The 131163-nt window shown below is 40.8% G+C and overlaps 2 protein-coding genes and 1 long non-coding RNA gene across 3 annotated transcripts; 2 read left to right on the top strand and 1 right to left on the bottom strand.

Annotated features, from left to right (window-relative positions):
* Positions 1–73481: 73481 nt before the first annotated feature.
* KLHL31 (kelch like family member 31) lies at positions 73482–91576 on the bottom strand. Its single transcript, XM_037055002.1, has 3 exons — positions 91388–91576; positions 76558–77759; positions 73482–74631 (listed from the first exon to the last, which is right to left on the bottom strand). Exons 2-3 carry the CDS (start codon positions 77727–77729, stop codon positions 73899–73901), a joined length of 1905 nt encoding a protein of 634 aa, XP_036910897.1. The 5' UTR covers positions 77730–77759; positions 91388–91576; the 3' UTR covers positions 73482–73898.
* Positions 73906–118563, top strand: LOC118992954 (uncharacterized). Its single transcript, XR_005067746.1, has 3 exons — positions 73906–74099; positions 116472–116606; positions 118418–118563. It is a non-coding gene; the product is annotated as an uncharacterized LOC118992954 (long non-coding RNA).
* LOC118992951 (putative deoxyribonuclease TATDN1) lies at positions 113580–114728 on the top strand. Its single transcript, XM_037055014.1, has 2 exons — positions 113580–113626; positions 113796–114728. Exon 2 carries the CDS (start codon positions 114206–114208, stop codon positions 114578–114580), a length of 375 nt encoding a protein of 124 aa, XP_036910909.1. The 5' UTR covers positions 113580–113626; positions 113796–114205; the 3' UTR covers positions 114581–114728.
* Positions 118564–131163: the final 12600 nt, after the last annotated feature.

Here is a 131163-nt window from a genome sequence, read left to right on the forward strand (position 1 = left end):
GTTATTAACAATATCATCTATACTTTCAACCTTCCTACCCTTTTCTCCTTTGCTCTGCCTGAACTTGGTTTGTTTCTCAAGACAGTGCTTCCCTGCAGCCGTTTCAAATGCAGGCCAGATTTCCCCCCCATTTCCTGGTTGTTGCAATCTGGAGCCAGTTTGCAATCCTCTTTCCATCTCCCTGAAGCTTCCAGGCATTCACTCTTATGTAAAGTTCCTGTGTCTTTGAGGTTATGCTATCTGGCTATGTGTGTATGCTACCTTCTTCCATGTATATTATAGTTGTCCACCAACCTTCTCGTCTCTATTCACTGAAGTTTTTAAATTTTTGTAATTTATTGATTTTAGAGAAAGAAAGGAAGAGAGAGAGAGAAAAACATTGATTTGTTGTTTTACTTATTTATGCATTTATTGGTTGCTTCTTGTATGCGCCCTGACTGGGGATTGAACCCACATGCTTGGTGTACCAGGATGATGCTTTAACCAACTGAGCTGCCTGGCCAGGGCCTTCGCTAAAGTTTTGAGCCCAGAAAGGTAGGTAAGAAGTTTAGAAAAAAGGTTAATCGGGTAACAGTGGCAGTCTGGCAGAGATTTTCCTGGTATTTCTTCATCTGCTGAGTAACAAGTCTTTATCTGCATCACAGAATTTTCCCCTCTGAAACACAATGGCTCAGATACCATCTCCACAAATGGCTAGCAGACTCGATGGGGCACAAAGGTTGAATTGCTTGTTGACCTCCTGGAGTCACGTAGGTCACGTATTCCAATTCTTGAAATAAGTTTTCCACATGCACTAATCACTTAAGCCTATCAACTATAACTACAGTTAAAATCTTTAACTTTTGAGTACCCCTATCAGTTTGAATACCTGGCTCCTAGATTTTCATGTTTTATTGTGAGCAAGTTTCAGATGCCTTATGCCTTACTCGAGAAATCAGCTTTCTATCAAAGCATGATTGACAACGTGATTCTGAAACATGTATCAAGAATCTTAACACTATTTATATGCTTTGACATGTTGACATGCAGAAGGAACACAGGGTGGGAAGGCAGGGACCCATGACAATCCCTTCCACCTTCTCACTCCTTCATTAAGTGATGTGTGGAAAGGAAAATGTCTTCCCATGTTTTCATTAGGCACAGAGCAATGGGTAGTGATCCTGAAATGTAATGCTCCCCAGAGTGTAGTTCCCACTGGGAGAAGGTCTAGGGATGTTGGGAGAAGAGAGGAAGGACATATTTATCTGGGAACACATTTTAGATGAAATTTTTTTAGTGTCTCTATGTCACTGGCTCATAGTATTCAGCTTTTATACTTTTTATGCATGCATAAGGTTTCAGAACAGTTTGGCTGGCACTCATTGGAAATGAAAGTAGCATGAAGAATACGTTTAACCACAACTAATATTTTTTTTTATTTAAAATTATGTTTATTGATATTAGAGAGAGAGGAAGGGATAAACAGAGAAACATTGATGTGAGAGAGAAACATCAATTACCTTCTATATACACCCTAACTGGGGATTGAACCACAACCCAGGTATTTGCCCTGACTGGGAATCAAACCCCCAACCTTTCAGGATAGGGGACAGTGCTCCAACCAACTGAGCCACACTGGCCAGGGCTAATTATTTTTTGACCGAGACAGTCACGATCTGGCCCACTGTACAGAAACTGGATGCACAGAAAGATAGGAGATATAGTGGGATTGTGGAAAGCGCAAAAGACCAGAACTCAGAGTGAGAATTTTTTGACATACTAGCCTCATGATTTGGGGTAATTTACTTGGGTTGTGTGAGAGTCAGTTTTCTTACCTGCAGAATGGGGATCAGAGTGTCTATTTTACTTTCCTCACAGGGCCATTGTGAGGTTGAAATCATTTTATGTGTGTGGAAGTGCTTCAATATTAGTAGGTGTTAAGGTGCTCTTACAGAATGGAGCACGGTGCTCCTCAGAGCTGCAAGAGGAACAGTAAGCTAAACTGACTTAATAAAGCTATAAGATGGACGTGTTGGTAATGACACACTGTAAATTTAAAAATGATTGGGATAAGTCGTAGTTTTTGGAATTATAAAATGATTAAGTGAAAACGAATAAAAATATCAGAAATTTGTTGACTTAAGAAGTATTTCAGGCTTTAAAATATGCTACATAAACAGAAGCAAATATTTTACTATCCAAATAAAAACACGTAGTCCTTGCATAAGCCCTTTTCTTTTATGATAATGATTCCTTGCTTTTTAAAATATTAAAAAGTTAGATGTAGGAATGGTTTAGGTATTCTACCCTACTATCAAGAATAATTTATTATATTTTACATTAAAAAAAAAGAAAGACCAGCGAGTTTTAACATAGTGTATATGACAGCGTCAATTGTTTGGAGCATCTCAATTTCTGGACTCTCACTGGTCACGTGGGCCTCACACTCTATCACGTGTATGATCCCTTTAGCCCTTCACACCAAAAATTCTCCTACATAATCCCCTTGTTAGACAAAGAATATGAATGTTCTTCCTAATAAACATATCTCCTAAGGAACTCCAGAAACAATTGCTAAATAAAGAAGTAAAGAAGTAAAGAATAGATGGTCAGTGTGTCAAACATGGCAGGAAGCTTGGAAAAGCTCAGGGCTAAAGGAAGTCACACAAATGTAATGGCAAATGCTAAAATATTGGTGACAGAGAAAGTAGAAACAGCAACCTATCTGCTGCAAAGTGTATTTGTTCCTCCCAGCAAGATATCCTTGTTGGCTCCCCATCTCCCAAATTTCCATCAAAAGGATTAAATAAACGTGAATAGGGGAAGCCAGCATTGTTCACATGTGAGAAATAATCAAGGAAATTCAGCAGAAGCTCCCAGAGAGAGAAAGGCAATGGGGTAAGCAGTGGGGCCATCGGTGGCATAGTATTGGGCCTCTCTCCTCTTCTTCAGGCCTTCTGTAAGCCTAAAGTCATCAACATTCAGGTTCCATCCAGAGACCCTGTTCTCACTGCCTTCTGCATCCCGCCTTGTCCTATTGGAAGGCTGTAATTGCTGTTTCTTTGGTTTTCTTCACTGCAGTCTGCAGTGAGAGGAAGGGAGAGGCTCAGATGACAGTTAACTCCAGTCTAAGAGTTGTGGGTATGAGCTGGGAGGCTGTGCCTGGGGTTTGAATGCTAGCCTGTGCTTCTCGGGAGAACTGCTAAGGGATGCCCTCTCGGCGAGTTGGGAAGAACTGAACAACGTTAGAGAAAAAGAACTGATGGGGGGGGGGGCGGACCTGGGAAGGAGGTTAAGGAAGAGAGAAGGTTAAGGATGGCACCCACTTCTTGTTAGCATCGAAGGAAAAGTCTGGTGATACAGGAACCTGGAAGGGAGTGGGATGTAAAAAGGATGGAGGGACAGTCTGAACCCAGGGAAACAAATTGCCACTGTGGTCTGAATCAACTCTTTTATATGTTTACTGAGAATTCTCTCTCTTCCCTCTCAAGTTTTCATCTAAATTATTGAGAAGCAACACCACAGAACAGGGGGAAGAGTCAGGTCAGAGTTCATCTCTATAAGCCACCATCTATGGGCTTTGTTTCTTTGGTCCACTGATTTCTACTAAGGCTCATGGTAATTTTGACCAGAGGAGGTGATTTTACGGCTCATTGCTGAGTACCTGAACATACTTCCTTTTACACCATTTTGGGGAGTACATGTTTTCTTTTTCTTTGAAGGGAGTCCATTCTTAATGTTTTTTTCTTAGGAGCTGTTCCTTGTGATAAAACCCAATAGCCAAAGATCACCAGCAACAAATCAATATTTCAACAGAGTTAGATTTATTTTATTCTCTCCCTTGTCTCCTCCTTCCTGGGTGATTGCGCTAAACCAACTGATACCAAAGTTGCATATGTGATGAATAAGGATCACTTTCAAGCCTTCTGTTATTTCATAGCCCGCAGATGATACAAAGGAAGAAATGCCATTGTGAAAGAAGGTCCTGACCAGGGCCAAAATGGGAAGAACACTGCATGGAGTGCATTCCGTAAAGGGTGGTTTCTGCCTTCCCCAAGTCCATTTCCTTTCACTCTTTCAGGGGAGCACTGGTGAGTATTAGCATCTAATGAATGTGCCTTGCCAGTCATATCTCTCTGATATGTAGAACCTTGAAATAAAATGCACCATTGTTTCTTCAGTTCTTTTTTCTATTATATTTATAAACAACATAGAAGTGCAATATCTAGAAACCAATAAAATAAAACTGAAACGTATACCTCAGTGTATTATTATATATTCTAGTTTTATGTAATTCTCTCTTCTTTATTGTCAGAATGTCATGAAATTAAAGATCTATGAGAATCAGCAGCCCTTATTGTGTTTTTTCCTTGTTGTTTTGACTTTAGTAGATTTAGGCAACAAACCATTCATTCATTCAAATAAAATTAGCACGCTGTTGCAGATACAGACAAAAAGCAGACATGGATCCAACCCATAAGGAATTTCAAGCCCACAGAATACCCTATTTTGGACTTTAGTACCACCTCTAAAAAAAGAAGCACAATACTTCTGTTCTGAATACATGGTATATGCGTGACTCACTATATTTATGATTCTTTTAAACTTAATTTAAGAGGAAGTTCCTTGAGTGAATATTTTATAGATTGAGCAAAAGATAGTTTTGATGGATGCAAAAATAGACCCAAATTATTTTATCCTTGCATGAAATGTAAATTTATGGTTTTTCCAGCAAGAAGTAAATTCTGTTTCACAAATTGGTAAATTTGGACTTCGCCAACAGGACATTGACAGATGTACTACAAGTAGAGACTTGAAAGGTACTTTGTCATTAGTGCTTGCTGTCCTGCTGTATTTGGAACCCAGAGACAACCATGGATGACTTTCAGTTCTCTTGCTTGTTGAAGGGAGACAAATGGTCATGGTCATGTCCATGTCACTCCAGCTAACATATGCTAACCACCAGTCATAAGACTGAGGCAGTCTTGGACCCCACAACCTCAGCTGAGCTGCAGTCTGTCTGTAGGTGTAGCAGAACAGACCCAAGTGCTTGCCAACCCACAGAAGTGTGGAAAATAATAAATGTTTGTTGGTTTAAGTCATGATATTTTGGGGTGTTGTTATGCAGTAAAAACTAACTGATACAGTTAGTTTTAATCTCTTAAAATTTATTAAAATGTAATTTAACCTGATGCAACTACAGGATTAGGATGGGTTTAGAAAGTAAAAATAAAGTCTTCTAATGTAACATTTTCTAAGACTACCTGTCAAATCTATTGAAAATTTTTTAAGATTTTATTTATTTATCTTTAGAGGGGAAGGGAAGGAGAGAAGGAGAGAAGAATCAATGTATGGTTGCCTCTTGTGAGTCCCCTGCTGGGAACTGGCCGGCAACCTAGCTATATGCCCTGACTGGGAATCGAATCGTGATCGTGTGGTTCACAGGCCCGCGCTCAATCCACTGAGCTACACCAGCCAGGGCAAAATTTTTACCTTAGGAATTAAGTAATTGGCAGAGATCTTTAAAAAAACACTTAATTAAGGTATTATCAACATATTAAAAAGTTGTAGATATATTTTTATTTCTAGCACATTTATTTCAATAAAAATATTACTATTAACAATAACATATTTGTTATTTCTAGATATTTTTATTATTTATTATTTCTAAGGTCTAAAATTAAAATGGGTTGGGGTAATATTTTGAGTTAGTAGATGAATACAAGAATAGCTTTTACTTTACCTATGCCTAATATATTATGACTTAGTGTTTGCTTAACGAGTGATTAATATTTATTGCCTTTCAAGTCAATATGTTTTCAACATAAAAATTAACATGGTGAGTTATCTGCACCAACCACCTGTCACTCAGCTACTCATTCCCTCTGTGCAATGGCTCCAAGGGATAAATTCTAGGAAGGGATAGTTACCGTGCTCGGCTGGAAGCCCCGGGGATGCAGCAGTTGTCTGTGCTATCTTCCTCGCCTGCTGTTCTTCATCCAGTTTTAATTGGGTTCCTGCTCTACCACGCCAATAAAATGCTTCTCATCAAGGTCACAAAGAACTCTATTGCTAAATCCAATGGACGCGTTTCAATTTCTATTTTAACCTCTGAACAGCATATGACACTGCTAGCCAATCCCTAATCCTTCCTGCAATTTCTGATACTCCACTATCTTCTGGTTTTCTTCTTCCTTCTCTGAACACTCTGCAGTCTCCTTTGAGGGCTCTTTTTTCTTTTTTGGATCCCCTCATTCTTTAAGTATTGGTATTCCTTCAGGGATGCTGTAGGTCACCTTCTGTTCTTATTCTACACTCTCCTCCTGGGCAATCTCATCCCTTACATAGATTTCTATCTTCTATGTATTAATCTCTTCCAGATTAATGTCTGTGGTCGAAATCCTTATCCTGAGCATCAAAAATCAAGCCATCTACCAAGCAGCTTCCCTCTGATGTCTCCCAAGCACATCATTCTCAACGTGTTCAAAACTGAAGACTGAGTACAAATTGGTAGTTATAGAATTTCTCAGGGGATTACATTACAGCACAGGGGATATTGCCAATAACACTGCTAACCGTGTGTGTCCAGCACATCCTTGACTTATTCTCTATCACAGCCCTCGATTAATTAACCAGTCTTGTCAATAGTTCTAAAGTGCATCCAGTTCTCCTTGGCTTTCTCTCTCTCCAGTTCAGGGAAGGCTGGCTCCCAAATCACATGTGACTTTAAACCAGCCAGGGTCCTGACTCTTGAAACTACAGGCCAAACTCTTGACTCCATTGTTATTTTCATTTTGCCAAATATTACCTGCCAGGAAGTTGTAAAGAAAATACCCTGGATGACTTTTTTTAAACATATTTTATTGATTATGCCATTACAGTTGTCCCATTCCCCCCTCCACTCCCCTCCACCCTGCACACCCCTCCCCCCAAATCCCCCACTTTTGTTCATGTCCATGTGTCACAAGTTCTTTAGATTCTGTATTTCCCATAGTACTCCTGCCCTGCCCCTCTCTATTTTCTACCTACTGTCTATGCTACTTATTCTCTGTACCTTCTCCCCACTTCTCCTCCCACTCCCGTTGCTAACCCTCCATGTGATCTCCATTTCTATGTTTCCGCTCCCAATCTAGCTGTTCTCTTGGTTTGCTTTTTTTTTAGGTGTGGTTGTTAGTAACTGTGAGTTTGCTGTCCTTTCACTGTTCCTATTTTTTATCTTCTTTTTCTTAGATAAGTTTCTTTAACATTTCATAAAACAAGGGCTTAGTGATGATGAACTCCTTGAATTTGACCTTATCTGAGAAGCACTTTATCTGCCCTTCCATTCTAAATGAAAGTTTTGCTGGGTAGAGCAGTCTTGGATGTAGGTCTTTGGATTTCATGACTTGTAATACTTCTTTCCAGCCCCTTCTTGCCTGTAAGGTCTCTTTTGAGAAATCAGCTGACAATCTGATGGGCTTAATCTTGAAAGGGCCAGAGACGTGGAACTGTGAGTGGGTGCATGTGAACCTCTTTTATGTTAGAATGTTATCCAGCTGCATTCATAGTCATTTTTATAGCTTAGTCATTTCTCCATTTATTTTTGAGAGCTCTGTATCTACTTTACGTAAATAGCCCTGTAAATAGCACAAATTGCTTTTTCTTTCAGTAATTTTAGCTTTGAATTGTCTATGTTGAAACTCAAATGTTTGTTTTCTAATTTCTTACATATTCTTGAAAGATACTTTTCCAGAATGTTGAAAAAATTTTTTAAAGATTTTATTTATTTGTCTTTAGAGGGGAAGGGAAGGAGAGAAGGAGAGAAGGATCAATGTATGGTTGCCTCTCGTGAGTCCCCTGCTAGGAACTGGCCTGCAACCCCGGCATGTGCCCTGACTGGGAATCGAACGGCGATCGTGTGATTTGAAGGCCCGTGCTCAATCCACTGAGCTACACCAGCCAGGGCCAGAATGTTGAAATTTTTTATCCTCACATTTTTTACCCTATACTGTCTAGTGTACACAGCAAAATTAGAACTCTGTATAATAACAGATCACGTTTTCAACTATAGGATGACTCCCCATTGCTCACAGTTTATTTTTTACTCTGAAAGGTGCTTATTTATACTATTTCCTTTCTTTTTGTTCCAAAAGATAATTAAAATCAAGAGGACCACTTAAAAAATCTCCATGTGTAGATATCACTAATACTTTGGGACTGAGAAAAAAAGATGGGTTATGAGAATATCTTTGCCAAAGATTCTTCTTCTTTCCCTGTGTTTTAAAGCACTTATTAGGCACTATGTGGCAGTCAATAGGCCTATAGAAGATGGTGGTACCCTTTGTGAGCTGTATGAGAGATAGAATCAAGGTGTATAGACTACATGGGTGTGTTTGTATACGGGACACCTCGTGTGGCCCGTCTGGCATCAGCAACCAGATGCGAAGGTGTAATCTAAGAATGCCTTATCTCAGTTGTACTGTGTGTTTCTTGCTGCCTGTTTCTTCTCTGTTCTTGCAGGGTATGAGGTCTTCAGGAACTCAGAGACATTGTGACAGATACATAAATTAGAAGTGAAAGAGTATAATACTCCAAGGGGCAATCTTTAACCAATGAGGGGTGAGAGCCAGGCATATTGTGAATGAATATACTTTAATTACTTGATCTCTCTAAGCCTCAGTCCCCTGCTCTGTAAAGCTTAGAGAAAAAATGTCTACATAATAATAAATACTGTCCAGCATAGTGAGGGTTAAATGAGGTAAAGTATGCCGAGGTCTACAAATAGTAGATGCTCAATGAATGTTAACTTTCCTCTCTGCTCTCACATTTATAAAATTGCAATAATAAATGTTATTATTTGGTTAGTGTTTTTACTCTTAGATTTCAAAAGTAATTTAAAGAAAATAATCTTTTAAACTTAAAACTCTTGGAAAACTGGAATTACTAACGATAACCAATAACTGTAGCCCAATGATATTGTTGAAAGAGATTCCTTTGTGTAATCAGAAAAACCTAGATTCTAGTTCTGGTCCCAGTGATTGCCATCTGTATCACATTGGACAATCTGTGGAGACTTACACAACATTGGATGAGGATATAGTCTTGTTTTAACTCCCAAGCAACTGTTGACTGGAGAGGGGATGCGAGATGGGGAGAAGAGTGTTTAACAGTAACACAGTCAACAAGAAATTTATTTCCAGCTTTCACTCCAAGTAGGAAGTGATTCTTCACAACTAAAACAGGGTTAAAACCACACACACACTTAGTTACAGCAGGCAGAATGACCATCTGCAGAAAGGACATGGTGACTTCAGATTCCTCAGATGCAGCGACAGAGCTTAGCAACTCACTGCCAGAATTTTGCTGCGAACAATGGACAAAGCCTTTCATGGAGATCAGCTGATAAAAGCTCAGTCTTAACAGAATTTCTGTAAAACATCTAAGAAGCAATGCCAATTGCCTGAAGTTACTCCTAGGGTTGCCAAAGCAAGAACCAGATATCTACTTGACTGAATGGCATAAGCGTATTGTAAGTCACACAGAGAACCCAGTCTGAACTCTCGTCCCTTTACTCCACTAAGAATTTTAGAGAAGAGGCGCCAGAGATGATGTCAAACATGCTCTATGTTCTTTAGAATTTGTTGCATATATGGGTGTAAAGTGAACTGTATATAAGGCTCATTATAAGGTATTATTTTGGTCATTCTAGCCAATTGTTTAATTGCTTTAAAATCCTTAATTAACTATTTTAGAGGGTTTTTTTGTCTTTTTATTGTGGTAAGAACATGTAACATTAAATGTCCCATCTTAATCATTTTAAAGTGTGCAGTTCAGTAGTGTTAAATTTATTCATGTCATTGTGCAACAAATCTTGAGAACTTTTTCATTCTGCAACACTGAAATTCTATACCCAAGAAACACGAACTCTCCCTCTGTCCTAGCCCTCAGCAAGCACTTGTCAACTTTCTGTTCCTATGATTTGACTACTTTAGGTGTTTCATATGAGTGAAACCCTACAGTAGTTGTTCTCTTGTGACGGGTTTATTTTGCTCAGCATAATGTCCTCAAATTTCATCCATATCATAGCATGTGTCATGATTTCATTTTTTTAAAGCTGCATAATGTTTTATTGTATGTATATACCACATTTTCTTTACCCATTCATCTCTTTATGTACATTTGGGTTGCTTTCCACCTCTTGGCTATTGTGAATAATACTGCCATGAACACTGGTGCCCAGATACCTGTTTAAAATCCTGCTTTGAATTCTTTTGGGTATATAGGCAGAAGTGGAATTGCTGAATAACATGGTAGTTCTATTTTTAATTTTTGAGAAATCTCCATTCTGTTTTCCATAGTGGTTGTACCAGTTCACATTCATACCAATAGTGCACAAGGGTTCTGATTTCTCTGCATCCTTGTCAACACTTTTTACTTTCTGCTTCTTTAACAGTGGCCATCCTTGCAGTTTTGACTTGTGTTTGTCTAATGATTACTGATGTTGAGCATCTTTCATACGCCTGTTGGTCATTTCTGTGTTTTGGGAAGACAATACTTTATTCAAGATTTTCCCCTACTTTTAACATCAGTTACTTTGTTTTTTTGTTGCTCAGTTGTAGAAGTTCCTTATATTTTCTGGATATCAAATTTTATGTCAGACACAGGATTTGCAAATATTTTCTCCCATTCTGTAAATTGCCTTTTTATTGTTAGTTGTTTTCTTTGATGCACAGAAGTTTTTAAGCTTGCTTTTGTTGCCTGTGTTTTTGGCATCATATCCAAGTAATTATCACCAAATTCAATGTCTTGAGGCTTCTGTCCTACATTTCCTATTTCCTCCCTCCCTCCCTCCCTCCCTTTCTTGCTTTCCTTCCTTCCTTCCTTCCTTCTTCCCTTCCTTCCTTTTCTTTTATATGTAGGCAGCCAAAGAAAGGCAAAGGAAATGATGCATCGCCTTCTCCCCTGAAAAGGGGAGGCATGCCAGTCCCCTGTATTTGCTTTTCAGAGTTTTATAGGTCTTACAGGTCTTACATTTATGTCTCTGATTAGGTTTTTTTTTTGCATTTGGTGTAAGGCAAATGTTCAATTTTATTCTCTTGCATGTGGATATCCAGTTTTTCCAACATCATGTATTGAAGGCTCTACCCTCTCCCCATGTGCAGTTGTGTTGAAAATTATCTGGCCGCATACGCAAGGGTTACTTCTGGGCTTTCTGTTGCATTTTGTTGGTCTGTATGTCCTCCTTTCTGCCAGTGCTGCCCCATCATCTTGATCACCGTGGATTTTTAGTGTGGTTTGCTATCGGGAAACGGGAAGCCTCCAGCTTCGTTCTTTTACAAGATCATTTTGGGCTATTCAGAGTCCTCTAAGATGCTATATAAATTTTAAATGGTTCATTCTTTTCCTGCAAAATAATGATTGGGATTTTGATAGCCATTGCACTGACACTGTAGATCGCTTTAGGTAGTATGCACACTTTAATAACATTGTCTTTCAATCCATGGGCAAGGGATATCTTTCCACTTTTTTTTATCTTCTTTGATTTTTTCCAAGCAATATCATAGCTTTCAGTGTACAAATCTGTTACCACCTTGGTTAAGTTTATTCCTAACTATTTTATCCTTTTTGATGTTATAGTAAATGGCATTATTTTTTAAAATTTCCATTTCAGATTGGTCATTGCTAGTATATAGAAATGCAATTGACCTTTATGTGTTGATTTTTTTACACTGCAACTTTACTAAAATCTTTTATTAGTTGTAACAATTGTGTGTGTGTGTGTGTGTGCGTGTAGTTTGTAGGGTTTTCCGTGTATAAGATCATATCATCTGCAAAAGGAATCATTTTACTTCTTCTTTTTCAATTTGGGTGCCTTTTGTTTTTTTTATGTTTGTTTTAGACTTTTGAACAATAGAATTAAGATTCTAGCCTGACCTGCAACACCTGGTGAGGACAAACCAGAGCCTCTGTGGCCCCACATGGCATCTTTGTTTAAAGAGAGAAGTGAGACACTTCCTCCTCATAGGTACAGCTGTGCCGGGTGCATGATGTGTGGAGCAGAGCACAGGATGAACTTCTGTTCCTCTAATCCCCCTGACTGAACGTTCTTAGATAATGGACACTTGTGTATCACTTCACATCCTTTTGGCCTGCTCTCTAATTGCTCCAGTGACCAGTTCTGTGCAGGCATCAATGAGTTTCATGCGGGTGCCACTGAAATAGTGTCTCATCTACCACCTCAGGCCTCTCAACTCCTGTTTGGGGTCCTTTGTGATTCCCTCATGACAAGGCCCATAGAACCCTTCTTGGAACTCACACATGTGCAAGATTGGAGTGTGGAGCTTAGGTGGGGCAGGGCGTGTGGCAGGGGTTAGGACAGAGGAGTCAATAATGTTCCACGGGGCAACTTGATCAATGGGGAAAGGAATCTGTGGATAAATGCTCTATCCACTCTGCAAACTTCCAGGGAAGGTTCTGAGACACGGTTCACAAGAATTGTCATTGGGTTCTCCAGGAAAGAGCAACTGACTGTCTGAAGCACTGCTTTGGGGAACCCAAATGTACTTGTACACCTGTATACAGCAGTCCTGATGGCAAACCCTGATCCCATCCTGCTTCACTTTCCCTTAAAAAGACTCATTGTCTTTGATGTTTACATGCAACATAACCACTTTGCATTTTTTTTTGTTTTTTTTTGCTTTTTTAAATATATTTTATTGATCATACCACTACAGTTGTCCCATTCCTCCCCTTCACTCCCCTCCACCCTGCACACCCCTCCCCCACCATTCCCCCCCTTTTGTTCATGTCCATGTGTCACAAGTACTTTAGATTCTATATTTCCCATAGTATTCCTGTCCTCCCTGTCTATTTTCTACCTACCATCTATGCTACTTATTCTCTGTACCTTCTCCCTCCTTCTCCTCCTCCCACTCCCCTGTTGCTAACCCTCCATGTGATCTCCATTTCTATGGTCCACTCCTGATCTAGCTGTCCTCTTGGTTTGCTTTTGTTTTAGGTGTGGTTGTTAATAACTGTGTTTGCTCTCCTTACACTGTTCATATTTTTTATCTTCTTTTTCTTAGATAAGTCCATTTAACATTTCATATAATAAGGGCTTGGTGATGATGAACTCCTTGAACTTGACCTTATCTGAGAAGCACTTTATCTGCCCTTCCATTCTAAATGAAAACTTTGCTGGATAGAACAATCTTGGCTGTAGGTCTTTGGATTTCATGACTTGGAATACTTCTTTCCAGGCCCTTCTTGCCTGTAAGGTCTCTTTTGAGAAATCTGCTGACAGTCTGATGGGAACTCCTTTGTAGGTGACTGTCCCCTTATCTCTTGCTGCTTCTAGGATTCTCTCCTTCATTTTAATCTTGGCTAATGTAATGATGATGTGCCTTGGTGTGTTCCTTCTTGGGTCCAACTTCTTTGGGATTCTCTGAGCTTCCTGGATTTCCTGGAATTCTATTTCCTTTGCCAGATTGGGGAAGTTCTCCTTTATTATTTGTTCAAATAAGTTTTCCACTCGTGGCTGTTCCTCTTCCCCTTCTGGTACTCCTATAATTCGGATATTGGAATGTTTAAAGATGTCCTGGAGGTTCCTAAGCCTCTCCTCAATTTTTTGAATTCTTGTTTTTTCCTTCTTTTCTGTTTGGTTATTTCTTTCTTCCTTCTGGTCCACTCCCTTGATTTGAGTCCCAGTTTCCTTTCCATCACTATTGGTTTCCTATGCATTTCCCTTCATTTCAATCAGTTTAGCCTCCATATGTTTCTCTAATTTGTGACTAAAATCAACCAATTTTGTGAGCATCCTGATCACCAGTGTTTTGAACTGAGCATCTGAAAGGTTGGCTATGTCTTGTTCACTTAGAATTATGGGCTCTGGGGCTTTGAGCTGTTCTTGAGTGATAATATTTGGTCTGTTCGTACCTGTTCTGTATGAGGGGCAGCAGCTTAAGTGTTCACCAGGGCGGGGCAACCCAGTTGCTGGGTTGTGATGCTATATGTGGGGGCAGGGTAAGAGAGGCGAAAAATAAAAGGCGCTTTGCTCTGCTCAGCTCTCTCTCAGATTTCAGTCCCCTCTGCGGCTTCCCACAAGCAAATTGGGCCCCTCTGGTGCTGGTTCCCGGGTGTGTGGGCCCGTGTACTCTTCAGGACCCTGTGGGTCTCTCCAACGAACTCTGTATGAGCCTGGGAGCCTCTCTCAGCCCCTCGACCCCGAGAAAATCTTTCCAGTTAGTGCTTTCGGGCTCTAATTCCTGTTGCTGGGGCCCTTGCCTGAGTGGTCTGTCTCACTGTTCGCTCCTTTGCTTGGTTTATCTGTGCGTGAATGTGTGACTGCAGTCAGCTAACCACCCTGAACCCTCACTGGGTCCATCTGTTGCCACCCCAGGCCTGGGATCCACCAACTACCTCTGCCTCTGCTCCTGGGTCGGTGGGACCAAAGGATCTTTACAGCCGGACCCCACTTGGCCGATGACTCCGCCCCTCTTACCGGTCTGGCTGAATGGTTCATTGTTGTCAGACTTCCGTACAGTTCAATTTTCACTGTTATGTCTGCGTTTGTATTACAAAAACTTTGCTGTCTTTAAATTTAGTTGTGGGAGGGGGCACAGTGTTTCCACCTATGCCTCCATCTTGACCAGAAGTCCCTTTCGGCCTTCCCTCCGCACTAAGTGTTATATGCGCCACCTATAAAGCTGCTAGGGAAGGGCTGCGCTGCTGGGAGCCTGTGCAGCGAGACAGTGCATTTATTTTTTTAACTTAAAATTTTTTTAAAACTACATTTGACATTCAGTGTTATGTTATTATACTTTCAAGTGTACAGCATAGTGGTTACACATTGCCGTCACTTAGAAACAATGTCACATTTCTGAGTTTTACTGTCCTCTTTGTAAAATGGAAGCAAGACTACTTTTAAGTGTATTTAAAGTGTAAGCCATTAAATACATTTAAATCATTAACTATATATTTTTATTTCTGTTTTCAAACCTCACATTCATTGCCTTATGAATGAAAATCTGCTTTCAGAAAACAAAATATGTACACAGATCTCCAGACTCATGATTACAGGTGAGGAGTGTTGTTGACTGACCTGCTGATTCTACAGAGAGCGTTTTCCAAGTTTATCTTTTAATCTTCATTTAGGTAGAGGGATTCATAAACTCAGTCTGCCTGACCTGGGCTCCACCACAGCCCCACCTCCTTCGGAGCTAATGCTAACTCTGACGCCTCTGTCGGTGTGATTTGCCCTCCTACCAACGTCCCATTTTAAGTACCACTCATCATAAAGGAATCTTTAAACATTTTTAGGACCAGATAGTGCCAATCACGTGAGGGCAGCTTCCATCCGCTCACCGCTCAAAACTCCACCCGCACTGGAATCTCTTCTCCATCACTGCTTCTATAGGGACTACTCCGAGATCTCAAAAAGGATCTGTAATTAGTTGATTGTTATATTAAACTTTTATCTTCTTTTTGTTATTGAAAACAGCCATTCACAGGGGAGAGGACACACTGAATAAGATTTCTTTTCTCTATGCATTATAATATAATTAGATTATGGTCACTCATCAAAATACATTTGCTTTTGATGTGGCCTCCTACCGACGTCCCATGTTAAGCACCGCTCTTTAAGTTAAGTATTGTCACAACTGGAGTCAAGCTAGTATCAGAGAACACGGTGTTCATCTGCTTTTCATAATATGAGATTATCACATCACTGACTTCAGGGTCACATTTTCGGTACAGTGCTATGAAGACTGGGTGGTTAAGGACCTCGGTCTACGCCCATTTCTGCCACTGGCTGCATAATCTGGATAGTCACTTAATTTCTCTTGGCTTCAACTTCCACTTTTATAAAATGTGGTGCACCCACCTTCTCTAAAATTCTGTGATTATCTCCTCTCTGCATTGGGGTCAACTGAGCAAACATGGGGTCAAGGTCATCAATATCAGTGGGTCCTCCTTTCTTATTTTCTCAGTTGTTATTTTCATTTTTTTAAAGGAGTCATACTGGTGCTTTGCTCTGGATCTTATAGGATGTATTATCCTGGAGTGGCAAAGCCTTCTTTATTGTCAAGGCACTGTACACATGCCATGTGTCTTTCCATGTATATTTCTACTCATGGAATACTATTCAACACAGTCTTCCAGCCCTGTGCAAATGTTCCAATTTTCTATTCAGCATTGGAGCAGTGAGAATAGGGACAATTTTGATTTAGTGACCTCCCTTCTCTTGTCCACTATGCTGTCAAAGAATACATTTCTTTGGGAGTAGCTGGTGAGGACAAAGCAGGAGGGGCTTTGCTGAACGAGGGGCTGTCAGGGGCAGCACCTCACTTCACCCAGGTGAGACACCCAGGTCAAGGGTTTATATCTTGTCTATTAATCACAGGAATAGCCTATAGAAGGGAGATGCTTGGCTTGAAGACAAGAATTAACAAGTCAATTTGAAGTGATAAATGAAGTCATGTGGCTAAAAGAGAAGTTTCTGTCTATTCCTTTTTTATTTTTAAATCTAATTATACACGATTAGACTAGATGGTGAAGAAACCCTGAATTACAGTAAGGAAAAGCATCTTCATAGATGAAATGGTGTAAATGTTACAGAACAGACCAGGGAGGAGGGTGAACAATATACTATTACTGAATGGACCCACCCTTGTGCTCTGGTGGGTTGCCCACCCCATACTAGCTTCGCCTTGCCCACCACCAGGGAAAGATGTCTCTCAATGCCAGAAACTGGTGAAAAGGAAAGAAATTATTTACTTAAAGAGTTATACAAACTTAAGAGTGATGACTTAATTTCTTCATTGAGATCCCAAATTCCTGTAGGATATACACAAATGCACAGTCCTTCCTCCCCCCCTGCCCAGTCTGGGGTACCGTATCTCAGAAAAAAAAAAATTGAAGTCCGTGGTTCTTCTCTGACCGAGCTGTGTTGTCCCAAAAAGACTCTACATGGCTGCTATGCTTGGGTATATATCCTAGCCTCAATCTTCCTCTGCCGCACCATTTCTGACTCCTCCCCAAATTGGCCACAGCTGCCAGCGTTCCGTATTATTCCAGCTTTTCTGGGCTGCCATAGTAAGTCCAAGCAAGTGTGGCCCTGTGGTGTGGAGCTAATGCTCTCCAAGCTCTTACGCAGGCTCTGTAACCAGGGGGAGTTTCCTCCCTGTTTCATCACAGGTTGCAATCACTCCCATCCCCCTGACTCAAAGCATGGCCACAGCAGTTTAACATATCTATGAAATCAGTTAAAGGTTATAGATATGTCAAATGACTGTTCTAGAGGTTATCTGCAAAACTGCTGCTATTCAAAACATTTCTCAATGGCCCTGCTCCTTGTGTTCCATCCCCCAGCTCAGACTTGTGGGGGTGAGGACATCCTATATGTATATTTTTTCTAATATTTCCTGGACACCCTGAGTTCTGGACCCCATTACAAATCCCTTTTTGGCCCCGCCCGCACCCCCTTGGCTGCACCCTGTTACATAAAGACTTTAAGTAACTGTATCTAACATCTCTTTTTTCTTTTTTGCTAATTGGGTAAATTCTCTGTCCTTTTACTTTATGATTGCAGACATCTTCCATCCATATACTTTAATTTTGTCCTTTTGGGGAAAATTTCATGGCTGCTGTACTCTTCTATAGTTATAGGGAAAGGTCAACATTATGCATTTTTTTCCTTTTCAATCTATTGCTACTAGAAAATAACTTAAAGCTAATAGCACTATTTTCCTGTGCTAAATAATTTATTTTTACAACTGGAAAAAATGATCTGAAAACTGCAGATTTCAGAGTATCTAGTTTTTATTTTATTGCTGCCTCCTCGTGTCAGATTGTGCAAGGTGCAGTGTTTCTGCTAACAGTCCCTAAATTTAAATTTCAAGGAACTGGAGGCAGGCCATGTTTAGAGAAGGTGATGTGTTGTGCTCATCAATCAAACTTGCATGGCTAAGTTGTTTTTTCCCCTTAATTTCTGTGACTCAAAGAAGGTATAGATTAGCACATTAATTTGGATGGTTTTCTCAAAATTTCAGTTATTTTACATTTTATCTCAATTCAGAACTTATGTTATTGCACCAGTATATTTTGATTTTAAATAACTTGATTTTAAATTAACATCAGAATTTAAATAACTAAGTACCCTTTGGATGTCAAATGAGTTTTCACAGTAAGTGCCCATGGGCACAGTGATAAATTACTGTCAGGAAGAAATTACTGAATTTGTGGAGTTTGTGTAAATTATGTAAGAGGAACAACAGAAGGAGTTGAGACTAGAGATGAAAGTGCTAAGGATGAATTTTTAAGTGTGCTTTGGGCCATTTTAAGTGTGGAACAGACTATTCAGAGGCTTGTTTAAGATTTAAAAGTTAATAAATTTTATAGTTACAAATTAAAAATCATAGTTTTTCCTTAAGCTTTAAAATTCAGCTTATAAATTTTATTTTATTTATAAACTAAGCAAAGTTCTACAATCACTTGCTTATCTTTGACAAATATTTGGTATCAGTCATGGATCTATTAATTAAATCCAAAAACATTTTCAAACATTTCACACTGCACTTTTTAATTTAATATATATATTTTAGTTCTTTAAGAAATGGTTGCCCTGGCTGGTGTAGCTCAGTGAATTGAGCGTGGGCCTGCGAAACACATGATTGCGGTCTTCGATTCCCAGTCAGGGCACATGCCTGGGTTGCAGGCCAGTTCCCAGCAGGGGACTCACGAGAAGCAACCATACATTGATCCTTCTCTCCTTCTCTCCTTCTTTTCCCCTTTAAAGATAAATAAATAAAATATTTTTTTAAAAAAGAAATGGTTTGATACATAAACCTTCACAAGTGCTTAAATAATTTTTATAAGTCCAACACATTAAACTTATAAAGGTAACACACTTAAAATCCTCTTTAAAGTTTCAGGGCTATTTCCCAAATTTGAAAGATTTTAACCAAAAACAACAAGTCTGCATTGAGTACTCAATTACACACTGCAATTCTAATTAGGAGGTTGAGACTCTGATAGACTTAATTCTCCTAAATATTCTCAATACAGAAAACACTAAATTTGTGCACACACTCTAGTCTCAATAGAGCAACATATGGCTTTGATTATCACAGACATTTTTGTCTTGAACTCGGAGTCATCCTGGAGTCTAAAGGTGCTTGTCTACGTGGAAGCAATTTCATCGCCCACACAGTGTGGGGGCTGCTGGCTCAGTTTGCCTAAGGCTGCGTAATGACTGGACACCTCAGCCAGGAGGCTGACTGTATTCTGTTTGGGGACTTTGATGGAACACACTCAATCTGATTCCTGCAACTTTGTCACTGACTCTCTCATTTCCAGAACCAGGTGGTCACTTGGCCTCTAAACTTCTCATTCTCTCCTCAGGGAAATCTACTACCCTTCTCTCCGAGACTCTTAAAACTGTTAATAATCATCTTTTACATGCAACTCTGCAGTGCTTTTCATTTTATGAAACCTCAAAGAGCTATTGTGCATATTAAAATTATATCAAATTGAATATTGGAAATCTCATGGCTTTGCAGACTAGTTGGTCACAACTTCCAAAGTCACATGCCTGACAAGTCCGACAGGGATTCTTGCCTTATGCTGTACTAGGTGATTGGCAAGAACCCAGTAATCACAGGTACAGCAATTCTATGATTCTCACAGCAACATTATTTGTTTGTTGGAACTGGACATCCACAGATGCCTCATTTTACCTATGTAACAGGTGTTTTTCAAGAAATCTGGCCATTCGGTTATGAGCCATCTTAGTTTATAGCCCTGGGGTGTTGTGTTCAATGATGTTCTTCCTCCCGTCTTCCCTCCACAACCTGCCTCTCCTTTTCTACACAATACACATAAGCATGATTCTGGAAATAAAAATGTAAGCAACATGGACACAAATGAAGATTAAATCCAGAGAAGCACACTAATAACATTTTAAAATTTTGAAAAATCGAGCTGTAACTTTCATGTAGTAAAATGCACAAATTTTTTTTAAAGATTTTATTTATTTATCTTTAGAGAGGAAGGGAAGGAGAGAAGGAGAAAAATACCAATGTATGGTTGCCTCTCATGGGAGGCAACCCCTTGCTGGGAACTGGCCTGCAACCCAGGCATGTGCCCTGACTGGGAATCAAACCGTAATCGTGTGGTTTGCAGGCCCGTGCTCGATCCACTGGGCTACACCAGCCAGGGCTAAAATGCACAAATCTTAAATATAAGCTCAATGAATTACCAATAACTTATGAATTTTCATAAAAGCTAGAAAACTTATTCAGGGATAATGGAAATTTTACTAATGAGTACAATATCCCAAATAAAATAGTGGACTTTGGCATGAAATTCAATTTGAGGGTCATTACGGAGATATCTCTGAGTCACTGGTTTAGAGCCAAATCAATAAACTATGGCCTGTGTGGGGGACAGAACTATTTCTGTGTGACCCAAGGAGCTAAGAATAGTTTTTATATTTTTAAAGGATTTAATACAAAATATAAGAAGTAAAACGAAGAGAAGAAGAAGGAAGAGAAACTATATGTGGATTGTAAAGTTTAAAATATTTACTATCTGGCCCATTATGGAAAAAGTTTGTTTGCTGACTGTGGAGCCGGAGGAAGGAAAGTTAGCTAGAAGCCAAGGATAATCGCTCCTATTCTTTGCTCTCTAGCCTAGTCAGCCAGATATGTCAACAGGTTCTCTGACTGGCATTAACACGTTACTCAATCAAAAAAGGGTTTAAATTTTTACTAGCTTATGTCAGCCCCACCTTGTGAAATTCCGTGCAAGGAAGAGTGTGCTGAAACAACCACCAGAGCCACCATCTGTACCGTCAGAGGCTGTGACCTCAATCTTGATATGAATTCAATTTTTCAGAAGGATAGGAACAGTGAGGGCTATGTTTAACTCTTGTCACAGCCACCTGTGTGTTCTAACAACTCTGCCACAGATGTTGTCATTATCTCCTGGCTTGAAGATCTCCCGAGACCTTTGTAGCCGATGAGGGGAGGGGAGAAGGGAGGGAGTGGATGTGTGGGGCTGTGATTCAGCAATTTCCAACCATATGCTCTACCCCTCCTTTTCTCTCCAAATAATCCACATGCCTTTTCCTCAAGTTTATCCAAGTTCAGAGCACACATTATCAGTCAATATTCTACTTCCTAGAGGGGAATTTATGCTCAGATCAGGCCAGTCAGGCCAGTATTTGGTCCAATAACTGGTAACTGGTAAGAGGCAGCTAAGGGGTTTCCTGCTGTTAGAATTGTCACTGTGGCTTGGGTTGTTCTGTGTTGTTGGACCAACTGTGGTAATGGCATAGAGAGGGGGCCAGAAACAACTAGGAGAGAGCTTGAACCTTGATAAAAGATGTGGCTCTCCCCCTGACCGGTGTGGCTCAGTCTGTTGGGCATCACGCCGTGAAGCAAAAGGCCGCTGGTTCCACTCTTGGTCAGGGCATGCGTCTCTGTTGCTGGTCCAGTCCCCAGTGAGGGAGTGATCAATGTTTCTCTCTCACATTGATATTTTTCTCCCTCTCTTTTTCCCTCCTTTCCCTTTTCTCTAAAAATAAATAAAATCTTTTAAAAAAATGGGTGGATCTTAGGGGAAAGTTTGTCTTGGAGAAAGGAAGCTAGAGTGCAAGCCAGGAAGTTTGTGCAAAAGCCAAATTACACAAAGATATCCCCAGAAGGGAAAGACTGACATTTGTTGGGCGCAAGCCTCAGGATAGGGTCGGGAAGAGGAACTATAGACCCTCCCCATTTGCAAGGTCTCTAATAATCTTGACTCAGCTGTTGGGACTGAGCTTGTCAGTTAGAGGCTGAATGGCAATGGCTGAGTGTGGTTGGGTTGGTGAGGCCCAGGATTCACAGGACGAAGTTACTATTGATATTATTACTAAGAAAAATATGTAATGACTTGCCATTTTACTGAGCAGGTGCTGTGTGACAGACACCTTATAAACAACATCCCTACTCCTTACAGAGCAGACAACTGTAGGTCAATGAAGTGAAGTGATTGCCTTGGGCTGGTAAGTAGCAGGATGGGGCTTTGCATCAGATTCCTCTGAGTCCAAGGTATAAGAACCTCTTAATGTTATACCCAGTGTTCTTTTTATGACGCACATTTAACAAATGCTGTAACCAAAAAAAAAATGTTACTCATCACACATCCCAGAGTGTAGATACCCACCTTTGCATAGATTTGGGTCTACTGAGGGACTTTGGATACAAAATACATGTGACCTCATAACCTTCTGAAACTTTAGTGTAAAACACCTATTTAGCCAATTTTAGCTGAGGATCTTTTTGTGTGTGTGTTAGGTACTGTGCTACCTGCTGTGAGTATGACAGCGAATGAAATATGCACAGTTAGAGCTCTCATTGGGCTTCTAATAGAATGTTAGACATTAAACAAGTAAGTTAGATAATAGGTATATAATTATAACTTGTACAAATGTCTATTGAGGAAAGGTCTGAGGTGATAGAATAATAGAGGGTTTACTTTAGGTAATCAGAGAAGGCTTCCTAGAGGAGGTGACATTTAGGTTAAGGCCTGTAGAATAAGCTGGAATCAGCTAGAAAGATGACACTCACTTGGGCTGACTTTGCCTCTGAAGGACATTTGACAATGCCCAGAGAGGTTGTGGTTGTCACAACTGGGTGAGAGTAGGGTTAGGTGGGCTAGTACTAAATGGCAGCCCAAAAATGGGAAACGAAAGCAGCAGGGCCAGAGGCTAGTAGGCGAGGTGGGACCAAGAAGGACCTTAGCCATGCAGTGAGGGCCTCAGAGTCCTGTCCTGATAAGGATTTAGATTTTATTGAAAATCCTTAGTGAGTTTGCTCATTCATCCATTTCAAAAGATGTGATATCATTGAGCTCCCATTTTCCATAGGTGCTAACTCCAGGTAAGGGGGACGTCTTAGGTGAAACATTGCAACAATACTTCCTTGCCTGGTTTTACGATGTGTAGTGGAGAAGCAGCTAATACAGTTTTAAGCCTAAATTAACCAGGTCAAACTGTCTACTGGCTTTCTTGCCTTTTGACTAGACTTTTCTGTCAAATGTTGCACTTGCCACTTTGGTTCACCTGTGCCCACAAGTTTCTTGCTGGTCTATGTACCCTATGGGCAGAGTCAGACTGAGTCATTTTAAATGGTTTGATATGACGCTGATTTCCAGAATAATGCAGCGTTGTGGAAATACATTACCTTTTCCCAGATTAAGTAGGAGCAACAAGGTAAAAAAGAGAAATCTTTCCACAGTTGTTACTGAGCAAGCTCCTAAATGTAATTTTTCTTTACTATACAGCAGACTTCTGTTTAATGGAATAGTTTCTTAACTGTGTTGGTGTTGTCGCGATTCAGAGCCAAGGGGAAAATCCTAATTGCTTTGTGGAGGGGATTAAAGAAAATAAAATACGAAGAACAAAAAATACCTGCCTTTACTCTCCCAGGGGTACATTTATACACTAGCCAAGAAATAATCTGATTGAAATAAATACGTGAATCTAAAAGCTCTGTGGGTAACTAGATGAGACAAAGCGAGATTGCTGTGAGAGCGTCGGCGTTCGCTCTCACTTGCGCACGGACCTGGGAGACGAGCCAGTGATCCCCGGCCCGGCTGCCTCTTCCTGGCACTTTCCCTGACTAATCTTCCCTTACTCTGCTGGAACTCCTTGTATCCAGGGACTGCTTCTTTCTTTTTTCTTTTCCAATAACTTGAAGCTCTTTTTCCTGGCCCTTGGTAAGCACCCAATGTGTTGGGATAGAGGTTTGCTGAATGGATGGGGGGGCTGAATATTAATTGTTGAACTGTTCTATCCTGAATGCTTTTATTTGAGCTGAAGGATGGAGTCTCTTGTTAGCTGAGCAACCTGTCCATCTTTTAACCAGTGCACACAGTTCTGCCAAAGACTTTTTGGTGTCCTGTGGAGTTCTCTTAGCCTCTGTTTCTCTCCACATTGGATTATTATCTCAAAGACTGAAAGCACAACAATATGGATGGATTTTGAGGGCATTATGCTAAATGAAATAAGTTGGACAAAGACAAATATCATACAATCTCACTTGTATGTGGAATCTAAAGGGGAATAAATAAGGTCACGGACACAGAGCACAGGCTGGTGGATGCCAGAGTTGGGGGTGGGGGCCAAAATGGGTAAAGGGGTCAAAATGTACATATTTCTGATTATAAAATAAATGAGCTGTGGGTGTTACATACAGCATGGTGACTGTAGTTCACAGGACTGTATTTCTATTTAAAAGTTGCTGAGAGAGTAGATTTTAAAAGTTCTCATCACAAAACAATTTTTGTAACTACATGTGGTGATGGATGTTAACTAGAATTGTGATGATCCTTTTGCCATATATACAAATATCGAATCACTGCTGTACACCCGATGCTAATATAATGTTGTATGTCAATTGTACCTCAATGAAAAAAAGTGTGAAAAAGGTAGTGGGTGATAAAAAGAAAACTAAAAGTGGGTGTTATTGAAGAATTTTCTTTATTGTGTATTTTCTATGTTGTTTACATACTTAATTGCTTATGATTTTAGGTTTTAATTTTTAGTTCTCAGCGTACATACTAGAATTACTTAAATGCTTTGGTAAATATTTTTATTATTATTATGAGTGATTTCATTCTAGAGTGAGATTCTGTTCCTCTCCAGCCAGCAGCTCTGTCCCCTTCCTGACATTTGACACGCAAGCAGCTTTCCATCCTCTTATCTCATTCAGATCTTACTTTTGAAGATCTTTTAAGATCTTTTTAAGATCTTACTTTGATTCTTGGAACTGCAGCACATGTGTTCAGACACTGTACGTGTATCTAAGTAAACATAATGTTGGCAAGCAAGGGCAGTGTCCAGACCTAGTGGGGACTACCTAGCAGGTCCTACCTTCTCTTTGACAAATACGACCAAGAGCAAAATACGCCCCATGGTGCGTACCGTGTCCATAAAGAAAAAGGAGGCAGTCTAGTCATTAAACAAACTGTCACCATCTGCTTCGCCAGGCAAACAAGAGCACTTGTGCTTGAAAGTGAACTGTGGAGAAAATGCCTGCTTTCACAAGGCGCAGGGGTCTGGTTGATAGACCAAATGGGAGGGGGCGAGAGGGAAAGGCTGGGGCTGGGAGAGTGGGGGCCATGTAAGAGGTGGAGCATATGAAATAGGGAAAATGAAGTCTCTTCCTTCTCTTCGGAAGCCCGGGGATTTAGGTTATGGTGAATGTGTGGAATGGCATATTGATTGTTCCTTTTGGGGCTGACATGAATGTTGGCATTCATTCATTCATTCATTCTTCATCAAATGTTCATTGAGCACTGACTACTGGCCAGGTACAGCTCTAAGTGCTTGGGATACATCAGTGAAAAAAACAAAAACAAAAACAAAAAACAAAGAGGCTTGCCCTTGTGGATTTTTACCAAGAAGAGACACATAATGCACACAGGAAATGGGTAATTCTATAGAAAGGAGAAGGTGGTATGTGAGAGGGAAAATACAAAAATATAGAACAGGGGACCAAGAGTGTGAGGCTAGGTGCGTGGTCAGGACATGAGAAAGCCTGGATAGGGTAGCCAGGGTAGTCAGACCTCCCTGAGAAGGAAGCATTTGAGCAAGGGCTTGAGGGAAGGAAGTGATTTAGCCAAGTGACTAAGTGGGGGAAGAGCATTCCAGGCAAAGCAAATAGCCAGTGGAAACACTTGGGCAGGGAGCATGGCTAGAGAGGTCAAGGGGCAGCCAGCAGGTCAGGATGGTGGAGGTGGAGTGAGACAGGGGAGCTGCAGGAAGGAAGGCAAATCTAAGAGTTGAACAGAGCTCCACCTACTCCTTCTTTGTTCTCTGGTCTATGCCCATCCCACCCCCAACTTCTGAAACCCTTCTACATTTCCTCTAGAATATACAACCCATTGTTACAAAACATACTTCCAATACCAGATTCATGTTTTTGCCTTCTTGTTCTAATGTGGACTGTAGCTGTAACTTTAAGAGGGGTTTCTTCCACCTGGGAATGGCTCGGTTATTCTCATGGGCAAATAATTTTCCATCCTTTTAAGCTCAACTGATACAATGGCTTGCTGTCATTCATTTCTTTGTAAGTGGTATTTGGGAACAGAATCCAAGCTCAGGTTCTTGCTGTGGCAGTTAACTGTGACTTCAGCAAGACATTTGATGACTTGTATCCTCAGTTTCATTCCTTGAAAAATGGGGATAATAAAACCTGACTTTTGGGTTTGTAGTGAAGGTAAGACATGGTAACATCTCTGAAAGTTAGGTTACTTTCATAACTTTCTTGCTATGCTGGTGGCTCAGCGGTCAGTGGCCCACTATGACGTCTCCTGACACTCCCATCTACATGCTCAAGCCTGCTCACTATGAATGCCCGAGATTCTCTACCTGAGAGCTTTGTTTTGGTCTTGGGACATGCTCAGTCAGGAGCATGTAGGACCAGCCAGAGTGCCAGAGAGTTAATGCCCCCAGGAAGAACCCTGAGCCAATGGTGGACAGAGGTTGGTGAATAAACACTCCAGCTTCCTAGCACCTGGCTGGGCTCTGAGCTACGCTCTGTTCTGTCTCCCAGGATTCTCCAGAACGACTGTGCTCCAATTGCCCACTGTGACAGTTGACTTGATAATACCCTTTATTAGCTTCCTCCCTTTTCCTATTCTCTTTCCTTACTCCTTTGCTGAAGCTTCCGAGATTACCTCCAATAAAAGTGGCATAACTGGAAACTGGTCTCAGCCTGTCTAGATTCAAAGTCTGTACTTTGAATCTAGATATAACCCTACAGGGCTTATATGCAGCAGGCACAGTTTCCTACTTGTTCGGTACATATAACCCTTGCCTCCTCAGGTGGACTGAAACCTCCTCAGCGTCCAGCACAGTGTGAACACGGCAGCCTTTGCTTACGTCTGGGAATTCCAATGTTCTTAGTTTCTGGTAGCATGTACTACTGTTGTCAGACTCTCCCAGAGCAGGGGGAAAGGAAGAGGGCCCAACATGGGTTTGCAACGAATTTGCAATACTTCCGCGAATAAAATGTTATTTTCCACAAAGGTTTCTGATGAGGACAATTGTACTTATCTTCCAAAAATACATTTTCTTTGTTCTGTTTTTTAGGCACACGTGTTTCTTTTCTCATGACTTTTAAGTTATTTGTAAATAGGCATTCAAGGAAACACATGTCACATATTCTTGGACAGCATTTAAAAACCCCACTTTGCAAGTATGTGTAATGTGTATTTCCCAGTGTGCAGACACTGTTGGTTGACCAAGCCAATTGCTAGCTACACCTCCTAGAGTCCACTTGTTCTGGACAGTAGGGGTGGCCACATGGCTTACTTTATAGGCAGAATTCTTCTAGATGAAGCTGGCGAAATAGCTTTGACTTTTCTAGGTAAAAAGGGACAGATTTTGTTGTCGGGGGCCCTTTACCTTCCCCTTCCTGTCCTAGCATAGGTGATGTTGCTTCAGCACATCTGTAAGATGCAGTGTCTCTGCCACCTGCAGCTTCGGGAACTGCCTACTACCCTCAGCCAATGCAGAGATTTCTTTAGACACCATTGCATCCCTGCTGGTGCCCGTGCATGCCTTAGAGTCCATGTAAAGAATGTGACTGATTTGAACTCTAGAGATGAGGAAATTGCTGAAGGTTGTTTTTTTTTTTGGATGGGCTTTTATACAATTTTCCCACAAGAAGCATAGATTTTATTTATCATTTTTAGACAGTTTTTAGCCATTAAAGTAACACATGCTCATAAAAAATTCGAACTATCCTAAAGTTGTTAAGTGAAAGTCTCCTCTTTTCCTGCTAATGGAAACATAGTTAAGATTTCATGTGCATTCCTCTAAAACCTTTTAGTTGCATGTACAGACGTATGTCTATTTACCCAAGCATGACCATACCACATGATATTCTGCAACTTGCTTTTTAGACATATTTTTTAAACACAGGTACATGTACCATACTTTCAATTGGCACGTGGTATAAAACACTACAGGGAGGACTTTCAGTCAAGGTGGAGGCATAGGGAGACATGCTTCACCTCCTGTGCAATCATAGAAAGGATTACAACCAGATCTCAAAACTAATAATACCCAGAACCATCAGAAAACATGAGCTGTACGGAGGCCTGACAACCAAGGATTTAAAGAAGACACATTTATCCAGCTGGGTAGGAGGGGCAGAGTCAGAGAGATGGGGTGGAGAGGCCGTGTGGCTTGGAAAGACAGCAGGGGTAGAATGGTCGGGAGGGATACCTTGGGAGCAAGTGATCCCAACCCTGGGTCAGGCTGCACAGCCCTGGGTTCCAGCACTGGGAAGATAGATCCCCATTATCTGTGGCTACAAAAACTAGTGGGAGGTTGGGGTAGTGGAAGAAACTGCTGGATTTTCACTGCCTAAATGCCCAGCATGGTCTTAGAATGTTTGCAAACCCACCCACTCCAGGATTCACTATGGGGGCAGCAGCTGGAAGGGCACCAGTTGCACATGGAAAAAAGGCAAAGGGACTGGAATTGGGACAAACACCGGACAATCCACCAGAAGCCACGTGGCAACATTGTCTCCTCTTGGAGTCTTCCCCATACAACCACAAAGCGGTGAAGTGGTTGCCTCATCCTAGCAACTACCTAAGGCTCTGCCCCACACAATTTACAGGTGCCTTTTCTACATACAACATGCTCCTAAGACAGGTAGTAAAAGCAGTTCTACCTAATACATAGGAACAAATACAGGAAGGCTGCTAAATTGAGGAGACAAAGAAAAATGGCCCAAATGAGAGAACAAAACCCCAGGAAAAGAACTAAGTATAATGGTGGTAGCCAGCCTATCAGATGCAGATTTCAAAATACTGGTTATCAGGATGCTTGGAGAACTCCTTGTATGGCAAAAGAATAAAGAAAGAAATGAAGGTCACACTAAGTGAAATAGAGAATAACCCACAGGAAACCAACAAAGAAGGGAAGGAATCCAGGATTCAAACCAATGATTTGGAACATAAAGAAGAGATAAACCATCAACCGGAACAAAAAGAAGAAATAAAAAATTTTAAAAATGAGGATAGGCTGAGGAACTTCTGGGATATCTCCAAATGTGTCAATGTCTGAATCATAGGGATGGAAGAAAGAAAAGAAGAAGAGCAAGAAATTGAAAACTTATTTGAAAAAATTATGAAAGAAAATTTCCCTAATTTGGTGAAGGAAATAGACATACAAGTCCAGGAAGCACAGAGAGTCCCAAACAAGTTGGACCCAATGAAGACCACACCAACACATATTATAATTAAAATGCCAAAGGCTAAAGATAAAGAGAGAATCTTAAATGCAGCAAGAGCAAAGCAGTTAGCTACCAGTAGGGGAATTCCCATAAGATTATTAGCAGATTTCTCAAAAGAAATTTTGTAGTCAAGAAGAGGCTAGCAAGAAGTATTCAAAGGGATGAAAAGCAAGGACCTATAATCTAGATTACTCTATCCAGCAAAGCTGTCATTTAGAATGGAAGGGCAAATAAAGTGCTTCCCAGGGAAGGTAAAACTAAAGGAGTTCACCACTACTAAGCCATTTATTACAGGAAATGTTAAAAAGACTTATTTAAGAAAAAGAGAAGGATTAAAATCAGAGCATTAAAAAGGCAACAAATTCACTACTGGCAACAACTGAATTTAAAAAAATACTAAGCAAACAACCAGAATGGGAACAGAATCATAGATATCAGAGATCATTTGGAGGGTTACCAGCTAGGAAGGGGTGGGAGGAAAATCAGAAAATGATTCAGAGATTAAAAAACATAATTAGTAGAAACAAAATAGACATGGGGAAGTTAAGAATAGAATAGGAAATAGAGAAGCTGAAGGACTGACTTGCATGACCCATGGACATGAACTAAGGTAGGGAGAGGAATACTGGAGGGAAGAAGGGTACCAGGTGGAGGGGAGCAAAGGGGGAAAAATTGGGACAACTGTAATAACATAACCAATAAAATATACTTCAAAAAATAAACACTATATGGATAAACCATAATCATTTGCATTAGAGAAATGCAAATTGAAAGTGCAATGTGATACCACTATAGACCTATTAGAACAACTCAGTTAACTTCATAACAACCTGACGATATCAAGTGCTGACAAGGATTCAGAGCACTTGGAACTTCCTACTTTGTGGGTGGGAATTCAAACTGTTATAGCCAGTTTGGAAAAACAGTTGACAGTCTCTTATAAAGTTAAATGCATACTCTATGTACAATAAGGAAATTCTATCCCTAGATATTTCCTCAAGTGAAACGAAAATGTACATTCTCACAAAAATTTCTATTTGAATGTACGTAGTGGCTGTGTTCATAATTGTCCAAGACTGGAACTGCACAAAATTTACCTTCAGCTGGAGAAATCAACTGCGAGATACTCACCTTAGGCACAGAATTTAGGAGAACGGAACACTCAGTAAGCAGGATACATAATATTAATGCACTATTTAAAAAATTAAAATCAATGCAAAAATCTATGATGAACAAAACATAAAAATTTAAAACAGACGCTGACCCTGTGCTGACATGACCCTGAGAGGCATGCAAGTTGCGAGTGCAGGTGCAAGGAAGTAAAACGGTGTCTCACTTGCATTTTTTCCTGACAGTCGTGACAGTGTGCCTTCCTGATGGAAGTCGACAAATTCTTTCCATAGAATGTAGTCCACAGTACTGTAGAGTGAAAGGGGAACTTTTACTCCAAATACATGTTTGTGTGGTTTTAGAAATATTAAGATGACTTAGGTAAGGTGTACACATTTTATATATTAACATATCTTACTTTTCAGAAATGAAACAATCAAAATCAGACATTTTATAAAAATATTTTTTAACAAGGAGGATAACAAACTTGTCAGGAAACTTCTACCCTTTATTTACTTAAAATATTGGTAAGTAGTTCACTGTTTTTGCATATCTTTATGTAAGAAATAGATTTCACTGCTTTTTCTTTCACCAATTTGTCTGGAAACCCGGTGTGCCACTTTATGCTGTTTGTAATGATTGATATGAATTATAGTTTTAATAAATTAAATACATTTAAATTGTGGTAAAATACATATAATATAAATTTATCATCATAAACATGTTTAAGTGTACAGTTCATTAGCTTTATGTGTACAAATATTATGAAGAATATTCATATTGTTGTGCAGACAATCTCGGAATGTTGGATCTTGCAAACTAAAACTCTCTGACCACTGAGCACTAACTGTCCGTGTCCCCTTCCCCCAGCCCCTGGCAATCACTTTTCTCCCCGTTTGTCCCACAGATTCGGCTACTTGAGATACCACATGTAAGAGGGATCTTATGGGGTGGCTTATTTCACTTAGCATAATGTCCTCAAAGTTTATCCATATTGTAACATGTGTTTTCATTTTCTTTTCTAAGGCTGAATTATACATATTATATAATACCTATTGTACTACTTTTGTTTATCCATTCATCCACGGATGGACACTTTGGCTGTTTCCATCTTTTAGCTTTTGTGAATAATGATGCTATGCCTATGCTTGTACAAATATCTCTTTCAGACCCTGCTTTCAATTCTTTGGGGTGTACGAGCTCTTTCCACAAAGTAACCAGCCATGTAATATGAAAAATAGAGACATTTATTGAAGAAGATACAAGATACAAGAAGCACTGTACATAGGACAATGATGCCTCAGTCCCCTTCAAAGTAGGCACCTTGGGATCTCACACGGTTCTCCTAATCTCCATCAGCTGCCCCAACGTATTTTCCTGAAACTCACTGATAGTCTGAAATCTCTTCCTTTCAAAGGCGATTTTAGTTTTGGGAAAATCTAGAAGTCAGATGGCGCCAAATCTGGGATATGGGAGGGCTGAGTAGCCAAAAAACTCTACACAAGACGTGATGCATGAGCGGGCCATGTTGTTGTGAAGAGGTTGCCAATCACTAGTTACCCATAGCTGTGGCCTTCTGAATAGTTTTACTGGAGGAATGTCCAAGCTTAATGCAAAATTGGTGCAGATTTGTTGCTCTACTCACTCAGTCATTTTGAATGCCATGGCCACAGTACACATGCTCACTCAATGGCATCTACTGCCCCCACTGACTAGCACGTGAAGTCATCATTGTTCATGCATGTACATTCCAGTCCACTCTCCTTGGCTGCCAGGTTATATCAATGAATGTGCAAACCATTCTCTTATGTTAACAATGGCTGAACGTTTTCTGGACAAATCTTGTATACCCAGAAGTGGAATTGCTGAATCATTTTGTAATTTTATATTTTATTTTTTTAGGAACTACCATACTGCTTTCTACAGCAGCTGCACCATTTTACCAACAGTACATCTATTTGATTATTAAATATTATGATTTATGTGAATTAAGCTAATTCATATAAATTAATTCTAATTTACTATATGTTATATCTATTAGAATTAAACCTTGTATTAAAAATGAGTATACTGTAAATCTCTGCTAAAAATTAAGTTTCAGAAATATAGCATCTAGAAACCAAGTAATACAATGTTTGGAAAAAGAAGAAAGAATGCATGCAGAAATGGGTCAAAATTTTATGGGGCAGTTACAAAGTTTGCTAGAAAACACAGTATTTCAACCATTGAAAATAATTGGGTCTCCAGGAGTGACATTATTTAAATAGAATAATCATTAAATTAAGAATCAACTAAAAATTGTTTTTAGGATTGTGAAGAAAAAAGAAAAAAATGTTAGATGTTTTAGAAACTAACTAGTAAACAGAAGTATGAGTGAAAAAATTAAGAAAATGCCATTTGTAATACATTTTGATAATGCTCCATTATGGCCACCAATTTCCAGTAAAAGAAAATTGATTTTGGTAGAACATAGACCAGATTCAGGATAAGGATAAGACACAGATTATAGAGAATTATTTTACATAATGGCAGAAGATTTCAAAATAATTTTCATTTGTTTATTTATGTTCTAAAGGCAAGTAGGTTCACTGTGACTGGCTCATTTATTCTTAAGATGTTTTGTCTAAATTTTGTGTTCCATGCATACTTCTTAGCAGTAATACAACAAAATTAGATATTTTCAACTCAGAAAGTTTTGAAGATTGGAAGAATTTTAACTTTTTGGCTATAAAAAATTCATGTTTCATGATGATGCTTTTCTAAAAATATTTCAAACTGATTAATAGATGATGCTTTGCAGAAGAAAATAAAATTAGAGAAAAAATAGGGAAATATTTGCAAGTGCTTTTAGATATTATGTTCTGGTGAAAAAATATTTTATTTCTTAAAGAATGACAAGGAACTTGTCAGAAGTTCAGTAAATCAGAAGTTCAGATGCTGAAATGTGTCTAAACTTAGTTTATTTTAACTTATAGGTCATTAATGTCAATAGAGCTAACCATGCAGCTAATCACAGAAAAGCACCCATGATTTATCTAACAAAATTCAAAACAGATTAGTAATACTATTGGGAAAACATAGTAAAACTGAAATGTTATTGAGAATAAAAGAAGCAAAATACCATATTTTGATTTTACACCAGATGTAGTTCATTGTGGACAAGTGTGTCAGATTACTTATTAGGTGTGCTCACATTAAAAATAATTTCATAACAAGAACCATATGATTTCAGTCACGTGTGTCTATAAAACAGCAAGCCACAAATGAACAAACAATCTCACAGACGCAGACAACAGTGTGGTGCTTACCAAAGGGGAAAGGGGTAGGGGACAGACAAAGAGGTTGAAGAAAGTCAAGTGTGCAGTAACAGAAGGAAAGTAGACTTTGGGTGGTGAGTACGCATACAATACACAGGTGGTGCATAACTGAATTGTACACCTGAAACTTATATCATGTTATTAACCAATGTTATCCCCCCAAAATTAATTTAAAAATAATGTCACCAGTAAAATAACATTATGTTGATTTTATTGAAATAAAAAACTTGATGTAGTCTAGCTCAAGCGAGTCAAATTCATTTTCACCAAGGGCCACATCAGCCTCATGGTTGCCTTCAAGGAGATTGCCGCTGCCGCTGGGTAGAAATAAGGTGCCGGGCTGGATAAAACAAGGCGGAGGGCTGGATTTTGCCTGTGGGCCTTGTGTTTGCCATTTGTGAAATTATTAATCAATTGAAAAAATGATATTAACATAAAAATGCTCATGGCTGGGAATATGATAACGGAACAAACATGGCTGGTGTACACAAGACTGTATAAGCCATTATTTCCTCCCCAAATTGACTATGCCAAATTTCTGCAGTGCTCAGCTCTTAACCTTAATTTACTATGCAAAACCACTGCCTCTGTGAATTGCAATATGAATGGTTTTTAGTATTGTACATAGTATATATGCTTTTTGTGTGAGTTCAGTGAACAAATGGAACATTATTATGAGTGTTCAGAATGGGTCCCAAGATCAACTGCAGTCAAGGCGCTTCTTCAGCTCTGTTAAGAAATGTAAATTCATACAAAAAGATTCTATAGACAAGGGCACTGGTTTAAACCTAGTATAATATTCTTTGTAGAAATTGTTCACTCTGAATTCCTTTTCGTCCTTGATTTTTGTTTTCTCCACTTTACTCTACTTTTTTATCGCCTATTAGCCAGCTAAGGTCTTATTTGTTTACAGGATCTAAGTGTTCCTTGCAAGTGACCTGAAATGTTAACTTGGTCCTCTGGAATTGCCTAACTCTACTGAGGCTGAGAGTTCAAGAGCCTCTTAGAACACATATTTTCTCAAGGTTGGACTTAATTAGCTTTTAGTTAAATCTTGGCATAGGGACAACCATATTCTGGGTGCAGGTCAGAGCAAAGGCTTCTAATCTTTGGAGGTTTTTGTCCACATCTCAATTATGTTTTTCATTATCGTCTTGGCAAGCCAGCTGGATTTCTAAATCACATGGAGCTCTCCTTAGACTTTGTATATTTCAAGAGGTGTTTTCCTCCTAAGTGACTAACGATGGGTTTACTCTGTTTTCATAGTCCATTTCACAGATAGATTATGTGCACCCTTTTATAGAGGATTACGATCACTCGGGGTTGGAAGAGGCTTTAGGACTTTGCTATTCAAACGGTGGCTCATCAATCAGCATCTGTGTCACTTGGGAGTCTGGGAATGCAGCGGCTTGGGCCCCGCTCCAGGCCCACTGAATCGGAATGTGCGTTTTAACATCTCCTGTGGCCGGGTTTGTGTGTACGTTAAAATGAAAGGAGCCCAATCCCGTCCTGCTGCTCGGCTCTGCTGTGGCAGCCCAACAAAGAGCTTAATTAAGTTGGGCTAACTTGTTGTCTTTTGTACCTTACAGCACTATTTGTATAATACTTGTATAATACAATGCTTGTACATAGAATGCAGCTATTGAGCAAGGTAATATATTGAATATCTTGGCTATCATTCATCATGTAGATAATGTGTTTTGGCAGAAGTTTGATAAGCATGAAAAGTATTCCGAGGGGGCTATTAGGTATCGTCTGTATTCCGATGCTGAGAAATATGTGTTTAAATATTTTCAGGTAAAGGATCATATCTCAGAGTATCAAACAGTGGCCAAGAATTCTTGTGTAATTGTTGTACCCTTACCCTTGTGACATCCTATGGTGATATGGGGTAGGGGACGAACATTAATATTAAGTCATACTGGTCAATGATAGTTCTGGGACTCATTAACATTCAAATGTGTACCATGTTCAAAATTTAGAAATAATTCTTGATGCCTTTTTTTCTGACTGACTGATTGACATAAATGGCTTAAATTACTCATACTTAGGTGACATATTCATCTGACCTTATTCCAGGATTTTACAATTTCAGATTTTTTTTTCAGAATATACTTTTAATTTCTGCCTTCTTAATTTAAAGTTATTGTGTGAATACCCTTCCCCTTCTGTCAAATGGTGACTTACGTTGAGGCCGTCTGTGCCAGTGAGGTTCCTCCTGTTCAAACCACTGGACCTAGAGGTCATAGGAACTCAGAACTCCTACATCTGAAAGAGACTATTTATTACATGATATTCCAAGAAGGGCCTGGGGCAGCACCCCTCAATAACACACTAATATTTTGGAAACATATAAAATAAACATTCAAGCCCTAGATGGTGTAGCTCAGTGGGTTGAGTGTGGGCCTGAGAACCACACGATCGTGGTTCGATTCCCAGTCAGGGCACATGCCTGGGTTGCAGGCCAGTTCCCAGCAGGGGACTCACGAGAGGCAACCATACATTGATATTTCTCTCCTTCTCTCCTTCCTTTTCCCTCTAAGGATAAATAAATAAAATCTTTTAATAAATAAATAAAATAAAATAAACATTCACTCTAAATTATACAAAGCCTTTAAATTTCCTCTTTCTAGTCAGATCAAGTTTTGCCTCCATTACATATTTTTTTGCCTTGGTCACAAAATTTCTTCTATTTTAAAAGTTTTTGTTTGTCATGTGTTCACATTTTGCAGTTGTGGCTAAAAACAGTAAAGCTGTTAATAAAAGCAAAATTAATAGAACATTTTGGAAAGCTTTAGTTCATCTTTTTCCTGCAAATAGGGAGGAGGACTTAGCAAAAACTAATGTGAATAGGTGTTTATTCAAATAAACTATAGTCATTCTCCATATAGTTTAGTTCATAACTTTCTCAACATTTAATAATAAGCATAGCCATAATATATGAGGTTGGGCCTAACCCTGTATCTGCTGATGCCAATTCTCATCACCTCTTTCTCAAGGAGCCTAAGTTGATCCAATGTGCCAAACTAAACACAGTTGCTTCACCACACTGTCAAGTAGCTAGAGGGACCAGTAGTGTCCCATGAGGTGTAAGGCTTTCTGTGAAAGCCTTTGTTTTCCTGTTGCCCATTCAGCCATTTCCCACCTCCTTGTTCCTGACTCTCTGCCTGGAATACAAATGTAATAACTGGAGGTGCAGCAACTATTCTGCAACAAAGTGTGAAGACAGAAGTCTCTTCCCGGGATGGTGGAAGTAGAAAATAGAAAAAGCCTGTTGAGCCTCCTTAGCAGTCTTGGACTGCCTGGAATTCCTGTTGCACAGGGCAAGCTTATGACTTAGCCTACTGTTTTCAAGTTTCTGTGATTTATGGAGCATTCATTCCTGAATGCTACACTCTGACACACTACCTTTTTTCTTTCATTTATTCTTATATGCAGTAAATTGGCTCTACCCACATGCGCTCTCAGGCATGATAATTACAGCTCAGTACTGTGTCCATGCCCCTAACTACTTACCTCACCAATTAGAAACACCTTTAATTTGTGTTAGTTCTCAAGGTTACCTTTCATCTATGAAGAAGAATTACTACACAGTGCTTCCTCTCTCATCTTTTGTGCCACTCTGATCTTAAACACGTGTTTACTCAGGCAAAATGATACCCCTTTTCTTCTAATATAAATCACTATTAAACAAATAACTAGAAATTCAGGCAAAGGTCTAGAATTATTTTAAAGGTTTTTTTCTAAATAACTTTTGAAATTTAACTGTCAAATCCATACTTGTTTTCTTCATTTTTCTATACTTTTTTCATTTTTAAAAAATTTTTATTGATTATGCCATTACAGTTGTCCCATTTCCCCCCTTCATTCCCTTCCACCCTGCACACCCCCTCCCCCTATTCCCCCACTTTAGTTTATGTCCATGTGTCACAAGTTCTTTAGATTCTATATTTCCCATACTATTCTTGCCCTCCCCCCTGTCTATTTTCTACCTACTGTCTATGCTACTTATTCTCTGTACCTTCTCCCCCCTTCTTGTCCTCCCACTCCCCTGTTGCTAACCCTCCATGTGATCTCCATTTCTGTGGTTCCACTCCTGTTCTAGCTGTCCTCTTGGTTTGCTTTTGTTTTAGGTGTGGTTGTTAATAACTGTGAGTTTGCTGTCCTTTCACTGTTCATATTTTTTATTGTTTTTTATTAGATAAGTCCCTTTAACATTTCATATAGTAAGGGCTTGGTGATGATGAACTCCTTGAATTTGACTTTTTTTTCCTGTTGTAAAAAGGAACTTTTTAAGTCCCCTACTGGGGACCTGGCCTGCAACCCAGGCACGTGACCTGACTGGAAATGGAACCAATGACCCCTTGGTTCACAGGCAACGCTCAACCCACTGGGCTACACCAGCCAGAGCTAAAAGTATTAAATTTAAAAAATTAAGTGAGATTAGAAGTCGGTGTCTTACAGATTCACATTATATAAATGTCAAGAACAGACTACATAAACGGTGGTGCTAGAGATCGCAGTAGCATGACCTCTATGGGGAGGCACTGACTAGGAGGGGCAAGCAGCAGCCATGTTGGAGGAGAAGAGCCAGAGCGTCCTCTGCCTCGAACTGATTAGATGGTGGTGATATGCGTATGAACAAATTCAGTGGCCCCACGTTTAACATCTGTGTACTTCACGGTATGTGTATCATACCTCAGTACATTTTTTAAAGTATATAACTTAAATAATGGGAAAGGAAACTGACCTTAGTAGTTCTCCCTCATCCACTGGGATATGAGCTCCAAAACCCCCAGTGAATGCTTGAAACTGCTGGTGTACGAAACCCTGGCTAACTGCTTTTCCCTATACACACATACATACCTACGTCAAAAATAATATAAATGGAGCCACTTTAAAACAGAGTCAGACCTGCCATTCCCGAGGAACTGCCTGCATGTTTTACTCCTCGAACGTGTGGGATGTGAACAGGGCAAATGAACTTTGGTCTGGGCCTAGAGCAGAACTGCGCCTCAAACAACCGTTTGTTATGACTAGGACTGGAAATTAAAGACATTCCTCAGAATTAGCATCACTGTGTTCACTTATCTGCACCCAGAGACGTTCCTCTCTTTTCTTTGTGTAATTACTCCCCTTCTTTTTCTCATAAACACCCCCTGCCTTCACCTCCTAATCAGAACACTATTTGGATTTATGAACAAATCAGTGCTTTCCTAATAGCTATTCTTTTGGATCTCAGATAAACACTTGCCTCTCCCTCTGGCCTTTTATTTTTACGTTAACACCTATGATGAAGTTTAATTTATAAATTACGCACATAAGAGTTAACAATAACTAATAATAAGACAGAACAATGACAACACTAGGCTGTGATAAAAATTATGTGAGTGGCTTTGGGGCCATGATTACATAAAATAAAAGCCACTCGAACACAAGCGGTACCTTGGCCTTCAGGACAGGCGGCTAAACAGCGTGCACACCCTGGGCAAGGGGATTCTTCAGAGTCAGGGCTGGAAGGAGCAGGGTGCTGAAGAACAGGTGAGATTTCATCACGCTATTCACAACAAGATTTAAAAGCAATTTGAAACTCGTGAATTGTTTCTGTCTGGAATTTTCCATTTAATATTTTCAGAGTACAGTGGGACACTGGAACTGAAACTGAGGAAAATGAGACCATGGGTAAGGGGGGACTACTGTGTACTACCAAATTGTGCTATTCTATGAACTCCTCGTAGTTTTAAAGTTTTAGCTATTTCCATTTATTTGCTCTTGTTTTTTAAAAAGAGTTTTCATGTGAGAATGTGTTTATATACATAGGAATGTCGATGCACAGGGAAGTTGTGGCCAATCTCTAGTGTTTTTTCTTATTTCTTATTTTAAAAATAACTCTTTATTGACCTATGTGGGAGAGGGAGAAATTTTTCTCTATCCTTCTAAGTTCTTTCAGGTGGTCTAATAATTAAATCCACATGAGGTAGATTTGCAAGACAAAGTAACCAAATTTAATTACGTACATAGATATGGAAACCCCTCATACCCTAGAGAGTCAGAAACCCCACACATGAGAAGTTCAAGGACAGAAAATTAAAATGAAATATATTTGGCATTCTGAGCTAAGGATGGGGCAAGGCTCCCAGGGACTTCAGAGGGAAAAAGGACCTCACAGGAAGAGCAGACAGTAATTAGTAGTTTCATCTACCACACAGCTAGGTCATAAATGTTATCTCTGACAATCTCAATATGGGCAAGGACCCTAATTTAAATTCTTTTAGGTAATTGGGTTTGAAGGGAGTGACGTCGTTCTCTTGAGCTCAAGGGATCTTGGTTGCCTTTAGCTCAAACATAATGTGCGTACCACAGAAGCATGTGTTGTGAATGTCCCTGCCTCACTTAGTGTCCAGTTACCCTTCTATTTTTCTACAATCATGCTGTGCGTGTGTGTGGGTGTACCTAGACTCATGACTAAGTTCATACTAGGTGTGATTAGGGCAAGTCACATGCTTTTCAGAATTTGATATTGGACTTTGTTTGCATATCAGCTTTGAGTACTGTACAATAGTCAGCAAGAGTTTAAATGTGAGAGTGTGAGCCAGTGAAAAGTTCCTCCTGAAAGGGAGCTTTGCTCTTTACCAGAACACTGCCTGCTTCTGCCACGTAACTTCTCTATTTGCTTTTGGTGCAACAAATATGTTTTCCTGCACTGAGTACGTTTTCCTGGCAACAGCAGTGAGTCGTGACAAGGTGACATGTTTGCAGCAATGTCTGAGTCGTAATTGGCATAATACCAGGTACCGATGATCAAACAGTCTGATGTGCTGAGTCACTGTGATTCAGTGAGATTCTCCAGTGACAAAAGCATGCCAGAGTTTACCTTTCACTGCCTTGCTTTTGCTGAAATAACCCTGCAGACACTGGTGAATGATCACCAGTGAATGATCACCTTTCATTCACTAAAGCTCACATTTCCCTCTTACATAATAAAACAGCAAAGCACACAGCAGAACTGCCATGTCACTGGGCAAACTGAATCTCCCTGCTGCCTTGGAGATGTCCCTGGGAACCGTGGGCAGAGGTGTTGTGCTGGAGTCAGAATTGATGCCCAGGCATCAGGACAGTGAGATTTAGATTAATGGGGCGGGGGGAGGGGGAATCTGTGTATGTGTAGGGGTGTGTGTCTGTGTTTCTTCACTTCACTTCCCTGCTGGTTAAGAAAATTACTCAAGGTTGAACACAGTAAAGGGTTTCAAGTTGCCTTCGAGGGAAAATGACAAATAAATAATCTTTAGAAGCCAGAAAACCTTTGGGAAAACCAGTGAGAGAGCTCTAACTTAGGTGAGGAGAAGGTTCTCTTGGTAATAATAGCAAAGTCCACCCAGCAAGACTGTTACTTGTGCTAGAGGTGGTGGTGACAAAGGACATGGAAGGATCGATTGGGACTGTGCTAGTGAGGGTGGAGGAGTTGCAGTCACCTTGTAGTGGGACAGTGCTGAGAATGCCAACGGGCATTGTGAGTGAGTGATCCAGGGTCCTCTCAGGAGAGAAGGGCTGGAAGGCTGGAAGCTCCTGGGAGTTTCCCGAGCGGAATCTCAGGCCTCAGCAAAACAAATTTTCATTCCCTTACATTTATTACCCTCTCACTGGTAGCTGTTTTTGCAGCGGACTGTAGTTATCTGCCTGTTCCACAGAATTGGAAGCGCCTTGACAGAAGGGGCCACAATGAATGAACCTCTGTTTCCCTCGTATTTACTAAATGTTTTGGTTGAATTAGTGAATAAGTCCACCTCCCCTCTACTTTTTATCAGAACTCTGAGATGGGATGAAAACAATCAGTGTCTCTACCAGTGTTTCATCCTCTCCGGAGCACAGACGCACTCCCTCGCACAGAGTGGGCCACGGTCACTGTTAGTTCTCAGTTTGTTCTGAATCTTCATATGTATAGATTTAACACTGGTGCTTTAAATCTGATCACATTCCCCTGGTTCCTTCTTTTAATTTTAAACATATACAGTGTGGTTTTTGCACAACAGTTGGAAGCTTTATTTCTACAATCCCTTCTTTTTTTCTGCACAAATGTTCACGCTTCTCACACTTCCTGTTTCTTCTGAACAGTCTCTCAGGGACTGAAGCTGGGACGAGTCCTTGGGAGCTGACTGTGTATTTAGAGCTCTGGTTAGACAGGATCTCAGACAGGGACTACATAGCCAGTTGGCAGTGCTCCCTCTTTACTTAAAAAATATCCCTCTGTTGACCTCACTTCAGTGTCCAGCTGCCATTTCATTTTCCACAACTCTCTGTAACACTAGGTAGGGAGTGAGGACTTCCTCAGGTCCACCCTCATTTTCTCCCCACCCTCTTTCCCCTTAACTTTGCCGCTTCTTGTCTGTAGTTTTACCATGTACCTGAACAAGTGGCTTCTTAACCCTTGGTACTTTCCTCCTGGCCCTAATCCAGCGGGCTATTTGCATACCCTTCTCTTAGTCTTACTTAGGTAGTTTAACATTGTTTAAACAAAACAAAACAAAACAAAACAAAACCCTTACTCAAACCAAAGATTTCTGTGTTTGGCAGTGATGGACTCTTCTTCCTGACATCTGAGACCCTGAACTCATCTGCCTGTTTGACCCATCTGATGAATGGGTTAATGCTGACTTTTCATCGTCACACTTGCTGTTAACATCCTCCAGCTTTTGAGGCGAGCCCAGGACCCTCATGTACCTGCAGATCCACAACACCCTTTCCCGATCCTCTCCCAACTCTGCATTTTTATCGCCCTCAGGATCCTCTTAACCTCCCAGAGCCCCTTGATTTTCTAAGCCCATTTAAAAGTTTACATCTTCAAGGAAAAACTTCTTAAACTTCCCTGCTCCAGTAAGTTTCTTAGGGCTGTGTGAACAGAATGTTCCTTGTATCATACTAATTTATCAACACACGTACACATCTTTGTAAACATTCTCAAGCTTTTCTTTTTCTTTTCATGAATGTATATTGCTCCCTCAAACTCTTTCTTCTATTTGTTTTTTTTTTCTTCCAGAATGCATGACATGGTCTTCCTTACACAGAGGACTCTATAATATTTCCTCCTTCCAGCTGAGCAAATATTCAACTTACTGCATATGACTCTGAGACAACTTGTCCAGTCACTGCCATTTCCGGCGCTCAGGGAGCTCACTTGTTTCTGTGGCTAACTTGTTGTTGCTCTGGTTTTTTCCCACCTGGTTCCTATGCAGAGGGTGGGGCTTACACAGGAGAGCAGGGTTCTTATGCATTTTGTTACCTATATCACATGCCAACCTATCGTAGAGGCCAAGTCCACACCAGGCTGAATGCTTGTGAAAGAGGTGACCAGGTGGGGAGAGATGGAACCCACAGACACCTCTCATGCCGGATTGCTGGGCCTGAGGTTCAGATTTTGCCGTATTCTAGCTGCATGACTTTGGCCAATTTACTTAGTTTCTCTGTTCCTCAGTTTCAGTTTCCTCTGTAACATGGCAGTGATGATCATTGTATTGATCTCCTAGCATTGTTCTGAGGATTAAAGTACGTAACACGGTAAGCAGTGTGTAAGTACTAGCTACCTCAGCCAAACTATTTTCACATTTCCCCTAAATCTTTGTATGCACATGTGGATGTGTATGCACAGGCACATGTTAGGTTTCCCACCCCTGGGCAATAGATTCTAGAAGGTTAGAATATCACATTGCAAGTTTTAAACCTGTGAAGGCAGAGCCAACTCCAGAAGGGGCTGTGACTGCGCGGTGGCAGGGGGCGGGGGCGTGCGGAGAGGCGGGGGCAGAGACGACGACATGAGTCATTCTGTGCAGCTTCTCTGCCCTCTTCAAAATCGCTCAGGTCAGGACTGGGGAGCCACTTCGGAGCAGAGAAGACTGAAGGCAAACGACAACTACGTGCGATTCGTGGTCCTGGGATGGTCTCTGCATTGCCGTAAAAGACATTAGAAAAACTGGAGGAATGGAAATATAGCCTGAACCATCATGACTATTATTTTAATGTCAGATTCCTCATTGCGATGACTGTAGTGTGATTGTGTAAGAGAATGTTCTAATTCTTGTAATATGTATGTATAAATGCGTGTACCCATGGAGAAAGAAGAGAGAGATGAAGAAAGATTGGAAAAGCAAATGCGAGAAAATGTTTATATTTGATAAATTTGCGTTACCCAGGTTTCATCTATTTTTTTTTACTTTCTTATATTTTGGTAACTTTTCTATAAATTTAAAATTATTTCAAAATGAAAAGTGAAAAAATAGTCCTGTGATTTGTAGACTCCGTTTTCCAATTTGAAATATAAAGGAATTTTAATTTATGGTTTCTAAGAATAATGACAGAATTTGTTGAGCTGCAAGTTGGAAAATGTTATCTGAAGAATATTTTAAAATGTTTTTAATATACAAATATCCTAAAGATGACAAGTTAAGGACATTAGTGAACATACTTCTTTGGAAAAGAATAAAAATATATGAGAAGAAATAAAATTTAATAAACTACATTTGTCGGTTAGTAGAAGAGTTGAATTTTCATCCATCCATTTTAAAGTCAGTGGTATATTGATCACCTGTATTGTCCAAAGAACTCAGTTCCCTCAATAACTAGGTTTCCTCCCAATTTTGGGGCAAATATTAGAGTAATGGAATTGAGTTATTGTTGAAATTTCCAATTCCTCTGAAGTTCATAATGTAAAATTGTAAATGTTCTTAAAAACATGTACACCCTTAAAACAAAAATACCCAAAAGTTAAAGGACAAAGTCATGTATCTTCTTTAATTCTGAAATATTCACATTCATGGAATAAAAATCTATAAGTAAATTTTATCACCTGCAATATATAGTTTTTTTGTGCCATATTCAGTTATTAAGTTCTCTTTAAGATTTTCTAATGCAAAGTTAATTTAAAATTATATTATTAATAGCAGGAGTGTTCAAAACACAAGTTGGCAAACTTTTCTAATTTTATACATCCATGATCTCATCCAGACACTGAAAAGTGATGAATCAGCACAACTGTGACACTGGAAATGAAGCCCGAGCAGCAGCCAGATTCTGAGAGGAAATATCATTACGTGAAAATCTTACGGAGCTGGACTGAGAAGCCCTGTCAGGGGCTGTGAAAGCTTTACACCGACACAGAAAATACGAGTGGAGGCTGAGGGAGGTGTCTGCCTACTGGGTTCAGCAACTCAAGACCAGAGTCAGCCAGAAGACAGGACAGCTGTTGTGCTGTGAAAGGGAAAAGTAAAGGGGGAAACAATACAACCCAAAAGGAAAAAGGGGAAAGAAAGATGCCAGTGGATATAATATTAGTGTCATTCAAAGCAAAATTTATTTGTCAGAAAAACCAAGATCATTTTATATTGATAATAGATGTACTCTACAATGAAGATGTGAAATTCGTGAGTCTTTATGGTAATACTGACTTACATAAGGAAAATAGTTTATGAAAAATCAAGGAGAAATGGACAGAAATAGAACTGTCATAAAGGACACTAACGTATCTTTCTCAAGATTTGGTGGACACTGGAAGATAAAATGAGGTTGAATCAGCAGGCAGATACTAAACTGGAAACTTGGAAGCAGAGACTAGACCCTCCTCGTGTGTCCAGGGGCCACCTGCAGCAGCTGGTCATACACTGGGACACGAAGGGAGTTTTACTATAAAATCAAAATGAGAAAATGTAGAAGTCACATTGATATGAGCACACCTAGCATATACTAAGAAAAGTTTAACCAAACGAAAGTCTTCAATCTATGAATTATCTAACAATTTCCAAAATAAGGTCTTAGAATATTCATGTTTTGGAAACTTCAAACCCCATCTGTGAGTTACAGGAAGGTATTCACTGCAGCTCCGGTTTCTAAGGAGATGCCGGGAGTGACCCTGCAGGGCCCTTTGACACCCGTCAGTGGGCAGTTCTGCAGCTGTAACTGAGGAACGTCCGTCTCTGCGTCCTTATCTCTGCATACTATGCAGGATGCATTGTTGCCTGAAAAAAACTAGAAAGAGGAAAATACATAATGAGCTATCGTTTATTCAGAAAAGGTGGCAGAGACATGAATATATAAAATCACAACAACGAAAGAAAAGCATTATCTTAAAAATTGAAAACATAAAAATTGTTATATTGGGCAGATGGTTGGAGGAAACATGGTTGAAAGCTACACCTTCAAAGCTATACCTTGGTTTGCTTACTGGACTTTAGAACTATGTAAAGATTTTACATAATTATAAAAACAAATTAAACTTAAAAAAATCTTGCCCTGGCTTGTGTAGCTCAGTGGATTGAGCGCGGGCCTGCGAACCAGAGGGTCTCCGTTCGATTCCCAGTCAGGGCACATGCCTGGGTTGCAGGCCAGTTCTCAGCAAGGGATGCACGAGAGGCAACCATACATTGATACTTCTCTCCCTCTCTCCTTCCCTTCCCCTCTAAAGATAAATAAATACAATCTTTTAAAAAAATCCCCCAAACAGAAAGCAAAACCAAAATTACTATATTGAATTAGCAGCTTAAGTCCACAGAGAAGAATTTTTCAACTGACTCAGAAAAACAGTTGTTTAATGTATAAACCTAGTGGTATATAACCTAAGAAGAAAATGGATTGGAAATACACTTTAAGCCCCTTCCAATCACCATGCCGTTTGTAATAACCACAGTGATGTTTGTTGTTCTGAAACTATGGTGCATAATGTAGGATATGGCAAATAAATAATTATGGTTACATTATTAAGAATCAGGGTGTTAATATGTGGGGGGAAAGACATAAAATCAAAGAAGTGCAAACCCTATAGTCCTAAAATTTGGATGGGAGAACATCAGTAATAACTTAGAATGTATTTCTCTTAAAAAACAAGAAAAGTGTTTCCTAGCTCTGCCTACCAGCAAGGCCTAGAAACAGTGACCACCCTGGTAGCCACGAGCTTCCGTAGCACCCAGACCGTGATCTCTAATGCTACTTCCTTCTAAAAGGAACCCAGATTCCTGAAGACACAGCTAAATTCAAGACTGGGACAGGAAAAATGCAAGAAGGTCCTGAAACATATTGTTATATAATAAAGCCAGAACTTTCCAATGACCATCAGAGTAATGAAAAAAAGGACTCAGAAGCCGGTTTGAATGGCCAAAAATGGAGAAATTGGGGCAGATATGCTTCAATATGAGTTCATAGGAAATAAAGAACTCATGGTCAACTATGAGAGAATTAGTAAATGTGAGGACAGGATCAAGCATTCATCCTAGTTGAGGAAGCAAAGTTCCTCTGTCGTAGAAGTTTTCCTGCGAAAACAGGAATACAGAATGAGAATCAGAGCACTTGGACACTAACGACACAGTGCACTTTGGCTAAATTCCTAACACCACACAGAGAGACAGCTGGGCATTACACATCTGCTAATGAAAAGTCCTGTCACTGTCGTCAGTGATGTCTTCTTGCTAAAATAGCCACTGTTAAGTGATCAAGTCTTGAACAAAGTATTCATTAAAGAGCAAGAACATGGGAAATGCAGGGGACCGCAATATATTAAAAGGCACTATGTGGAAGCAGTCGGCAAATCCAGAATGTTGGACATTCTACAGGACAAAGTGACCCAGTTTCTTCACCATGTAAAAGGCAAAGAGGGGAGAGAGCGTACGTAGCAGATGCCCTACTCTTGTCTTTTGTGCCTTTGCTAGGTATCACCTGACTTCTGGCTGTTAGCAGCTGCATCTCTGTGCCAAGGGGCTTTTCTTTCCTGAATCGTGAAAGGCTGCTGGGCTTGCTTTGGAAGATTAGAGGGACAGAAGTCCCAGGCAATTAATGCTGCAGAAGGAGACTTTAACCCATGGCTAAATGAAGTGGATGAATAAATACCCAGCTTCTTCAGCTCTCAGGGGGTTAATTCTCAGAGGTTTGTGTGTGTGTGTGTTAAACTTCAGTTATCTGCTAGTAAATAGTTTAATAGTTTAATATGCATTATGTGTAACATACATTTTAGCCAAAACATTGGAATATGGTGGATATTTTGATGATTCAGTGGTACAGAATATGAGACAGAATACTTACAAGGAAGACTGACAAAATCTAAGATCGTGAGTGCTAAATCCACCTAAGAGTTATGTATTTCTAAAATTTGCGAGGTGACTGCTTTTGTTGGGACCAACCACAGAGCTGATAGCTTTATTTGGGGAAAATCTTTTAAATGCAAAAATATTTTATTAAGTGGAGGGTTATGATATGTGGGGAGTCTTAGAAGCCCACAAAGGAACACTTGCAAGCAATATTTCATCATAAAAAATACGGAAATTTTCCATCTTTAAAAATGTAGATGTATCTCTAGATAGTTCCTAAAAAACGTTCTATCACTACCTGGGATTCACAGTACTGGGGAGACCTGCTTTTAGCAGGATGGTTTAAAGGTATTTTAGTCCTTCTTTTCAGGTAGACAAAGAGTAATTTTACTTTACAATAAGATTTGATTTTCATTCTAAAAAGATTCATTAGAAAATTCTGAGATGTACATTGGAGTACTGTCGGAATGTCCTTCAAATGGGCAAAGTCTGAACTGGAAAGAGTAAAAGGTTAAACATTTTATATTTATAAAAAGTGAAACTATTTTTCCCCCATCTAGTTAAAAAGTTGGTACCAACGTCACTGCATAGCTTCATATAGAACACGATTAATTTTTTGTTAGATTCTATTTCATGTACTTATCTTTGTTTTCCACTTTTTTTTCACTGAAGTGTAACTTGCATTTTCAAGCCGTATTTTATAAAACTTTCTAAGTGGTCTTTTATTCTTTATGGAACATGGTGTGGGAGTCACAAATTCACGTGGTAAATTTATAAGTGACAACACACCAGAGACTGACACAACGATGCGCGTGGACTGCTGTCCTCATGTGAAAAATCGCAGACTCTATTTTCTAAAGCATTGGTTGCAGAGAATGAAATTCCCAGCCACATCATCAACTAAATTTACTCAGATTCACTCTCTGGATTTAGCTGTTTGGCCTGTGTGGTTAAAGCTTACTAGGTTTATAATGTCTTGGAATTAAAAGTTATTGAGTGAACAAAATTAATTTCAACAAATGATGGATTTAAAGTTTATACCAACAAAGAGTCAAACAGATTTATCATAAACTCTAAAAAAAGTAATTTAATTTCCCTAACATGTTAAAAGATATTGTAGTCCACCCAAATAAATCCAAATTGGCTAAGTATTTAATAACAAAAAGGATTTTAAACTGCCTTTCAACTCAGTATATTAAAAATCAGCTAAGACAGTAGTTAATTCTAACTTCAGAAATTGTAATTCCTATTAACTCACACATCCTTCTTTCACATACAATTTTATCTGCAGAATTTCCATTTTGATCTTGATGCCCAGTTTTGCTGAGTTCTACTGCTTACCTTCTTTCAGCCTCTCTGCTGAATGGCTTCCTGAACCTTTTCTGAGGGTCCGAGTCCACAGTAGGTGTATGAAAGTCCATTCTGCCAAATGCAGTGGGATGGGAGGGCACAGAAGACCCCTCTTCACAAAAGTCCTCTCTCTTCTGCTACTTCTCGTTGCCTTGTAAACTTGTCCTTAACTTCCACACCCTTTTGCACCTACTTACAGTAACTATAAGGAGACAAGTACTTGTTGATTTGGGGAGGGGGTGGGAGGAGGCAAAGATCCTCATAGTGTATCTTGTAGACAGAGTCTTCTGTGCCCTGTCCCCAGCCTGGAACTTGGCATTTGTTGTCTCATTGTATCTTGTCAGCAATCCTAGTAGGGAAGAAATACTTATTTATTTTATACATTAGGAAACTGAGACCGCAATAAGGCACTGAGCTACCTGGCTGTGTGTGTCAGCCTGTCTAACCCAAAACCTTTTGTCTGCACCACCCACAGTTAGCACTGCAGAGAACAGAGCCTTCAGGAAACCGGCCACCGACACCCTAGCACGGTGCTTTGGCTGGGCCTGAGGCACCAGGCACACAAAGTGTTTATGGGCTCCTGGTGGTGACGGTCAAGGAAGTACCACAATAAAAGGGGCATGGGGCACAGACTTCACCATTCCCCCTTACGGCCAGACCACGTTGGAGCTTGTTTATCATAGAAATCAGAGTGCCCCCCACCCCCCCTCAGGTCATCGGAGCAACCGTGTTTTTGCTGAAAAGCCCAGGAAGTGTTACTCTCCCGGAGCAGTCTTTTTCTAAATCCAGGGTCTCTCTTTTGTGTGCTTTGTCGGGTGCAGCTTTCATGTCTGAGAATGTATTTGCCGTAATTCTTTGTGCTTGGTTTTATTTTTCCTCTCATTATTTAATGTCTCCTTTTCCTTTGCTCTATCCAAAGACACCAATCAGAGGAGACAACCAAAATACCCACTCTGATCCAGAGTTAGAATGTTCAGATATGGGTAGACGGCTCTGTTCGGTAGTAGAGCGTAACATCCAATTATAATAAAATGAGGCAGCTTTTCAATGATTCCTGACACCAGGGTCACCTCTCTCTCTCTCTCCCTCCTGCTGCCCACAAGGTGCTGTGCTCTGATGGTCAGAGGAGAGAAGACAGGAGATGAGCTTGCCAAAGCTTTTTACCGGTCTCCACGAACACTTTTTTTCTGAGTGCCAATTCAGCATGGTCTAGACAAGGAACAAGTATATGCAAAGTTTGAAACTAGCTCTAGTAAAAGGGGATTTACTTCAAGGATATGAGTAGACATCCTGGAATATTTTTGAAGAACGTATGTCTGGACCTCCTGGGAACTCTCCCTCTCCCATCGTCTCCCAGCTGGAGGCTGCCACTGCTCTCCGCTGTTGCTTGGGATGGCTGCAGTCAGGCTCATCCAGTGACCACCGGGCTGTAAGAGCTACACCACTGCTCAAGTTTATTTTTAAAATGGGGTTCCTTTTAGCCAAGGTTCTGCAAGTTGTTTCAAGGGAAGCTATAAAATGCTTGCAATAAAAGTCATGTTATTTCCCATTCATTAAAAAAAGAAGAAAGCATCTGTGTTTTATAATGTTTTTCATGTAAGTGCAGGAGTGAAGGCAGTCATATCAGGACTTGATAAGTAGCTAATGGTAGGGTGCAGGAATTCCAGAGGCTGGGAGTCATTGTTGGGAGTGGTCGGAATATTCACTCCTTCCCTCGGCATGTGGCTTTGAGCCAACATACCTCATCATTTGTTCCCCTCTCTGTTCTGCCCCCCTTTTAACACCGTCTCGGTTTTAACCAGGGGAATGTGCTGTGTAAGGTATTTCCGTTTGCCCTTTTGATATCCAGATACCTCCTTCTGAGACCCACGGCGACTTGTAAGGGCTGGGTGTGCCGTTCTAGTTCTTATCAAGTCCGCTCTTGGTCCTGTACTAAGTATGTGATCAGAGGTCAGAACATCCGGCTGAGAGGATAAGATGATGAGTCAGAAACAGCTATACAAAGGGCATTCCGTGAATCCAAACAGATCTAGAATGAGAAACCAAGATTAAGGAAATGGAAGACAAATTTGTTTTCATTAAAAGAAATATGAACATAAAGAGAGTATTGAAGGGGATAGATGGGTGATAGGAAGAACTTGCGGGGATCTGGGTTCTATAATGAATGGCAGGTTGGTCACTTCTGTTGCAAAGACTACAGCCCTGCTGTACTGTCCATACTACTGTTGACTTACCAAGGATGGGGCTTGGTGAGCCAGACATACTTCCTGAGGGCCTGGTCAGGGGTCGGGGGGCGCTGGGAGTACTAGGATGGTGAATGCTTTGGTCATATTAGATAAAGGACGTTCTGGGACACAGAGATACAGAAGCAATTTTCTCCTTTACTAGGAAAGGATGATGCAATAGATGACAATGATCATTTGGGTGAATCCCTCCATGTAGGCTCGGAGGGAGTTTGTGCCATCTGGCAGGTGGGTGAAAGGTTTTCTTAGTCCTAAGTGTCTTTCCAGGGCCCTGCATCCAGGCAGGAGGGGGCCCAACCTCCCCAGTCCACTTGCGAATGCCCTCAGGGAATGAGGTAAGGGAGAGGAAGATACCTCTTGGGATCCACCCTGAAGGACTCCCCAAAGCCCCTTTGGGGTCTCAACTGTTTGGTCTAACCCTGTGAAGTACAGTGTGCTTTTAATGTAATATTAGTGGATTAGTGAATTGATCGATAAGCATTAAGGATTTAAACATGAAAAATATGTAATCATAACTCTTAAGGAGTTCATAGTTTACTGGGGAATATGGATAAGTATTTATGACATTGTGTGATAAGGTGAATAATACAGCAAATGCAGATGTAAGGAATCACCTGGGCTCTGTGTTATATAATATGTCTCTGGGTGCCCTTCACCTATAGGCCACTGTGGGCTCAACTCCAGTTATTCTAAATGAGACCTGAGTCCAAGGATCACAGATTACCTCCTATCTGGAGCCATGCCCCCTGTCTTAAATTTCCCAGTGGCCACCAAGTTTGGTCCCCGTAGGCCCGTTCATTATTATGCGTTCCACATTGCTCCTTCTGGAGCAGACACCTGGCAAGTGGTGTCAGGAACAGTACAGCATGTGTTGTTCCAAGTGATCTTTGCAACAGGACTGTCCCCAGTCTGGCTATTGTTGGGGAAACTGGCATCCTTGCTTCCTGATTTGTAGCTCACTCCCTGCAGCCCTGTCACTCAGGGCCAGTTGGCTGAAGAGGTCAAAGGGAAAGATACCAGGAAAGGAGAGACCTGAAGCTCAAGAAATCAGCAGTAAACAGTCAACCCATCATAACCATGGATAATTCAGCAGCATATGAAAATATATGATCCTTTCTATGAGTAACTACAGGTATACCAGATAAATATGCTGTCTCTCATTGTTAGCAGTTCTTTCTGTGCTAGTATATGGGAAAATGATTTCTCCTTGCATGCAAAATCATAAACGACATACTGTTAAGAAGATGAAAAAAATTCTTGTGTTTTTTACAGAAGTATTTTTGTCTAATACTTAGACAAAGCTTGTGAAGTTTCCAAGATCACTTACCTATTGGCCAAACTGAGTTCCCGTGGCTTAAAAAGAAAATAAGAAAAGTAAATGTCCTGCCTTCTCATTCTACTCAAAGGTGCATTTCTCAAGCCTTTCTTCTTCACCTGAAAGCAGGACTTGAGAAATAGTCAAAAGAGATACTAGACAAGATTGGAGTTTGACCAACCTCAGGACAAAACCTGTTTTTAGAAATAGAAAGAGATGCTTGCTTCCAGAAGCTCTCTGAACACCATAGAACACTGAAGAAACTATAATAACTTGATAAAATAATAGCTAACATATACCAGGTGCTTATTATAGTCAGTACACTTCTAAGTGGTTGTTTATTTTGCTAATTTATTTATTTTCTTAGGACATAAAGGATTAGCAGACCTTTCAGTTTCTCTTATGTTCTAAGATGAAGCTGTCATGGAAAGACAGATTCAGTGAAAAGGGCACAGCCAACATATTGCGTAGAAGTCCCTGTGGCTTAATGGCGGATACTGGACATTGTGCCCTTAAGGGAAAAGTGATGAGGTCAGAACAGACTGGGACCAGTCAGGTCTGGTATTTTTGACACAGAGCCTGGATTATTCACAGATGATCTGATTGAGGGGATCCAGGCAGACAGTTCACCCGAGGCATTCATCCATAGGGACTGGTCAGAAAGGCTGTTTGAGTTGAGAACGGGGGTGTACGAGGCCAAAGCAAGAGGCATGGAAATGGGGTGCAGAAGGGCCTCAGCCCCTGGGACAAAGTGTCATGTGCTTTTTATAGAGCACTGGTGTTTGGGGTCCTCTGGGAGGACTCTATGAAGAGGTCTCCAGCAGTTATTTGGGTATCTTCTCCCATGGTTTGGTGACTCAGGCAAAGAAGGCGACAAAGTATAAGAATGACAATGGCAGTCATGTCAGACTTCGGGATTTTGTCTCCTGCTTTAAGCCTCAGGATATACTAGACTGTGATTCAGTCTTTGCTGTCAGTTCTGGAATTCTGATTCTTCATAGTACTATTTGACATCTTTATTCTCATGACCACTGGGGGTTTTCAGTTGTTTAAACTCCACCTGGTGTGTACCAATACGAACCAGGACAATGCCCAGCTTTCGCCCCTGAGCTCATAGGCTTGTTGAAGAAATGGCAGCATCAAGAGAGTCACTGCAAGTTGATACTTAGAATTCACATGTAGGTGTTTGATGTCTCAGGTGTTCTTTCACTCCTAACTCCCGAAATTGAAATACAGAGTCATCGAACTTTATCTGTTAAGAGCCAGATGGTAAATATTTAACGCTTTGTGGCCATTGTAGTGGGGCACAATGACAGACAGTGAGACAAATAAGTGTGGTTATGTTCCAGTAAAACTTTATCCCCAAATCAAGCAGCAATCAGATTTGGCATGTGGGCCATGGATGCTAACCCATGACAAAACTAAGTGAACAGACCAATAAATATAAGTTGCACAGTTTCCACGAGCGATTTTTTACTTTTAATGGTCTTTTCTTAAAGAACAGGGGAAAGGAAGGGCCGTTTTGCCTGCATGGAAATATAAATATTGTCACTCCCTTCTGTCTTATGTTTGTAACTTTGGAAGCTGATGGCCGGAAAGCTACTATCTGCCTGCTTTTAAGACACAGAGCGGATGGAATGTGTTGTTCCAGGTTTTCTTTAAAGAGAGGGACCCCATTTGCTATTTTTCCCTTCCTTCCGCTGAAGTTCTTTGTGCATAGGTGGCCTCTGGGTGAGAGTTGAGCAACTTCTCTCAGATGGCCTGTATTCTTCCTTTTCTCACTGGCAACAATGACCAACATTGTAGTTTTATTTCTTCAAGGTGACCTGTCTACATAAAGAATTAATAGGTATGAAGACAAAGCAAATACCCTTTCTTTTACAGTCTTGAAAAACACCAAAACAGAACTTGAGTGAAAAACTACTTAAAGAATCAAGTCCAAAGGTTAAACCTGGTTGCCCTCCTTTTCTAAAGAATGAAGATATTCAGACCAAAGGGCAGATTTTGATTAATTCTAAATTCTTTTCAGCAATTAGCCAGTCTACTATCTGTTATTGGTTGAATTGTGACCTCCCAAAAGACATGTTGAAACCCTAACTCTTGGCACCTGTGAATGTCACCTTATTTGGAAACAGGATCTTGGCGCACGTGGCCAGGTAGATGGAGGTCCTTAGGCTAAGTCCTAATTCAATTTGGACAGAGTCACCCACAGAGGAGAAGGTGCTGTGAAAACAGAGGTACTCAGGGAGACAAGAGCAGAGCCTGGAGGGGTGTAGTATGGGCCAAGAAACGTCAAGGGTGGCTGGTAATGTCCAGAAGCCAGGAGACCAGCATGGAACAGACTGGCTTTGGACTTCTACACTGCAGAAATATGAAAGAATGAATTTCTATTGTTTTAAGCCACTCAACTTTTGGTAATTTGTTATGGTAGCCCTAGAAAACTAATACGCCCCCCTTGGGTTGATATATGATACAAACTCAAATTCTGTTGAGTGTTCCCCTCTGCTCATGTTTGTTAAGCATCTTCCTCTTCTATTCAGATACCCTAGTAATGGAATAAACTTAATAACCCTGTCATATGCACAGGGTACCTTCTGGTTTTATTTTGATGTCTCTTTCAGACAGTCCGGGGCTCTTAAACTCGAATGGAAGTGATCATTTTAATACTCGTCCTTGTTTTGTTTTATGCACTCAGAGCAGATGCCAGGGGCAGTTTGGCAAACTGTCAGCCACTGATACTATGACGGGAAAACCGGATGTGTCAGCTGTTGTTCTACTATCTTAGCTGCTTTGGGTGCTATGAACTCATGAAATATAACAAAGCACTGTATTGTCAGGACTCTTCTGAATATATGGCCACTGTTCACATAACTGCGTTTGTGTTAGCCTGTGCCTGTCAAAGAGTAATTCTCTGCCGTCTTTGGTTTCCTTTAGTGCTTTCCCTTCTAATTGGATCTGTTCTTGATGACATGGTTATAAAGAACTCTGAGCACCTGGTGTAGTAGACTCTCACAGAAGCACCACTTTGGTCGTTCTGCAGTTCCGCTGTTACAAGGGGCCCCTGTAGAGTCAAAGGAAGGAAATTTCTCAGGAGGAAGAATAATAGCTAACATTTATTGAGCGACCCTTACTGTGCCAAATACTCCTCTAGGTGCTTGAACTCTTTTCATTCCCACAAGGACCCTCCCTATGAGGCAAGTGCTATTGCCAGCTTCACCTTACAGCTAAGGAATAAGAACAGCAGCGATTAGTAAAACATGCCGGAGGCCATAGGCTGGTGAGGGCCAGGGCTAAGATTATGAACTCAGGTTGTCTGGCTGCAAAGGCTTTAACCATTACTCTGTTGGCTTTCTACCTGGGAAACACTCCTATCTTGGATCTAAATGTTGTAATATTTTCCTCACTGAAAATCAGTGTTTTTTTATGCCCTTTTCAGCAAATGCAAAAGTTGGATCTGTGTGCTTAGCCGAGGTTGCAGCATCACCTTTGCCAGAAGGAGACTAAATTAGGGCGTCCTCTGAAGTCCACAATGAGGGGAATTTTGATTGGAATATGTTATGAATCTTTTGATTTTTGAATGATCAAAGGTACATGGGCACCATTTTTAAGTAGTTTCATTTTCTTCAGCTAGGTCCACTCACTGAACATACCACGACTTCCTCAAAATTAAATGTTTTATTTTTATCATGTTATTATACAATAAAATGAGTGATGGTGACCATTTGCATGTCTGCTTATGTACTTACAAAACACACATTTAGGAGGAAGATGTATCAGATCCCAAAGGAAAAGAGGGCTAGAGTCCAGCACCTGCTCAGGAGCTCCTGCAGGCCAGCAGCTTGCACAGCTGAGGGGGTCAGGAGGGAAAAGGGTTCAGGATGGGTCAGAATTGATCCTAGGGCAGGGGTTCAATCCCATCACCCCCAGTGCCTCCAACCTAATAAAAATTATTTTAACTCTTAACTATCCCCAAATAATTTTCATAGATAACATAACCTACTTATACACACAATTAAAAATCAATATAATGCCCCAACTGAACCATAAAGAAGAAATAAAAGGAAACTAAATGCAAATTAAATAGTTTGATATTTATTTTTCAGGGCCTACTACAGTTAACAATGATGAGTCAAATGTTTGCACCCACATGCAAATTCTGTAAGTGCCTCTGGGAGAGCACACCTGGAGAGAGGCTTCCCACAGGAGAGGGGTTTTTCCCAGTGGTGAATAATGTAAGTAAAGTCATTAACAAAACAATATGGAGTCTTCCCCGGATTAGAAAAAAGCTTGTCAACAAAGCAACTACAATTTGCCTCTACTTTAGTGTTGTTACTAGGATATTCAGCTTGTATGGAAACCAAGCAAAAAATACTAGGTGTGAATATAAAAAATAGAATTGGGTCCTGGGATTGTCGCCTGCCTGAATTAATAGTAAGCAGGATGTGAAACTATTTTCATTGTGGGACTATCCCATGCATTCCACAGTGTCTACTGGATCTGACCTTCATGGTTTTCACGACATCCTCTATGTCATAGTACCCCAACTGACACCCACTAGGCTAGGGCCTCCTGATTCACAAATCTCTCTTGACCCCTGTCCTTTCTGCCTCTCTCCTCTTCTCCTTCCCTCTCTTTCCTTCTGCCACCAATCTTACTCACATTACTTGTTCCCTTACCTTCTGCCCTACTTGCTCTGCTTTTTCCAATATCCTCCTCTTTTCTCATCAGGGAGGAGGTAATGGCCCTCCCCTACCTCCCAAGCTGGGTACTCAAAGTGTGCCCCTTGTGTGGGCTGAGTACACACTCATCTTGTAGTTGAGCCTTGATTGCTGTTGGTAGGTTAAAGGGAGAGATTTACCCAGGCTGGTCGGCTACAAGGACTGGCTGTGATCACTGACCACCAACCTCTGCCCTCCCATGGAAGATCAACTGTGCAGGGGCAGGGTGGTGGTGCTCTGACATGGTCTGTAGCTGTCCACTAGGTATGCAGGCCCTGGGGTTTTCCAGGTGGTGAATACCAAGGTCAGCCCCCACCTGTATTTTGCCTGGGACTACCCTGTCTGACTCTAAAGCAATCTGAGATGGCTGCTACTTGTGCTGGGCTTGAAGATTCCCACGCAAAGCCAAGCTGTGAATCTAGGCTGGGTGCTGCTAGTGCCATGCCTGGGGCCACTTAGGGAGAAGTACAGGGGCTGGGGGCTCACTGAGGTTGGCTGTTGCTTGTTTGAGAAGATTTAGGAAGTTGTGAAGCATGAGCCAAGACGAGTCATTCATATGGAAAAGCCACTGTTAACAACTCTAAGTTGTGTGGGTCAGAGCCTCTAGGGATCTCCAGTGAAGGGCAAACTTTGTTAGCTTAGCTGATGGAATCTCACATATGGTACCAGCCACAGGCTCTGTGGCTTGTTTAGGGGAAGGTTCAGAAGAGGGACAGTGGCCTCTGCCTATCTTTCAGTCGGAGAGAAAGCTGTCCCCCAGCTCTTTCTGTGAGATACTTCAGTTAGTTCCTCCCTATGTGCCACTGCTGTCTTTCAAGCTGCTACCCTGTTGCTGGAGGTCAAAGGAAGTAAGTCTGAGTAAGTCTTTGTGTGGGTTCTTTAAGAGGAACTGTGTGAGACTCCAGAAATTTCTCCCACCGACTTAGTTCCTGCTGGTTTTTTCAGTCAGAAGTTACGAGGACTTATCTTTCTGGCACTGGAAACTTGGGCTTGGGGATGTGGTGTGGGGCCGGGACTCCTTGCTCCCAGGATATTCCTCCAAAGTTTTTATCCGCCACTCATGGACATGAGGCCAGCTTGTTTCATGTCTCCTCTCCTCCTACTAAGCTGAATGGTTGTGTTTTCTTTAATTCCATAGTTGTCAGACTTCCATTCAGCTTGATTTCTGACAGTTCTGAGTGATGGTTGTCCTATATTTTAGTTGTAACTTTTTTATGGCTCTTATTTCTTTTTTTAAAATGTATTTAATTGTTGTTCAACAAGTATAAAGGACACATGGACAATAACTAAGGTGGGGGGTGGAGATGGGAGGGAGGTGGGGAGCACTGGGGGAGGGGCAGGGCTGGGAATACAAGAAAGAAAACTGTACTTGAACAAGAGTTAAATAAAAAAAAAATCCTTATACAGCCCTGGCTGGTGTAGCTCAGTGGGTTGAGCACTGGCCTACGAACCAAAGGGTAACCAGTTCGATTCCTGGTCAGGGCACATGCCTGGGTTGTGGGCCAGGTCCCCAATGGGGGCCGTGTGAGGGGCAACCATACATTGATGTTTCTCTCTTTTCTCCCTCCCTTCCCCTCTCTCTCAAAATAAATAAATAAAATCTTTAAAACAAAAAAAAATTGTTGTTCAAGTACAGTTTTCTGTCTTTTACTCCCATCCCAGCCAACCCCCTGCCCCCAGTGCTCCCCACCTCCCTCCTATTTCCACCCCCCCTTAGTTTTTGTTCATGTGTCCTTTATACTAGTTCCTGTAAATCCTTCCCCTTTTCCCCTGAAATTCCCTCTTCTCTCCCCTCTGGTCACTGTCTGCCTGTTCTCTATTTCACTGTTTTTGGTTATATTTTGCTTGCTTGTTTGTTTTGTTGCTTAGCTTCCTGTTAAAGGTGAGATCATATGGTATTTGTCTTTCACCACCTGGCTTATTTCACCCAGCATAATGCTTTCCAGTTCCATCCATGATGTTGCAAAGGATAGGAGCTCCTTCTTTTTTCTGCTGCATAGAATTCCATTGTGTATATGTACCATAGTTTTTTAATCCATTCATTTACTGATGGGCATCTAGGTTACTTCCAACTCTTGGCTATCGTGAATTGTGCTGCTATGAACATTGGGGTGCATAGGTTCTTTTAGATTGGTGTTTCAGGGTTCATAGGATATAATCCTAGCAGTGGAATTTCTGGGTCAAAAGGCAGATTCATTTTTAGTTTTCTTAGAAAATTCCATACTGTTTTCCATAGTGGTTGTACCAGTCTGCAATCCCACCAACAGTGAACTAGGGTCCCCTTTTCCCCACAACCTCTCCAACATTTGTTGTTTGTTGCTTTGTTTATGATGGCCATTCTGACTGGTGTAAAGTGGTATCTCATTGCAGTTTTAATTTGCATCTCTCTGACAGCTAGTGATATTGAGCATCTTTTCATGTGCATCTTCTGGATCTTCTATATGTCCTCCTTGGAGAAATGTCTGTTCAAGTCCTTTGCCCACTTTTTAATTGGGTTGCTTGTCTTCTAAGAGTGGAGTCGAGTAAGTTCTTTGTATATTTTGGAGATCAAACCCTTGTCTGAGGTGTCGTTAGCAAATATGTTTTCCCATATAGTTGGTTCTCTTTTTATTTTAATACTGTTTTCTTTAGCCATACAAAAACTTTTAATTTTGATGAGATCCCATTTGTTTATTCTTTCCTTTATGTCCCTTGCTCTAGGGGACATATCAGTAAAAATGTTGCCATGTGAAATATCTGAGATTTTCCTGCCAATGTTCTCCTCTAGGACTTTAATGGTGTCATGGCTTATATTTAAGTCTTTTATCCACCTTGAATTTATTTTGGTGTATGTTGTAAGTTGGTGCTTGAGTTTCATTTTTTTGCATGTAGCTGTCCAGTTCTCCCAACACCATTTATTGAAGAGGCTATTTTTACTCCATTTTATGTTGCTGCCCCCTTTGTTGAATATTAATTGACTGTACAGACTTGGGTTTGCTTCTGGGCTCTCTGTTCTGTTCCATTGGTCTATGTGCCCATTTTTATGTCAGTACCAGGCTGTTTTGATTAGAATGGCCTTGTAATACAGTTTGGTATCTAGTATTGTGATCCCTCCTATTTTGTTCTTCTTTCTCAACATTGCAGCTGCTATTCAGGGTTGTTTATGGTTCCATATAAATTTTTGAAGTATTTGTTCTATGTCTGTGAAATATGTCATTGATACCTTAATAAGTATTGCATTGAATCTGTAAATTGCTTTGGGTAGTATGGACATTTTGATGATGTTAATTATTCCAATCCATGAACATGGTATATGTTTCCATTTGTTTGTGTCTTCCTTGATTTCTTTCTTCAGTGTTGTGTAGTTTTCTATACACAGGTCTTTTACCTCATTGGTATTTTATTTTTGTTTTTGTTATATTGAATGAGATTTTTTTTCTTGATTTCTGCTTCTGCTGTTTCATTGTTGGTATACAAAAATGCCTTTGATTTCTGGATATTAACTTTGTATCCCACTGTTTTGCCAAATTCATTTATTAGTTCAAGCAGTTTTTGGGTAGAGTCTGTAGGGCTTTCCATGTACACTGTCATGTCATCTGCAAACAGTGACAGTTTTGTTTCCTCCTTTCTGATGTGAATGCCTTTTATTTCCTTTTCTTGTCTGATTGCTGTAGCCAAAACTTCCAATACTATATTGAATAGAAGTGGTGAAAGTGGACAACCTGTCTTGTTCCTGATGTTAGTGGAAAAGCTTTTAGTTTTTGTCCATTGAGTATGATGTTGGCTGTAGGTCTCTCATATATGGCCTTCGTTATATTGAGGAATGCTCCCACTATTCCTACTTTGCTGAGTGTTTTTATCATAAATGGGTGTTGTACCTTATAAAAAGCTTTTTCCACATCTATTGATGTGATCATGTGATTTTTGTCTTTGCTTTTGTTTATGTGATGTATTACATTTACTGATTTGTGAATATTGAACCATCCTTGCATCCCTGGGATGAATCCCACTTGGTCATGGTGTATGATCTTTTTAATGTATTGTTGGGTGCAGTTTGCCAATATTTTGTTGAGGATTTTAGCGTCTATGTTCCTCAGCGATATTGGCCTGAAGTTTTCTTTCTTTATTGTATCTTTATCTGGTTTTGGGATTAGGATGATGCTGGCTTCATAAAAAGAGTTTGGGAGTCTTCCATAATTTTGGATTTTTTTGAATAGTCTGTGAAGAATAGGTGTTAGCTCTTCCTTAAATGCTTTGTAGAATTCTCCCATGAAACTATCTGGTCCAGGGCTTTTGTGTGTTGGGAGATTTTTGATCACTGCTTCAACTTCATTTGCTATTATTTTAGTTGCAATTTTGATGTGGATGTGTGAGGAGGTAAGCTGTGCTCACCTAGGCAGCCATCTTGACTGGAAGTCTCAGAATGTAGAAAACTTGACAGCTAATATTTATTGGGTTATTGCCGTGTGTTATCAAATATGCTTTACATGCATTACCTTACTAGTCTTTTTAATAACTCTATAATGATAATGTTATTACTAGCATTGCCACCACAGCCTCCCACTTATAAGTAAGGGACAAGAAGCAAAGAAGTTGCCAGGAAGTAGCAGAGCTGAGATTCAGATGCAGGCAGAGTGTCTTGGGGCCTGGATCCTTACTTACTAGTGTAAGCTGAGGGACTTCAGAAGAGGGAGACATTTCTGGAAGATCAGATCAGGGAGCACTGGCATTTGAGCTGAGCTTACGAATGGGAGAAATTGCCAGTGATGGAGATGGGGAAGGGTATTCTGTGGCTGGGATGGCAGAAGCAGAGCAGCAGTATGAAAGCCCCCACTGGTGTGCAGACCTTTGGGAAGGACATGGGAACCTGGAGCACGAGGAGGAGAGGTGGTCAGTCTGGTAGTGCTTTCTGCTTTTAAATTTCAGAGGCCTGGATTTTTTCCCAGTTGGATATTAAAGAAAATTACCATTGAGCATTTGTAATTAGAATAAATATGTTTATTTGTTGTGGGTGGCTGTTAAAGTTTGTTAAAATTTGTTTAAAAGCTCCAGTGTTATTCCTACTTGGCCGAGTGTGCACTGTGTGTGTAAAAAGGAGTAGTCTGAATTAGGAGCTGGAGCTCATTCTGATTCCACCCTGTGGATCTTTGGCTTTATTATTTTATCTTCCTCATTCTCCTGCCAGTGTGGGGTAATAGTGCATGTCCCAGCTTATCCTGGAAAGACATTATGAGGCCAAAGAAGAAACAGATGTGCAAAACTTCAGAAGAAAGGTGCCATGGAGCTCCAGGGAATCAAATATTTTTATTACTCTGATTCATCTGCTCTTTTAATACATATTAATTACTGAACATTATTGGCCTCAGGCAATTCAGTATAGATATGTTGCGGCCAGATTCATTTACAGAGCCCCCTGGTGTTTTCACATAATGAGCTGATTTAATCATTACAATGGTCCTACGAAGGTTGTGATTAATTGCCATTTTTACAGAAACTGAGGCCCAAACCATTTGTTTAGGAAATGCTGGGCTAAGGTGTAAAATCCCAGTCTTCTGACTTTCAGTTTAGACATCATTTATCAAGGAACATAAAGAAGCAATTAGGTGACAATCCTAACTGAATTTTTGGGCAAAAATCAAGACAGGCAAATGTGCATAGACTTTATAATGCTCTTTGAGCACAGTACATAATCCACAGTAACACTGACTTTTTCAATCTTTTTAAAAATTGAGCTGAATGTTTGCCTCTTTTGCTTTGAGTCCTCAGATAGGGTTTGACACTCTGGCAGCAATCCCATGAGGCCCTGCACATGCCCCTGTGATTATACGTATTGCATCATCCAGCAATCATTTGTTTACCTGTCTGTCCCCAGACTCTCCTCCCTGCCCCTGGCCCACACCCATGGTCAGCTTGGGTCTGCAGCATCTAGCAGGTTGCTAGATGTAACGAAAGCTCAACAAGTCTCTTTATTTTTTTTCATAAAAGGAGAACTTATTTAGAAACCTTTAAAATTTAGAAGCATTTAAAGAGGAAAACACATCCTCAATGAAATAAAGGTTAAAAAGAAATTGAAAAAATAAATAAATGGTTGCAAAATATCAAATCTTCTAGTGTAATCTATGAGTTAGTAATAATACAGATATTACTAAGTTTCCCTGGTAGTAGTGTGTGTACGTGTGCATACATAAACATGTGTGTGTTGTTTTAAAAACCAATGAAAAAAGTTTGAGGTAAGTATTACCCTACTATTACAATTTCTAGTAACAGCTCTTAGGGTACAGAAATGATCTTTATCCTTGAGAATATCTCCACCTGGTCATGTCAAAATTCAATAATAGTTTAGTAATAATGGACCTTTAACTTCAAGCAAAATACAACATTTACGTGATCTATATTCTACAGGATCCACTGAAGTGGAAATAATGCATGCATAGGAATTATAACAACCATCTTTACGGGGGCAGGCAAACGTGGGTTTACAGTCATGGGCGTGTGAAACAATTTATTCTTACATTATTAATTAATCATTTATTATTAATACGAAACAACTGTAAATCTACTTCTGCCTGCCCCTGTATTTGAGAAACACTGTCTTAGGAATTACATTCTATCAGAGCAAATGTAGTATCAATTAAATAATAGTAGTTAGAGTGAAAAACAAGTCATCCACAGCCATGAATAGGCAGAGGTCGGGTGCTTTGAAAGTGGAATCAAAGCTGCATGGGACCCTTGGACTGCAAAGTCTTCACAGCTCAACCCTCCTGCTCCCCAGCGGTCCTGATGATATGGGCATGCTCCCATTCTCTCTGGCCTGAGCCCAGGGCTGCTCATTGAATAGCAAGGGCATTAGCTCCCTAGTGCTGTTGGACAAATTTCCCAACTCAGTGCCTTAAAACAACACACATTTATAATCCTGTAGTTCTGTAGGTTGGAAGTCTGTGTGAGCTCCAGATTTCACAAGTCTGTCATCCAAGTGTTGACTGGAAGAACTGGGTGGGGCAGGGCAGGGGGCGGGAGGCTCACTCTATGTTCCTTTTGGTAGTTGTTAGCAAAAGCCAGCTCCTTGCGGTTATAGGACTGAGGTCCATGTTTCCTTGCTAACTGCCAACTGGGGCCAGCTGTAACTTCTAGACACCATTCTTTGGTCTTGCTCATGGACACCTACACCTCAGAGCCAGCAATAGTGCAGTGAATCCTTCTCACCCTTGGAAGTTCATTTGTCTTCTGCTGTGTCTCTGTCTTCAGCTGGAGAAGTTTCTTTGCTTTTAAAGGATCAAGTGATTAGATTGGTTTATCCAGGACACTCTCCTCACCTCAAGATTCATAACCTTAATTACAAGTGTGAGATCCCCTTTGCCATGTAAGATAACACATGCACAAGATCCAGACATTAGGGTGTAAACCAGGGGTGTCAAACTCATTTCACCAGGGGCCACATCAGCCTTGCAGTTGCCTTCAAAGGGCAGAGTGTAGTTTTAGGGCTGTATAAATGTAACTGCTCCTTAACAGTTAAGTGAGAGCTTGGTGCTGCAGTTGGGTAGGAACAGGTGCTGGGCCAGATAAAACCAGCTGAATGGCTGGATTCAGCCCACAGGCCTGTGTTTGCCACCTGAGGTGTGAACACTGATCAGCCCATTATGGGGCTGCTTGGGATAACTGAAATTTAAACTCTGCTTTAGCCAATTTTGGCCTGTTATGGTCACTTTTTTTTAGCCTGTTAGGCTTTCTCTCAGTTGACAAAGGTGCCAGCTGAGTATCCTGAGCTTTTTCTCCCATGGGAGATCATCAGTCCAGCTTCTGCAGGGGAAGTTGTTCATAGCAATTCTTTTTCTAGGTCTTCAGCCATCTTCCTTGGTGGAGTGACATTTCCAATTTTCCTGCATTTTAGGGAGTTTTTCCTCTATTTCTAAGAGGCAATTTACCTCCTCGATTGGTTTTCTGTAAAGTTTCACCACATATTCTTGATATGGTTCAGATAATATTTGAAGTTTCAGTTGAAGCTCTTGAACCTCACCTCCAGGCAAGGACAGAGGACTGAAGGGCTTCATCAAAGGCACTGACTTAGTGAGCTGGATTTCAACTGGAAGAACTCAGGAGAAATCAAGGAGAACTGACAATATCTTAATATTTCATGGGCTTTCATGAAGCCAGTTTGTCCCCATGCAATCCAAGCATTCTGTGAAGGGCAGACGCTCCTCCAACGGCCTGGCCATCTGGCTCATGGCTCTCAAGCTGATTCAGCACAGGGCTCCTCGGGTTCCCTGGGGCTGGTCTCCAGTCTACCCACAGCATCACCTTCAGAAATGTGCCTCCATGGGGCACTTCTAACATGTGGGCAGGTCCTTCTTTCAGCTGAATTTGCTCTTTCTTTCTCTCGTCCTTTCTTTTCTTTCTTTCCTCTCTTCCTTCCCCTCTCCTTCTTTTCTTTCCCTTTCTTTTCCCACACTTCACTCTCCTAGTATGTCCAGCAGAATCAGGCCCGGATTTTTGTTGTCCATTACCCAGGACCATATCATGAGTGACTTGTCCTCAGTATCTTTACCCATAAAGGAAATGAAAGAACCATCAATGGAGACTGGTCTGGGGGTTCTGCAGCACAACCAGGTACTAGCCACAGGTGCTCTGCTCCCAGAAGTCCCTCTGTCTCTTATTCCTGAATCAGTAATAGGCTCTGGGTGCCAATAGGTACACTCCAACTTTCTCAGCTTTCTTCATGTGGCTAGGACCATAGCTACCCTCAAGAAGTTTTTAGAAAAATGAATCCTAGTTATTAACTTGTTTAGCAACCATGTCAGGTAAGACAATGGAATAAGAATGTTTATTAGTATTAGAATGTGATTATTTGGCAACATAAGGTAGAGATACAGAAATGTCTATGTATGGTCTTTGCTGAGGGTCACACAAACTGTGAGCTGCTTCAGGGGGTGTTTTTAGAAGTCAACAACATGGTAGAAGATGTCAAGACCCCAATCAAGAACTACCAGACCTTTTTGCCAGCAGCTGCTCCAACCAGAACCAGACTGGAAGTGTTGGCAGACTACCGTAACTTCTACCGCTGTGAGAAGGCAGTGACCGCTGAAGGCAGCGACCGCTGAAGACAGTGATATCGCCAGGTGCACATGGTACCAGCATATGTACAGTCCCTCTGGCCCATATCCTGGGTGTCGGTCAGCCTGGGATGACCACAGGACAGAAGACACATTTCCTGGAAAGATCTAAATTGGCTCCACCTTGTCTCCTCTTCCTCCACCCTTCTCCCAGGGAGGTGAAGGAGGACCTGGGTACATCCCACCCTGGGAACCTGAATCATGGCTTAACTAATAATGAATACTTTTTGGAAAAGTGGAGGGAAAAGAAAGGAAGGAAGGAAGGAAGGAAGGAAGGAAGGAAGGAAAAAAAATCGATTCACTTGTGTCTCTGTCTCTTTATATCTCTCTCAGTCCACTCAGGCTGGGGCTGCTGTAACAAGATACCGTAGACCAGGTGTTCTAAACATGGGCGGTATAGCATTGAACAAGACAGATAAGGTCTTCACTCTTAAGGAACATATTCTGAAGGGATGGCAGAACATAAACAAACTGACAAGAAAATATCCAGAGGTGGGAAGCTATGCTGTGATGATGTGAGTGAGTGGGAGCCAGGGAGCAGGGGCCGCTTGCAGGTGCTGTAGTTGCAGAGAGTTGCAGCCACGGCCAGAAGCACAGTGTTGAACCCCCAAAAGACAGGAAAGAAACACCCCAACCACTCTCTTCTGCCCTCTGATCTTCTCTGATGTCTCCCATTAGATAAGTACAACCTAAGGGCCAAAGAGTCTGAGTTTGGATGATGCAATCCTTGGGGTTCAGCCTCCTGGAGTACAGAGCAGGGCAGAGAAAGAGAGCGCATGATCAGGTGCACGGGACTGAAAAATAAGAGAATAATCTCCTATTACAGTAAGTAGAAGACGTTGACCACTTCCGAGCTCTTGGAGGGCCTGCTCTAAGTTGGGTTTACCTTTCCCTGCCCAACAGGACCCAGGGGGCCAAAATTTGGCAAGAAGTAAATGCTTGTTAATTTAATTGCACTTTGTAGAGTTGGCCTCGGCAGGTCTAATGATAAACAAATGTGAGTCAGGCATCACAGTCTTCCCAGAGTGGCAGGTGGGGGTTCTAGTTCTTCACTGTCCCCAGGGTATTCCAGCAGGGTGCTTGCTACATGGTTATATCCAATGATCATCTGCTAAATAAAGGAAGAATTCTTTCTGAATGCAGAATTTTCTTTGTTATCCACATGCAGAATCGTGATAAATTAAAACGTTCTCAACTTGGAATTCTGCTATAAATGGAAAGACTTCATAAAGTTTGAGGAAGAAGACAGGATAGATTACAACCATTTCAATTTCCTTCTCCCTTTCCCCTGGAGGAAGCTTCCCTTCCTACAGTGATTAAGAACAGATGCATGCATTTCCTCTTTTAGTATATAAATTCTATGTAATGTGTTCTCTTCTTCCAAAACCATCATGTACTGAGAACCTCCTTGTAAAGCCAGAGAGGAAGTTAGTCACAAATGTGCAGTTTATAGTCAGTACTGTTTAGATGAGGTAAAATCAAGAAGAGTTTAGAGCATTTTAGAAGTAGAGGGACAAGAAACTCAGGAAGGGTAGAATGAAGGGGTGATTCTGATATTAGATGGATTTCCTTGATGGTTTGTTGGAATCAGATTTACACAACACTCAAGGCTTGCAGAACACATTGAATATATGCTATAGATTGTATGGGCTCTGAATTGAGAAAAGGCTGCAAGAGTGGTCTGGACTTGTCCTTCAGAAGGGAGAAGGCAAGATACAATAGGGAGCTGAGTGCAAGTCTTATGACTCGGCAAAGGAGGGAAAGGAAAGCATTTGCTGTGGCGTGGGGCGATTCGGACGGGTGTGACCGAGAGGAGGCGATCTGCCTGGGAAGCTCCTTGCTCCCTGGACAGCCAGAGAGGAAGATGAGAGCCATGGTTTCCAAGTGCAGAGAAAATGCTAACAGAAAACTTACCCCCCCCCCCCCAGCTCCTCTGCATCCAGGTAAGACCTTACGCCGCCCAGTGCTTGTGAAAATGTTGTGGGGGGAGCTGACGTAGACTGCTTCTACCCCTGGCCCACCCAAAATAGATCCCACTCAGTTAGTTTTCCCTCTAATTGAGGGTAGAGATATCCCCCTTCCAATTTCCATCAAAAGAGAATTCCTGAATGTAGAGCCTATGGTGATAACCTAAATGTGAGCACCAAGAAAAAAAAGCCAGATAAAAAGGCCTAAGTTCTCCATTCATATCACCAGGCACACCCTTCCTCTGGGTACATGTTGCTGTGGTGGGGATGAGGGTGGGGTGAAGAGAATTGTTTGTTCCTATAATCAAGGTCTTGCCTCTTCTATTTTAATATACTACGCCTTCTAGACTAAATAATAGTAATCTTCAAAGGCTTTCTTTTTTGAAAATTGAAATCACTTTTATAGCTATGGTTGAATGTCAAGGCAAAGTCTGAATGGCAGTTTCTCCAGGATGTCAGCCTGACTTCTTAAGGCACTTCCCTGAAAAGTGCGAGGGAAGAAGCCATACAGGCTCTTTAGGCTAATCAGAGGCTCATGCATTTTTCCAAAGGTCAGGGGAAAGCTTAGGGAGTGCTTTCCTCCCTCACCACTCCCTAAGGGGCATGTCTGGTCTGAAACTAGTGGAAGATAGAAGTAATACAGCTTATACCTAGGTTCATAAACCAACCTGTGAATGAGGCTACAAAGGAAAACAAAGGGGCCGACTCGGGGGTTCTAGGTGGCCTGTGTTGAACTTCCTCTTTCTGTCGAGGCTTGTTCCTCCCAAAATGGACCTTCGTGTGCACTTCTTGCCACTCTGAGGAGAGGAAAGCTGGAGGTGGGTTTGAATATCTTTCAGTCTCTAGCCTTTCCACCAGCTTTTGCCAAATACAGGATGTTCAAACTGGCTATTCCTTTGATACATACTAGAGTGCCATGGGCATAATTAGTGTCATTAAGTAATTTCACATGTCGTGAATGGAGTGGATGGATTATGAGTCAGCATGGGAGGGAATTCAAACCTGTAGCAAAGCTTGGAGCTAGTGGAGGTTCAAAGGAGGCGCAGAGTGTCTGGAGTAACAGGCAGGCATGCTCGAACCTGGGGATGTGGCCCCCCTCTCTGGTTTCTGTTTGGGGGACAATCTTGTCTCTTTAAATGGTTACCAGACTTGAAGTAGTTTAAGAAAAAGTAGGGCTGCCACCTAGGATTTTCTAGAAAGGACTAAGATGGCCTCAACGAAATGTTATTATTAAACTACGAAATAAGATCAAAGGTTAAGAATTTTACCTTGGTCACATGTCATTTGCTCATTTGGTAGGTGAGATAGAAAAGGACGATCGTGAAGGTTTGTCTGTCCAATCTCATCTCCTAAGAAGTACTCTACTCGCAAATGATGCTGAACCCGGGTCTGTGCTGGGCTGGCTGTGGTCGGGGTGGAAATGAGACTAGAAACCACAAGTCACTATTGATGTCTTACACCTGTGTCTTTCATTTTCTTCAAGATATTGAAACAGCTTTTCAATTTTGTCTTTGTTACTGTCGTTGTGTTTTGTTGGGGTGACTCACCATAAGAACTAAATAGAGGACAAAAAACCCACCGGGACCATCACAAAAGGACGCTTCGGAACTGCCCATATGTGGTCACTGACAAGCTCTTTTTGAATGCAGCTTTATTGATGGTGATGAGCTTATAAACACTACATACATTTTAATTTCTTGTTCCTTATATAATACCAGAATGTTTTAAGCAAACAAAGAAAGTTTTCCCAAAATTTGCTGAATAAAAACATTTTTTAGGAGTGTCTAAGACAACTATTTTATTTCAAATTTCCTGAGAGGGAAATTGAAATGATCTTTACCTTCTGAGTGTACTGGAGGGTAAATTTTTAATATTTAAAATCTTCAGTTCTCATAATTACCATGGAGGAGTGTTTCAGACACTATGCTATAGTTTTTAGTGGTGTGAAAAGAGACACTGAAAAATAATTCCTCTCAATTCTGCGCTGTGCTAGAGAGCACAGCCATCTGTGGCCAGGGTGGGAGCTGACTCCTTCAGGGAATTCAGAGAAATTAGAGAAATTCATTTCTGTGAAACTCAGGGAAAAATTAATTGAAGGAAGTGATTTTAGTTTCTTTCATCTAGCAACTTGAATGAATTCTGAAGATATTTGGTCAGGATAACCAGCAAAATATTGACCTTGTAACACGAATTTCCAGGAAAACCTCTACTTACGCACGTTTATGAAACACACTTACTATAGTTGCTTCTCTGCCTGAAATTATAGAGCCATTCAGTACAATGTCACCTCCTTATGACCTCAAACACACCTCCTCGCTTAACACTCCACTACCATCAAATCATTGTTTAAAATTACATTAATCTCTACCATCACTGACTTTCTATTCATAACCATTCTTACAACATAGGAAGTGAGACTAAAACTCACTCAGTGCCACTGAAAGCAACTAGGGCAGCAGGGATGACAACCCGGCACCAAGGGCCTAACTAAGACTGGACATGGACAGGCTACATTAAGGTCTGGCTTCCTGGAGACGTTCACATCAGGTCTCTGGCCCATTCAGAAAATGAGAGCTTGAGCTTCATTACGTCAGCAGCTGGGTAACAGGCTGTTTTTCTGATACACTGAACTGATGCTTTTATTTAATCACAGGGCTCTGGCATTACAAAATAGTAAGCCTTTTTCTTTGAGGAAAATAAAAGGAGGTACAGGGTTAGAGCCTAAGACTGGGGAGTATAATTGAATGTAAGCTTAAACCATAATAAAAATGAAGTAATCTCCAGTTGGGCAACATGGAGAAACGGTCAAGATTTTAGGAGCAACTGCCTTTTGAAGTCAGAGTATATTTCACTTACACATGAGAGGGGACATGAAAGATTTTGATTCTGTATTCTTTCACATCTTGCAGTGGTCAGTGATGGACACTTTCATCACTTATGTCCCATGCTCCTTACATTCCAATTTGTTATGTCAGAAATTCTGCCATGCCAAATTCACATTGGTCTTCGTTTGACATACATGTTTGAATTGTTGAAGCAAAAGATAGAACTGCCATGTACTCAGGCCTCTGGTAAACCCAGATACATGTATGTTCTGAGTCTTCAGATGAGCGATGTAAAGAATACTTTAAACAGTCATTTGAAATGATTTTTCCAGCTCTTACATGTCTCCAGTTTCATTGCTAGAAAGCCGCTGACAAGTTTTTGCACGAGCTACCTTACCAAGATCCAACAGATTAAAAATCCTCTATGTTCGGCATCTCTTTTCATTCTTCTGTGATAAAATGCCACAGGTGATTGATTCTTATTTAATTCTAAGCCTCAGGTCCTCCACTTTACAATACTTCCAGGACCTCATCGGGAGACATGGCTGTTACTGTGCATCAAGGAATTACATCTATTTGCCACTTATAATCTGTAATCCATAATAAGTCACCTTTTTTCCGTTTTAAAATTAACAAGCCTATCTACTATAGGCTTCTCAATTTTACAAGAATATATATTTATACTAAACTAAAGGATGTTACAGTCACCTTCACATAAATTTTGTAAGTTGTGGCCAAAATAACTTATGAAATACAAAATTTATGTTACCAATGATGCTATACAGATAAAAGATTATCTATGTTTGTACATTGGTAATTTAAGAAGAGCTCAGAGGTTTAACTTGCTCCATTAACTAGTTTCTTACACAGCTTATTTTCTGGCCTGGGTGGATAAGAAGGCGGGGAGCAGGTGCCTGTAGACCTGCCCTGTACTTGGGGAAGGTTCTCGTGCTCTGTGTAGAGTGAAGAAAAGCCTAGTGTTTTCTTTTTTATTAATAATGTCTTGTACTCAGTGCTTTAGCCTTTACCTGAGTGTTATCATTAAATACACAGAGATAGAACTTATCATAAGGGGCAATGATATAAAATTGTTCCACACAGTGTACTATATGAACCACTTTTCACAGTTCGAGTAAAAGAGTTTAAATATAAATATTGTAACTCTAGCAACAAACTATCTACAAAAGGTGGGAGAGGATGGGATTAATGAAAACCCACTTATATTTCCATGTAGCTCATGTTTAACCGTTTAATTAGTTTGTTTTAATTTTTAAAATCCAATTACACATAACCCATGATTGATAGGTCACTTCCTCCCCCAAAGAAACAAACTGTCAAAGAATAAAGTGATAAATTATAAGAAAGGAAAATATGTATCATTTACTACAACTGTTCCCTTGCTTCAAAACTTGACGAACATGTAAGAGAAATGATATCAAGTGGATACACGTTAATTTGTGAAGTTAATTTGGAGCAGATGAGGTTAAAAATATATTCCAGAATGGGCATATACTATTTTAATGTTTCCAAGTGAAATGAGTATATTAGGATTTAACCGTGAACTCAGGAGGACTGCTGTGAGATGGGAAACAATGGCATCTGCCAACAGGAGAACCCATTCATCCTGTTATGGCCAAACCAAGAATTCCAAATGTTTCCTTCAGTTTTATCTGTATAAGAATGGGAGGAATCAAATTATGGTTATTGGCTGTATAACCTTCAGGCTATATAAGCCTTAAGTTAATGATCCTTAAGGACATACTTTTATTTGGTGTTCTTCCTGGGGTTTCCATTAGGGTCAAGGTTGCTCTTAAGCCTGGTGTAGTATTTCAGGGTGAGAGCAAGGCTCCCAAGATACTTGCAATTCCTTTAATAGGGAACATGGATTAAAGTGCAAATCCTTCTAGGAGAAATGAAGAAATGATTTAAACTGACACTATAAACTAAATGACTAACATCAGTTCTTCTTTGAGAGCAGATTTTTATGATGGAAATACACTGGGTCTTGAGGCAGGGAGGAAGAAGGGCTCCGGGATAAACCAAGGACAGCCCCTGGTGGAGTCCCCATTGCTTTCCCGTCAGGCTTTGTTTTAAGCTTCAGGAAGGTGTCATGGGCTGCCTTTCAAAATCCTTTACACGGGAAAAGAAACTGCATTGAAAAATAGAATTAAATCTTAAGTCTTTACAGACATCGACTTCCATTTTAAAATAAAACCTATTAATGAACATTTTCAACTTCCTAAAGAAAAAAGAGGGAGAGAAAACCTTGTGTAAGTGAAATCACTTACATAAGTGTCATGTGACTAACGTGTAGAGGGAAAGTCTCAGATGTGGGTGTAACCGCTGTGCATTTGGGAAACGTGCCTTGATGGAAGAGTGCCTACAACGATTTCTCTCTGCCACCCAGTGGCCACTGAAATAAATTACAGTTTTCTTTGTGGGCTATGGCCCTGAATTTTACTTAAAAAAAAAAAAAAATTAGAAGACAGAGGTAGATAATGCCAGGAATTTAAAACCATCAAGACGTTTGTCTCGATATATTTTAAAATAAAATCATTGTAGTAAATGTTATATATTTTCCTCTGCGCTAACTCAAAGGTTAACCACAATAAATATTATTTGTTCTTCCTTTGTCTCTGCATCTACCTGGGTTCAGATACTGACTGGCACAGAGGACACGGAGCTGGCTCGGGACTCCCGGGTCACTTTGTTGGGCATCGAGAGGGTACAGCAAGACACGCCCACGGTGGCCTCGGGCAGCTCGTCGTCCTCCGTCCACTCATTGAGCTCGGGGTTGAAGCACTGGATGCACTTCTTGTACTTCTTCTCGCCCTCGTTCCAGCCTCCCACCAGGTAGGCGCGGCCGTGCAGCGCCGAGGCGCCCGCTGTGCTCACGCCCACCAGCAGGGGCGCCGCGTAGCTCCACTGGCGGGTCGCTGGGCTGTAGCACTCCACGGTCAGCACGTCCACGCGCTCCCCGCGCGGCCCCACCTGGCTACCCCCCATCACATACACCCTGTCGCCCAGCGTGACCGCGCAGTGCCAGCCTCGCGGCGTGCTCAGCCCTGGCAGCTCCTGCCAGGAGTCGCTGGCCGGGTTGTAGGCGCACACCAAGCGTGAGTACCCATTGCTGATGTAGCCGCCCGTCACCAGCACTTGGCCATCGGTGACCGCGCTAGCATGGCAGCAACGCGCCACCTCCAGGGGTGTCTTCGGCTGCCACTGATTGGTGGAAGGCACGTAGCACTCCAACGAGGCAAGGCTCCCTTCTGTATTGCGGCCGCCCACGGCGTAAAGGAGCCCGTTGAACACGCTCAGGCTGAAGTGTGTGCGCTTCTGGTTCATGCTAGCCAGGTGTATCCAGGTGTTGAAACGGGGATCATATCTGGGAATGGCAGAGGAAGTGTGATAGCTTTGTTGGTGGCAGCCAGGGAACCTATGTTACTCCACAAACCTTAACATGAGAATTTTGACCCTGTCCACGCAAGTAGGTTACTGACATAGTGCAGCTCCTCACCTGGAGGCTGGTGTTTCTCTTTCAACCAGTACAAAAGTGTGACACTTGGAAAAAAGCAAGGCAGGTATTGATTGGTGACTCCCCCTTCCTATTTATAAATTTCCTTCCTTTATTGGGCCACTTAGAGAAGACCCTACAGAGACAGGTCTGCCAGGCCCGTTTCCGCCATATTCAAATATCCATCATCCATTGGGGTGTATGAAACTGTGTTGGGGGGAGGGAGCAGAAGCGGGGTATTTGTGGCACTCAGAAAAGGGAACACTGCCATATTAAAGTCATTCCCACATATCCTCAGACACCAGCTCATTCTCACTCCCTAATTAAGATAGCAGTTGGCTAATTGGATTTCTCAGTTTCTCATAACCTCAGTCTTAGTCATACACCTGTCCTGGCCATTGCAACAGCGAAGCTAAGTTACTTGACCTAGTCTTCTGTCATCGTTTAGAATGAGGTCGATGAGACTCATGTCCAAAAGCATCAACAAAGCCTTAGCTTTTGATACTTACCTATTTTCTAGCACTTTTTAGCAGTTAATTTTTTTAAGTTTAGGGATATATTTTACAGTGTTCAATATTACCATAAGTAATTATATCATAAGCATTGAAATCAGTACTGCAAAAACAGTGATTTGAGTATTAGTAGTTGACTAATCAGGGGAAGAAAATAAGCAGTAATAGTAAAATATGCTTTTCCGTTTACATAGTTCTTAAACCTTATAAACACAGAACTCACTCCATCAGTCTGGTAATATTCATTCATCTTTGTCCCATTTGACCTCTAAGTCAAAACTTAACTAAGGTCATAAGTTATTAAAAATCAATGAATTGTTTGAACTCGTGTAAATAACACACTCAATGAAATTAAGAATATTCTTTATCACATACTGCACATTTTCAGATCTTGCTCACAACTCTGTAAGCATGGCTTTCTGAACATTCCATATACATGAAAACTTAATTTTTTATATGTATGCAAAAATAATGTGGCACTTGAATTCCATTTTCTGAAGAATTTATTATGTCTTTTTTCTTTATGCTTCAAAACATTGACATTTTTCTCTGGTATTTAGTCTTCAAAGAAGTACTTAAAATTAGCTTCCACATTTTTAATGATCTCATTTTGTTTGCCAACTATAAAACTGATAGTCATCATTAAGTCACTTAAAAGAAATTTTATATTATTTTCATCTTTCTTACACTTAGTGTTAGAAATGAAATTTATTTCCAGTGTCTTTCAGAAAAGCATTATGTTGTGAAGAGCACCTGACTAGAAATGAGAAAATGTGAATTGCCACTTACTAGTGGTGTGACTTCTCTGGGGATCAGATTTCTCACACGTAAAATCAGAATAATCCTGTTTTCCTTGCTCACTTCACAGACTTATCAGAAATCTAGACTATGTGAATGCACTTTATGTAAGGTGAAGTGCTGTGTATACATTTTATGGGCATTATTATACAGGGTCTGGTACAAATAACAGCCCTTTATATTACAAAATCTTTTATTACAAAATCATAAGCATGTAATTCTGTAACATAACAATAGCACACTCAAGCACACCATATGACGTTTTAGGTGAAATGTTCAAATTAAAACTATAAAGGATTACACTCATATTATTACTCTACCAACCACACTCAAGCAGGTGTTACTTCTGCCAGACCCTGTATATATTATTATTAATATTATTAATTTACTGAGGTAATGAACTAAGCTAATAGGCATGATTAATTTGCTTCTCTGTCGGGGCAATTTCCTCATAATATTGAACCATTTCCAATAGAGGATCAAGTACCTGCAGAAATTGCTGACTGCATGCTTGGCCTGGTTTCTTGCGTCATTCTGGTCTTCACCACCAGCCACGTAAAGAAATCCATCCATCACAGCGACGCACTGATTAAAACTCTTGGCTGGCATTTCTGTGAGCTTGCTCCATCCATTTTCAGGATCTCTATACAAGATGTCTCTACTAAGGGACTTCTCAGTAAGGCCTGGTCGCCCCCCAACAGTGATGAGGACTCGACAGCCCCCGCGGATTCTCGTGCGCCTAGATTGCAGAGTGTTCTGATGATACGGAAGTAAATGGTAGTTCATAGCATCCACAAGAAGTTTGTGACAATCAGCATCTTGCATCATTCTTGGTACAGACTGAACATAATTGACCAAGTCTTGTGCCGAGATAGTACCAAAGCGAATATTGCTCAAGAGATCTGCAGCATGTTTCATTCTCTTTTGGTCAAATTCTAACCATTTCATAGCAATCTGGAATGCTACTATTTCAGAAGGCAACTGTAAGTCATCATCTATAAGGAGTTCATTAATTTGCTCAAATGTAAGTTTCATAAACTGATCTGACTCTGCAAATTCAAGGAAGTTATCCCGGATAAATTTCTGGGCCGCTGCTTTTGCATTTTTCAGAGAGTACGTTTCAGCAATGTTAACAATGTACATGCAATTTTCAACACTCATCTCTCGTATCAAAAAATCACTGCACATCTTTACAAGGGTATGGATCTGAAGATAAACAGCAGCAGAAATAATACTTCCTATTGTATACAAGGAGAGAGTCAGCTTTCCGGTGTAGGCATATGCAATGACAGTGGCCAGGCCCAGCGGTGAGATATCATTGAGATCCACCCTTTGAGTAGATGGGTCTTTTTTAAAGATGTTGTGAAAGTACTCACTGCATGAAGCCATCACTGACTTGTGAACATCAAAGGATTTGGTTTTGGTGCCAATGACTAAGTCACAGAGGAAGCTTTCTTGTCGCATTTTACTTAAACCTTCCAAGAGGTTGGGGCCATAGGAGGCATCTGTTAATTCAGAAGAAATGCAGCTAAGGCCATTGCCTCCCTCTAGGATCGCATTCAAAGCATTTAGTTTGTTTAGGGGGCTATCTTCTACAATTATGGTTGTCTCATTGATATCTCCTTTGTTCTTTCTGACAGTCTTCTTTTTGGGGGCCATGTTGGCAACACCGTCACAGGCAAGAGCTTGCTAGAAAAGAAAGAAAGGCATGGCATTATCTTCATCATTCCTTGCTCTTTGAACTGCTCCATTGAGAAGCACTTCTATTTTATAATTTTTAATAGCATAATGTAGATTAATCCTCAAAAGTAGATTTAAAAATTTACATCACAGTATATGCATTTTGGATGCACATTTTGTTGCCAGTTTACTTCAGCAGTAAGCATTGAAGGCAATTCTAAGAAGATTTATGTTATCAACTGAGACCACTCCATAGCTGTATGGCCAAGGAACTTTTTACTGTAGAAATAACCAAATATCCTCTGATTTAGTTGAAAAGTTTATGGAATAGCAGTTAAACATCATTTGAAGGGCTTAGGTTACTTGCATGAAAAAAATGAGTTGTAACTATTCCAAAGTTTTCCTCAATGATATAAATTCAGGAATCCATGTAAAATGTAAAATATATACGTGCGTTTATGTGTGTGTATAAATAAATAAATATGGCATTTAGAAATCAATGGGTAAGGGCTTGTAATGGTAGCATTAGTTTAATTGATTTCTACTCTGGAAATTCACTAAGGTAATATCCAGATGAATTATGTATCTAAATCTCTCCTTCACACATACAAAATTTACACAAGAACTAGGGCAAAGTAGCTTTTTCCCCTTCATCTTAGAGTGAGAAAAACCCTGTTAAGTATAACATAAATTCAGAAGCCATAAAGGAAAAGACTGAAGTATATGAAAATAAAAAAAATAAAAACTTCTACAAAACACCACCAGCTATTTAAAAGACAAGGAACAGATGTGAAAACAAACATCGGTGACATTTTTGATGGATAAAAGGTCAACTGGCATGATACGTAAAGAGCTACAAGTCAATGAGAAAAAGGTAACATCCAATTAAAAAGTGGGCAAAGATTATGACTTAGGTAACTAGGTCATTCAAAGAAGCTAAAACACAAATAGATAATAAATATATATTTTAAAGTATACTAATAATGATCAGAAAATTATAAACTGAAATCCAGAGATCCTTTTTATTTCTGGGGTTCAAATTTTGTTCAATGGCTAAAATATTTTAAAATATTCACAGTATCAAATGTTGGTGTGGTGGTCTCTAGACATTGTGAATGAAAGTAGAATTAATACAGTCTTTGAATGACAAATTGGGAGCCTACCTGAAATAAAAACTATATTTATGTTTTGACACTAAAATTCTAAATTCAGGCATGAGATATATCCACACAGAGATATATTTGTGTGGATGCTCACATATTAAGAATAGTAACTATTTTTTCATTATCAATATTGCAAATATTTGAACCAGCTTTTAAACCTGTATGAAGTGTGGATTTAGCACCATAATGTACCTCTGGCAGCTCTAGTATTAAACATAGACTTGAAATATTATATTTACCAAATAGATTAAATTACTTGAGCCTATTTGGAAAAAAATGAGCATAATCATCAGAAGATGCTGTAATGGACTTTTAAATGTATTTCATTTACATCACGGTGGCATTCGCATTTTTATGAGATTACTAGTGTGACCTTTTTTTTTAGTGGCAAAATCAGTATGTACAATTAGTAATTCATGGTTTTGTTATACACCATTCCAGATAATTGTATATGTTTATACAAACTTATATCTGCATATTTTTGAGCAGCCATGTGCTAGTAAACCAACTCTTCAGGCAGGGGAAGACTTTATTTGTAAGGTGCTGATTTCTTTGGTGTCAAACTCATTTTCACCAGGGGCCACATCAGCCTCATGCTTTCTCTTCAAAGGTCCCAATGTAATTTTAGGACTGTATAAGTGTAACTACTTAACTAGGGGCAAGGAGCTCTACATTCGGCCATTTGAAGGCAACCGCGAGGCTCATGTGGCCCTCGGTGAAAGTGAGTCTGACACCCCTGGACTGTACATACACTCAATGTGGCTGGTTTTAAGCTATGACACTGTTTAACAGCCAGATTGCCCAGTTCTTGAAAATGTAACAGTTGGTTCTTGAGAACCAGTAAAAGCTCCAGCACAGCACTCTAAGAGAATGTATATTGGAACAAGTTTACATGATATTATTCAGCAGTTGGCTCTTTTCACCTGGCAGTAACTCGTGCACATCTGCATCGGTACACGCACAAATTTACCCCATTCTCCCTAATAGCTACAGTGACCCATAGTAAGAATATATAAAACTTACTCAATTATTCTCCTGTTCCTAGACATTTAGGTATTTAGGTGTTTTATAGTTTCTTGGTGTGTGTGTGTTTTAAGTCTCACTGTTGAGTTCATCCTGAGGGTTAAAACCTCAATTTAAAACACTTCATGACTTTTCTATTCTGTCTGGTCCTCCTCCTTTTCCACATGAAAAGGAGCAGTGAGTGGGTGGGGAGCAGAGGAGGTCCCAGTCTTTGCCAGGGCTTCAGTCTTCATCATTTAGCTGGAATTGTCAAATTTGCCTTTACATTTATTTGTAAGACTGGAGCACATCTGTCCTTCCCCATTTTTTCTTGCAAGCAGTGCCAAATTAATCTTTACTTGGTAAAGTAGATTTTTAGTTCACTGTCATTTTAGTCTTCAAAAGTATTTGACTTATGCAGTGAGTGTCCCCATATTGGACTCCTCTGGGGAAAACTTTTAAAATTTTGTTCAGCAAGCACCTATCAAACACCTACTACTGTGTTGGTGGCACTGTGCTGGGGCTGATGGAGTAATTTATGTTAGAGACACAAAAATGACAAGGACAAAAAGACAGCAAAAAACTAAGCAAGCACAGCAGAGTAGTTTTTTTCAAACAGCACTCTCTACCAGCTAGAGTAGAAGCAGAAACGTATCTTTGGGGAAGTCTTGTCCATTTTCCTGGAAGAATCCCTTTAGCCAACTTTTCATTCATGTAGATGTAGGGTGGATGACTACTCACTGTTTTGGAAAAAGTCTGAAACCCAGAGAGTACCCTGAGTACTTCAGACTGAAATGTTCAGTATTCTGTTTATCTATCATTAATCGATTATTTCAGTGGTGGCCTATGGAGTGGATATTTTAACAACTGGTAAAAGAGGGCACTTACTAACTAACTAGTATGGATTCACAGCCCTAGAGCTGAGTTCCAGAGGGTCCCCTTTGTACCTAGTGTAAGTCCTTAGTTTCTGGAATACAGTGAGGAGGTCCTAGGAGAGGGCTGGAGTGGTGTGAGGGGTTTGGGGGTGGCAGATCAGGTAAGCCACCATATGGCTATTTACCAACTCATTGCAGAAGGATCTCAGTATTTAAACAACTGATACTATACTGAAACATAGTTGTCCTAGGGATAGGGTAAAATTTCTCTCAGATTATTTTTATTTTATGGGTTTTCTTTCTTCTAGTGAAAATGGAGGTTTCTGGAGGAAAGAGAGAATGCAGCCTCAACAAGACAGTGATATGCTGGGCGAAGAGACAAAGGGACTAGCCACACTTCAATTGTTTAATAACCACAGGCGACTGACAACCCTGGTATTGGACAAAATGGCCCGAGAACAACCACTTAGAGAATGCAAAGTATATCTGAAAAACCAATAGATAAATTTAGATGGAATTGAAGAGTGTAGGAAAGTTGGAACAGAGGAATAAAAATTAGAGGAAACAAACAGAAGAATAATGGTATGCCTAAATCCAATTATATTAATAATTATATTAAATATTAATTGAAGAAACATTCTATTAAAAGGCACAGATTGTCAGAATAGATAAGAAAAGCAAGACCCAAAATATATACTATCTACAAGAGACTCACTTTAAATATAAAGACACAGCTAGGTAAAAAATACATGGGTAGAAAGAGATTTACCACAGAAGTAGTAGAGATAATAAAACTGGAGTGGCTATATTAATGTCAGATAAAATATACTTCAATAAAAAAACAATTACCTGTGATAAAAAAGAATTTATAACAATCCAAATATATATATTCAAATAACAGCTTCAACATATGTGAAGGGAGAAATAGGTAATTCCTCAGTTATATTTGAAAGTGTTATTAACTCCTCAGCAACTGATAGAATAACTAGAAAAAATCAGTAAAAAGGTAGATTATATGAACAACATTATTCTTTTAAAGCCATTATTGATGTATTCCTCTGATTCCAAGTATGGCTTTTTTTAAAGATTTTATTTATTTACCTTCAGACAGAGGGGAAGAAAGGGAGAAAGAAAGGGAAAGAACCACCAATGTGTGGCTGCCTCCTATGTGCCTCTCCCCCCGCCCCAGAGATCCAGCCCACAACCCAGGCACATGCCCCAACAGGGAACCCAACCAGTGACCCTTTGGTTCACAGGCCAGCACTCAGTCCTCTGAGCCACACCAACTAGTGCTGAACAACATTATTCATCACCTTAACTGATATGTCTAGAACATCACACATAACAACTGTAGAGTACATATTCTTCTCAAGTCTATGTAGCATACTCACCAAGACACATTCTGTGCTGGACCTCAAAACATGTCCTGGTAAATTTAAAAGATTGAAGTCATACAGAGTATGTTCTCTGATCATAGGTAATGAAGTTAGAAATTAATAACAATAAATGATCTAGGAAAACCACCAATATAGGCAAATTAAACAATATACTTCTAAATAATCCATGAGTCAAAGAATAAATCACAAGGTAAATTAGATAATATTTGAGATTGAATGATAAGGAAATTTCAACAGAAATACCAGATCCCCTACTTATCTGCAGTGTGACTTGCCATAGATAATCTAACCTCTTAGAGTTTCCATTGACTTGTCTCTAAAGTGAAGATAGCTGCTCTACCTAGTACATAGAAACAAACACAGGGATTCTGCCAAAACAAGGAGACAAAGAAACATGGCCCAAATGAAAAAACAGATAAAAACTCCAGAAAAAGAACTAAACAAAATGGAGATAAGCAATCTATCAGATGCAGAGTTCATAGCACTGATTATAAGGATGCTCAAGGAACTTAATGAGGACCTCAACAGCATAAAAAAGATCCAGTCAGAATTAAAGGATACACTAATTGAAATAAAGAACAATTTACAGGGAAACAACAGTAGGGTGGATGAAGTCAAGAATCAAATCAATGATTTGGAACATAAGGAAGAAAAACACAATCAGAACAACAAGAAAAAAAAAGAATCCAAAAAAGATAAGCATAGTGTAAGCAGCTTCTGGGACAACTTCAAGCATTCCAATATTTGCATTCAGAGATACCAGAAAGAGAAGAGAAAGAGCCAGAAGTTGGAAACCTACTTGAAAAAAAAAAGAAATTAAACTTCCCTAATTTGGTGAAGGAAATAGACATTCAAGCCCAGGAAACACAGAGAATCCCAAACAAGATGGATGCAAAGAGACCCACTCCCAGATACATCATAATTAAAATGCCAAAGGTTAAAGATAAAGAGAGAAGGCCCTGGCTGGTGTAGCTCAGTGGATTGAGCGCGGGCCTGCGAACCAGACGATCGAGGTTCGATTCCCAGTCAGGGCACATGATTGGGTTGCAGGCCAGTTTCCGGCAGGGGTCAGTTCCCTGCAGGGGATGCACCAGAAGCAACCATACATTGATGTTTCCTTCCTCTCTCCTTCCCTTCCCCTCTAAAGATAAATAAAATAAAATAAAAAAAAAGAAATTAGGGTAATTAGTAATTGGTTNAGATACCAGAAAGAGAAGAGAAAGAGCAAGAAATTGGAAACCTACTTGAAAAAAAAATGAAATTAAACTTCCCTAATTTGGTGAAGGAAATAGACATTCAAGCCCAGGAAACACAGAGAATCCCAAACAAGATAGATGCAAAGAGACCCACTCCCAGATACATCATAATTAAAATGCCAAAGGTTAAAGATAAAGTGAGAATCTTAAGAACAGCAAGAGAAAAACAGTTAGTTACCTACAGGGGAGTTCCCATAAAACTGTTTGCTGATTTCTCAAAAGAAACTTACAGGCTAGAAGGGATTGGCAAGAAATATTCAAAGTCATGAGAAGCAGTGACCTATGGCCAAGATTGCTCTACCCCGCAAAGCTATCATTTAGAATCAAAGGGCAGAAAGTGAGCTTCCTAAACAAGGAAAACCTAAAGGAGTTTGTCATCACCAAATCATTATTATATGATATGTTAAAGGGACTTATTTAAGAAAAAGAAGATTAAAACTATGAATAATTAAATGGCTACAAATACATATCTATCAACAATTGAATCTAATAAACAAACTAAGAAAACAAGAACAGAGACAGAATCATGGATACTGAGACAGTTTTGATGGCTGCCAGGTGGGAGGGTGGTGTGGGGGAATGGGTGAAGAGGTGAGGGGATTAAGTAGTACAAATAATTACAGTGTAGGAAATGGAGTAGCCAGGGCACCTGTGCGTGACCCATGGGCGTGAACAATGGTGAGGGGATTGCCTGAGGGAGTGAGAGGTGCTGGGTGGAGGGGGGTAAAAGGAGAAAAATTGGGACTACTGTAATAGCATGATCAATAACATATAATGAAAAAAGAAAGATAATAATAGTGCCTGCCTACAGGGTTGTCATTGAAAGCTTGGTGAGGAAATCCATGTACAACATTTGGCAGAGTATGTGGCAAAAAGTGAGTGTTCAAAAAAAACTTGAGCCCTTGCTGGGTGGCTCATTTGATTGGAGTGTCATCCCAACCAAAATGGTTGCAGGGTTCCATCCACAGTCAGGGTCCATACCTAAGTTTCGGGTTCAATCCCCAGTTTGGGTGTGTATGGGAGGTAACTGATCAATGTTTCTGTCTATCTGTCTATCTCTCCCCCACCTCACCCACCCCCATACCTTTCTCTCTCTCTAGGATTAATAAACATATCCTCAGGTGAATATTAAAAAAACACAAATTTGAATCATTTTCATTAAAATCAACAACCCTTATTAGTTGTTAGTTTGGAAGTGAAGTAAGTAACCTGTTGAAACTTTAGGGTGAATAACGGTTGTAAAAGAGTTATAAAATCAAAGAAAGTTACCATATCATAAAGAAGCAATCATGGACATCAGGAGGTGTTATGGGACAAGCATGCAGAGTGACCCTCATTTAGAACTGGCAAACAGCAACCAGGGGAGATTTCTGGAATATGTAAACATTTCTAAGGGATTTTTAAAAATACCAGGGAGAGAAATGGAATCTGTGCAATTACATAAGATGAGGAACAGATAGTTTTTATTTTGGTGTAAATGACAAGAGTAATCCTGGAAGTTTGGAAAAATCTAGGACATTTGTTTATAGGTTATACATAAAAGCAAAACAACAGATTACGTGGAAGACTGAATATATAAGCCTGGACTTTGTTCAAATTAAAGAAATTATTTTGATGGGGTGGTGTTAGGATGGAAAGGTTTGCAGATAACAAGAATCTTGTTGGTCACGGTACCAAAGGGTTTTTAAGAGGAATAGGTACAGGAGACAGAAGGCCCTTAAAAGAAGAGAAAATACCTCACATGGAAGCAGGAAGGCATGACTCAGCATAACACGTACTGACTAAGATGGCTGAAGTCATGAAGAAGACAATTGGGCAGGTAATATTAGCCCAGTGCATAAGGGCTATTTGTTGTACGCCAGGAAGCAGTGAACTTGATATGTCAGTATATCATGGAGAAGGATTCAGAAATCTCCAGGAAGGAAGAGGGCAACCTGAGTGAAATCAGTGCAAGTTCTTTCATGCCCTTCCTTCTCTTATTTCCTGTTGCCACCTTCTCCTTCCTGTATTGTTTGGCCTTCCAGCTGACCTTGGCATTCCCATGGAAACCCTCATGACCCTCTGAATTCTCTTGCCTGTGTCCCATTTCTCCAGGGCCCTGCTGCGTAATACATTAGCTAGTCTGACAACTGATCCAAGCTAATTAGTTAGTGGGCATATCTATTATTCCTTCCAGATATGCATGTTTTTTGGTGATTTTTTAAAACAATTTTTTATCATTGTCTTTCCATGACTCACATACAAATTTCTAAGAGTAGCCACTGTGGAACACACACATACACAGGCTGGTGAAAGTAGGTTTAGAGTTGTTTGTATAGTAAATAATATAATAATGAATAAATAATACAAGAATAATAATTTTACATACAACTGTAAACCTACTTTTGTCCATACCAAATATATGTTTATTCTTAAATAATATTTATTTAATTTTACTAATATTATTAATATTTTAATAGTATTTTAAATGTCTATTTATTAAAAATAAGACAGGGCTTTTAGAGCCCTCAAAATCACTTTATAGGAGTAACTGGCCTCTCTAACTCTCCCTAGGGGAGGTGGAGAGAGGAAAACTGGCAGGAGACTATTGTGACAGAAGGAGACTAGGCCTGCGCTGGCAGACACACAGTGTAATATATAGATGATGTGTTATAGAATGGTCCACCTGGAACTATATAACTTTATTGACCAATATAACCCCAATAAATTCAATTAAACAATGAAAAGACCTTACTCTATCATTATAAGAATGAAACATAAAGGGAGGAAGTAGGATGTGAGATTCTAACCTAACCATCTTGAGATTCTAGATAAATTTTTAATTAATCACCATAAATAGAAGTGAAGTATAATCTCAAACACTTTGTAAAATAAATTTATTTGAAGTACAAAAGGAAAAAAGAGAGAGACTACTGAAGTCACAGCCTGTGGACAGCTTCCTTTCCCGGTGGCTATTTTCCCAGATAGGCTCAGAAACTGTCTTTCTTTACTAGAGTTGCCATGACATTCCAGACCTAGGCTTGCACCTTGAAGGTGAGGCTGTTCATCCACCTGCCCAGGTGTTCTCAGTCTGTGCCATGTTTCTCCACAAAGGTCACTGCAGACCCCTCAGAGGAGCCTGAGGATCTGGGCCCCTTCTTCAAAGCCAGGCAAAGCTCTGATGTCCTCTAGGCTGCAGAGATGTTCGCTGGCTCCGATAGCCTGATCAGTGCTCTCCCACTGCCCCTGCTCTTCCATTTCCACTGGCCCTGCTTGGGGATCCAGCCACTGCTTTTCTCAATAGAAGGAGGACTGCAAACCAGCCAGTAAGAATGATAAGGGCAGCTACTTTGTGTGCTCCGGGCCCTATTACAGAGAAGACTAGTGTCTTTATTATGCGGGATCATAAACCCAAGGCTCTGTTCTTGCTGGCATACAGAGAAGCCTTCAACAGTTCTCCAGACCTCTCACACTGGGATCTTTCCAGAGAGTACAGACACAAGCATGTCACACTCAGTACACACACACACACGCATGCATGCACGCATACTTACATTCACCATGTCACTTGATCAACCAGCATTTTCCCACAATCACATTTAAATGCAGAATGAGGGCAACCTTAAAAGGAAGAACTTGGAAAAGGGCAGCCTAGGAGTAGATGTGTAAAAGTTAAGGAGTACAATTTAATTAACTTTCATTTACTCATTTGGTGATGGTGCTGGGCTTTGAGGCTGATTGTATTGGCTAATAGAGGGCAATTGGAAAAAAACTGAGTATTTACAAAAATATACTACTCAGTCATTAGGTTATATGTGAGCATGTAGTCAAAAGCAATTTGTACAGAAACTCTCGCTGTTTTTCCTACAATTATACAAATGCTCACTATGTACCTGTGGGTCATATTATTAGTGATCACTAATGATGTGGTCACAATGACAGTCAAAGTGTGGCTGCAAAGAAAAAGTTACAAAAATGAGCTGCATATATATGTTTATATATAATCTAGAGTATAGCTTAGACGTTGAGTAATAAATTTTGAAAGCATTCCATTCTTACTGATTCAATGATGTTGGAAGTTTTAATTAACACTGTTGTTCCTTAAAAGCTTGCTTGCTTATTTATTTAGTTATTTACAAGTGAGTGACTCATTACCAGGCTTGGTGGGGGGGGGGGGTGGAGAAATCACCGTGGTTACCATACAGCAAGGACTGGAGTTGGTCCAGATAGTGTGGAGCAAAGCCTTACAGGCTTGCTAAGTTGCAAGTTTTTTTGAAATATATTATTTATTTATTTTTAGAAAGAGGGGAAGGGAAGGAGAAAGAGTGGGAGAGAAACATCAATGTGTGGTTGCCTCTCATGTGTCCCCTACTAGGGACTTGACCTGCAACCCAGGTATGTGCCCCAACTGGGAATCGAACCATTGACCCTTTGCTTCACAGGCTCGTGCTCAATCCACTGAGCTACACCAGCTAGGGCATGGCTTGGAGAGTTTTAAGATTGTTTCTCTGTTTTTTTTCCTAAAGCACAAAAGGCTTGATTTTCCTTCCTAACCCATGGGGGCTTTAATGAGTTGTCCCTTGGGGTCAAAGAGAAGATCTGTGCAGAGCCCCCCTCTCCCTCTTCCCCACCCCAGACTATCAGCAGCTTGCACTTTACCCATGGCCCCTGCCATAGTGGGCATGGTGGAAAGAGCAGGTCTAGCCATAGCCGCTGAGGTTGTGTAATGGGATAAGCAGCCATTTGGAGACATTTCCAGGCCCTTCCTGTCCCTTCCCTTTTTTGGGTGAAAGAAGAGACTTTACACAGGGTGCAGTGGGTGGTAGAAGGCTCCCTATGCTACCAGAGCTGTTCCTCCATTCTGTGGAGGTCATCCAGAGAATTCTCTCTGGTCGTGGACACCACAGCCTCCTCCCGTCTCTGCTCCATCCACTACCACCCAAAGCAGCTTCTTGGGTCTCCTCCATTAGAAACCAGGCAGAAAGTTACAGAGATGCAATTTCATGCTCTCCTCCTACTGCCCACTGCAGAGCTTGGCTTTTGTGTTGTTTCTATAGCAACAGTGTCATGTATTCAACATCTAACAAACAGCTGAGCAGTTACATGATCCATCACATTTTTTATCATATTTTGTATTTTTCCAAATTTAAGCATATAATAAATTTAATAAATAATTCTTAAATATAATCCACCAAACATGCATCTATATTATGTATAAAATATAAATTTCTACCCCAAATAATAATTATATAACTAGCATTTATTAATTGGGGTCTTACTGTATGCTAAGCCCTGGGTATTTTACATGATTTGTTTAAAAAAATTAAGCATCACCGAAATCCTAAAATGCAGGTTATGTTAAGTTCATTTTATAAATGAAGAAATTAAGATTCAAAGGGAGTTTTAAAAATTAAACAAGGTCATACAAGGCCATAATCAAACCCAGATTGAATCCCAACCTCCTATATGGCCTCCTTTAAATCCAGGGTAGGTTAAAATTTGTATCAGGTTTAAAATTTATCAAATTTGAGAGGAAAGAGTTGATCTTTTAAATGTAAGATAATTTATTTGGGGATAAACAGAGTCCATGGATTTCTCGATCCAATTAGAGTAGTAAAGACATGAAACTCTAATAGGTCGGTAAGCCAAAAATAGAAATATGTTCAAGGAGGTCTTGCATGAGTTTGTTGATCAGAGAATCAAATACTTCCTTGTAAGTGCTAGGCTGGGTATGTAATTACCAATTTTTGTTTAAAGACAAATATTACCAGTTTCTTATGATTCAACTTAGCTAGAAGCCTGTGCCTTTATTGATACACTTTATCAATAAAGTGTACAGACTACACATCGAGTTAACGTCTATTTTCCAATCCTGGATACTGGAGGCAAGAACCCAGTATGCTAAAAATGTTTGGTTTTGGTTTAGTTGAAAATTTTACTAAAAAAGCTCTTTCACGTTCCTAGTCTGCTGTGTGTGTGTTAAGGTTAGGGGCAGGGTTAGCAGGTTGGGGATGGGTGAGAAGGAGGATTGGAAACCTAGATTTTAAGACTACTGTCCCTTTGGTTGTCATAGAACTGACGATTGGGCTTTAGTTTTCCTTTCACTCTAACCAGCTGATGGACCTGCAGCAAAACATCCAATTGTTTAGGATTATCACCTGTCACCTGTCAAATGAGGAGATGTATACCTTTCAGCACTAAAATTTTATAGAGAGTTCAGAACAAACAGCTGGCTTTTTCTGGTCAAAGTCTAGTCCTATATCACTTTCCCCCGCAGTGCAGCCTTTTATTTTATTTTATTTTAAATTAAAGATTTTATTTATTTATGTTTAGAGGGGAAGGGAAGGAGAGAGGGAGAGAAACATCAATGTATGGTTGCCTCTCATATGTCCCCTGCTGTTAACTGGCCTGCAAGCCAGGCATGTGCCCTGACTGGGAATGAAACCTCGACCCTCTGGTTTTCAGGCCCGCACCCAATCCACTGAGCTACACCAGCCAGGGTGCAATTCGGCCCTTTAGAACCCAGGAATCAACTCATGACCAGCTGAGATAGGAAAGTCATCCTCCTGGGTCCACGTTTAGCAAATAAAAGTACAAGATGTCCATTAAATTTGAATGTCAGATAAAACACAAATCATATTTTAGTATAGTATATCCCATGCAATATTTGGGATATACTTATACTAAAGACTGGTTTGTGATTCATCTTAAATTCAACTGCAGCTGGGTGTGCTGTATCTGATCTAGCAAACTTCTTCTGGGTTTGAAAGTCCATGAATTCCATGACATTTTCAGGAATGCTATGAAACATGTTGTGCTTGTGCGTTCATGTGCATTTTTTGTAGAGTGGACCCAGAGCTTTCATGAGGTTCTCAAAGGTCCATAACTCTAAACGGATCCAGAACCACTGGACTGAAATGGTAACGTAATTCTACCCTTTTTCATGAGTGGGCAAGTCTGCACGAAAGCATCACGCTTAAATCAAGTTTCTCTAGGCTTGAAACAGATTTCAGGTGAAAAGCTCCTAGGACTGATTATAGGAAAGAACTGTCCTTTATATTTAAGAACATTCTTTCTCCTGCTGTTGTCCACCCTTGCCTCCTGGGAGAGACTACACAGGGCAAGCTGAAAAGCCATGTGTGCTAAAGTGTCACTGTCACTCTCATCCAAGATGAGCTGGGATCCCAGAATGTCTTCTTGCCAAAGGGGCAAATCAGCTGTGCACGCTCCCTGTCCCGACCACATTCCAAGCGCTGCATCTGTCAGGGTTCATCAGCTCTGACTCCCAGAATAGAAACGCTCCGCTCTGCAGCTTGCCATTTTAAGTGAAGTCCAGTGGAAGGGGAGGGGGGGGTCCACTTTACTGTTTCTTTTTCAACATGATTTCTAATATAAAATATTATGTCCCTAAAAACATATGTACACATTTAGAATAAACACCTGTTTTATAGTTTGTAAGTTACAAAGGGGAGTTTTCTGTTTTATCAGTAGGTATTTCTGGGAATTTAAAGAGTTCTCTGATTTTTTTTGCTACCAATTTCATTAAAACTAATTACATCTTATCTAAAGTTATTGGGTACCAAAGGTTTATATGGTTCCTGATCACAATAGAGAAGAAATTCCCCTCTCTTTGCTACAAAATAGAGGAAAAAATATATATGTTGAACTTTGGGACTTAAAATTACTGTTAGTAATTACAAGTAATTTTACTTTTTTAAAGCATCCACTCATGAATTTCTGACTATGTATAATATTCGCCTAAGCATATCACTTTCCTTTGATTTCAAGAAAATGGTTTCTGGCTCCCAAATTGAGATCAGGGACAGGAGAATCTGACCCAGCTGCACATGCCTTCAGTGAAATGGCTCTGCAAACACTCAGACTCACCACCCTCTCCCACCCACAGAGCCATACACACCCCAGGATCTAGAAGATGAATTGGAGAGTGTGGCCCCAGCTCCTTACCCTCCTGTGTTGAGTGGTGTCCCCGACTTGTGATGATGAAGTGTCAGCAGCAGACTCCTCTGGGGAAGCAATCTGTGGAAAAGAGAAGGAGAAGGAAAACCCGGTGGGGAGCCCCCAGCAGCCACCTGACAAGTCCCAGCGGCAATTTTTAGAGTGACCCTTTGCAGTACCACTGGCCAGAGCAGCTGAGCCTGCACTGTCGCCCGCCCAGCGGCAGTGTGAGCCCTCCTCTCCCTCTTTGGCCTTCAATTCCAGGACACCCCAGGGCAGAAGGAGGAGCTCTGGTTGGAGAAGAGGGGTTGGGTTTCTTGACCTGCCTAGTTTTGGGGGAGTTTTTTGTTCTTGTTTTTCATCAAGAGCTCAATCAACCTGGGTGTGAGGAAAGAAAATGAATAGGTGGGTGTTTGTTGGGAGTGGGGATTAGAGTGTATGTACTTGGTAAGAGGAAGGGAAGGTTGTGGATAAAAATTAGCCTCTAGAAAGGTAAGGAGCCTGGTCCCCAGGCCCTTTGGGAAGGCTGAGTTTATAAATAGAAGAGCACAGGGTTAGGAGGACAAGGTGCTTTCTATGGCACCTCACATATGACACTAGCATTATTAGAGTCAATGTCTAGTTCAGTAGAGTGAAATTCATGACCAGTCCTTGATTATCCAGTGATTCATAGGGAGGTCTAGAATTAATACGTACTCTAGTACACATACAGGCTGGGATACTACCTATTTTGGCAACACTCATGCGAAAAAAAATTCAGAGGATTATAATTAACCGCAAGCTTTTAATAGGCACCAAGAGTGCAAAATGGCTGCTAAACAAGTCAACCTGATATTAGGCTGTAATAATAGAAACATAGATCATGGAAAATAAATGTTCTGGTTATTCTTCATTAGCCAGATCACATGCTAAGCATTGCTTTGATGGCTTGGCACACTGAGACCTTACCCTGCACCCTGAAGGAGGTGGCTGGAATGAAGAGAACTTTGGAGCTGTGCATGGGGGGACACCTGCAGAAAGGCAGGACTAAGAGAGGAATTAGGACACATGACACTCCTGGGTGTTAGTATTTTGGAAGCTATAGTGCAGCAAGGAGATTCATTTAACATTTTTGTACCTTAGCGTGTCAAAAAAAATTAGCCCAATGGGTAGAAATTCCAGGGGACTAATTTAAAAATGAGGAAGGAAAACTCTGATGACAAGTGGGTTCTAATGATGAAAAGGAGCCAGCGATGGAAGTAAAAGAAGCCATGGGACTCAGGTGACATAAAAGGGACTCTCGCTCTGGCCTGGACAGTTACACTGGATCATCTCTGATAATTCTCCAACTCTGAGACTCTGTGTATTGGCTTCTAGTTCTCCTGACACCTCTCAACTCATCAGCTAGCATCTTAATTACCACTTCTATTTGAATTGCAACCAGCTTTTTAGAAGGGAAAATCTTTTTTTTAAGTTCTTGCTTCCACCCATAGATCTCCAACCCAGAATGTGTCAGAAGTAAATTAGAGGAGTTTTTAATTGTATGGTTTAAATAAAGCTAATGAGGGGGGTCTCCCAAGTGATTCTTCTTGTTTCTACCTCTGCAATTCGAGTGAGGGCCCAGAGCATCCAACTCTATTCTTACTATGATAAAAATCAGCCTTATCTCAGTGTTTTTGATAATGATAAATATGATGGAACGGGTCTTCAAAAAAGTATGTGTTAGACCCAACACTATTGCCTTCAAGGATTCAGGATTATTAATTTCACTTTGACTGGAACAACACTGAGAACTCCTTTCAAAAAATATTATTTGAGGCAATGTTATGAACACAATTGGAAGAATAAATGGCAAAAATGGAAAAATCTAAGAAATACTTCCATCAAAAACACATTTACAGAGTAGCTCCCCTATGGAAGCATTCAACTACTGCTCTGGTCGATGTGCTGGAAATACAGGGGGCATGAAACACGGGTGGAAAGCAGCCTGGACAATAGGCTGTAATGTATAGTAAGAAATTTGATTCTTATCCTTAAAGCAACGGGGGCCTACTTGTTAAAGTTTATGTTTTTAAAAGTGTTCCATGATGAGATTGACATTTTAGAAAGCATGTTCCGGAATTTGGGGGAGTATAACCTCAGCAGAATTTAGAGTTTCATAAAAAGATTAAAATATCAGATGAGTTATTAGAAAAATCTAGGGTCTAGTAGGTGGTATCAATGGTTGGAGGAGGAGAAAGTATCAAATTGGTTGTAAGAGTGAGGGAGAACATGGCCTGAATTACCAGGAGGGATAGGAGGTCCACTTGAGGATAATGGCCATGACTGCTGGTCTGAGAGCTGTCAGCATGCTTGTATGTTTCTCTTAAGCCAAACTCAGCTGCAGAGAAACCAGAGAGCTGGATTTAACTGGAGAAGGGGTTTGCAAGGCGGGCAATTTATTTGCTTTTATTGTTAGTGCCCATCTCTCCTTCAGCAACATCCTTTTACCCTCTGTCACAGATCAGCTCAAATATCAGCTCCATGAGGACAGGGATCTTTACCTATTTTGATCACTGATGAATCCCAAATGCCTAAAATAGTGCCTGGTATATAGTAGATGACAAATAATTGTTTATTAACTGGACAAGTAAATGAATGAATAAATGAATGACTACTGAATAAGATGAAGTTAGAGAACAAGAGAGTTAAGGATTATACCAAGAAGTATTATGTGGAAGACAGAAAAATGAGCTAAATAAGGGAAATGAGGTCCCGAGGGCAGGAACTTCTTGTTAACGACTGAAACCCCAGAACCAGGATAATGCCTAACATATAGTAGGTACTCAATAAATATTTGTTGAATAAAATATAATACTGACAACACAGTGAAATACAAAGATGGAAAATATTGTGATATTTTGCTTTTTGCTTATTCTAGTTGTTCCTTATAGCAATTCACCTGGATTCTCTAGCAAAAATAAGTCTCTTTTCCAAAAGTTTTATAGCTGAAAGAACAGTTGGACAATAACTCGTGGTCCTCAAAATACACCCATCTGCTATAGAGGATAGTTCTGATAATCTAGCAGTTTCTCAGTTCATGCAACCATGAGGAAGTCAATTAGAATGCTGCTTCTCAAACCTCAGTGTACACAGGAATTACCTCTGAATTTTGTTTAAAATTGATTCTGATGAGGTATGTCTGGAGGGGGCCCAAGATCTGATTTTCTAATTAACTCACAGGTAATACTGGCATTGCTGGTCTAAACCCACACTTAGAGTGCTTGAATTTAGAGTGCTTGGCTACTAAACACTTGAAGGAAAGAGGTTTGTGAAGGCATTAGGAGCCGTTCCATCAGCATGCACTCAATATTCCAACAATGAATCTTCAAATTTACCTGGAAGAAGCCTCCAACCTTTCTTCTTTGAGTTATTAAAATGGAACAGTCCTCCTTCTAAACCCGGCCCTTCTCCTAGTGCTTTTGATGACAGAAACAACCTTTCTTTATCAGCTATCCCCACTCGCCTGTGTCTACCCCTCCATATCTGCCAGTCAAATTCCACCACTGATGGTACCCCAAATCTCCACAAATACAACAAACAAAAGTTTTGATTTAGTTAATGTCGTATCTTGCCACTTCTTTGTAGGCAAACTCCTCAGATGGGCTATATGTATCTACTCTTGCTGCCTCCGTCCTGTTGCTTCCCATTTCCCCTTCAGCTTAACCCAACCAGGCTTCCCTTTTTGCCCGTTTAGCAAAGTGGATTGTCCAAAGTCATAAATAACCCAGAGTCACTAGGTTTTTTTTGGATATGTGGCAGTGCTTGACCTTTCAGAAGTGTTCCACACAGTTGACCAATCACTCCTACTAAAAATGTTATTTTCCCATTGGTTTTGATTTTTCTCCAGATGTCCTGGTTGTGTCCTCTCATTCTCCTTTCCTAGAGGAAAGCCTTCTAGCCAACTCTTGAATATGAAATGCTTCAGAGCTGTCCTAAACTCTCTTCTGTCCTCAACACTGCATCTGGTGGATGAACTCATACACTCTTAAATGTCTCACAGGCTCCTTGAACTCGTTATTTCCAAGATTAAAGTCATTCTTTCCCCCCAAAATATGTTCTTCCCACAACAATCCCCTTGATAATAAATAAACCATCACTTACCCAGTTCCTTAAAGGGTAAATCTGGGACCATCATTTACCTCTTCCTCACTACCCTGTACTCCCATGTCCATATCTGCTTAATCACCATATCCTGTTATTATGTATCTGTAGTTTCTCTCCCACTGCTCTCATACTGGCCCAAGGCATCACCACCTCTCACCAGGACCAATGTGAAATCATTCTAAATGGTCTTCCTGTGTCCACTTTTACCTGTCTGCAGTCCATTTTCCACAGAGTGTAACCAGACTGATATTTTCGAATGGAATCATATAACTCCCCTGCAGAAAATCCAAAAGCTTTCCATTCCTCAGGATAACATCCCCAAACCTTGCCTGGCTCACAGTGACTTTCAGCAGCCTGATCCTTGTCTATGATCTCTTCTTGTTCTCGTGTAACCAGTTGTCTCCAAGTGCTTCAAATACACTGGCCTCACTGTTCTGCCTGAAGGTCTTCACGCTTGCTTTTCCATCTGCCTGAGTAGTGTTTCCCCTCATTTTGCTTAATGATTCCTCAGTCATCTTTGGAATCTTAGCTTACATATCACTTACTCAAGAAGTCCTTGCTTAAATTTTCATCCCAGGTTCTGTGCTTCCAGAGTGCCTTCTGCTTCCCTTTCCATGGTACAATTCAACAACTCCTCATTGGACAATAAGTGACATAAATAACACAAGCTAGCATGTATTGGTACTTACTCTGTACCAGGTCCCTGTGGTAGGTAGCTTCTAAGATGACCCCAGATGATCTTTGCTTCCTGAGATTAATAGCCTTATATAATCTCCTCATAGGCAGTAACTTGTTTCTCAACAATAGAATACTTCGAAGTTGAGAGGATATGATTTCTGCGTTAGAGTACAGAAGATTCTGACTTCCATCTTCCTAGCAGACTGTCTTCTTTGTTGACTTTGATGAAGCCCAGTGCCATGCTGGAGATGCCCAGGCAAGGAACAGCCAGCTAGAAAAATGAAGCCCTTAGTCCAAAATGCCCCAAAGATATGAAGCCCTCTAACCATCACTGCATGAACTTGCAAACGGATCCTTCCTCATATGAGCCTTCAGATAAGATGTCAGCCCTAGCCAGCATCTTGATTGTAGCCTGTGAAAGGCGCTAAAGCACAGGAGCTGGTCAAGCTCTGCCTGGATGCCTGACCCATAGAAACTGTGAGATAATAAGTGTATGTTGTTTTGAGCTGCTAAGTTATGCAACAATAGGTAACATATAATACCCTTCTATGAACTTTTTTCTTCCTTTAAAAATATTTTATTGATTATGTTATTACAGTTGTCCCATTTTCCCCCTTTATTTCCCTCCACCCTCCCCTCCCCTCCCACCTGCATTCTCTTCCCTTAGTTCATGTCTATGAGTCATACATACGAGTTCTTTGGCTTCTGCATTTCCTATACTATTCTTAACCTCCTCCTGTCTGTTTTGTTCCTACCAATTATGCTTCTTATTCCCTGTACCTTTTCCCTGTTCTCCCTCCTCCCCCTCCCCACTGATAACCCTCCATATGATCTCCATTTCTGTGGTTCTATTTCTGTTCTAGTTGTTTGCTTAATTTGTTTTAGTTTGGGGGGGGTTTTAGGTTCAGTTGTTGATAGTTGTGAGTTTGTTGTCATTTTAGTGTTCATGGTTCCTTTTCTTACATAAGTCCTTTTAACATTTCATATAATAAGGGCTTTCCCTGGCTGGTGTAGCTCAGTGGATTGAGCACAGGCCTTTGAACCATAGAGCTGCCAGTTTAATTCCCAGTCAGGGCACATGCCTGGGTTGTGTCCAGGTCCCCAGCTGGGGGCACATGAGGGGCAACCATACACTGATGTTTCTCTCCCTCTCTTTCTCTTCCCCTTCCCCTCTCTAAAAAAATAAATAAATAAAAATAAAAATAAAATAAGAGCTTGATGATGATGAACTCCTTTAACTTGACCTTATCTGGGAAGCACCTCATCTGCCCTTCCTTTCTAAATGATAGCTTTCCTGGATAGAGTAATCTTGGATGTAGGTCCTTGCCTTTCATGACTTTGAATACTTCTTTCCAGCCCCTTCTTGCCTGTAAGTTCTCTTTTGAGAAATAAACTGATAGTCTTATGGGAGCTCCTTTGTAGGTAGGTGACTGTCTCCTTTTCTCTTGCTGCTTTTTAAATTCCTTCCTTATCTTTAATCTTGGCTAATGTAATTATGTGCCTTGGTGCATTCCTCCTTGGGCCCAACTTCTTTGGAAGTCTCTGAGCTTCCTGGACTTCCTGAAAGTCTATTTCCTTTGCCAGATTGGGGAAGTTCTCCTTCATTATGTTTTCAAATAAGTTTTTAATTTCTTGGTCTTCCTCTTCTCCTTCTGGCACTGCTATGATTCGGATGTTGGAACATTCAAACTGGTCCTGGAGGTTACTAAGACTCTCCTCATTTTTTGAATTCTTGTTTCTTCTTTCTGTTCCACTTGAATGTTTCTTTCTTTCTTCTGATCTAAATCGTTGATTTGAGTCCCAGTTTCCTCCCCATCACTGTTGCTTCCCTGTGCATTTTCCTTTATCTCACTTTGCATAACCTTTACTTCTTCCTCTATTTTGTGGCCATACTCAACCATTTCTGTGAGCATCCCAATTACCAGTGTTTTGAACCCTGCATCTGATAGGTTGGCTATCTCTTCATTGCTTAGTTGTACTTTTCCTGGAGCTTTGATCTTTTCTTTTATTTGGGCCATGTTTTTTGTCTCAGCACACCTGCTACATATTAAGGGGTGGAGCCTTAGGTATTCCCCAGGAGGGGGCAACCCATGTCACTGAGTTGTGGCACTGTATGTGGGGGAAGGATCCAAAAGGGAACAGTGCTACTTGCTGGGCTCTCGGATGGCTTTCAGTCACGTTCTTCACTGCCCACAAAAAAATTGGATCTTTCTGGTGCTGATTCCTGAGTGGGTGGGTTTGTGTACATGCTAGGACCCTCTGGGACTCTCCAACGGATGACTCTCCTGTGAGGCTGGGAGTTTCTCCTGCTTCCACAACCCCCACAGAATTTTTCAATCAGAGGTTTTGAGGCTTTATTTCTCCGTGCTGGAAACCTGGGTTGCTCCCCAGTCATTTCTCCCAGATTGTCTGCATGCAAATGTGGGACCGCCAGGTCTGCCAGTTGCCGCCTTGCCCACCCAGGTCCTCCAACCACCACCTTGCCAGGAGTCCTCTCTGCCCTGGCTGCCCTGTATAAACTAATATAATCCTTATAATATCTTTATCAGGTAGGATTTCTGTTTTACAGATAAGAAAACTGAAGCAGTTTCAACTTGTTCTAGAGCACATGCTGGTAAGGGATGGAGCCAAAACTTGCACCCATGTTGTTAGGCTCCAGAGTCTGTGCTCTTAACCATTTCAGCTGCATGAAGGCAGTGGCTTTGTCTGATTTGTTCATAGCTGTAGTCCCACAATGTTTGGCTCAATGGTTGGTTAATTAAATGATTAGTTAAACAGAAAATTGCTAAATGATGAATAGAGTTTTTGGTGTTCATGCAAGGGGAATTTTATAAAAGTATTCTCAGTATGGCTATACCTCTTTGTTCTCAAAGTCTTCTTCTCATTTTGAGGTATGGATTCTTCAGGCGTGCTAATCAACTAAATTATAGGTGCATTTCTCTCACTCCTCTCCTTTTTCTAAAGTGTTTTTTTAAAACAATTTAAATTATATTTTATTGGTTATGATATTACAATTGTCCCAATTTTCCCCCCTTAGCCCCCCTTCACCCAGCACCCCCACTCCCTCGGGCAACCCCCACATCATTGTTCATGTCCATGGGTCATGCATATACAAGTTCTTTGGCTACTCTGTTTCCTATACTGTACTTTACATCCCCATGTAAAGTCACATCCCCAGGTGACTACCTATTTGTACTTTTTAATCCCCTCACCTATTCAACCTTTCCCCCACACACCCTCTTCCATCTGGCAACCATCAAAATGCTCTCCATATACATGATTCTGTCTCAGTTCTTGTTTACTTAGTTTGTTTCATAGCTTCAATTTATTTATTGCCATTTTAATTTTCATAGTTTGGTTTCTTTTTTTCTTATATTAAGTCCTTTTAACATTTCATGCAATAATGGTTTGGTTATAATGGGTTCCTTTAGTGTGTGTTTTTTTTTTAATCGGGAGGCTATCTGCTCTTTGATTCTAAATGAGAGCTTTGTTGGGTAGAGAAATCCTGGCCATAGGTCTCTGCTCTTCATGACTTTGAATATTTCTTACCAATCACTCCTAGCCTGCAAAGTTTCTTTTGAGAAATCAGCAGTCTTATGGGAGCCGCCCCCCCGTAGGTATCTAACTGTTTTTCTTTTGCTGCTTTTAAGATTCTATCTTTATCTTTACACTTTGATGTTTTAATTATGATGTGTCTTAGTGTGGTCCTCTTTGGGTCCAACTTGTTTGGAACTCTTGCATGTCTATTTCCTTCACCAAATTAGGGAACTTTTCTTTCATTATTTTTTCAGATAGATTTCCAATTACTTGCTCTTTCTCTTCTCCTACTGGCACCCCTATGATGTGAATGTTGGAATGCTTGAAGTTGTTCTAGAGTCTCCTTACACTATCATCTTTTTTGGATTCTTTTTACTTCTTGTTGTTCTGATTGGTTGCTTTTTGCTTCCTTATGTTCCAAAACATTGACTTGATTCTTGGCTTCATCAACTCTACTATTGTTTCCCTGTAAGTTGTTTTTTATTTCAATCAGTGAATCCTTTGTTTCTCACTGGATCTTTTTTATTCTGATAAGATCCTCGCTAAGTTCCTTGAGCATCCTTATAACCAGTGTTTTGAATTTTGCATCTGATAGGTTGCTTATTTCCCTTTAGTTTAGTTCTTTTTCTGGAGTTTTGACATGTTCTCTCACTTGGGCCATGTTTCTTTGTTTCTGGATTTTGTCTGTTTCTTCAAACAAAAGCCTGCCTTTGTTTATTTCTATGTATTAGGTAGAGCTGCTATGACTCCCTGTCTTGGTAGTGTGGCCTAAAGTAATAGGTATCCTGTAGAGTCCAGTGGCACAACTTTTCTTATCACTCAAGCTGGATGCTTAAGGCATGCCTTTGTGTGGGCTGAGTACACCCTCCTTTTTTACTTGAGCTTTGGTTGCTGTTGGCAGGTGAATGGGAGGGATTTACCCAAGCCAGTCAGCTGCAAGGACTGACTGTGACCACTAACCACCAACGTCTGACCTCCATGGAGGATCAGCTATGCATGGGCAGGGGGGTGGTGCACTGATGTGGACTATAGCTGTCCACTAGGTACACAAGCCCTGGGGTTTCCCAGGTGGTGCAGGTCAAGATCAGCCCCTATTTGTGTTTTCCCCAAAGCCATCTGCCTGAGCTATAAAGCCATATGAGGTGGCTAATACTTGTGCTGGGCTCAGAGATTCCCAGGTGAAGCCAAGTTGTGAATCTAGGCTGACTGCTGCTAGTGTCATGCCTGGGGCCATTTAGCAAGTGGTACAGGGGCTGGGGGCTCACTGAGGCTGGCTGTTGCATATTTGAAAGAATTTAGGAAGTTGTAAAGCATGAGCCAAGACCAGACATTTATATGGAAATGCCACTGTTAACAGATGTATGTTGGGTGGGACAGAGCCTCAAGGGATCTCCAGGGTAGGGCAAACAGTGTAAGCCAGGCCAATGGAGTGTCAGATATGGCACCTACCTTCCAGCTCTGTAGCTGTATGTGGGGAGGGTTCAGAAAAAGGACAATGGCCTCTGCCTACCTTTCTGTTTGGGAGGAAGCTGTCACCCACTTTTGCCTTGATGCCAGACAGTCCAGTTCCTCCACTGGTGCCTTTCAAGCTACTTCCCTGGTGCTGGAGCTCAGAGGAAGTGAGTCTGAGTAAGTCCATGTGTGAGTTCTTTAAGGGGAACTACTTGGGATTCCAGGAATTTCTTCCACTGACTCATTTCCCTGGTTCTTGCAGCCAGAAGTTGTGGGGACTTATCTTCCTGGCACTGAAACCCTGGGGTGTGGAGTCTGGTGTGGGGCTGGGACTCCTTACTCCTGAAATATCCCTCCCAGTTTTTTATCCAGCACACATGGAAATGGGTCAGCCTATTCTGCATCTCCTCCCCTCCTACTAATCTGGATGGATGTGGTTTCTTTAATTTTGTATTTGTCAGACTTCCATTTAACTCTATTTCTGATGGTTTCTATATTTTAGTTGTAATTTTGATGTGGTTGTGTGAGGAGGTGAGCGTGTTTACCTATGCCACCATCTTGACCGAAGTTCCCCTGGAGTGTTTCTTTGGTCACCTACCAATGATTCTGTGAGCCACCAGTATCCTTTCAATAGGTTCCTTCCCTCTTTAGTTACTCAGTTGACTAGCTCAGGAGCTCAGCTCTTCCGCATAACAAAATGAGAGAAACTGAGGGAGAGAAGCTAAGAGGAGACAGCCTGGAGGGAAGCATGGACATGGTGGAGTTCTTGAGGGAGACAGAGGGCTTCCCTACATGATACAAAACTGTAGCCTGTGGGAAAAGAGGAGCTAGTGAGGAATTTCTGAGGGCTGGGTGGTTGGAGGACTTGTAACAACATAGGTTCCCAATGATTCATTTTCACCTGTTTGCATTTCTGCACTGCAAATCCTAACGGCACAAATTTTCCGTCAAGTTTGCTGTATGTAAATGCCCTACATAGGTGTTATGAGTGAAAATGAATGAAGCCACCCAGGTTGGCACAGAGTAGAGATGACAGGAGAGCTACAGAGATGGGCTGTGAGAGAAAGGTCAGCAAAACAATAACTTGGAGTCAGAGGTGACAGGTATGACCTAAGGCCTTGGGCAATTGCCCGAAATCTTGGTGAGGGCATTGAACTTTCCAATGGCTGTGACTTAGAAAGGTCAAGCTGGTTTTCTTTAAATATCCAAAAAGGCTTGGAGACCTCAGCTGACATCTGGGTCATGCCGGTATTATCTCTCTGTCTTCACTCAGAAGGACGGGCTCAGGGATCAGTCACAGGGGACACCGAATGTTGTTTCTATCTTTACCATGGGAGTAGTAAGCTTTGCCTGTGGAAGGAACTGTTAGTGACTCCACAAAACAAATGGGAGGGGCAGAGCTAGGAGAGCCCCGTGCCAAGAATTTTCAGATGATAGGCTGGAAGCATTGCCTTTTCAAGGTGAAACAAAGGCACATGTTTTATTATTCAAACACACAAATTTTAAACAGGAAGGATTGACTATGATAAGACAGACCCAATGGCACAGATGTGTTCAAAGATCCCACCAAACTCTTCCTTTTGGAAAATAAACAATGAGGTCAAACAATGAAATAAAAACCTTCCTGGAGACTGCAGTGAAGTCAGTGAATTCATACAGCCTAGGCCAGCAGCATCTAGAACTGCCAATTGTGCTTGAGCTGCACTCAACATAGTTAAAAGGTTCTTGATGTATGAGAACACTTGCAAGCCGCATGCTGTGCTGTGACTTTTAAAGGTGGCAATACTGTTTTGGATAAGACACACACTTGTAAAGGGGAAAGCATGTTCATTGCAAGCACTTCGAAAAGTATGAAGTAGTTTTCAACGCGCAGAGCACAGTCCTCCAGTGGATTGTGAGAGCATACTCACTGAATGTCGCAGTTAGGTATCAGGTAAGAACAATCCACGTATGAAAGCTGACAACTAACTCTCATTTGCTGTGGCACCATTGCAAACTCAACCTTTCTAAAATGTAGAAGCCTGTTATTTGGAAGACTTGCTTTCTTGGCAAAGTGGCTGGCTTAATAAAAATTAGAGACTGGCTCATGTGATCATACTAAAAATAATACAACCTTCTTTATAGACAGGTTTTGAATGGTGCATCTTCTCCACCAATTACCTGCTTCTCATAGGCTTTTCCCCCCACCTCCTGGCCTCTCCTTGTCCCACCCTCTCCCAGCTGTGTTAGATACCCACATTCCTGTAACACTGTGGGTGTAGCTGTCTCTCGTGGCACTTACCACATAATAATGTGGTCTTCTCCTCTCTGGCCCGTGAGACCCTGGAAAACAAGGTCCTTGCAGTGTCCTTTAAAAATATTCTCTACACACACAAAGCCTGCTGAGTGGGCGGTGCTCAAGAGAGTTGTCACTCTCCAAATGATCCGTTTGCTTGCATTAATGACACTAACTTTGGAATTAAACAAGATTGAAACAGGATTAAACAAGACTCTAAAGATTAGCTTCTCATCTTTCTCATTAGTTGCATTGTCAAATTACCTTAAAAAGTTAATTAAAAGACTAAAAATTCACTTTCTCTCGTTGTCCTAGATAAGCGATGGTCCCGTTCTGTGTTGCCCGCCACGCTTTCCCTTCTCCTACTCCCAGTTGTTTGTCTGAGCTCCGACTGCATTCAAATATTTCTCTTTCGCCTCACCATAGTCAAGAGCTACTATCATTGTGGAAGCCGACAGGAAAGGTGTGATCCTCTTTGGTAAAGTTTTAGCCATCATTTTTATTCTTGCTCCTTTTACTTTCTTTTTAAAGGAGGCCTGCAAATCACAAAACCTTGAAACCACAGTAGCTTGTGTTTATGTAAATTGGGATTAATTTTGTGTTGTCTTAAAATAGCTTTAAGTCACACAATTTATTTGTAAACAGGACAATTTTCTTAAATTATGTTCTGAAAGCCTGATGGCTGTCTAGGAGTTCTCCCAGGCATACAAATCTCCCAGTCACTGTTTTCCCAGTGATTCTGTGGAAAACAGATGGAGGGAATATAATTAGCAAAAAGCAGATATTGTAGGTTCCTTATTCTAAACTCCATGCTCTTTATACAGAGGTGGTCCTTTCATGTCCTCGTGGAATGCATTTTTCCCTCTTTTTTCCCAAATTTCAATCAAGCAGGGTCCCAAGTGGTCCAGAAGACAGACACAGTAAGAGGCGCCCCATTGATTAGATGGAGGCCAACTGATGAAAACGAGGCACAAGCATCCACAGCTCTCTCAGTCCACATTTCTCAATACCAGACAACTATAAAGTATTGTCCAGTGAGCTGAATTTGGCTTACCTAAGTATTTTGTTAGGCCTCTACAGTGTTTTCTAAATAATTTTATTAAGCCAATATTTTAAAATAAGGGAGTTCCTATAGAAGTATATGTGTTTACCTTTTCATGAACAAACATATGACCCAGCAATACTGGGCTACGCATCTACATGGGAACTACAGCTGAAGCTGCATGTGACTGTACTCTTTAAATAGAGCATGCATGTGTCTCCCCACTGTTCAGTTTCCACTGCCCATACATGGTTTGCCTCACATCTACTCCCAAATGGTTTTGCTCATTTCTGTCTAGTCACTGGAGGCAACTGAGTTTGCCATGAAGAACTTCCCATCAGGGTCCATTTCCTAGTTGCTATACCATTTTGAAATCAGAAGCAGCTTTATAAAAGTGACTGCTTTCATTAGAAGATTGGACTAGAACCTCCTCAGGAAGCAGTTGCCTGGCAGTTCTGGTTTGGCAGTAATAAGGGGTTCTCTGCAGCACCAAGACCTTCTTGCTCCCCCCACCCTGACCCCAGAGCTAGCAACTTTTTAAAATGTAAAACTCAGTGTCTCCAAAAATATGTCCTGTGGTACCTTTGTTGTAAGAAATGTTAACATCGTTATTTAAAAAATTCAGTACTCAGAAAAATAAAAAAAAATCAGTAGTCAGTTATATATGCATTCATCAGCAAAAATTAACTCCTGTTCTTTGTTTTGAATGAAGAGCCTTTAAAACACTGTTGTGCATTTCTAATCTCTCAGAGGAGGATTAATATGCAGTCTTTTTTTCTACGTATTTGACTGCAAATCTATTTTACAGGACTATCCCATGATACAAGTGTTCTACAGAATAACCTTGAAAAATACACATAGGAATTCGTAGGGATTTCTAACTTTATTATTTTTTCTTGTAATATTTCTGAAAAGTTACTCATAAACAAAGTAAAGCAACCTGCCCAAGACACAGAAATTGCAGCTGTGATGAAATAGGGTTGAAATCCCAGATTTCTGTCTTTCAGTAATAGCAGGATATGTGTAGACAATTTCAGAGTGTATATCATGCACTGATGACTAAATTTGGGGGAATATTCAAAGATAAATAGTCTTAGTTAAATCACAGCAGTGGAGGAAGGAAGTATCATCGCCTTAAGAAAGGAACAGCAACCTTAGCATAGACTCAATGATAAAAAAACACATAACAGTCATGAAAACAGGAGGTGACAGGAGGTTAAGGGGGTATTTGATGGGGATTAGATTGATTTTCATAAAAAGTGAAAGCACTGCTTCCTTTAATATTTGCATTTTTATATCAGAGTATAATGTATGTAGTAAGTACACCCTTTATATAAACAAGCCATACGATAGCTACAGTCTGATTTCTATCTCCCCTCAAAGGTAAGTCCAAATTAATGGGAAATTGAATAGAACAAAACAAAATTCTCTAATATCATCATTAATGCCTTATTAAAGACCAACTGGATAGTTCATAAGCCTCCTTTTCTGCTGAGAGTTTAATGTTAAAATATGTATATTGTATGTAGACTGAGTATGTGTGCTAATGGGGATTTCTGACTACATATGTACATTAATGTTTGGGTCTGTCTCAAGAACAATAGTATTGTTAACACCACTATCAGGTGAGGAATGTAATACAAAAAGGGTAGAGAAAATTTGGGATGTAAAAAGCACTTTTCCAAAATCTTACCCTTATATCACAGGTATTATCAAAATTTCTATTTCCTCTCAATATTTGTCCATTGTGTTTGTTATCATTATAATCATATTATACTTGTAATTCTTTACTGTTGTTAAAATGCGTATAACATCAAATTTGTCATTTTTACCATTGTAACCATTTTAACCATTTTTAAGTATACAGTTTAGTGGCATGTAATACATTCACACTGTGCAACCATCACCACCATCCATCTCCAGAACTTGTACATCTTCCCCAACAGCAGCTCCGTCCTCATTAAAGAACAACTCCCCGTCCCTCCTCCCCATTGCCCCTGACAACCACCATTCTCTTTTTGCTTAATGAGTGAGTTCTTTTAAAGAGAACTGTCATTTGGGATAAAAATCTTTTACCTATTGGGGGTAATTCTGTTCTTAGAAGCCATGTCAAATCTATATCAAATGCAAGTAATTATTCATGAATTTTCAGTGACTCAATTATACTCATGTATCCGACATGGTTCAAGTTTTATTCATTCACTTGTTCATTCATTCAACAAAAATTGCATCATGTTTTAGCCTGAATTTCCCTGAAAGCAGAGCTTGAGACAAGTAGTTGATTGGGGAAGTAATCCCAGGGGTCAGGAGTGAGAGGCCAGACTGAAAAAGGAAAGAGGTAAAGACAATTCAAGGATGCATTAGAGTGTTGGCCAGCATAGTAGGCTATTGGGCACCAACCCCCTGAACCTCCTAAGAAGCTTTCTGAAGTGGATCTCATAATTGTCCACATGGGCCATGGGCACCTCCTCTCCCCGAGGCATCAACATACTGTACTCTGGCTTATGCATGCTTGTGTGTCAAGTGGGTTCTCCCAAGAATCCATACCTTGGGCCAAAGAAGCACCAGGGCAGGAAGGGAGAGCTATGTGTCCTGGGCCCAGATAAGGTACTGACAGATTGTATCTGCACAGTGTGTGTGGAAGTTTGCACAGAACTGGGGGCAAAGGTCATGGTAGGGGGTGGGCTGGGAGGGTGTGATCACAAGACACTGAACTAGGCACCGGACTGGACTCACAGTGGTAAGCAAAAGGAGCATGGACCCCCCCTCATGGAACTCACAGAGAGGTGATGGAGAAGAGAGGCACAGGGGTTTGTGTGGAAACTCAGGACCCCAGGCTGTTCTGATTGAGCTGTCCAACCCCTTGAGAGTAGCTTCTGGGCACTTGCACTAGGGAGGCAGATGGGTGAATACATAGGGGAACAGGAGGTAAATACCATGGCCTCATGGACCTGACAGGGAAGGCAATGGTAAACAACCCCCCCCCCGACCAAGTAACTACCACTGAGACAGGTGCTGAGAATGGGAAGTTTGCCATCTTTTGGGAGCCATGAGAGGGGTTCTGGTAAATCAAATTAGTCAGGAAAGATTTCTTTAGAGAAATGATATTTAATCTGAGACCTGAAGGATAATATATGCTATAAAATAAGCATTAATCAGCTTTTATGGCTCAGATATTAGGACTACACTATTAATTGTAATCTTTTCCGTTCAAATTGCTCACAGTCCAATTGTGTAGACAAATGAATGATGACTACTACATATGAGGGGGAGTCCCCCCAAAACAGAAATTATATTCTGGAGGGTGGGCCCCTTGTAGTACAGGCTTCCCCTGACGGGCGAGTGTTCTAGGGACCCATCTGTATCAGTGTACAAGCTGCCATTGTTGTGACAGGCTGCATTCAGCCTCAGTAAACTTTTTTGAAGACTCAACCTATTTGCCCATTTCCTGATGGGTAATTTACACGTGCACCTGCCCACACCACACCAAGTGTTCAATGGTTTTTGAACGAAAAACACCAAGAGCCCCATGCCTGTTCACCTGTCCCCAGGCAACTTTTTTTTGTTTTCCTGGATGGAGAAAGTCCTCAAAGGGAAACGTTTTGCCAGTGTGGAAGGGGTGAAACAAAAAAATGGCAGAAGCATCAAAATCAACAAGTTCAAAAACTGTTTTGAGCAGTGGAAAAACTGTCTTGATAGGTATATGGGATCGAATGGCGAGTACTCTGAAGGTGACTGAAGTTGAAACATGTAAGAATAAAGGCTCATTTTTAATAAATAAATTCCGGGATGTTTTGGGTCTCCCCTTATAATTAGAAAAAGGCTAAGTAGTATCTGGTACAAGGGAAACGCAGGGGACCGGCCTGAGGGTGCTGGCGATGTTTCCACACAGGAGATAACATTTGGGAAGGTCCTGAAGCCTCGGGAGGACTGAGCCAGGTGAACCAGGTAAGGACATTGCTAGTGGGTGTTCCTCCAATAAGCAGAGGAGACTGCAAGGCATTCTGGGGGGAGTCCATGGGAACTGTAAGTTTACCTTTTACTTTTATAGTAACCTTTGTAAAGTCAGTTAAACATACCTGGATTATCTGCAAGACCCACCTTATCAATAGACGCTCTGTACAATTTCAGGGCCTACATCTTCAAACGTGTTTCTTATCACAGGGCACCAAGGAACAGCATTTAACTATCTGTTGCCGTGCAGAAACTCAGGCCCAGTATGTGGAGAGAGTCAACTAATGTCTAGGTTCTAATTTCGAGAAGTAGAAAATTCAGTTATCATGTGAAATATTCTAGTATTTAAGTGTTGGAAGGTTTTAAAAAAATTGTCTATGTTACCAAAACAAAAATACAGGCCACAGGTTTGCTCCTACTCTCTAGTATCTTGCTCTTTGGACCTTGGACCATTAATGAGGTATCCACCTCATTAATGGTCACATAGTTCCACTTCAGGTAGCAGGGCTTGAAGGAAATATGCTTCTTGCAAAACCAATCCTAACATAAAAAGGTAACCAAACAGGACCACCAGGGCCCAAAAGGAACTCGGGAGGAAGAAGAGGTGGTCTGGCCACTGGCCTCAGGTCACACAGGGGAGGCTGGCCCTGGAGAAGCATGGGCCTGGGGGCAACACCACAGGACCCAGCCATGCCAGTGCGGTGCCTGCTCTGCCTTGGAGTCGTGGCTGGGCCTCCACGTGGAGTGATGCCTTTACAAGTGATAAAACCCTTTTGATTCGGAAAATCTGAATTTGGATGCGGAGAAAACTAAAGGGAGAAAAACTAGATTGTAGCAGAGGCTTCTCCTTACTTCCCTTAACATCTGTTTTTCTTCTTTTTCTTAGTAGTAGCATATCCAAGTTTTAGGTAGGCACACTGCCACCTAGAATAAAGTTTCTATCTCCCAGCTTCTTTGCAGCTAAGTGCATTGTGTAACTAAGTGTCATTAAAGAGCAGAGAAAACTGACTTCTTAAAAAAATTCAATGGTGCTGATAGTTTTATCTATTTATATTTTAAGTGTACAATCAGTGTGAAACCTCTAAGGAAATTAACTAGGTATTCTCCAAAACTAGCACAGTAGAGCAGCAGAGTCAAAATTTTCTGCAGTGTGGGATTTGCAAAAATAATAGGTGAGCAGGTAATACATCCCTTTTTCCCTTTCTCCAAATAGAGAAGTTACTATTTGTTTTATATCTTATCAAAAGCAGTTTTTAATTATGTTTCAGAATCTCCTGCAGAGGTAGGCTTATAAGCCAGAGAGACAGAGATTCTAATTAATAATGAGAGCACTCCAACAAGAGAACAGACAGGAGTCACAAGGTCGAAAATGTATGTTACCACATGTTAAGAAGTTTAAGAGCCATGACCCTTTGATAGTGTGCAAAGCTGTTGCATGACACAAGTTAGTAAATATTTGGCCTAACACCTCTTAAACAATTGCTCTAAACATAGAGCAGTAAGAAAAGCTAATACTATTCCATTCGTATGTCTTTTCCGTGTTTGCCAGACCAAGTTTTAAGAGACATGGTAACACGTTCAGTGAATATAGACAAAGTCACTCTCTATACCAATAGAACCCCCAGCCTGGCTCCCTTATCCATCTACTGAGACTCGTCCTGACAGATGTTTCAAGGCTAATCTCAACTGTGTTGATGGGAAGTAGCATTTCCATGAAGTACATCTGCATGGCTGGCTTGGTTCATCCTCCTACATATAATGTTCCCATGTACAGTAGCAACTGGGGCCACATTTGGTCAATTAATAATTGTAAAGCCACTTCGAGGTGTAACAGGAGCAGCTGCTGTCTCATTTGGCAGGGGCTATAAGAACAAACTATAAACTCAAGTGTCCTGTGCAAATCAGGTGGCCAAAAACTTGTTTTTGTGACCCTTAGAAGTAATTTAAGATGGAGCTAGGAGGTTGCAAAGAAGGCTAGAGATCAAAGAGACAGGATTCATACGGAGAAGAAAGTTCTTGGAGATCCATGGCATTTCCCACTTTTATTTTTTTTTTTTTTGGCAGAGAGGAGGGATTTGACCCTTCTCAACCCAAGTGAGAAAGGATTTAAAGAAGTCACTTGAGGAGCTCGATCTGGGTCATCTGGAATGCAGTGGCCTCGTTTCTGGACTCTGAGGATGGCTGTTCAGGTTGCACACTGCACCCCTCTAGAGGGTGACATTCACATGGACAACAATGTTTTACAATCTGAACAACTGTACTTGGGGATACTGGGTGTCTGACTCAAACAGGCAACTGACTGTGGCTGGAGCTGCAGTTACATAGTAGCCACGGAGCCATGGGCCAGGGAGTTGAGGGTGTTTCTGGTGGTTGTGTGGCTCCATGAGGAAGAGCTGGCCTGGAGCTTCCTTAAGAAGGACCTCCTCACAAAAGAGCCTTCTAGAGCGTTCCTTAAGCTGGGAGACTGAGGGTTGAGCGTTGGCAGTGAAAATGGACAGGAGAAGGAATGATTGCCCTCATCCAATGGAGCTTGAAGTGGGGATTCTCAGTGGCGAAATGTATCTCATGTGGGAGTCAACCCTGAACACCCACCAAATCCAAGGAGCAATGACGCCAGATCACAGAGGAGCCATCCATGGAAGACTGTGCCCTTTTTTCTAACCCCCTTGGCCAGGGCCCAACCCTGGAGGGGTTGGAGAGGCAGCTAGTGAGGGAAGGTGTTGGAAGGGGAAAGATGCCAACCTACTCTAACAGTCCCTGAGCCTCTGACTCCCCAGACCCCAGCCAGGCTCCTTGGCCTGGATCAGGCCTTAGCTCAGGAAAGAGGGGGGATTGGAATTTGTTTATTATACTACATGGAACATTTTAATTACTAAAACAAGTCTTTCTTAAGACCACGGTGAGCTCAGGACATTCACACCTAAGAGAGACTGGGGGAGCCATTTGAGACTTTGCAGAGGGTCGGGGAAGGAATCAGCCCACTCAGTGGGTGCACAGGAGGAGAGGCTGGAGGGAAGATGATCAAGCTTCTCTTTGTGCCCATTGAGCGCCCCGCCTTCGGTGACCAGACCACACGGGAAATCTGCAAAAGAAATACCTATCTGTACCCGAAACATTTTACTTTGACCTGAAACATGTAAATGTACGCTCATCCCCAATATTTTTTTTAAGATTTTATTTATTTATTTATTTATCTTTAGAGGGGAAGGAGAGGAAGAGAAACATCAATGTATGGTTGCTTTTCGTGCATCCCCTGCTGGGAGTTGGCCTGCAGGGAACCAGCCTACAACCCAGGCATGTGCCCTGACTGGGAATCGAACCGCGATCCTCTGGTTCGCAGGCCCACGCTCAATCCACTGAGCTACACCAGCCAGGGCTCATCCCCAATATTTCTATGTAGAGCCATGGCCTTATGTGTGAGCCAGGTGAATGGGTCTGTCTGAAACTCATCCGCAAAATATCAGCCATGAGTTCCAATTTGGGTTCTCTTGCACTGGAATAAAAATGTTAAGAAACTTGCAAAGCAAACTGAGTATAGTTGTAAATGTATCTGAGTTCTTTTTTTCTTGTGTTTTACAGTTGTTTCACCCACACCTGTTTTTAGAAACTTGCATTTATTGTGTATTTTCACAGAATTCAATTTAGCATTTCAGACAAATAACTTTCTTTTTGTGCTCCTATTTCATCAGTTTGCATAATATTTAATTAAATTATGTAACAAGTACAAGTACCACTGTCATCACTGTCATAAACAGATTTGGGAACACACCCCGCTGGATAAATGCACAGTTGGACTTTGGGGGGCCAAAACCCCTGGGTGTACGGGATAGAGCCACTACCTGGGCCTTTAAGGATAACAAGCATCTGTCGGTCTGTATGTCTGTCAGAGAGCATGGAGAGCACAGGGTTCTCTGGCAATTGGTAAGTGGAGGTCAATCAAGTGAGTCTCCACTTTTGAGGTGTACAGTTCGAAGTAGCCAGCATGCAAAAGCTATCATTTACTGAGTACCTACTATGCGTCATGTGGGACACTGGGCACTGCACACACGTAAGCTCAGTTAGCGTTCACAGATACTGCTCCCCGTTTCACAGTTGGGCAAAGCAGAGCTTAATTTACGCTAGGTCAGTAAGTGAAATAGTCAGTGCTTGTCAGTCTCTAATGTGTGAATGAGTCACATGGGGGATGTGATTTAAAAGGCATATTTTGATGGAATGGGTCCGGGGTGGGGCCTGAGATTCTGAATTTCTAACAGGCTCTCTGATGCTGATGAGGCCTCCCATCCCTGGGAATCCGACTTGTTCTGAGATGGAGCCCAGGTATTGCTGTTTTCTAAATGTTCTCCAGGCATCTTTTACAAACTGAGGAGAGACGGTGGGTAGCTTGTTCCCCACTGAGGGCAGGAAAGTTGAGAAGTGGACTGATATGTAGGTATTTAGTTGTCTTTTAAAGAAATCCTTGCCTGAGGATGTTTTTTTTCATTGCTTGTAGAGAGAAAGAGAGGAGGGGAGAGACAGAAACATTGAACATTGATTGGTTGCCTCCTGTAACCAATCAGACTGGGGACCAAACCCACAACCTTTCAGTTACTGGACAATACTCCAACCAATTGAATCACACTGGCCAGGGCTAGATACTTGGTTTTGAATACTTAAGCTAAAACAAATGTTTTAAAGACATAGGACTAATACAATTTAAAACAATACAGAAGTTTATAAAATAAAAGCTAAAAATCTTTCATTCTTCCCATGTTATGGAGAATTTTGAAAAATCACATCAAGCTGTCCCTGTACACACTACACAACAACATTCTAACTTAATGACGTAGCATGAACTTTCACCGTCATCACATACAGGTGTACTGTGTCTTTGTTGACACCACGCTACATTCCATGGCATGGCTAAACCATAATTTACTTCATCAGTCCCTCAGAGGTGGACATTCACTTAACTCTAATTTTTAGTTTTACAAATAATATTTTGTGCATGTCCCATGGGTATGAGCACAAGTCGCTCTGTAGAACAGACTTCTAGATGTGGGATTGCTAGGTTATTTAGATAGCCATTCTCAAATTCCCCTCCAAAAGGCTCACTAAATCGATGACACTCCTACCATCACATTTAAAAATGTTTCTTTTGGGGGGAGAGACTGGTACCGCAGTCATGAGTTGCTTCAAGTTCATGGATGTGAGCTGTGAGCTCTTGCCTATTTCCAAAGGAGATATCCTGACTCCAGTTTCTCCCTTCAAATTCTACCCTCCACAAAGACTCCAGAATGAGATGTCCAGAATGCAAGTCTTACTCCTCTGCTTAAAGCCATCAGTGCTTCTTGTTGCATCTGATATTTTAAAGACAGATCCTGGTATCAACTTGACAGACCCTATGTTCAGACGAATTTATAGGGGGCTTCAAAAGCATCAGGGTGACTTTCAAGATGTAATACAGATTGCTGTCCGCGTTGGTGTTGAAAAGTTTGATTACAGGTGGAAATCTACAAGACGGTGAAGATGCACTGCATTTGGCACAGACAAATGATATGTTTTCAGTACAGTCAGTTGTCCTCTTACAAGATGTGATGACTTTGAAAAGAATAATCCCAATCTTTACGTCATGGAATTGCTAAATCTTGCTGGAAACAACAAGGGGAAAGTTGCAGCAATAGGGCAATTCGGTCTTGATTTTGACCGACTATAGTTTTGTCCCAAAGATACCCAGCTCAAATATTTTGAAAAACAATTTGAACTGTCAGAGCAGACAAAACAACCAATGTTTCCTCGCTGTCGAAAGGCACACGCTGAGTTTTTGGATATAATGAAGAGAAGTAGAGATCGGTGTGTGGGTGGAGTGGTGCCTTCATCTGACGGTACCGAGGAAGCAGCAGCTGCTTGGGTTGACTTGGGTCTCCGTGTAGGGTGTAAAGGCTGCTCACTGAAAACTGAGGCTAACTTGGAAGTTTTGAAGTCAATGCCTAGAGACAAATTAATGGTTGAGACTGATGCACCTTGGTGTGGAATCAAAAGTACACACGCTGGTTCAAAACATGTAAAAACTTCATTTCCTACCAAAAAGAAACGGGAAAACGGACACTGTTTGAAAGACAGAAATGAACCCTGCCATATAATTCAAATACTGGACAGATGAGGATCCACTGGAATTAGCCAACACACTATATAACGATACCATTAAAGTATTTTTCCTGACATGTAATTGGTATGTCTTCCATTTTCCATCATATATGTAAAATTTCATGGTAAAACTTAGTGAAAGTTTCAATAAAGGAATTCTCTGGGAGTTGTCCATAAAAATATTTCTTTCTCCCACACCTTGAAACTATGGTGTATCATCAATCTTTTTGGTATTCACCTGTTGGGGACCACCCTGCCTGGTCTCAGGAATTGCAACCGTTTAAGGCTGAGTGTGCGACCTCAGGAATGCGAGCCACTGAGGAGACAAGGCTTGCCTCTGGCAGCAGATGCTGCCCCTGCTTCATCTCCCTGCCCCCAAAGTGTGGTCAGATGGTCAGAGACAGGTGAGACCCCCTCAGAGGAGGGGCAACCTAGGCCAGACACGATCACTTGGGAGGCCATCATGGAAGGACTTGGAGGGCTGTGACAAAGAGGGAGTGATGGACCCTCGCCCCCTGGCTTTGACAAAGTCTGAGTCCCCATGTCCTCTGGAGGAAGTGCTTCCTGGCTCTAATCCACTTAAGCCTAAAAACCTATGATGGGGAAGGTGGTGTAAGCCTTGTGCTGGGAATGGCAGGCTCCCTGGGTAATTAGTCCTGAGAAGGAATATGTGAAACCCTGTGGGACCAGCTTTGTTTAAGAATGCTTTTAGTTAGATTATAAGGGCCTGAGCAGAAGAAGAGTTTACGTTCCCGAAGTTCTGTAGCCCTTTAGCTGACTGGCCCTGATTTAGAAGAAACCCTAATGGTTCTTTGTATATGATCTACTGTTTACTGCCTGACAATGATTAATAAGCTGTACCTGAGCTCTGTGCAAAAATCCCAGTAAAAGCCTGACCTGGCAAGGGTCGGGGCACTCTCTCTCCCCTGGTGAGAGAGTTGCCTGGCCACTGCAGTAGCTCTCTCTCCCTTTGAGAGAGTTGCCCGGCTGCTCCAAGCTGCTCTTCCCTGGAGAGGGTGGCGAGGTGGTTCTGAGGCTCTCCCCCCTTGAGGGAGTAGCCTTGCCGGCCCTTTTTCTCCACAGGACTCGGAAGTCCATGTGTATTTGTCTCATGTCTCATCCATGACGCCATGGGTACTGCTTGTCAGTGCACGTGTCATTCACCCATCCAATGCATACAAACTGGCTCTCACTGATATTATAGTTTGCATGTCATGGTGAATGCACGAGGATGACTGATCTACCTGTTAGTGAGACACAAGTATTCCTTCTTTTATGACTGCCTGTCTATATCCTTTGCCACTTTTGGTCGCCTGTCTTTTCGTATTAATCTTTCATCAAGAAATGCTTTCTTTCCTGCCTATTGTTCATTTTTTCAATTTGTTTTGTATTTTTCAATTTATTTCACAGAAGTTTTCAATTTTTATAGAGTTCAGTCTGGCAATATTTGTTCACAATTTCTGAATTTTACATTTCATATATAAGAAAGACTTCCTTATTTCAAGATGATAAAATATATTCCTGGTTTTTCTACCTAATGCTTATATAGATTTGTCATTTATTAATCCACATGATCATTAGTCCATATGCAAAGTATGTATTTTATTTATTAGTTGAAGTTCTTATGTTTTTTCTTTCATTTCCAAATGCCATTATTTTATTTCCAAATACCATTCTCTGCTCTTTATTAATCAGGCATTATTATTCTGGGATTTGAAATGCCTCTTTTATTATATAATCAATTCTACATATACAGCCTGGCCTCCTTCACTTTTTCTTTTCTTCTGTGACTGTCTAGAGCTGTTACAATAGCTGCAGTTTTATTTAACTTCTAGAAAGACAAGTATTTCCTCATTGTTGAGTTTTTCTTCTTTTTCGAAACAAATTTCTTCTCTACTTTTTTCCAGATGGATTTGGAATTCTCATGTCATGTTCTAGAGCAAATTGTCCCTGAAATTTTTACTGAAGTTTCATTTTAGTGGCTCACTAGTGTTAGAAGACTTGACATTTTTATAGTACTGAGTGTTCCAAATAGAAACAAGGTATTATCTCTCCATTTATTGATATATATTTTCTATCTTTATCACAGACATGGATCTTGTACATCTCTTGTTAAGTTTATTCCTGAGTAATATGTACACATCTTTCCAAATCATTCTAATACATTACCAACAACATGTAACAGCTACTGATTTAAATATATTTGTCTTCCAGTTATCCAGCTTATAAGGTCTAATCATTTCATTGATTTTTTATAAAGCTATAAAGTTTTGATTTGACAAAATGCATTTTAAAGTTTCTTTTTTCAGCTATGAAACTAATAAGTACTCAATAGAAATGTAGAAAAAAATGACACCAACAACCAAGAACCACTATAATCATTTTATTTATATGTTTTCATTCTTTTTAAAATTTTTTTAAAGGATTTTATTTATTTATCTTTAGAGAGGAAGGGAAGGAGAGAAGGAGAGAAATATCAATGTATGGTTGCCTCTCGTGAGTTCCCTGCTGGGAACTGGCCTGCAACCCAGGCATGTGTCCTGACTGGGAATTGAACTGTGATCGTGTGGTTCGCAGGCCCGTGCTCAATCCACTGAGCTACACCAGCCAGGGCCTTCATTCTTTTTATATATTTACATAGCTTCTTTTTTTTAATTAAATATTTTATTTATTTATCTTTAGAGGGGAAGGGAAGGTGAGAGGAAGGAAACATCAATGTATGGTTGCTTCTGGTGCATCTCCTGCAGGGAACTGACGCCTGCCGGAAACTGGCCTGGAACCCAAGCATGTGCCCTGACTGGGAATCGAACCGCGATTGTCTTGTTCGCAGGCCCGCGCTCAATCCACTGAGCTACACCAGCCAGGGCCTACATAGCTTCTTCTACATAATGTTGATCACACAGTGTGATTAACTGGGTGTAGTTTTAAAAATAATAAATGCATGCAATATGCCAAAACCACTCTGCTTGAGGTTTATGTGTTTGATACGGAACCCTGTGCTTCTCAGCAATGGGCAGAAATGCTAACGTAACTTCTTTTGCTGAGATTATTGAGTTCAGTTCGGTCCCTTCCTCGGCTGCCAGTCTGGCTTGCTGGCATTTGTGTCACCCAATTATAGTTCAGCGTCACGAAGCCACTCGCCTTCGCACCACACATAGCTGCTGACCTCACTGCACACTCAGCCGTTCCATTTCGGGCCTCGGCCGGAGTCACTCTTCCAGCACAGGTGATGCAGCGGTTGCTGGCGTATCGTTCTGTTTAAAAGGTTGACTAGAGTACAATCGACGTAATTTTCAAAAACCTTTTTAAAAAGACATTTCTCATGTGGCTCTCAGTTAAAGAAATGTGTGTATGGTTTGAGTTTAGACAGGCTGGTTTGCATTTTCCTTTGCATTACTTTAAATCTGAGTAACTTACTTGTTTATTTTGTTATCTGTAAGGACTGTTCTTTCATTCCTTCAGCTGTCTACTCAGTCACCTTACCAAAGAGGATTTCCTAGGCCTGCTTACATAAAATAGGAATCCCCACCCCATTCTCCCGGATATATGTGCCCCTAACATATGCAGGGCTGGGGCAAGAGTGTGAATGGAGGCCCACTCCTATGTCCAAGTATTTAAAAGGCCCAGCGGGGCTTCATACACACACATGTGAGTCATTCAATGCCTTTATTTAGGTCTCCTTTCTATCTTTCAATTATTATTTTTTTATACACTGATATCCTGGGGGTGTTATTGATGTGGCTTTTTAAAAAACTAAATGATTTATTTTCCATTACTTTATCTAGGCGATTATTGCCAGTCGTAATAGATATTTCATCGTTCTTCCTTTCCACCCTTTCTTTTTCCTTTCCAGCTGAAAGATTACCTTTTCCAAGATTCCTCGGCCACGTGACTAGGTTCTGGCCAATGAGACAGCAGTGGGTGTTTGATGTGGAACTTCAAGGGAGTCTCCTTCCTAAAAGGAAGGGGGAAAGAGGGAGAGAACCTGTTTCATTTTTGCTGGAGGTAAAGGGTGAACTACTTTGTTTTCTCTGCTGAAGACTGGCTTTCTCTAGCCAGGTATTCTGAGAATGTTTTGAACCAATCTTTATTTATGTTTTTCTAGAAAACTATCTTTAAAATTATATCATTTTTTAAGTTAACAACTGTAGCATGCTCTTGTCATTGTTTTACTCCTGAAGCTAGACTCTTTGCTATTCCCAATACATTGTTTATACATTATGTCTCTTTTTTGTTGTTGTTTAGATTACTTGTCAGATTAGGCTTGTCCATTTTATTTCTTTCTTTCAACATTTGATTGTTAAGTGATCTTAATTCTTTCGATTGGGAAGAAATGGGAAACCAAATTTCCCATTTGGTTTGTTCCTGCCTTTATTATTTTTTCCTTCCTTCGTTATCTTCATTCTTTGATTTTATTGTTTGTTTGTTTGTTTGTTTTTAGTTTCTTGAATTTGGGGGCTGGATTAATTTATTTTAAGTTTTTCTTATTTTCCAGTATTCACAGTTAAAGCTCTGTAGTTTCTTTTAAGTGTGATATTGGCTACATAAGACAGAAGGTAGGTATAAAGCCCTGGCATGTAGTAGGTGCCCCCTTTATAAAGTGTGAATTTATGTGTCACACAAAAGTCTTTAAAATTAAAAGAACTGTTTAAATTAATATTATCTTTTTAAAAAATATTTTATTTATTTATCTTTAGAGGGGAAGGGAAGGAGAGAGGAAGAGAAACATCAATGTATGGTTGCCTCTGGTGCATCCCCTGCTGGGAACTGGCCCCTGCCGGGAACTGGCCTGCAATCCAGGCATGTGCCCTGACTGGGAATCGAACCGCGATCATCTGGTTCGCAGGCCCGCACTCAATCCACTGAGCTACACCAGCCAGGGCAAGAACTGTTTAAATTAATATTATCTTGACTAAACATTTTCCTAATGACATTTCCATATTTATTTACTTTTCTTATTACCAAATTTTTAAAAAAGTTTTTTCCTAATATTTATTTGTTTATTTTATATGCTTTATTTTTATCATTAAAGACTTTAATTTCCTAGAGCAGCTTTAAGTTCAAAGCAAAATTAAGAGTGAGGTATGGAGATTGCCCACATACCCCCTCCCCCCCATCCCTATCCTCCCCCATTATCAATATTCCCCAACAGACTGGTACGCTCAGTGCAACTGAGGAAACTACATTGACATGTAATCACCAGAATCCATAGTTTACACCAGGGTTCACTCTTGGTGGTGTACACTCTATGGAGTTTTTGCTTTTTTAAAATTTTTCCTGGCTGCTCTTTAGAATTACCTGGGAAGGCTGATACTTGATACCATGACTCCGACCCACACCAACTACGTCAGAATCCCCAGACGTGTGACCCAGACAGCAGATATTTTAAAAGCTCCCAGGTGATTCTAATGTACAGCCAAGATTGAGATTTAAATTGATCTTAACTCTCTGTCCCATCTCTCCTAACCATAAGCTGCAGCTGTTCAGAACTGCTAAAAGTATAATAAAAGTGAGTAGATGTAAATGCAATGTAGACTTTGAATACTTTATGTAACAGTCTGGCAATATTTACTCACTGACACTGGCAATCTCTAATATGTAATTGAATATTACTCTAAATGTATATTTATGTCCATTTCCTCAGGGATTTGGCCAACTTATCATAAGGAAAAGAAATTTAAAAGGAGGGTAGATTTTTAGGCAAGTCCGGGAAAGCCTGTGTAATCACAATGGAGTTGAAAGGTTTACTTAAACAGAACTTTTTAGGCACAACTGAATTAAAGACATGGTTTGTTTTCTTGAGGCTGCTGATAAAGTAAAAGCAGTTTTAATGAAAAATCTGAGGTAGAGAGAGTTGGGTTTTCCAAGGTACTTTACAATATAATTATTTGCCTGGTCTTTGGAGGGGTCATCTTGGTGAGGTGTAAGCAGAATGATCATTCAGAGCTGGGAAGTCCAGGATTTTAAGTCCAGCTTGATTAACTGCCATTTAAACAAATGTGGGCAGAGGTCTAAACTCTCTGAGCCTCGGTATCTTTAAACATGAAATGAGGGCAAACTATCTTAAAGGGTTCTTTTAGAGCTTACTTAATTGGCACCAAATAGGTGGTAGAGTTTTCATGATATTGATTGCACTGCTTCTTATTTATCATTATATTAAACTTAATACATTGCTTTTTCTTTCTGCAGTGGTATCTCCAGGATACCGCTGGTGAACAGTAGCCATGGTGAACTCTGTCACCAAGGAAAAAAATGATGACCTGGTAGCTGCTGCTGACCTTGGGTCAGCGGGGCTGCCCTGCAGCCGAGCCCTGCAAAGGCTCCGTGTAACCGGGCTTTGCTGTGCGCAGGCTCTGTAAGGGTGAAAGTCAAGTGACACACCTTTGTGATCTCCATTTTTTTTTTGTAAAAACCTGTATATAAATTTTATAAGGCATGTTGACAGCCTTTCCTTTCTCTGATTATTTTTTCTGGTCAGTTTGAATGCATAGCTAAAATATACCTACGGTAAGTTTGTTTTCCTGTGAGGCAATGAAGCAGAGTTATTCTGTGAGTAGTAGTGGTAGTATATATCAGCAATTCAGTCATGCGAGTGTAAAGCTGGGTAGATTTGAAGAAAGTTGATGCCATCCCAGAGCCATTGCAGATTTTCCTCTAAGTTAAAAGCAGAATAAGGTAGAAGGGAACTGCTTGAATTACATTTGTACATAGGACTTATAGGAGAGACAGAAAGATCTAAGACCTTCTTAGTGGCTGAATTATAGGAACTGTAGTATGGGGTTGCAATGTGATTTGGAATGCAGTGTCCGTGCACAACCCTGGCCTGAATTTACATAGCCAGTGCGCTTTAGTGGCATGACTGAGTAGTTGTGACAGAGTCTGTACAGAAACTCTTTACCCTCCAATCCTTCACTGAAGTCGGCTGCTGGCCCCTGGTCTAGAAATTCATGCAGGAAGCTCCAAGAAAAAAAGCTAAGATTATGCCCTGGCTGGTGTAGCTCAGTGGATTGAGTGCGGGCCTGCAAACCACATGATCGCGGTTCGATTCCCAGTCAGGGCACATGCCTGGGTTGCAGGCCAGTTCCCAGCAGGGGACACATCAGAGGCAACCATGCATTGATATTTCTCTCTCTCTCCTTCCTTTCCCCTCTAAAAATAAATAAATAAAATCTTTTTTTAAAAGCTAAGATTATTGAGGGCCTAAAATATCTCAGCACTGCCATAGACCCTTGCTGATTCATCATTTTATTTAGTTCCAGTAAGCGTGCAGGAAAAACATTGTTTTTCAAGACTTGGTCATGCTTACATGGCTAGTCAATCTGGGGCTTGAATCACATCCAAGTCAGTCTCACACCAAAGTTCTTTTATTTCTTTTAGCTACATTTCTTCCTTGTGGGTGTGCTACATCAAAAAAAATAGAGTCAAATTTCTGTGTTTATGTCCAATAGGATGTGTAGCCCAAGCTTAAGAACATGAGTAGCAAGCATTCAAGTGAAGAGAGCCATGAAGAATTGAAGGCAAGGTCCTGGACTGATGTCAGAAATAAGGATTCTAGAATCTTGGAAAGTAGGAGGCAATCAACAGGATGTGAATTCAGAGGCCCGAGGGTGCATGGGAGGCAGAGGATATTAGAAGCTCTCCTGGGATACTCCAGCTTCTAACCAGACAGGTCATCAATATGACCTCTGCAGGCCCAAAGGAACCTTCCATTAGACTACTAAGGGGGAATTGACATGTCAGGAATTCAATTCTAAACACTGCATAAGAACATTTTTTTACCATAGCTACCTTTTGTCAAATCACTTTTCTTGCTTTCACTCAGATAACAAAAATCAATCATAGATGATATGGGAAGTGGTATCATTGCTACTAACACTGCTGCTGAGATGGGGCGACTGCTCTGTCTTGGCCGCAGTGTGGACCTTTTGTTTAATAAAGTCACTATGAGTCCTAGATGGTGTGGCTCAGTGGAGTGAACATGGGCCTGCGAATCAAAGGGTCACTGGTTCAATTCCCAGTCAGGGCACATGCCTGGGTTGCAGGCCAGGTCCCCAGTGGAGGGCGCAGGAGAAGCAACCACACATTGATGTTTCTCTTTCTCTCCTTCTACCTCCTTTCCCCTCTCTAAAATAAATAAATAAAACCATGACTTCAACATTCTCCTCTCTCAAAATTAATACATGAAATATTCTGAATATATCTAATGCTTTTATAAGATAAATTCTCATATAAAAATCATTTAAATAGCAGAAACTACATATTTTAAAGCTCTCAACAAAACAAACACCCCAAATTATCTTACTGAAGGGATTGCCTTTTTATGCTTTCATTGATAGCAGATAATGCTCAGATATTATTATGTAATATTAAGTAAAAAGATGTGATCTAAAACTCTGTATAGATTATGACACGCATTTCAGAAAATATACTCTAATAGCTTCACATGTGTATACAACGTTGAACTTGGGTTTTTTTTGGTCAAAGGAAACTAACTGAATTTTCTTTTCAGATTGTATGTGTGTGTGTGTGTGTGTGTGTGTGTGTGTGTGTTTATAGGTCAAGCCAGAAAAAATATTTATAGCGAAATTTTGTAATATAAAATTGTTGTGAATAGAAAAAAAGTATATTGACCCTATACATACAATAATAAAATGACTCTACCCCCCCCCCCAAATAAAGTCACTATGAGTGCAAGGTCTGAAACTAAACTTCAGAATCCGAGGAATGGTATTTTCATGGGTTTACCTCATGGGATTTAACGGGCAGATTCGTATGAATGAAAGCCAGCTCACTGATGAATCCTGTTTCAAATTTACAGCAGAAGAGAACAGAATGTTCATGCTTGTTGATCACAATCCGTATGCTCCTGGTCCTTTGGACATTATTGCTATTCTGCGTCCTCCTAGAATGGATGTAGCTCTCACGCTTCTGTAACACATTCACACTGGGTGTTATTGCACATGCTCAGTGAGTGAGGACTCTGGAGTCAGATCCAGGGTTTATATTTTGGATTCCTTACTTTCTAGCCCTGTGATCTGGACAAATTTCTGCCTAATCTCTTTAAACCTGTCTCCTCATCTGTAAAATGCAGTTAATTATAGTAACTGCTGCACCTCATTGTTATTGTAAGTCTTTTAAGTGAGAAGATGCCTGAAAACAACGCTAGTGCAAAGCCTGGCACATACATACACTTAAAGTGACAGCTGGACGTGCCTTAATATTACCAGCAGCATTAGGTGGGATCTCTGATGGTGACTGTTTTTCTGCAGTATTAATCCGTATGAGACTTTGAAACTGGAGTTACATTTTTGAACATGTCTTAAAATTATAAAGTATTTCCTACGTGTCTGAAGGTAAATACGTGGTTGTCTTCCATCTAGATGAATAATAGCACCAGGGGCAGGCATTTCTGCACATTCTCTCTAATCTCCACGGCAGTTCTACAAAATGGCGCTACACTCACAATTTCGCAGGCATGGGAACTAAGGTCAGAGGTCAGAGGGTGTATACTAAAAATGTGAACAACTTTTGGGGTTTGGGATTATTATATTTTTTAGCATTTTCCATACTTTTTTATATTACCTGAATATTTCATAATGAACATGTATCTTTTTTGTGATCAAGCAAATAAACTTTCCCACTCACAAATAAGAATTTTTTCAGGTCACACTCAGTAAGAGGAGTAAGTTGGTTTTGAACCTATCTCTGGTAATAAAGCCCACGTTCATTCTTTCTCTCTCAAATTGGTAATAAAGCCCACGTTCATTCTTTCTCTCTCACGTTCTACTGGCTGTCTGCGCGGCTGCATGCCAGGCATTATCCTAGGAGCAGGGGAAGCAATGAACAGGACAGGCAAAAGTGTCTGCTCTCCTGGAGACCATGTGGGAAGAGAAAGACAATAAGCAGTAAACAAACACATACTGATCATATACCAGATGGTGCTCAAAACTGTGTTAAAAAGAGGAAGCAGAGCAAAAGGGCTGAGGAAGTGCAAGGCGGGAGAGGATTGAATCAGGCCTATGACAGAGAGAACGCTTCATGGAATCAAACCTGTGGAATGTCAGACAGATGTGTTGTTTGCAAATGCTTGTATGGCTGTCATGAAACTAACAAGAAGTGCAATGCTTAGCATTTCCCCACTTACCTGCAATGGGCCTAAGTATGCTTTTAAAGAATGTAGTAGATTCTAAATATATATTAGATAAATTAGTTATGTGTGTAGTGTCCAAATCTTTTGCTCTCCCTTGAATTACAAATAAAATCTAAATTCCGACATCAAAATAATAGCCTGCCCAACAAATTGACTGTCATGCTCAAGACAAAAACTAAATTCTGAATTAACGTGCATTAAGAAGGGCCAAACCCAGAAACCAGTCATTGACAAACTTAAGTAGGCACATTCGCTAGTCTTAACTCTAATTATTTCTTCTGAGTATCTCATGCAACTAACTAACTCCTGATCTTTTTACAAGCATTGATGGTTACCTTTTAGTCTACACAAAAAAATATATGTAAGGTAAACAACAGATTGGACTCTTTCATGAAAAAGTCCATTTGAAAAGTTCACATTTGAATATCTTGATATGCATTATTTTAGAATTTATATTTTCACATACATAGAGAATCTATTAATATAAAAAACTTTTACACACACATACTGAACATGGCTTGCTTTCCTACTTTTAACTCAAAAACAATTTAAGTGATATCCAAACCATTTTAAATAGTCCATAGACATCAAGCTGTGTACATGAGTAGCATTTGAGGAATGCAGTGAGAACACGATGGCAGTGATAGGATACCAAAAAGTACCAACATGCAGTGGGCTCAGTGGGTTGAGTGTCATCCCATAAACTGAAAGTTCACCAGTTTGATTCCTGGTCAGGGCATGTGTCTGATTGTGGGTTAGGTCCCCAGTAGGGAGTGTGTGAGAGGCAACTGATATTATTCTCACACATCAATGTGTCTCTCTCTCTCCCTTTCTCTCTAAAAATAAATAAATAAGATCTTTTAAAGGATACCAGCATGTGCATAGAGTTGTATGTATATGGTTGAGAGGTGGAAAAGTTTATGGGAAAAATCTTTTTCGGTAGGATTTGTCTAATTTTTAAATTAATGTCAAACATTAAAATTATAGTAGCACAAGGCTGTTGTCACCTGGAAGTTGGATCTGAAAAGACTACCTTTCAAGTGCAAGTTTTAACCCTGGAGTGTTTGTAAAGAATCAGATGAAAAACACTAGATGCTTCACTTATTTAAGCAAAATATCAAACTTCAAGAAGCATTTTGTCATGGTAAAATTGATTTCAGTTTCTTGGTAATAAGAAAAAAATTTTACCGTCTAGTAGTACCTGCCTGTTCCCATACAGAAAACCACTGGTAGTGGGAATGGAGATGTTCTTACCTGTGAATTGTCTAATAATCCTCTCCACTTTCTTTAGTATTTAAACATTTGAACCGTGTAATTGAAATATCATTAAGTGCTTCCTTTATGCTAGTCACTCTCTACCCTCCTACTTCCCAGACTTCCTAGAGGAAGCCTCATATTCTAACTGTGTTTTCCAGGCCTCAAAACTGAGGCTATTGAGGACGACCTCGGGGGTGAAGAAAGGAATACCTTGGTGCACCTTCTGATCCTCCATTCCCTGCTCCCCCATCCCAATCGAATGAATATTCTTGTTCTGGATCATAAGATCCAGAGGGCAAGGTGTCTCTGAGGAGATGACATTTGAACTGATTGATAATGAATGGCAAGAAGGAGCCTAGTGGAAAGGGGTAGTCCAGGCAGAGGGAGGAGCAACCCCTTGTCCAGCAGGTAGCTCTCTCCTGGGAGGTCTACCAGAAAGACAGTCAGTCCCACCAGTGACCTCCCATGTTGCCCTCCCTTTAGAGGCTATTTATACCAAGTAGTGGGTGTCTAGGGTGCTCCTCTGCTGACCCCTCTCAGCTTGCCATCTCTCTCAATTCTCCTTTCCCTGGGTCAGTCTGGGACAGATCTATTTAAACAGACAAAAAGAGAGGCAAGACTCCCGTCCTGTCCAGGGTCTGAGGAGAAGAGACCACCTTCCCTTCTCCCACCTGGCTATCGTCTTATAATGCCTGGGAGTGGGGTGGGCAGTGGGGCAGCAGAATTGGCTGGTTCTCAGATTGGTGCTCCTCCGTCAACCCCGTGGGGAGTGGCTGGCTCCAGCTGCTGACTCTGGCATCACCTCTTCCCCTCTTCTTTAGGCCTCAGCAGAATTCTCTATAACAGGAAAAAGCATTATCTGATACCTCATCACTCTGGTATAACAGCTCTCATCCTGGGAGTATTGTAGGGTAAGAGCTAGGGTGTGAGGAAGCTTTGGTGAGTCAGTCAAGTTGTAAAAAGTAGATGACTTTCTAGTGCATCTGCAGCCACTCAAGTGACCGGTGGTGGGAGTGAACCTGGGACACGATCTTGGGCTTCCACCCTTGCTCAGATGGAAATGAGCAGCAATATCTATAAATGGCAGTTGAAAATGTTCAAAGTCTAGAGGAGGCTTTTGCCATTTGGCCGTGAGCCAAGCATGTTCAATGAATGACTTTGTACTTCTTTATCTGAAGAATCTTAAAGTGATAACCCCCAGGGAGCAGAAATGTTTATATGCTTGAGTAAGTCAGTATATGTGGGTGGAATAAAACAACCAGATGTGTGATTTTTAGAGCCAGTAATGGTCAGGTGTTGGTCAAGGTTTCATTTTGGTTTTTCTTCAAGCCAGGTAGACAGGCTTCACTCTTCTTTTGCCTTAGTTATAAAGGGACTCACTTAATTCATTAGCAAACTCCATATGACTAGATATTTATTAAGTGGGGATCTCGGTAGCAGGTTTGGACATTTAAAAACACTGTGTGGAGCATACTCAGACCTGTACCCACAAAAGCAGCAATGAGGGCAATTATTGCTAAGGAGCTGACTGGACTGAATAAATCTCCAACTTACAGAAACTAGGGCAGACACCAGGAGGGTCCTTCGAATGGGTGCCTTTCCTCAAATCAGATTTGCAGTTGAGAGAAGCTGAGCAGTGCGGCTGTACAGAGAGACAAGGGCACAACATTCCCAAGCCTTACCCTGGCGACCTCCTATGAGTTTCTAGGATATTACAAATTGAGAACCCAAACTATTTGCTCACAGTTGTCGTGAAGCTAAGTTACCTTAATTTGTTGCTAATAGCCTGCCAATGCTAAAAAAATAATTTATATCATCAGTAGCTTAGATTACCGATTAAGTAAGCTCCAAGTTAGGCTTTAAAACAACCATTCTAAAATTAACCAAATGGTCATGTTACTTTAACAGTGACATGTAGTAGGCCATCCACAAGTCTATGCTGAATGAAAGAACAAAGCTGCGCTACCTGGTGTCGTAAGGTGAACAGGGATACGTAAGGAGAAGACTGGAAGCATTGGATTTAATGCTTATGATTTGAGGGTCTGTTAACAGCATTTGGGACACAGCATCCGTTCAGTTCCTCAATCCAACAAACCAAAAGAGATATGGTATCGGGTAATTCCTGGTATCAGAAATTCCTGTTGTAGGTATTTCTGCTCCCTACCCCATCTACCCTCCTTTCAATCCATCAGCAAGTCCTGCTGGGTCAGCTGCCAAAATATAACCACGTTGGTGGCTTTCTCCACTCCCACTGCCCCGGACTGCTCCAGTAGCTCTGAACTGATCCCCCACAGACTGCTTCCACTCACAACCCCCTCAGCAGCCACATTAACAGCCTGCCACTTCTCTGCTTACCACGCTTCAGCAGACTTCCCTCATCAGAGTCCACACAGCCCTTTATGACCTGACCTCTGCGTCTTCCTCTCACCTCTCCTTGCACCTTCTACCAGCTTGCTCAGATCGCTTTAGACACATCAGCCTGCTTTCTGTTCATCAGACATGCTTCATGGCCTCTGTCCTTACTGGTGCCTCTGCCTTGAATGTTCCTCGCTCAGCTCACTGCTGCTTCTCACTCAGGTCACAGCTCAAATGTCAGCTCCTTTGAGATGCCCTCCCTGGCCTCGTTTGTCACTATTCACTCTGTCAAGTTTCCCATTGTAAGAGTTATCATAATCTGACATTCTTTGTTTACTTGCTTACCATCTCCCTCTAACAGAGGCAGTGACCTGAGTGTCTTATTGGCCACCGTATCCCTAGCACCTATATGTGTCTCCACTAATTATTGTTGAGTGAATGAAATGAATGCCACTTTTGCCCTGCCATTTTTTTCTGTTTGGATTGTGACCAAAAAAAAATCACAAAAGTGTAACATGTTACAGTTGAAAGAAATATGAGATCATTTACTTCTATTCCTTCACCTTGGGATGAGGACGTGGCGGCTGGAGTTCCAAGGTGACGTGCCCAACGACGCACAGCTTCTCAGGGGCAGAGTCCAGAATAAGGCTGGGACCCAGGATTCAGTCTGGTGCTTTCTCTACAAAAACTGTGTGCACAGGGCCAGGCTCCAAACCAATTGGATTTTTTGGTTCAGTGAATAGTGAAAAGAATGTATTATCAAAGGCACAAGGAGAGCTTGGGAAGAAAATATTGTAAGACCTTTTAAAATAACAGGGATAGGTAAGAAGATCCCATAATAACAAGCAGGAAGAATATGTGTGTGGGGAGGATCGTCATTAATTTCAGTTGTGCAACGCGTCAAGTCCTTAACTGACGCAATGAGCACCGTCTGCTGGGCTCTACACCAGGGGCCCCAGGCCAAGCAAGGTGTGTGCTGCGGCTGCTCTGAAACAGTGTTGCCGGACTGGAGGGCATGCCCTGCCTGCAGGCATTCTTATTCACTTTCCAAACACTGCTCTGGGTGAATAGAAACTGGTCGTGGGTTTGGATTCAGCTGAGGAGCCGTCAGTGTGAGTTCCCTGACATAAATTCTCAGAAGCTGGTTGGCCCTTGGGTTATACCAAATATGTCATGAACTTCAACTGAGTTCCAATGCCAAGCAGAAGATCTACGCTAATGGGAGAAAGAACAGAAAAGGCGCCTGAGTTGCTTCTACAGCTAAGTCATCTTTTCTCTCTCCCAACCCTGTGTCCAGGGTTTGACAAATAAGTGACTGTGCAGGCAGAAAATGAGTCAGGAAATGGCGAAGAGAAGAGGGAGTCGGCCTGTGGGCTGGTACTGTGCACTTCAAACTCTACATACACACCACACTCTTCCTCTGTGTGGACTCCAGGCTCTGACACAGTACTCATGAGCCATGAAGACTGCCACGTGCTCTGGAAAGAGGTCATTCCTGGTCCCTGGGGTGGGGTCCCAGGATTTGTCATTGGGTTAGGAAGGAAATCCAGGATTGGGCTGGAGAGCCAAGGCAATAAAAGTGGTCAGGGAACGGGTATAGGCGTGGATAACAAGAATGAATGTAGTGAGAGGAGTCAGACTGGAAGCAAGCAATTAAAGGGAGAACTCTGCTCTGAGTGAGAGAATCTTTGGATGGTGAGAAATCTACTCAGGGATTCACTGATCAGTCAACTTTAATAAAATATAACTTGTTCTCCCTAAATAACAGACTATAGACAGTGTTGTGGATAAAAATATAAATCAAAACCAACCAACAAAACACCTTTTCTAGGGACCCACTGAGGTAGTGCTTGCCTTCTTTGCAGGTCAGCTTGACCCCAGAGGAACATTCTGAAGAGCAATGCAAGATCCTCAGACTTGGCTTATTTTGAGTGGGAAAATGTTTGCAGTACAATAGAACTTCCTCTGACTCATTGCACTGGTCCACAATGGCCACTGCTGTTAGAGAAATTTCAATTCAGTTTGTAGGAGAAGAATATCTTCAATAAACTGGGAAGGGAAAGAGTTGGACTTATGACTGCTTTATGGCAGGAGCTGCTCATGCCAATCTTTTGTCTCCCATTGTACTCTCTTAAATGACACAGAGGCTAGCTTGGTGGCCTTTGTTCCTCCTTTGCCCATTTGACAATGCTGGTACGAGGGCAGGTTCTCAAGCCCAAGGAGGAGGTTGTCCATGTGGAGAGGTAGCTTGTCGTGGGGTTCATAACCCTGGGGACTCGGAGCTCAAGCGGAGGGAGGAGAGGATCATATGGAAGAGCAGGGGGCTCGGGGCATTAGCACCTGAGCTGCATTAGGAGGGTGTCCATGCAATGAATGGCTCAGGGTAGGCTCTCAAAGCCCAGGTGGAGTGAGGAGGGCTCCCACCCTACATTGGGACCTGGCACGAGAGTGGAAGCAAGGGTGAGGTGAAGGGAGCATATGTGGGGGTGATGGCAGCAATAAGAATGTGGTTATAGGGAGGGAGAGTGGGGGTAGTCACATGCACCCTGTGGCACCTGGGATTGGGAGGTGCAGTGAGGGGTGGGCATGTTGGCTGTTTGCCTGTCTCAGGCTGGAGGCTTTGGTGTGGCTGGGGGTTGAATAGCTGTAGGTGGCCTGTTGATGACAGCAGCTTCCTTCCCGTGCCATCCAGTCTGGGCACCTCCTGTTGCTGACATGTAAGATCCCTGGGAGTTACCTGTCTGATGGAGGTTAGGACTCCAGGCCAGAGATAAGCACCTGCTTTGATTTTTCCAGATCCCACCCAGACTAGGCTGGTGGGAGGTAGAAACCAGCAG

Source organism: Sturnira hondurensis, unplaced genomic scaffold (assembly GCF_014824575.4).
Source record: "Sturnira hondurensis isolate 20B ecotype Veracruz unplaced genomic scaffold, ASM1482457v3 Scaffold0000880, whole genome shotgun sequence".
NCBI classification, from domain to species: Eukaryota; Metazoa; Chordata; class Mammalia; order Chiroptera; family Phyllostomidae; genus Sturnira; species Sturnira hondurensis.

Coding starts and splice junctions, on each gene's coding strand:
- KLHL31 (XM_037055002.1), bottom strand. CDS start 77,729: ATGGCCCCCAAAAAGAAGACTGTCAGAAAGAACAAAGGAGATATCAAT. Junction 74,632..76,557: donor GCAGTCAGCAATTTCTGCAG/GTACTTGATCCT, acceptor TGCCATTCCCAG/ATATGATCCCCGTTTCAACA.
- LOC118992951 (XM_037055014.1), top strand. CDS start 114,206: ATGTTTCCTCGCTGTCGAAAGGCACACGCTGAGTTTTTGGATATAATG.